The sequence below is a fragment of the Lycium ferocissimum genome, chromosome 9, assembly GCF_029784015.1.
Source record: "Lycium ferocissimum isolate CSIRO_LF1 chromosome 9, AGI_CSIRO_Lferr_CH_V1, whole genome shotgun sequence".
Taxonomy (NCBI): domain Eukaryota; kingdom Viridiplantae; phylum Streptophyta; class Magnoliopsida; order Solanales; family Solanaceae; genus Lycium; species Lycium ferocissimum.
Genome location: NC_081350.1, coordinates 27480162 through 27624340, shown reverse-complemented (window position 1 = coordinate 27624340; position 144179 = coordinate 27480162). Strand labels below are relative to the sequence as shown.

At 33.9% G+C, this 144179-nt stretch overlaps 13 protein-coding genes and 1 non-coding gene across 17 annotated transcripts in view; 8 read left to right on the top strand and 6 right to left on the bottom strand.

The window, feature by feature from the left end:
• LOC132031742 (premnaspirodiene oxygenase-like) overlaps positions 1-2232 on the top strand; it is a 10877-nt gene extending 8645 nt beyond the window's left edge. The window contains exons 4-5 of the mRNA XM_059421662.1: positions 1875-2026; positions 2134-2232. Of these exons, the coding sequence (XP_059277645.1) occupies positions 1875-2026; positions 2134-2232 (251 nt within the window). The remainder of the gene's footprint in view (positions 1-1874; positions 2027-2133) is intronic.
• Positions 2233-8726: 6494 nt separating this feature from the next.
• On the bottom strand, positions 8727-8799 carry TRNAV-UAC (transfer RNA valine (anticodon UAC)). Its single transcript has one exon. It is a non-coding gene; the product is annotated as a tRNA-Val (tRNA).
• A 3305-nt stretch (positions 8800-12104) lies between these two features.
• LOC132030103 (premnaspirodiene oxygenase-like) lies at positions 12105-14229 on the top strand. Its single transcript, XM_059419585.1, has 2 exons — positions 12105-13132; positions 13514-14229. Exons 1-2 carry the CDS (start codon positions 12221-12223, stop codon positions 14132-14134), a joined length of 1533 nt encoding a protein of 510 aa, XP_059275568.1. The 5' UTR covers positions 12105-12220; the 3' UTR covers positions 14135-14229.
• Positions 14230-15820: 1591 nt separating this feature from the next.
• Positions 15821-20356, bottom strand: LOC132030102 (plastidal glycolate/glycerate translocator 1, chloroplastic). The gene is made up of 8 exons (XM_059419584.1): positions 19977-20356; positions 19318-19633; positions 18487-18748; positions 18272-18387; positions 17395-17504; positions 16853-17030; positions 16615-16744; positions 15821-16318 (listed from the first exon to the last, which is right to left on the bottom strand). Exons 1-8 carry the CDS (start codon positions 20253-20255, stop codon positions 16168-16170), a joined length of 1542 nt encoding a protein of 513 aa, XP_059275567.1. The 5' UTR covers positions 20256-20356; the 3' UTR covers positions 15821-16167.
• A 2385-nt stretch (positions 20357-22741) lies between these two features.
• On the bottom strand, positions 22742-27024 carry LOC132030101 (4-coumarate--CoA ligase-like 6). The gene is made up of 6 exons (XM_059419583.1): positions 25779-27024; positions 25107-25296; positions 24635-24780; positions 24302-24369; positions 23368-23470; positions 22742-23237 (listed from the first exon to the last, which is right to left on the bottom strand). The coding sequence occupies exons 1-6, from the start codon at positions 26862-26864 to the stop codon at positions 23124-23126; spliced, it is 1707 nt and encodes a 568-aa protein (XP_059275566.1). The 5' UTR covers positions 26865-27024; the 3' UTR covers positions 22742-23123.
• An 8628-nt stretch (positions 27025-35652) lies between these two features.
• Positions 35653-43602, bottom strand: LOC132030100 (CSC1-like protein At1g32090). The gene is made up of 11 exons (XM_059419582.1): positions 43180-43602; positions 41774-41926; positions 40750-40885; positions 40468-40569; positions 40218-40337; positions 39969-40049; positions 39383-39723; positions 38765-39010; positions 37240-37564; positions 36710-36943; positions 35653-36260 (listed from the first exon to the last, which is right to left on the bottom strand). The coding sequence occupies exons 1-11, from the start codon at positions 43491-43493 to the stop codon at positions 35883-35885; spliced, it is 2430 nt and encodes an 809-aa protein (XP_059275565.1). The 5' UTR covers positions 43494-43602; the 3' UTR covers positions 35653-35882.
• A 9866-nt stretch (positions 43603-53468) lies between these two features.
• Positions 53469-68835, bottom strand: LOC132031741 (G-type lectin S-receptor-like serine/threonine-protein kinase At1g67520). The gene is given in 15 exon segments (XM_059421661.1): positions 53469-53924; positions 54004-54154; positions 54247-54484; positions 54563-54773; positions 54861-55057; positions 55149-55250; positions 55325-56555; positions 65824-65919; positions 65999-66149; positions 66242-66479; positions 66558-66768; positions 66856-66967; positions 66969-67047; positions 67139-67240; positions 67315-68835. Coding segments are annotated over 15 exon segments (4638 nt in total). The 5' UTR covers positions 68525-68835; the 3' UTR covers positions 53469-53615.
• A 2021-nt stretch (positions 68836-70856) lies between these two features.
• On the bottom strand, positions 70857-85440 carry LOC132030098 (G-type lectin S-receptor-like serine/threonine-protein kinase At1g67520). Its single transcript, XM_059419581.1, is given in 16 exon segments — positions 70857-71329; positions 71408-71558; positions 71655-71892; positions 71976-72186; positions 72273-72469; positions 72562-72657; positions 72879-73386; positions 73388-73431; positions 73434-73835; positions 82569-82815; positions 82895-83045; positions 83142-83379; positions 83467-83677; positions 83755-83951; positions 84039-84146; positions 84246-85440. Coding segments are annotated over 16 exon segments (4449 nt in total). The 5' UTR covers positions 85408-85440; the 3' UTR covers positions 70857-71041.
• Positions 85441-86707: 1267 nt separating this feature from the next.
• On the top strand, positions 86708-89640 carry LOC132069360 (uncharacterized). The gene is made up of 2 exons (XM_059462727.1): positions 86708-87463; positions 88175-89640. The coding sequence occupies exons 1-2, from the start codon at positions 86922-86924 to the stop codon at positions 89478-89480; spliced, it is 1848 nt and encodes a 615-aa protein (XP_059318710.1). The 5' UTR covers positions 86708-86921; the 3' UTR covers positions 89481-89640.
• Positions 89641-97460: 7820 nt separating this feature from the next.
• On the top strand, positions 97461-109383 carry LOC132030097 (protein TOPLESS-RELATED PROTEIN 2-like). Of its 2 annotated transcripts, none has more exons than XM_059419579.1 (25): positions 97461-98364; positions 98891-99070; positions 99155-99268; positions 99352-99510; positions 99808-99985; positions 100101-100230; positions 100323-100432; positions 100530-100668; positions 100866-100975; positions 101404-101473; positions 101577-101650; positions 101727-101822; positions 101967-102062; positions 102220-102347; positions 104356-104590; positions 104679-104843; positions 104969-105076; positions 105215-105361; positions 105821-105931; positions 106027-106209; positions 106355-106483; positions 107233-107328; positions 107582-107767; positions 108425-108594; positions 108871-109383. In XM_059419579.1, the coding sequence occupies exons 1-25, from the start codon at positions 98285-98287 to the stop codon at positions 109088-109090; spliced, it is 3414 nt and encodes a 1137-aa protein (XP_059275562.1). In that variant the 5' UTR covers positions 97461-98284; the 3' UTR covers positions 109091-109383. The 2 variants fall into 2 exon arrangements, with proteins under 2 accessions (XP_059275562.1, XP_059275563.1); XM_059419580.1 differs by having other exon boundaries at positions 97462-98364; positions 108874-109383.
• A 1507-nt stretch (positions 109384-110890) lies between these two features.
• LOC132030096 (uncharacterized protein At1g51745-like) lies at positions 110891-114654 on the top strand. Its single transcript, XM_059419578.1, has 4 exons — positions 110891-111746; positions 112389-112582; positions 112867-113106; positions 113684-114654. Exons 1-4 carry the CDS (start codon positions 111565-111567, stop codon positions 114403-114405), a joined length of 1338 nt encoding a protein of 445 aa, XP_059275561.1. The 5' UTR covers positions 110891-111564; the 3' UTR covers positions 114406-114654.
• A 1501-nt stretch (positions 114655-116155) lies between these two features.
• LOC132030095 (uncharacterized) lies at positions 116156-120971 on the top strand. Its single transcript, XM_059419577.1, has 10 exons — positions 116156-116442; positions 117229-117294; positions 117483-117663; positions 118647-118843; positions 118953-119003; positions 119495-119586; positions 119684-119745; positions 119959-120050; positions 120373-120477; positions 120579-120971. The coding sequence occupies exons 1-10, from the start codon at positions 116179-116181 to the stop codon at positions 120714-120716; spliced, it is 1248 nt and encodes a 415-aa protein (XP_059275560.1). The 5' UTR covers positions 116156-116178; the 3' UTR covers positions 120717-120971.
• Positions 120972-128232: 7261 nt separating this feature from the next.
• LOC132030094 (myb family transcription factor PHL11) lies at positions 128233-131340 on the top strand. Of its 2 annotated transcripts, none has more exons than XM_059419576.1 (6): positions 128233-128514; positions 129616-129692; positions 129784-129847; positions 130120-130195; positions 130524-130593; positions 130793-131340. In XM_059419576.1, exons 1-6 carry the CDS (start codon positions 128385-128387, stop codon positions 131201-131203), a joined length of 828 nt encoding a protein of 275 aa, XP_059275559.1. In that variant the 5' UTR covers positions 128233-128384; the 3' UTR covers positions 131204-131340. The 2 variants fall into 2 exon arrangements, with proteins under 2 accessions (XP_059275559.1, XP_059275558.1); XM_059419575.1 differs by having other exon boundaries at positions 130117-130195.
• Positions 131341-134395: 3055 nt separating this feature from the next.
• Positions 134396-138083, top strand: LOC132030092 (bifunctional pinoresinol-lariciresinol reductase). Of its 2 annotated transcripts, none has more exons than XM_059419574.1 (4): positions 134396-134819; positions 135971-136211; positions 136781-136981; positions 137678-138083. In XM_059419574.1, exons 1-4 carry the CDS (start codon positions 134490-134492, stop codon positions 137839-137841), a joined length of 936 nt encoding a protein of 311 aa, XP_059275557.1. In that variant the 5' UTR covers positions 134396-134489; the 3' UTR covers positions 137842-138083. The 2 variants fall into 2 exon arrangements, with proteins under 2 accessions (XP_059275557.1, XP_059275556.1); XM_059419573.1 differs by having other exon boundaries at positions 134403-134819; positions 136778-136981.
• The last annotated feature ends 6096 nt before the right edge of the window (positions 138084-144179 follow it).

The following is a 144179-nucleotide window of genomic DNA, read 5'->3' as shown; positions in this document are numbered from 1 at the left end:
CGTATTAATTTTGTTATAAAGTATGATTTGCTCATTTGGTAAGATTGTATAAGAATGAGAAAGTTTTGATGGTTTTCGCCACTTATGAGTTTTTATGTCTATGACAAAAAATACAACTTAAAAAATCCAAATTGCATATCCAAACAAAACTTTAACTTCAAACTATCATGATTTCAAATTACTGATTTCATATCATGTTCAAACGGCTCCGAGTGTTGATAAAAACCAATCATTTCTTAAGAAGCTCGATAAGAACTCGTTTAACTTTTGGATGTATATGAAGTTGTAAATTTCCTGAAGAAAGCCTTGACCCCGCCAAGCCACAAACACTTTATAAATACAGAATTGCATTACTAGGTTGAACCCGATATTATAAGTCCACAATTTGGTTATATATCCCTTTTCAGTCTTGGATTTCAAGATCAAACTTTGCAGTAGAACTGTAGAAGCACTCAACAAATGAAGCGCGCCTTTGTGTCCATTTTAGCAATCAAATACCGGATACCGTATAAACAAATAACCTTAGAACCAATCAAATAAAATGGAAACTTATAGGAAGCAAACACCATTGCCAACATCTTCATTATAAATTCACAGTGTCACGATTCAAAATTCGTAAGACGGTGATAAACAACAACAAATCTGATCATCGTCAAGCGGATGTGTTCCAGTGATACCTAACGTATTTATCTATATCTATCTATCTATCTATCTATACTATTTTAAAAGTATGAATATAAATGTTGGTTGACCGAAATATCCTTTAAATATTGAACGACCTTTATACCCTTTTAGTCTAATTTTACCATATTTTTATTGGCAATTTCGATAAACAAAAAAATATCATAATTGAAATTAAAATTTAAAACAAATACTACTTCTGAATTTTGTTCTGAATCCAATTAAAGAGTTTTACTATCATGTCCAAATAAGGAGATATCCAACCAGCAGCCTTATTTGCCTAGGAGGAGGCTAGGAGTAACTTTGTGATTGAAAGTGCTGTGTCCGTTTTTTGGTCGAAATGGAAAATTTAATTATATCAACCAAGTGCAGTATTTACAAAGCACTAGTTCCTTTTGGACTCTAGAACTAGATCTCAAAGACATTCTACTTCATTACAAGTGAACATAACATCAATTGACTAAGTAGGAAAATTGTTTAATCTCTCTAGTATCTTTGCCTAGTTCTTCTGTGATTGTCCTCGTGTGTGAAGTTGGATCACAATTTGTCTGATTCTGATGTTGTGATTCATTCTGGTAGCTTGAAATCTCCTTGCATTTCTCTCAGCCCAAGTGTGATAAATAGTAGCAGCAAAAAGAAATCTACGAATACCAGCAACTGGTCTGTCGCTACTGGCTCTCTTAGTCATCCAAGTAACTTCCTCTTTCCATTCCCTTATGCGTCTGTTTTCTCCCATCCATTTCAGCAGAGTTGTCCATATATATGTAGAGTAGGGGCAGCTAAATAATAAGTGAGGGAGTGTTTCAATAGCATTAGTAGAACACAGTACACATTCCTCAGACAGTTGTATATCCCATTTCTTTTGTTTGTCCACTGTAGCTAGTCTACCATGCAGTGCTAGCCATAATATAAACTGATGTCTAGGTATAGTCTGTGACCCTCGTGCTATGCTTTTCCGAGGCACCTTTACATGTTGTGGAATGAAGGATTTATATGCCTTGCGTATGCTGAATTGTCCCTTAGTGCAGCATCCTTGTAGTAAGGCAGGGATATCTTGATTGGGAAACTATTTTCGAGCATCTATTATCTTGCAGGGTTGCTTTGGAGTTTCCATGGAGTACAACTCTCTATTTTTTTTATGTAGAAAGTATGTATCCATTTGACCCATAGTGTATCTTGTTTTGTGTTTACAGCCCCTAGGAGTTTGCAAATTGCTGCCCTGTTCCACAAATGGAATTCAATAAAGTTGAGCCCTTCAGCTGATCTTGGCATTCACAGAGTTTCCCAAGCCAGAGGAGCTTTTTTGGATTTTTCAGAACCCCCAAGAAATGTTCTGCAGATATTGGTAACCAGCTTGATGACTTTCTTAGGTAGGAGGAAAACTTGTGCCCAATAAGTTTGCATTTCAAATAGGACACTTTTTATCAGTTGAGCTCTGCCACTATATGAAAGAAATTTAGTGGACCAACACCTAATCCTAGCAATCATCTTCTCTACTATGGGCATACATTGCTCAATGGTGATCTTTTTGGAAGAGAGTGGCACACCTAGATATTTGAAGGGCATTTCTCCAAGAGCAAATTTCATGTTTTGGAGTATCTGTTCTTTGAATTCAGTGGTTGCTGAACCCAAAACTTGATAAATAACATATATATACATGGGCACTTTATATATCCATATATATATATATATATATATATATATATATATATATATATATATATATATATATATATATATAAGTGATTGAATATTTCTTATATATTGCTTGCATCGGTGCTTGTATTGAGGGTTGTGAAATATTCATTAAGCACTTTTCTCCAATTTTGCAACACATTAGTAGGTCATCTGCAAAGTAGATGTGTGCTAGCTTTAACTTTCCACACCTGGGGTGGTATTTGAAGTTGGGATTTTGTGTCAACTACTTCAATGATCTGTTTAAATACTCCATTACAAGGACAAAAAGATAAGGGGAGAGAGGGTCCCCTTGTCTAAGTCCTTTTTTTACCTGAAACTTAGATCATTTTCATATTGGACTGTGGTTACACAACTCATTATCATGTCAACTATCTTGGCAGGAAATCCATATTCAATTAAGATTATTTTCAAGAACCCCCATTCAACCGAATCATATGCTTTTCTAATGTCCACCTTGATTAGACATCTAGGGGAGACTCCTTTCTGAGAATATCCTTTTATAAGTTCATGAGCTATGATTACATTATCAAGGATGTTTCTACCCTCAATAACTGCAGATTGGGAGGGACCTACCAGATAGTCTATTGCTGATTTTAGTCTATTGGTGAGGATCCTGGCTATGAGTTTGTAAATGATAGTGCAGCAGGCTATTGGTCTGAATTCTTTCACATAAGTGGGGTTGGGTACTTTGGGGACAAGGGTAATTGTAGTACTGTTTACATCTTTGAGCAGCTTGCCATTTTCAAAAATAATTAAAAATAGCAGTGTTTACCTCATTTCCAATGATTTCCCAGAATTCTTTGAAAAATTTAGCAGGAAAGCCATCTGCTCCTGGGGCTTTGTCTGTTGGCATTCGTTTGAGGGCTGATTGGATTTCTTCAGTTGTGATTGGAGTTAACAGCTGCAGTTGGTGTTCCCTGGTAAGACAGGGTCCATCCCTGTCAATGTACAGATTAATACATGGTAATTCTTGTGCTGCCGTACCTATCAACCCCTTAAAGAATTGTACAAACTCATTCTGGATCAAGTTGGGATCAGTGAGGAGGATGTCTTCATCATTATAAATGGATGCTACTCTGTTTCTGGCTTGTCTTGCTTTCAGTGAGGCATGGAAAAACTTGGAGTTAGTGTCTCCATTTGTTATCCAATTTGCCCTGGATCTTTGCCTCAGTACTTCCTCATGTACATTACTCCATTTTTCTAGTTCGCCCATCATCTCTCTCTCTTTTTAGCAATCAAATGGTCATTAAACATCATACTCTGCATTTGTTCTTGTATCATAGCTAGTTTGCCCTGCAGTTCAGTGATGCTTGTATCTAGCTGAGACACTTCTTGATTCATTGTCCTGGTGGCTTTTTGGAGAAGTTAAAGTTTCCTCCACACTTTATACATGGCATAGCCTATGACATTCTGCCCCCATATCTCTTTAACTTTAACCCGAAATTGTTGTTGGTGCATCAGGACATTATATAGTCTGAAGGGTTTAGGTAGTTGATTCCTAAGCACTTCAGTTCTGATTATCATAGGTGAGTGGTCTGAGCATTGAGGATTTTGATAAATGACTTCCAAGCTGCTACATTTGTTGAACCACCTATCATTGCCAAATGCCCAATTAATGAGGCTATAAATCCTCTCTTCTGCATCCCTTTTATTACTCCAAGAAAATTGACATCCCTTTCTAGTGATCTTTCCTAATCCAGTGTCAATCAAGCAATCCTGGAAGTCTTGAGTTTCACTTAGTTGGACTGGGAGGCCATTTATCCTATCATGAACTGACAGAATGGTATTGAAATCTCCTAGTACAACCCACGGTTCTGTGATGTTATTGCTTATTACTCTCAGTTGATCCCATATATCTTTTCTTTCAGACATAGTATTAAAACCATATATGAAGGAAATTTTGCAAGTGAAATCAGAGTTTCTATCCTGAACAGAACAATATACCATTTGTGGGGTGGTAAGATGGATGGTTACTTGTACCTGCTGAGCCTTCCAAAACACCCAAATTCTGGCACTGGGGTGCTGAGTATAATCAGCATATATTTCCCATTCTGCTCTAAAATTCCTCTTTACCTTTAAACTATTGTTTTCCTCGATTTTGGTCTAAAGACATCCTAGTAGGGCAATATTATTTTTTAGCAAAAAGGTCTTGAGTTCTTTTTTCTTGAAAAGTCTATTTAAGCCTTTTGTTCCAAGCACCAAATATCATGAAGGATTCTTTAAAGGGAGGGTTGTTCTTTTAGCTCCCTTAGGATGTTGTACTACATAGTCCTGTTGTATTCTTATAGGAGCATTTCTGTTTCTCCTGAGATAGTGTTCTACCTCCTCAAAGTTGACCTTGTCTCCTTTCTGTTTTATTTCCTCTTTTTGCTTACCCTTGTCTTGTCTCGATCCAACCGAGCAATTGTTCTCTCTTCCATTAAAGAAAAATTATTTACGCATCGGTTACGGCGTAGGTTGGTCTACATGCCCTGGGTCATTATCAGTCTGATCTATATTTTATTGGATTGCAATAACAGGCTCTGTAATTGTTATCTGAGGTTGTGTCCCCTGGTTTTTCTCAGCATTGGGAGGTTGGTTTGTCTCTCCACCTTCTTGTGGTTTAGGGTGTCTAGGATGCCAAGCTGTAGGAAGAGGCTTTCTATTTCTCCTCGGCACTGATGGCTTAACCTTCAAAGTAGGGCAATCATCGTTATGTGTACCCATCTGTAAGCATGTTTTGCATACATCTGGGCGCCAATCATACTCAATCTCTTGTAAATGGCAATTTCCACCAGGTTCTTCTATTAAGATTTCATTAGGCAAAGGTTGAGTTATGTCTATTTCAATCAGTACTCGAGCGTAAGTTATCCTTTCCTCATGGGCTGTTAATTTGTCTGTGCAAATGGGTTTTCCCAGTGTACTAGCTATTCGACCCAGGTTATCAATTACCCAATAGTGAATGGGGAGTCCAGGGAACTGCACCCAGAGGGGGATTTCTTTTAGGGGTTCATCCTTAAATCTGAAGTCAGGGGGTCCATTGCTTGAGTATTAAAGGACGATTGTTAAAAGTGAATGGGCCATACTCAAGTACTTTGTGTTTGTCATCCTCGTCTTCAAATCGAAATATAAAGTACCTATCGCTATGAGCATAGACCTGAGGAATCGCTACAAAATACCACACCCTGTACACAAATTTAAGCATTTCCTTGAAAGTGGGCTTACCTCCAACGACATACCCAATAAGTGCAGAACTCCATTTTTCTCGTTGCTCATGAAGTCCATCGGAGCTGAGTTTCGCCACTTTGAGGTCATCTCTTAGTGATGGGGGGAAGTATTCTAGTGTTTTGCCCAATTTTTGCGACCTGTTGCCTTTGAATACCTCTGCCATCGATGGTTCAGTCTGTTCCACCAGATCTGGATTCATCTCCTTCTTGGCTTCTTGTTGTATTTTATCTTTATTGAATGTGAGTTTCCAAGTAGCATTCGTGGGATCTAGTACTGGAATAGAAGGCTGTTCACTTGTCGGTGCTAAAGTTGTAGGAGCTTATAGGATTGCAGGTGCACTTTCTCTTCCAAGTAGCCATTCTCCCAATTTCATCGGAGCTAGGGTTTGTGGAATCCCTGAGTCCGGTGTAACCATTCGTTGCGTATCTGTGGGTTGCGTTGGGGTATCTGGTTTTTGTGCCGTCGCCGTAAGGGTTTTCTTTTTCTTTTTGGCCATGGAGGGTGTACGTTAGCAGATCCTCGCGTAATGTGCGCCGAGAGCGTGTGGCCGAGTGCTGTGTCCGTATTAAAACTAAACAAAATTAACATATAAAATGATTAGGTTATTATTAAATCATAGTTTAATAGGCTTAGGTATTTTATATTACTCATATGTTTGTTTTTCAAAGGTAGAATAAGAGTTCTTTAAATTAAGTTCTTTAAATTAAAGTAAAGTATTTATTTTAACATAATAGAATTATAATCTTGAAGATTTTTTTCAATATCTAGGACTTTAAATTCGTAATTAACTGATGATAAAATATCATTAAATTAGGCTACATTCATATTTGATAAAGTAGTTGTGGAATTTATATTTATAGATAATAAATAAATAAAAAATATTTGCTTTCGTTTCAAGTATTTAGTTCAATACAAAAATAGTACAATTTACAGCCACTTCAGTCATAGACGATAAACGAGTAAGTTTCACGGGTGGTTATTTAATTAACTTTGAGTGTATCACATCAAAGTCACTTTTCTATTTTGGAGTGCCATGTCATATTTCGATACAACTATAAGAATTCAGGTGAGATTTACCTTTTAGTTAACTTGGCTAAAGTTGAATGACTTTTACGTAATAAAAGATAAAAAGAATTTTGTGTGATAAACCTTAAGTTGGATAACTTTTACGTAACAAAAAATAAAAAAGTGTTACTTGTGTGATAAACTTTAAGTTGGATGAATTTTTTTGTAAAAGATAAGCTCAACGTTGAATGACCATTGGTTAGGAAATTTTTGTGGGAATCAATACGAATATGCTTAAATAAAATAGGAGGAAGAGAGAAAACAGGAATAACTATCATAAAATCATTGTTTATCTTTTGCAAATCCAAAGATATAAATGTTTAATTGAAGGAAAATAAAATAATTGAAATTATTTCCTTATATAAACATCTCATCATGAAAACTACCATGAAGTCACAAAAATCTATGGCAACGGGAGAACTTGATTTTTCTTTTTTAAATATTATTTTTACTTTTGCGATCAACTTAAATTTGTATAAAATAAGTAACTAAATATTCTTAGAGCTGAAAGATATTCTTATATTTTAATTTTATTTAGTAACAATTTTCAATACTTTTATATTGTAATGAAAATAAATAAATGTATGATCATTTAATTCCAAATATTGAATTATATTAGTCATAACATGTTTCTCGTGTGGGGGGAAAGAAGAAAAACGTACATACCAAGAACATCATTTTCAATGAAATGTTAAGCGGCTATAATCTTATACATAAGTAATATTTTTGTTATTCAATAAACGTATGTAATTATAATTATATTAGCTAATTTTTTTTGCGATGGTTGAGGTTGAGCGACCCACATACCCTTTGAAAGATAAATTATTGTTCAACATATATTTCTAAGTTGGATAAAATTGTAACATTAGAAACTTTGCCTATTAATTAGTATGAATTTGCATGGAATTCTAATCCCATTCAAGTTCCAACTATAGGGTCTGTGTACCAATTTCACATGGACCAGATCAAGAACTCATTAAACCACACCTTACCAAATTCATGAGTCATTATACTATAAAACCATTTGTTTGGAATTGATCAGAGTTGGACTCATGGCTAGCTTTGAAGTATTATGATAGCAGCTATGTAATTAATTAGCTGGCCGCAAAGGTCATCAAAAGGTTATGCATATAAGCAAGTAAACCTATATTCACCATAGCTCATTGGTCTAATATTATTTTGGATACGGAGCATCCGAGCAGGTAGTAAATTTTCTCTTGTTATTAGTATTAATTCTCCTTTTTGATAGCTGATTTTGTTTATATGCTTTTTCCGGTGGATTTTTTTTTTTGTCGATCAGTAATTAATGCTGGAATTTTCTTAACTGGTATGATTTTTTTATTATCAATTTCCTGTTATTCTTTAGGAGAATCACTTTCGTTTCTTTCAACACATATTTTTGTACCCCATAAAATAAATAATACCATGTAATTTCAAAAAAACATTATCCAATATTTGTTATGATTGATACTTTGATAGGGAATAACGTGCGTGACGCGTTCATAGAGACTAGTACTATTAAAAATACACCTATATAAGAATTAAGGGGGTGAAGTCGCCAAATAGCCACTTTGAGACTAATGGTTAAAGAGAGACTAATGAAGCAGCATGATACTAGTATATTTTCTAAAAGTCGTATATATCTTTTTGGAGAAAGATTAACAACAATAACAACAACAACAACATACTCAATGAAATTCCACGGGCCACAGGCAGTGGCGGAGCCATATGTTGACACCCCTTCGTCAAAAAATTACACTGTGTAAATACGTTAATTTTTTTATATTTTTTTATGTATATATATTATGTGTTGAACCCTCTTAATTTCGTCGTATTTACTTTTTTATATTTTGACACCCTTTAGTAAAAATTCTAGTTCCTCCATTTTGAGGTACGAAAGGGAGTAGGATGTCACTGCAACTAAACGTCTACCTTTGTGGGGTAGAGAAGTTGTTTCTGATAAACCCTTGACTTAAAAAAAAGAATTTCGAAGGAAATATGACAACAAAATAGCAAAATGCAAGCAAATGAAGTAATGTATATTGTTCGCAAGAAAAAAGAGAAAAGGTAACAGATGTTGCTGCCCAGGATCGAACTGGGGACCTTTAGTGTGTAAGACTAACGTGATAACCACTACACCACAGCAACTTACATCTTGAACGTCAAGACTAGAACTAATTAATCAATACATGACTAGCTAGAGCAAAGTAAACTCAAAATTCTTAGGGCTCGTCAGGGGAACCTGTTTCATGATACCTAACACATATAAAATGGGATTTAAAAAAAAAAAAAAAAAAATATAACCCAACACAAAATATTACCTCCACACATCCTTATTATTATTTTTTTTTTTTTTTTTTTTTTTAACACCGGTATAGCCAATTTTTTTTTTTTTGCGCAACAAAGCATATACACCCGTTATACAATATAACTGTAAAGCAATATAATGAAAATTAGAGATTGTAACTTATGCATGCAATTTCTTCAATTTCCAAAGGTGCAATCAACGATCAAGTGAATAGTGGTTACTCTCTATATACATCTATTGGGTATACAGTAAAACAAGCATATTCTTAATTCATCTACTTAGGAAATTTTTGTGATTTTGACACTAAATCCGAGCAATTTACATTTAGGTGATCTCAAATCATTTGAACTTTTAGTTGGCAAAATATATTGACAAAAGATCTGGGAATATGATGGTTAACTTATTTAATCTGGTAAATCTCAATTATATCTACTATCTACCTACTTACTTGTATATAAGTATCCAACAATATAACTGTAAAGCAATCAACGATCAAGTGAATAGGGGTTACTCTCTATATACATCTATTGGGTATACACTAAAACAAGCATATTCTTAATTCATCTACTTAGGAGACTGTTTGTGATTTTGACACTAAATCCGAGCAATTTACATTTAGGTGATCTCAAATCATTTGAACTTTTAGTTGGCAAAATATATTGACAAAAGATCTGGGAATATGATGGTTAACTTATTTAATCTGGTAAATCTCAAGTATATCTACTATCTACCTACTTACTTGTATATAAGTATCCAACAAAACTTCCCTTGACTTCCTCAGTGTGATAACATGAAGATTCTGCACTTCCATTTCAATTCAATTTCATTCTTTCTTTTCTTTTTCCTCGTCTTTATTTTCGTTAGAAAATCAAAGAAAAGTAACCAAAGATTGCCACCAGGTCCATGGACTTTGCCCTTTCACTACAACATAATGCATGTATAGCTACGAAATTTTAGCTATTAATTCAAAAATTGTGGCTAATAGCTAGTAATAGCTACAAAAATTTAAATTTCATGGCTATCTACAAATTCGTAAAATTTCTTAGCCACGAAAATTAAATTGACAAAGCTAATTCCTCTTTTTTGCTATAATTGCTAACAATCGTGACAATAATTACCTAAATTGCTACAACTTTATTGCTACAATAAAGTTTTGTAGCTGATCATAAGTTTTTGCCACACGATAGAAGCTAGCGTAGCAATATTAACCTTTTAGCCACAATAAATTATTTGAAACTAAATGTCGTAGCTAAATAAATATTTTTGCTTCAAATTATAAACAAGTGTGACAATAGTTAAATGATATAGCTACAAAGTTTTTGGTATAATAAAATTTCGTAGCTAATCATTAGTTTTTGCCACAAATTAAAATTTGTTATAGCAATAGTTACCTTTTAGCCACAGAAAGTTATTTTAAACAAAATATTGTAGCTAAATAAATATTGTTTGGTTCGAGTACTAACATCCGTGGCAATAGTCTACTAATAGCTACAATAGTTTGTCATGAAGAAATTAAATAGCCACAGGGTCATTGTTGTGATAAAATTTTCGTAACTAATCATTATTTTTTACCACGAGTTAAAGTTTATTATAGCAATAATAATCTTTTAGCCACACTAAAATATTCAAAACAAAATCTAGTGGCTAAATGAATATTTTTTCTTAAAGTTATATTTGAGATAAAAGTGAAAATAGTTTGCTTAACAATTACAATTATTAGTCATGACAAAATGAATAATCATAAATTTAGAGTGTCAGCGACAATAAACTTTCATAGTTAACCATAAGTTTTATTTACACATGAGGCTATCATTGAAATACTAATATTTTAACCAAAATTTTGTAGCTACAAAAGATAAATATTTTTGCATCGGTTATGAAAATCATGATGAGAATTGGTCTAACAATATTACTTTTATTTTATTTTATTATTTTCATATAAGAGCTTAGAGTAATTTCTTATATTAATCACTTATTGTGAAAAAAAGTATTCATATTGAAGACTTTAATAGTTGCAGATATGTTATGTTAAGTATTTATAGCAATTTCGCATATCTAATTTAATTTTTTATAAGTGCTCATACATTGAAGAACTTTGCGGTAGTTTTGGTATATCAAATTTTGATAAATATAATAATAATTTTATCGATAATAACCGTTCATAGCTACAAAGCCACAAAACAATGATAAATTTATGATTGCGCCACTAAATTAAAAAGAGTATATTAAAATAATAAATTTTTGATGAAAATGAAATTTGTTGATGGTTTTTGCCCTAGATTATGCAAAAAAAAATTTAAGACAGAATATTTATATCTAACATTATTAATCATATTTAATTTTATATAGTGTTCTTTTATTAAGTCATACTAAGAATTAAGAATTTAATATGGTTGATATCTAAGTCATAGTAAAACTAATTATATTATAAGTCTTATTAAATAAGTATGTAAGCTCCAATTATAAGTTTAAAAAAGAAAAGACATCGTTTGGACCATGAGCTTTGGCACTAAACTTAAGTTGTAAAACTTAGTTTAGCAATTAAACTTAAGTTGTATTTATTTACCCATTAACAACTTTCAATTAATTAAATATGGTATTCCCTTACGTGGCACAGATGGACAATTGAGATACTTAATTATACTTTTTAAATATTTTATTTTTTTATTTTTATTATTTTATATTTCTTATTGTGGTGTTCGCCACTCCATGCTTTCCCAGTGATTGGTCCACGTCATTAAATATTTTTTAATTTTTTTTATTTATTTAGTTTTTCTCTTTCTTCTTCATTCTTCCCCTTTTCTCTTTCTTCTTCTTTCTCCTCATCCTCACGGAGGTGTGAGAGTTATAAGCATAACGGAGAAGAGTTACTTCTTTACGAGTTATGGACATCTATCATAATTTTCAAGGTATATCTGTTAATCAGCAATAATATCTAAGGTATATCTATCAGTCTACCTGACTTGCATATGATTATCCCTTTGATGCAAAATTGGCCACATAAATCCTATATCTTTTCATTTTTTAACTGTTCATTTTGATAGCTAACATCTTCATCAAGTGAATCTACCTGACTTGCATATAATTATCCCTTTGATGCAAAATTGGCCCCACAAATCCCATCTCTTTTCATTTTTTAACTGTTCATTTTGATAGCTAACATCTTCATCTAGTGAATTTTTGGGCTATAAATTTGACACACTACCTAATGTAGAAACATTCACTCAAAAACTTCCTTCTGATCTTCCTCACTGTCATAATATGGAGATTCTGCTCTTTCATTTCAACTTAATTCCTATGTTGCTTTTCTTCTTTCTTCTCTTTATTGTTGTTAGAAAACGGAAAAATATGATAACTAATGGTAATCAAAGATTATTACCACCAGGTCCATGGAAATTGCCTCTTATTGGAAGTTTGCATCACCTTATTGGAGAACTTCCACATCATGCTCTTAGAAATTTAGCTAGAAAATATGGGCCACTGATGCACTTGCAGCTAGGTGAAGTTCATGCAGTTGTTGTATCATCTCCCCATTTGGCAAAACAATTTCTAAAAGTTCATGACCATTCTTTTGCAGCAAGGCCAGAGCTTATGGCCTCTGATATAATCTTTTATCGTCAAAAAGACATTGTATTTGCAAAATATGGTGATTACTGGAAACATATGCGCAAAATATGCATTTCAGAGTTACTCAGTGCAAAGATGGTCAAGTCATTTAGTTTAATTCGACAAGATGAGGTTCATAATCTCGTTACATCAATACGTTCCACGCCAAATGCTGTGGTTAACATGACTGAAAAGGCTCTTCGACTTACCAGCTCGGTGATTTGTAGATCAGCTTTTGGGAAAATATGGGAAGATAGAGATAATTTGTTACTGATTATGAGTGACGTAGTATCCTTATCAGGTGGGTTTGATGTGGCCGATCTCTTTCCTTCGTGGATATTACTTCATGAAATCAGCGGAATGAGAAACAGATTGATGAGTATGCATCAAAAGATTGATGTAATATTGGAGAACATTATTAATGAACATAAAGATAATCAAGCAAATGGGAAGAAGGGCAATGGTGAGTTTGGAGGTGAAGATCTGATCGATGTTTTACTCAGAGTTATGGAGAATCTCAAACATCAGTATCCAATGACAAATGACAATATCAAAGCAGTCATTCTTGTAAGTTTAGTTCTATCTCATCAAAACAATCATTCGTTTGGAATCTTGTCCATGTTTATGCTTATTGTATACATCAAAGAAATTGATCATGTTTGAACCGTTTGATATAATAATTGTTTGTCTTATCAGGAGAGGAATAGATTAAGAAACATGTGGGAATCTTAGCATCTTTCGTTTAATTGTTGGTAGTGAGGACAATTTTGGTACTTTAGATATATCTTGTGTGTCAAACGTCTTCTTTTGTTTCTTAAACTCCATATAGTCGCATAATGTTACATTTGCAGAGGATTTCTTAAGTTCATAGCTTCTCAAGTGGTAGTTTTGTTTAGTCCCATCATTTGCAAAAATCATATATGTAATTATTAAACTTCAATGTTGTAGGACATGTTCTTCGGGGGAACAGAAACTTCATCTGCGATGATACAATGGGCGTTCTCAGAATTAATGAAGAATCCAAATGTCATGGCCAAAGCACAAGAGGAAGTGAGAAAGACCTGTAAAGGGAAGAAAGATTTGGATGACAATGATCTCGAAGAGTTGAAGTATCTGAAGTTAGTGATTAAAGAAACACTACGGTTACACCCTGCATCTCCTCTTTTAGGCCTTAGAGAATGCAGGAAGGAAACAGAAATTGATGGATACACTATCCCTCTTAAAGCCACAGTAATAGTTAATGGTTGGACCATTGGAAGAGATCCTGAAAGTTGGGACGACCCTGAAAATTTCGTGCCAGAAAGATTTGAAAACAGTTCTGTGGATTTTAATGGAAATCATTTTCAACTTATTCCATTTGGCGCAGGAAGCAGGATGTGTCCAGGAATGCATTTTGGTTTGGCTAGTGTTGTGTATCCACTAGCACAGTTGCTTTACCACTTCGATTGGGACCTTCCTTATGGACTACAACCTGATGATCTGGATATGACTGAAACATGTGGAATATCTGCATCTAGGAAAAATCATCTTCACTTGATTGCCATTCCACATGATTTGTCACAACATTGATACAATACCTACATATTGTTTTCAATGCTTTATGTTAACTGTCATGCTTTGTTCTGTTTCTTTGGATGAATAAATGAAGCAGTTTGCTCATAAAACCTCAACCATTGGTCTTTCTCTATTTGCAAAGCTAGTTGTGACTTAGCTGGAAAGAATGAACTTGCTTTCTTAATTCATAGCTAGAGATTTAAGAAGAAAAAATCCAAAAGGGGAAGGGAGGGGAAGAGAGGATTTAAAGGACGGATTTGTACCTTTAATATCTGTCATCTGGTGCCTATTCCCTCCCTTATTGTGTCATCTGAATGAATAGAGCATTAATCTTGGCAGAACATTGAACATTTTTCATCAAGAATCTAGCTTATTGTAATACTAGTGAGAAGATAAGCTCCTTCATTTTTCCACTTATTCCATTAAACAGGAAAAGTATGGATATATATAGTGGGTGAAGAAACTAAATAACAAGTTCCATTATCGCCCAGCGGTTAGGATTTCTCCAATTTTACTTAAGCAAGTATTACCTCAGATGCTGTATTGTATGATAAGAAATAACCAGCATTTGATGCCTTTTAGGAAAGTAAAAAGAACTAGTATTGACTTTACACCATAATCCTTCGTATTATTTCTAACATCACTTCACATAAAATTTCACTAGCTCTGATCGCACCTTAACCGAGCTAACATCAACAGTGGCGTATGCAGGATTCTTCGTAGGGGGTGTCAACATTTAAAGAAGAGAACATATGAACAAATTAGAGGGACGAATGAACGTTAGAGTTTTAAGTTTAGCCTGGCTAATCCAGTTCAAACTTGGGTTTCAAGTAATTTAATGTCAAAGACAATTATGCAAAAGTTAACCTTAGGTTGATCGGTTTATTTGATCCTTAGGGCCTAGGGGTAAGATTTTGGGGGTTCCACTACTAAAGAGCATGCTATATTTTAACAATTACAAAAAGTTTTTTTTTTTTTTTTTTAAAAAAAAAGCTAATTCGCTGCGAACAGATTTGAACTTTGGGTCATCGCTACATTAGAGATACGCCTAACCAATAGGCCATGGAGCATTTTGTGGTAAGCGGTGTCACTTTAGAATAAATGTAATGATATTCTATTTTTCAGACTAGTATATATACATAAATATTAATTAAAAGTTACAACGAAGCCATGTCGGACGATACTCCTTACTCTAAGGTGTGTCCGCCCTTGAACATCAACGAATATAGAAGCAAAAAGAGAGACCTCTGATTACCACTCAATTAGGAATCAAAAATGAATAAGCACACCTTAACCAAGCTAACATCAACGATTATAGAAACGAAAAGACATAACACAAATATTCACTCATGCAAACTTGAGAAAAGAAATATTCACTCCGCTACAAAAAGACTAACAATGGTACTATTTGAGAAGTTCTTTTAAGAATTTTTTAACTGAATTCTTGTGATCAGCAAAAAGCAAGGTGGGAAGTAGAACTTACGGAAGAATGCATTTGACATTGAGCAGAGTTAAAGCCTCAGTGGTTGCCGGAGTTGGGTTCTTTAACTCAAACTGAGTAATCACTTCAAGTTTTCTTAACAATAACTGGAAAGCTCCCATGTCTTTTTTCAGATTATCGTTATACTGGACGAACATTGCATATACCATGAAATTTACAACAATCCCAGTTCATTCCAGAACAATTTATGACTTGCAAGATCATAAATGCATTTGAGTGTCATTTTATTCCAGCTGTGCTTACTTTCATCATAGAAGTAGCAATTCTTGTCAATTTACAAGAAAAAGCTTTACAACAAAAAGAATTGCAATGGATATGCGCCTCTATACACATCCTAAGTAAACCAAAAACTAGATAGATCCCCAAGAGTGGTCGAGAAACAATGAAAACTTAACTTTATAAACATCTTGCATCTAGAGGGAGAACATTGTGAAGAAGCAGCAAGTCTCCCATTGCCTTCTGAACCTTAACTGGAATGATTTTGCTGGCATCTTCCAACAAAATGATGGAAATGGTATGAAGAAAGATGAATGTGGAGACAGCCAGTTTAGCCGACAATTGCCAGTAGGCTCTGTCGTACTGCTGGAACGGAGCATATAAGAGAGCCAAATATACCAGTCAGGGCATATGCTATAGCGCAGAATGGAAGAGCTTCAGGTTCCTTTGCTGACAAAGCTGCTGTTCCGAGCCCATGAGCACTTCAAGCAGGAGAAAAATAGTCATTGAGTTATGCAGCTTGGATCTTCTTCTATGTAAATTTTTCAATACATAGTTTTTCTCAAACATAAAAATCGATCTTCAATTGATTAAAAGATGGTTTTGCCAATTCAACTCAAAATTGTTGATTCTAAAAGAGGAAAAGCTGTTATCACTAACTGAGGTAGCAAAAGCCAATCTTTATAGCTCTTTTAATTGCCATTTGAAGCATTTTAGGTAATTCTAAAAAGGAGTAAATGGCTAAGATTTCTATCTGCAAAATGAAAATGGCTACTACCTTGATGCAGTTGCAATTCCTCGAGCAATAGGATCATTGAACCCAAGTTTATCCAGCACTGCTTGAACAAAATTTGCTCCCACCAGACCAGTTAGTACAACGACAGCTGCTGTTAGAGATGAATTCACGCCTGAATATCACACATTTAAGAAGGTTTAGCATCTTTTTCACTCTACTCCAGATAATCCATGATTAGTCAAGCTTTCAGAGACAAGATCATAAAGGAGATGTTCCTGACCTTCAAAGAGAGAAACAATGCTGAGAGCTAGTGCGACAGTTATGCATCGTGGTAGGATTGATATAGTTAAATTTGGCTCCAACCCAATCAGCCGTCCAATGAGAGCAGTTGAATATAGTGAAAATAGCGTGGATATAATGACAGAGGTGAAAATCTCAGCAGCATGCCGTTTAACAAGCTGAGAGTAGGATACACATAATTAGAATAAGCAAATGACAGGGACAGGTGAGAAACTAAAAGACCGTGGAATCCTCTGAAGTCAGGAAGGTGAGATAAAAGGAAAAAGTTTATGTTTGTACGAAAAGTGCAGGACAAGGAAAACAACTCCAAAAAATGAATCAACCACTCGGTTTTGAATTTCATTGTTCTTTTATCTTTATGTCACTAGTAATTTGCTCTTTTTTTCTTTTTTTTTTTTCCATGCTTGTGCCATATACATCCCTCATCAGTCACCAGCAAACAATAAAATTCCTCTATAACTTAGAAATTACTTAAAGTTTCTATCCTGTTAGCAGCCTTAGTTGCACCTCACTTTTAGTTACCTTTCTCTGCTTGAACATTGAAAAGGCAAAGGAGATGATGACTGATCCCAAAAATCCCATCAGAATGTCACCTGCTCCAGGATTAGATGCGGCCTTCGTAAGATAATCCCCTGAATAAATAAGCAAGACAAAAGTACAAATTTGATTAGCCAGCAAATAATGTTGTTCAGCAAGTTCGGAATTTCATGCCCCTAATGCTGATGTATTACACAAGTAAATTAACGGGCAGCAACTGTAACATCTTACTCTGCATGTAGAATGACCATTAAAGTAACTGTTAATGAAAATTTTGATCATTTGAACACTAAACTTAATGTAAAAGGCCTTGAGAATATCAAAGCAAAAGTGTCTTGGTCTCAAAACATATTATAACAAGTGACTTTTTAAAATATACAGTCTTTTGGCCTTTGTCTGTTAGCATATCACATGATGACTAACTTTAAATAACTTGAGTTTGGATAAAATTGGAAGATTAGAGAACATGAATTTTAATGTGAATGAATTTTTGAGAAATTGGAAGATTAGTTTCCTGTTACATTCAAGATCCCCATTCTCTAATCTTCTAATGGATGCTTATTCATAGAATGTGAATTTTATTATTTTCCAATTTGAGCCAGTGACCAACGGTTCAGAAAGTTAAACAAAAGGACCTTTAATGTGAATGCAGCAGTTATATCTTGCAATTCCATGAGTTTCTTCCAGATCACAAGCCTAAGGCCAATGAAGAAACACAAATCACAGACCATTTCAACTTTTATGGGCAGTCCTACTAAGTCGAAATGTCCAATCTAAGTTGACATAGTTGTAGTCAACTTTTATATTACCAATGTAAGAATAAGAAAGTAAATAAATTATAAAATAAAATCAAGATCTTCACCAAGAACTGGATCAAGTCCAGACTTTGAAAGGCACCCAAAAGCAATTGCTGCAAGATCTGCAGAGACTGCACAGCAGATAATTGGATGGAAAACCTTCTTTATAGCCGACGGAAGCCTGAGAATATAAACCTTATGAATGTACACACCAGATTAATAAGAAAAAGAGAGTTTCCATGATAAACTGAAAAGTAGAATTATTCATGCTGAATCATACCCTGATCCAACTAGGTAGCCTAATACAGTAGATGAAAGTAGAAAGGGTAGGCATGTTCTAGCACTTGTTCCCAATGCTGCTGGATAGTAAAGTGCACCAACAAATGACGCCAAAAAGATCACACCCCAAGTCCACACCTCCAAAGAAGAAAAGGGAGAAGGCTTTGACATGGGCTCAGCAGCTATCATCTCGGTCTTTACCATTTTCCTCACAGATATAGCTGTGAAACCTGCAACACAAAGAGAAGCCAACCAGCCTCCAACTGCAGAGAAGTCAAAATCAGTTACACTCTGTTGGCACTAGGAAAGAGACTTACATAGAGGGAGAGACGAAAAGGAAGGAAGCTGCATTTTTTTTTTTTAATAATATTTCTATTCCGTATATCACTTTTTTAAATAATAACGTAAGCTTATTCTTTAAATTGCTGGTGCAAGGCATTATGAAACGTCGGGACACGATACAATCTATCCAAACGTTATATTCATCAAGACAACACAGTATAATACAATGCAATACGATACAATACATTATGAAACAATATGTAACAACCATTCGAACAAGCTGTAGGGATAACTTGTCGAGCAACTAACAATTTGTTAGGGTACAAGTTAGTAGAAACATGCTCAACTCTAAACGGGTCTCACTGAGTTCAATGTCCAAAAAACTTTGTTTATTTCATAGGAAGATATTCAGTTATGAGTAACTAATAGCATTTTCTTATACACACTAGCTTAAAGTGTGATCATTATTTAGCAAACCAAGGGCCTCTGCAGCTAAATAGGCATCAAAGGAAAAGCTTTGCAAATTAATCGGATAGCTAAGATACGGTACCTAGTATGAAACATATCTTGGCCCCAGAAGCTGCAGGAATATCCTTGACAGCAAGAGGGAGAACAACCAAAGAAGGTACATAAAACAAAGGAAGCCATCTCTGGATAAACAAAAGTGCAGGCTCAAAAAAGTTCATCAATCCTGCTGCAGCCTTAGGAACAATGGAATCAAGAATCATTAGAACAGTAAATGTACAAAACATTCCAAATAGAGCACTTGGGAACTTAATAGCAGCAGTCACAAATGCTTTCTTTAACAACTTATCCATAGCCAGTATGAGTCCAAGTGATGCTAATAAATGCAATGTTCCAAACACCTACAAGCAAAACATACACCCAAAAACATCAAAACTCAAACTATTCATAGCCTGTTTGGCCAAGCTTCTAGGAAGCCAAAAATGCTTAATTTAGAAAGTTGATGTGTTTGGCCAAGTTTTTAAGGAAAATCTTAGTGCTTCCTAGTAGCAGCACAAACTGTTTTTCAGAAGCTAAAAAAAAATAGTTGTCCCTGCTCTAATATTGACAAAAGTATTTTTCAAATTGATTAGTCAAACACGAACTGTAATTACTTTTCAAGATAAGCAGATTTTGGAAGTTTCACCAAACATGCTATCAATCAAAATTTCATAACATCAAAGAGGAAAAGATTCAATTTTTTGCCTTGTTTGATAACCCTGAGGAGGTAATACTACTGTCTGATCCCATGGATCTAACAAGAAACCTTCTACTAGAGTGATTTCTCTTGACACCCATTTCTTGGGATTGCGAATTTTCGACGAAATTTCTCTTAATAGGGACACCATTAGAGCTCAAACTGGATTCTTGAGAAAGGATTCTAAGTGGGGTTTGTAAAGATTTGAGCTTTATTTGAGAAAGAGTTGTTGAGTAATGAAGATTGGGAAGAAATAAACTTCTTGGAACAGCTGAAGCTGTTGCCATATTGATTCTTGGAAAGAAGAGAATGTAGTTGGTAAATGTGGAGCCATTTTTTGAAATGGGAAGTTGAGAAATTTGTGTGGATGTGAGAAAGAGAAGATGATCAACCTTATTCTTTTCAAGTATTCCTCCATCATACAATAAACAAGAGTGACTTTTTTGTCCCTTACAAGATTACAGTCAGTTTTGTTCGTTGCCTCTTTTGTCTGTATTGAACTTTCTTATTCAATTTATTTTTGGAAAAAGATGCAAATATAACTTTCCAACTTTACGATTTAAAGTAATATACCTCTCGATAAAAGACTGGTGCACATATACCTCTTACGCTATACAAATGGTGCAAATATACCCTTTTCGTTGATAGTTTTTTTTTTAAAAAAAAAAATCATTTAGCTTGATTTTTAATTAAAAATGTAATGTAGCTTTAAAAAAATAAGTCTAGCCATTTTTTTTAAAGCCGCGTAGTAATTTTTCTTTGGTGGATCAGGTTTGGTTCTTTTAAATAAGTGGGTAATTTTTTTTTTTTAAAAGCCAATGCGATATTTTTTTAAACGAACCAAACAACCACTAGAAAAAAATTGCCTCGTGGTTTTAAAAAAATGGGAAGACTTTTTTGTTTAAAGCCACGTGACATTTTCTTAATTTAAAAATAAGCTAAATGATTTTTTTAAAACTCTATCGGCAAAAAGGATATATTTTTCACTATTTATGCAACGGTAGAGATATATTTGCATCATTTGTGTAACGGCAGGTGTATATATATATATCACTTTTTAACGAGAGGTATATCTGTTTTAAATCGCAAAGTTAGGGGCATATTTGCACATTTTCCCTTTATTTTTTATCATTTCCAATTTAGAAGTTCTAAAAGACACTTGGCCGACTTCTCTATAAACTTTCACCTTCCTGTGTGAGTAATTTCTCCAAAACAAAGAGAATGTAAAGTAAGAATTACATCATAAAGTAGTTGCTTATTTTGAAAATTGTTTTCTTGACAGAGATGCTTTTTGGGGAAAAATATTTTTGGAGAATAACATTTTATATCTGGCTAATCAATTTGAAAAATACTTTTATTAATTTTAGAGCAATAATTTGTGTTTGGCCAAGGTTCCAAAAGTGCTTTAGAGGAAAAGCTATTGGCGATATTTTTTTTTAAACAAACCAAACAACCACTAGAAAATTCTTTGCCTCGTGGCTTTAAAAAATGGAAAGACTTTTTTGTTTAAACACGTGACATTTTCTTAATTTAAAAATAAGCTAAATGATTTTTTTTTTTAAATTTGCCGGCAAAAAGGATATATTTGCACTATTTATGCAACGGCAGGGATATATTTGCACCATTTGTGTAACGGCAGGTGTATATATACACAACTTTTTTAACGAGAGGTATATCTGTTCTAAATCGCAAAGTTGAGGAGTATATTTGCACATTTGTCCTTTATTTTTTATCATTTCCAATTTAGAAGTTCTAAAAGACACTTGGCCGACTTCTATATCAATTTTCGCCTTCCTGTATGAGTAATTTCCCCAAAACAAAGAGAATGTAAAGTAAGAATATATCATAAACTAGTTGCTTATTTTGAAAATTGTTTTCTTGATAGAGATGTTTTTTGGGAAAAATATTTTTGGAGAATAACATTTTGTATTTGGCTAATCAATTTGAAAAATCACTTTTGTTAATATTAGAGCAACAATTTGTGCTTGGCCAAGGTTCCAAAAGTGCTTATTTCAGCTTCTGAAAACAACTTCTGCTACTACTTAAAATCACTTAATTTTTTCCTAACAATTTGACCATACACCTTATCTCTCTAAAATAAACAATTTTGCCGTCCCAAAAACTTGGCCAAACAAGCTATAAGTTTCTTGACAGCTTTGGAGTTATGGATCAAAATTTGAAGAATTGGTTAAGGATAAACTAATAGTAGCAGGAAGTAGCGCCATGATCCTTTAGAAATCAATAAAGGGGCAGCTCAGTACAGAGTGCACTAAGCTTCCGCTATGCAAGGAGTCGAGAAAGAATTGAACCACATTGGGTATATCGTACTTAGTAAAGGCCTATGTATTATCCGATGAAAATAGTTGTTTTAGCAGTTACTTGACTTACATTTGGGTATGTGTTTCCATATTTCTTTGTTGAGAAAGAATTGAACCACATTGGGTATATCGTACTTAGTAAAGGCCTATATATTATCCGATGAAAATAGTTGTTTTAGCAGTTACTTGACTTACATTTGGGTATGTGTTTCCATGTTTCTTTGTTGATTCATTTCACTGAGGCACAGGGCCACAGTTCTTGTTTTACTCTGCCTTTGTGGTTCTACATTCAAGGCTTACCACATAAGTCGGCAGCCAGATTCTGTTCTTCTTTAGATCTCATTTTTTTCAACTAAGGAGTCAACATTATTGGCTCACTCAATTCCAATTTCCTTGTATGACACAGTCCAGAACACATGACAATTAGTGAGTGGTGTAGTTTCACTTGAGAGGTAAAGATAAAATTTGCTCTCAATTTCAGGCAAAAATCAGGAGACCAATATAAGGGAAGAAGGGATTATTTGATACATTTTGACATCTATAAATGACAGCTAGAGCTGCTGAAATCAAACAATTGATCAAAGACTTGTATATAATGCCAAGGGAAGCTGTTGTTTCCCCAATATATACTTGCATCTAAAAGAAAACACAAAAAAGATATATTCATGTATTATTGGTTTCTTCTGTATTTCACCAGTGCGCGAACTTTGTTAGGTAACTCTAGAGCTGAACAGTAGATGAAACGCCTATATTCATGTATTATTGGTTTCTTCTGTATTTCACCAGTGCGCGAACTTTGTTAGGTAACTCTAGAGCTGAACAGTAGATGAAACGCCCCTACAATTTGGACGTTAATAAGTTCCTTAACTCCTTTCTAAGAATCTTTCCGGCTGCAGACCTGGGTATCGAAGCTCTGAAGTAAACCCTTCTAATCTTCTTGTATGGTGCAACCTGGTATAAAGAATACGAGCTATTAGCAATTGAGGCGCCTACAAACCTGCAATTCATGGTGCACTAGCAGGGAGACAAATGATTCGCAGCCAGATGAAACAACGGGAAAACCCATTAAGCTGACAATTACCTGCTTAGAAACAAAGTCTATCACATCTGCTTGGGAAAGTTCACGCCCATCTCTCTTGACGACAAATGCAACTGGAATTTCTCCAGCTTCCTCATCTCTGGCTCTAAATAACCGAATAACAACAAAGTGGATGAGTACTAGAAACCCGACCATGCTAAAAGTGGCATATAAAGAAATGATATTATGCAATCCTTTAAAGATCAGCACGGAAGTTTGGTGATAAAGGAATAAGGAGGAGTACTTTGACAGACATAGCTCCAACATCTTCCACAAATTATGAGTAAAGGAATCTCTGAGACCGACAAATTTTACCATGTACTTGTTGCTACTACTCAATGATAACATCTTCATAAGCAAGACATCTGGGCATGTTCAGAATTATAGTCTGACTCGTTTTCATTATATATTCATAGAGGAAATAAGTAAAGAAAAAGCTCCTTTTCGTATTGTTAAAGTCAATTCTCATGATTATTAGGATTGTATAGACCCGTGACACTACTCACTCTATGTTAAAAGTGATGAGAACATAACATACTACATCAGTCTAGACACCAAAAAGATGTGCAGGACATCCAGAAATAGCCAAATTGATATTAGCAGCAAAAATAAAAAAAAATCTGTAACTCGAGCAAGAGCATCCACCGCCAATTCTATTTTAAAGAAGTTCACTACCATGGTTAACCACATGAAGGAACTATTAGATGTGATTGAAATATAAGTTTTCCCCATTCGTGCCTCTACGAGGCATTAGATGCTTATATCCATTTTTCCATGCAAGTCACCTTTATTTTGACATTTTCATATTTGACATCCCCTTCTTAGAAATGAAGCTCAGTATTATAGAAATGAGATCGAAATATAAATTTATGTTCAAATTACATGTATTCTCCTCTAATAGGTTTGCATCAATATCTGAAGCACGGGTCAAGCTTACCCTGTTACTGCAGCATCAATGATATCTGGGTGTGAGACTAATACAGCTTCTAAATCAGCAGGAGCTATCTGCAAAATTATACAAAAAAAAGAGAATTCATCCATCAATCTCAAAAAAAAAAAAAATTAAAAGAATAATTGAATTAATAAAACAAGCCTTCGTTCTCATAGTAATTCTCTGATGCTACTCAAACATGAAGCACAGACAAAAAATCGACTAATGAGCTACGACTCAGATCTATAATTATGAATATAAGATATCAGAAGCAGCATAACATGCTTCAGATCTCAGAAAATGGGCAAGAACTCCAATACAAGAAATTGAAAGATCTACCTGAAAGCCCTTATATTTGATAATCTCTTTCAAACGGTCAATGACATATAGATATCCTTCTTCATCAAAATACGCAATATCACCAGTATGGAGCCAACCATTGCCATCAATCGTAGACTTGGTAGCCTCTACGTTATTCAAGTAACCTGGAAATTGAAGTGCCAAATACAAAATTCTTTTACTTGCTGTTTAGACAGCATAAATAGTGAAGCCAAAACAAGATATATGGTTGGCACTAACCTTTCAAATCGGCTTTTGTTAAGCATTAGTTCAAATATTTATCATAGACATCAGAGATACATAATGGTTATATGAGTAAAAAATTCACAGTTTTCAGCCAAATTATTAGAAAAAAATCTAAGGATGATGCATATCCACCAGAAAATCTATTACAAAATTTAGCAGCGATGGTTTATCAGCATTTCAGTAACTTCAGATAAATAGCACCAGTAGCGTTAAAGAAACTAAGTACCTTTCATTAAACCAGGTCCAAAAAGCCAGAGCTCGCCCATGCAGTTGGGAGGTAAGGTTGAACCGGTGATCCAATCCACTACTTTAGCTTGCATGTTTGGAGCTAGAAGCCCTACCGAAGAATAATTATGGAGCTTTTCAGTATTGTAACCACGTGTTGCAATAGCAGTTGACTCAGTCATGCCATATCCCTGGACAACAAATTATGACATATTTTTCTGAAAAATGAAACCAAAACATACAACAGATAATTTTGCAAACACTTCCATTTTTTTTGGAAAGATAATGCATTCTCCAAGTTCGCAATAATCTAACACATCTCAATTGGCTCATGGGACAGTGGAATCAGAAGAACAAACAAATATTTACTGTTGAAGGGTTCAACTGAGATAAAGAGCTTCGATGACACTCATCTAGAGCTAACATGATACGACCCAATTCAATTTTTTTCTTCTTCTAATGCATGCTCTAAAAGATGAGAGCAAGTGATCTGATTTCATCCATATCAAATAAACAAAAACGAAAAACGGAAGTTAAGCAAATCAAAGGGCATAAGTAAAGCACTTCTACTTTGAACTAACTAGCAACTTTGTCTATTTCCAAAACGGGACCTACCTTGTCATATATGGTTTTATATGCATCCAATTGACAGTCAATGATTTAGGACACACACCTGAATGAAATCAACATCGGGGAGAGTGCGTACAAAGTCTTCAATGGATTTCGTGCTTACTGGAGCTGCCCCACACGAAACCTGTTTCAAGCTCTTCATACTGCTTGAAGCACCATCCTTTGCTCTTCTAGTCAACGCCATTAATAATGGTGGGACAGTGGGGAAGTGAGTGACACCATATTTTTCAATAGCTTTCACCATCTCATCAGCATTAAATTTTCTGATCACAACAACGGTAGTTCCCAACGACAACAATCCCATCACAAAGAGAGAAAGTCCATACACATGAAACATCGGTACAACAGCCAAATACACATTCTCAATACTCAAATATTCATATTGTGAAGCTTCAAACCTCACAAAAAGTTCCATCATGGCTATGAAGTTCCCATGAGTCAAGATAACACCTTTTCCTGCACCAGTAGTACCCGACGAATACAAAATTGCTGCTGTATCTTGCTGACTTATTTTAGGCTTAAAATCCCAATTAGGATCACGCGAAATCAGCTCATAAAAATCAGAACTTTCACAATAATTTGAACTAAAAACCAAAATTTCTGGCACCCCTATGACACTAACACCTAATGTGGACAATTTATCAACTTTATCATTAGTAGTAAATGCTAGCGTTACACCACAATCAAGAGCTTGTTTCTTGATCTCAAACAAACTACTAAAAGGATTCATAGTAGTTACAATTGCACCAAGACTCAAAACACTCAACAAAATAACAGGGAAATAAATGGAATTTGGTAAGAGAATTAACACTACATCACCTTGTTTAACACCCCTTTGATGAAGACCATTAGCCATAGACTTAACCATAGGATAAAGCTCTGAATAGGAAATTGAAATGCCAGAAATGGAATCAACAAGAGCTTTAACCTCACCATGTTTGTGAGAAAAAATAAAGGAAACAACATCAAGAAAAGGGTTTTCAGGCAATTTTATAGAAGGGTATTTACTGCTATATATACCTGTTTCAACATCGTACCAAAAGGGAAATGATTTCCCATTTTGGTAATGGGTTTTAGAAGGGTTTTTCTCAACTTTACCATTGCCATGGGTTTTCAAGAATGTTGCCATTTATCACAAAAAGAAGAAAAAGGGCTAATTACTGTTGCATTGAAAATCAAGAAAACCCATTGTTGTATTTATAAAACAAAATCTAGGCTTTGACATCTTATTAGGCAGTAAGACAAACCTGTCCGATTCTTAATTTGCACTAAAAATAGTATTAAGACAAGTTAGACGGTACCAGAAGACTATTTGTAATGTGAAGATTAAAGTGATGGAGGATACAAACACTTGGGACATTTTAAATGACTTTTGGATCCAAGCCACATATATTCTGCTATTTAATATACTAGTTCAAGCAGCCCGGGCCCAAAGTCAAAAGTATAATTTGTATCACACTTTTCTACATTATTTTTTGCGCGGATTGCCCTTCTTTTGGGGGTGGTCTTTAAATTTTGCCCTTCATATTTGTGGTCTTTATTACGCCTCTCATATTCTTGGTCTTTAATTTTGTCCTTCATTCTGCAACTACGAGCGTTCAATGCCAGGTAAATCATGAGGTTTGAGTTCGAACCCCGCTCAAACATAAATTAAAAAAAAATTACAAGTAAGGTTTATGCGTTATGTCTTGTCAATAAATTCTTCCGTATAAGAATCAACAAGTAATACTTTTAACGGGCAAACTTTAATTTTTAAAAAGAAGAGATGAATCTTTAATTCAACAAGTTTATGTCGGTGGGCATACTTTTAATGGGCAAACTTTTATGTCGGATCCAGAAATAAACTTGTAGAATTACAAAGTTATGCCCGAGACGATTTATACTTATGAAAATCGCCCATAAGGCATAAGTATTGGATAACTTTGTAATTCCTTCACAAGTGTATTGCCAGCAAAGATGCATATGAGATTTAAACTCGCCTTGCGAATTTTTTTAAAATTTTGGCCAGATTTGAGCAAAATTTAAAGATTTCAAATATGAGGGTAAATTTAAAGACCACCCCAAAAAGAAGGGCAATTCGCAAACTTTTATTGCATAATTAATTTACGGTAGTAGCACGGTAATTATGTTATGTCTTGTCAATAAATTCTTAAAGAATGAAGGTCTTAATCACATAATTGGATAATCTTTAAAAAGAAGACAATCTTTTTATGAAGAAGCTAGTTTGGAAAAGAATTAACAAATAATAAAGGCACACACAGGTGATTAAATATTCTACAAACTTAAAAAATTTATAGCATGTAAATTAATCATAACTCCATAAAGATCATAAATTGGGAACATTTGGCATTTTTATGAATTTGTGAGCATATAATTTCTTTAGCAATAAATAGAAATCTATTTTTTTGGTATTTATTACTTTTTCACTATGAATTTCATGTGACAAGGATTTATGCTTGTTAAATGTGATGATTGGAGCTTCGAATAGTGAACAATAAATAAATATATTTTAATATAAAGACCAATTTATTGTTAAATTCACAAAGCTGTATATTAAACAATTGAAGATTCTATAAGCTGTTAATTAGAGAACTTACAATGTTTTTGCGTGCAATACATGCTTTACTTAGGGTAGCACCAAATATGGACGGAGTATTATTTCGTTATTAAATAATTACGACATGATTGAAAAACTTAGACGTAAATAAGGGTCAAGTTAATCAACTTTCCCTCCTAATTAATTTTTGTTAAGCGGCGTTTAAAACGATAAAATGACAGATAATTTGAGACGGACAGAGTAGCTAATCATATTGTCCGTTCCTGCTTTTCATTTTTCAGAGACATCAATTTTGAAATTTGTCTTGTTCTTTTTTTAAAAAAAAAAAAAATTGTGTTAGAACATTATACCTAAGTTTATATCTTCAAAATAAAAAGTTACACAAAAAACAAGAGTAGAGAATTTAAAAATAATTTCATAATTCACCGGGTGAAAAATATCATCTCCAGAGTAATGTTAAATGTCAAATGAATTCATCAGAGTCATTTTTTTCAATCTAGTTATACATAGTGACCAGGGGGATCTTTCCAGTTCATAAATTCGAGGCATTTCTAAAGGGCCTGAAAGTTTTTAAATTTTACCAAATTGTATGTGACAATGTAAGTAATAAAGAAGTAAAGTTGGGGTAAATATGAAGTATAAAAAGAAGCTATAGTCATGTCACCAGAAAATAGTTAGTTTGAGGGATTACATATTACCGAAAAGGGCTTCAAAGTACTTTGTTTTACGAAGCAATAAAGGGCAGAGATTGGGGTAAATTTAGATGAGCAAAATTTTCAGTTGGCTATCCTAATTGCAATGTAATCTGAGGACGACAAAAATCATTCGATCCTCCTTTATTATATATAAAATATATATAATAGTAATCTGATACGATTTCTTTTTAGTCTATCCCAAAAAAAGATCACTTTTCTATAATTCAAAAAACATTGAACTATAAAATTCTCCATTTATCTTTAATAAAATTTTATAGCCGTACAAATATTTAAGATTTATTTTAAAATATAAGTTTTCAAAAACAAAAATCTTCATTTTCTTTTAAACTTTGTGCCTAATCAAACAGTATCACATAAATTGAGATGGTGTTATGGTGGGAGTAACCTTTGGATCGAAGCCACACACTTTTGCTCTATAAAAGTTTAACAGTGACAATTGAATCTAGTGGTGGATTTAGTATGTCTTATGAGTATTTTTAAGTAAATAGGAATATTATAACAAGTTTGTCCCTTACACTAATATAATAATATTATTATTTTACATGAAAAAATTATACTCTCTTATTTAATTGAATTCTGAATATATTCTTATTCTATATTATTCACAATTTTTATGTACTTATGGCTCTTTAAAAAGATTTAAAAAAGAAGATACAAATTTAAAAGATAGTACACTCTAATGAGGTGTAGATGGGTATGAAAAGTTACATATGAGTGAAATTTGGGATGTTAATAGTGGTTGGGAGAAGGCTCAAATAAGTCACACTCATTATGTTCTTTTTATACCTATCTACAACTCAGGAGTGTACTCTCTTTTAAACCCGTCTCTTTTGTTTTCTTAAACAAATGTTATGTATTTTTTATTTTTTTTTAAAGAGCCAAAAAGTATATGAAAATTATGAATGATTTAGAATAAGATTATATTCATAATCCAATTAAATAAGAGAGTATAGTTTTTTCATGTCAAATAATAATGTTGTTAGTATAAGATGGAGATTTAATAGGATTTGGAAAAAGGCTCAAATATGCCATTGAACTTAACGAAATGGCTCATATATGCCACTTGTAAAATAAAGTATTTAGATAATGTCACGTGACAAATCTACTAGTAGTAGAGTTTTATTAGTGAATAATGGCATATATGACCCAAAGTGATAACGGCAGTAGCCTTTTTGAGCTAAACTATTAATGACTGTCATGAATATATCTTTTCTGATTGTTCGATGACATATTTGAGGCTTTCTCTTGTTTCACTAATAGATAAAACATTGATTCTCCATTTTACATCTTTATAATGAGTTCAATTAAAATTTTATATTAGTTCAATTAAAATTTTATATTTTTGATACAGATTATATGTATTCATATAAAAGATATGACAACTTTAATTAAATCTTAAATTTTGAACTGATAATTTTAAAGAGCAATTAATTTAATACCAAAATTTTAAAAATCGAAATTATGAGATTTTAAATATAGACGTCTCTTTTTGGAGAGATGCTATAAATACTTCACACTTTAACTAACCTATTTTACGTGTTCTCTTTCTTTTTCTCAGTCACGTGTCACAACCTCTTTTATCAATTATGTAGACCTTAATTATTTCATACTCAATTGAAGCTCTTTATCACATTCATTGTTGAGTTTTCTTTTTCAAACAGTCCCATGAATCTGGAATTTACTGTAGTGGTGGAATACATCGAAATGTTAATACTTTACATTTTAACTAACCTATTTACGTGTTCTCTTTCTTTTTCTTTTTATTTTTTTATTTTCACATCACAACTTTTTTAACTATTCTGTGAACTTAATTATTGCTTACTCAATTGGAGCTCTTTATCGCGTTTGTTCATTATTGTGCTTTTTAATTCAAATTGTCCTTCAAGTTTTGCAGTTAACTCTATTAGCGGAATACATCGAATCCACAAATACTTTACACTTTAACTAACCTCTTTTACGTGTTCTCTTTCTTTTTTTGTTCCATGTCGCAACCTTTTTTACCTATTATGTGGACCAAATGATTGTATACTCAGTTGAAGCTCTTTATTGCATTTGTTCATTGTTGAATTTTCTAATTCAAATAGTCTCTTAATTAAATTTGGAAGTTACTACGGAATACATTGAAGTCACAAATACTTTGCACTTTAACTAACCTATTTACATGTTCTCTCTTTTTTTTTTTTTTCCTTTTTAGTCACACATCACAACTTTTTTTTTTTTTTTTTTTTTTTACCAATTTTGTAGACTTAATTGTTGCGTGCACAAGTTTGAGTTCTTTATCACATTTGTTCATTGTTGAGTTTTTTAATTCAAATGGTCCCTATGTTTGGAAGTTAATCTATTAGCGGAATGTATCGAAGCTACAAATACTTTGCACATTAACTAACTTATTATACGTGTTCCATAATGATAATACTACATAGATTATTACGTTTAGTGACTATACAAATTTAGAGAATATCATAATAATGTATGGATCGTAATATACAAATTCTGTTGGAAGTTATTTATAGTATTGGCAAATTAGAGTCTAATACCGTTTATCAAACATTGTGTTAATTATGAGATATTAAGTTAGTAATGTTTTTAGCAAGTTAATTTTTGTAAACAAAATTACAAAAATAAAATAAAAAATAGAGTCATATTTTAGATACCAATTTTGGTTTTATTTGTAAAAAAGAAAAATATTATAAAAATATAATCTATTAATAAATAATCTAGCCACTCTAGTATTTTTTCTTAATTATTTCTTGTTGTAGTCTAATTATTTGATTTTTCTAAATATTTATTAATCTAAAAATAGTTAGTTAGTACTTTTATTTTTGTATTTTATTTATATCTTTAAAAAAAAAAGACAAAATAGAAGAAGAAAGGGACCAAAAAAAAAAAAAAGAGATAATTTAACCAAAAAAAGGAAAAGAAAATTAAGAGAAAACAAAACAAAAAAGCCAGAGCCAACTAAGAGAAAAGGATAAAAGGAGAATAAAAAGCAAAACCAAAAGAAAAGGACATGGGAATCTGATGCCGCAATTTATGTGGGTATTCGAGTACATTTTTTATTCCGCGCGGGTTGCTCGAGTAGATAGTTCTTATATGGGAAAATTCGGAAACTTACATAAATATACCCGTGTTCATCTAGTATCAAATATAGACGAAATATTCACTATCTATCTACATATATATATATAATGTGTAAAATATTTATAAATAATAGTATAATGATATTTAAATTTTAATTTTCTCATAATTACTTTGCCTTTGATGGACTATTTGTGTATATTTTCTTATATTATTTTTCTTTGAGGTGTAAATAGCATCTTTAGCTTCTAAATTTGTAGTAAGTTGGTGGTGGTACGCTAACGTGCAATGTCCATGTGAAAGAGAGCAAGAATTCCGACTCTGAAGGCATCAAGGGCACTGGAATCATTCAAAACAGGCTCACAAAGTATGTAATGAAGGTAAAGAAACAGAAGCAGGCTCTGTAACTGATCATATGACGGTACAGGAAGAATGGGATGAAATTGTCCAGGCATCAATTAGTAGTGGCAAGTACGCTTGGGATGATGAAGTGGAAGTAGCATCAGGATTACAAAGGGAAACCTCTATTTGAGAAAACTTTGACATAAACAAGTTATCCAATGTTAGTTTTCAACTGGAATTTGTAGCTCCAGAAGTACATGGTAAATCATTTGTTTGTGAATTTGAGATAGAGGATATAATCTCTGAAATTCCTTATTAGAGAAATTCAGTTGTGTGTTTTGTGTTGGGAGGCCATCATCTTTTCTCTGTTTTGAATGGTTATGTCCAGCGCTTGTGTGGGGAAACATGGTATAAACAAGGTGCCTATGCTGAAAATGGCATAATATTGGTTCGATTTGACTCTATTGTTGGGAAGGATGAAGCTATCCAAGGAGGCATTTATCACTTAGACAACAAGTCATTTATTGTCAAAGCTTGGAATGAGGATATGGAATTCACAAGGGAGGAGCTCTATATTGTCCTATACGGGTGAAGTTACTTGGTTTGGATTTCAAGCGCTGGAGCAAAAAAAGACGTAGTAAGTGTTATAGGCTATGCGTCCACCAAACACAGTATGGAGGGGGCCTGGTTATGATCGCTTTTACGCAGTCACAAAGAGAATCAACACAAGATTTTTACTAAAAACTCTCGCTCGAGGATTAAAAATCACGACCTACCCCGGTAGGATTTCAACTTCACTAACCGAGCAAACTTAGGTTACAACTCTATTGCAAGCTAGAAGTTAACTCTCATAATCCCTCACCCTTACAATAACGCTTATGCAACCCTCACACTTGACTACCCCTAGTCAAGCACACTAATACACTAGACTAACTCTAGCTTAGTGTACCAATCAAAGTTCTTGTGAAGATACTCTTCTAACAAGCAACCTTTGAGAATTCAACTAATACGCCTAGATTAACTCTAGCTTAGCGTACCACTCAAAGTCACCCTTTGAGAATTCACCACAGTGATTGACACTAGCTACCCATACACTAATACAACTAAGCTAACTCTAGCCTAGTGTACCACTTTGATGATAGGCTATAAACACGGTTTTTTAGCTATATTTTGCCTCTTATTTACTACACTCTAATCGTGTTTGAGCTATAATGTTAATATTTTATACTTATTATGTGTGTTTTCTTGTGTAGGACTTGTTCTCGAGCTGACGAGCATTTTTGGATTTAAAACGGATGTCTTGGGACTTTGAAGTCTGAATAGAAGTCCAAAAAACTTTAACCACAATCGAGGACCACAAATAACGTCATGCGAAGACGAAGAATTTTGAAGTTAAATGGGGTGAAGAAAATAATTGAAGTTGAAAAAAATGAAGGAAAATGATTAAGGCTAACAGTGCCTTTCGTTGAAGACAAAAAGGAAGGCAAGAAATAGTTTGTCTACGTGGCATTCATTACCTGCAAAAGTTGAGACAAGAAAAATAGAAAGCTACGTTAAGTTTGTTTATGTGGCATAAGTTGTCAACAGAATTTAAGAATTTCATCAAAGTGCCGCACCTCGTGTCATCTGAGAAATCAAAGGTTCTGAAATAATGCCCTGCCGCGATGCGCAGGGCGTAGCGGCCCACGTAGCGGTAGGCCTTTTGACAACTGGAAATTTTGTCCGAACTTTTTAAGGGTATTTTGGTCCGGAGTTAGTTTTAGACGGTAATAAATACATTCAAAACACGTTTTTGAGAGGACTTTTAACCTAGGAGGCATTGGAGGCGCGTAGAAGAGGAATTTGACGGCCGAATTCGTTACTTTCCATCACGATTCGATTCAATATGGAAGTTTGGATCAATCGTCGGTTGTGATGTTTTTTACTTCTATCTCTTCTATGTTCCTTTATTCTATTATGGAGTAGTTTCTTATGGGTTTGACAGAGATGATATAATGATTGACGCTTTTAGATTCGATTCTTATTTTATTACTTGCATTCATTAACATGAATTTTAAATTTAATTGCAAAGTTATTTACTATTTTATTTAATCGAAAGAGGAATGCTGACATTATAGCTCAAACTTATGCCACATAAACAAACTTAACGTAGCTTTCTATTTTTCTTGTCTCAACTTTTGCAGGTAATGGATGCCACGTAGTCAAATTATTTCTTGCCTTCCATTTTGTCTTCAACGAAAGGCACTGTTAGCCATAATCATTTTCCTTCTTTTTTTTCAACTTCAATTATTTTCTTCACCCCATTTAACTTCAAAATTCTTCGTCTTCGCATGACATTATTTTTGGTCCTCGATTGTGGTTAAAGTTTTTTGGACTTCTACTCAGACTTCAAAGTCCCAAGACATCCGTTTTAAATCCAAAAATGCTCGTTAGCTCGAGAACAAGTCCTACACAAGAAAACACACATAATAAGTATAAAGTACTAACATTATAGCTCAAACACGATTAGAGTGTAGTAAATAAGAGGCAAAATATAGCTAAAAATCCGTGTTTATAGCCAAAGACTATAAATGAAAATATTTAAAATTATTAGAAAATGAAATGCATAGGCAAAGACAATTATTTTGTGCACAAAAAACAGTCTGAAGAGCCTTTGCAGGGAGTTTGCATGCACAACTGTCAATGCTGACTTGCATGTACTGCACTTTAACTTTTTATTTTATTTTAATCAATGGCTTTAATTTGACCCCTCCTTGGAAAAGTTGGATGCTCAAGGACAATCCATTAATTTTATTTGTGTGTTTGGTACGAACAATTTTTTTTTTTACAATAAGTTATTTTATTTAATTTTTGATATTGATAAGCAGAAATTATTGTTTCAATAATATTTATATATAATGTTGACACACATGATAAGGATGAGGGTGGGATTGATAGCCTGAAGCAAGGACGCAGATGTCACTTATAGAAGTTGAATGTCTCTTATAGAACTTATTTTGCCTACCACCGAAAATGTCATTTCTCAATTTTTAAAGAACTTATTTTCTTAGAGAAAATATTTTTCCTCCATACAAACATACCGTAGCAAAAATCGTTCGAAGTAGAATGAATTAAGTGCTAAAAACCTTGAAAGTCGAATCTGTCATAGTTATTATCTTGAATCTGCTTTTATATTTTACGTCTGCTTGTAGCAGTTAGTTAATCAGAATTGAACACAGGGTCCAGGACCTTCACCTTGATGTCTACTTCTTAACAAAAAACAAAGTAACATGCATTCACTCATCACGAGGACTCCTGAAAATTTTGAAAAGAACCCAAATATATTTACACCGATGGACCAAAATTACAACTAAAGGGGTCATGACCTGGTTAGCAAAATGTTGAGCGGGTCTAATAAATATGGTGGTTAACACAATTGAGTTGCTAAACATCAGTCAAACTAAGGACGAGACCTTCAATAATGATATCCGTTATGCTGATATTGTGACTCGAAATCGTAGTGATATACGTGACTCGTTTGTTCATATTCATAGTGAAACAAGTCCCCTGGTTGTCCAACTTCATAGTGATGGAGATTATGAGATGTTTGAGACGTCCCAGATGGCTCGTCTTCTTCACGATGTTTGGCACCATGAGTTGGAGATGGAGAACTCAGTTCGCTCAGCGGGGGGCTAGGGCTTTTAGGAGGCAGCTTTTTGTCGACTTTAACTTCCTCCAATTCAACCTCTTCAAATGAGCGGAAAATAGGATGTAGATATGCGTCCGCCAAGTATGCTTTCAAGTTGGCATCAGATTCAGAAGTTCGGTCTTGCGAGTCCTTTTCCATCGCTTCCTGAAATTCATGAGAACATAGGAGATATATTTCCATTACTATATGTTGAAGATATAATCAAATAAATATCTCTGCTCTCTTGATCAACTTAAGCTTATAGATGAGGTGGTAAAAAGGTGGTTACACAATTCTATATGATATAAAAGTAGCTCGTCTAGTGGGTAGTAGCTCGTTAGGTGTTGGTCAAGGCTCATGAACAATTTGGGTCGTCACAAACTTGATATCTAGGTTCAAGTCTCACTGAAATCCATTAGTAAAAAGATTTTCCACATGTTTGGTTGTTGAAAAAGATAAAGCTATCTTTAAGTAGGGATCAAGTAAAGAACAACAAAACTGAGGGACGGAATCTAGCATTTCTTTTCATCTAATAAGAAAAAATATGATGAAATGACAGCATGCATTATATTCCAGAAATGTTGACAGATACACAACTAGCAAGTGAAGCTTACCTCGACCGGATACTTCCTGAATGCAGGTTCAAATCGACTCTTGCAGTACTTGTGGAACGTTAAAGTTAAAAGAGGTAACACCACGAGGAAAGGAGTAGACTTTGCAGCTTTTTTTGTGCTCAATAGGCCCATCAGAAGTAGTTGAGATATCACTAAACTTGCTATTATGCGCCCATGAACATGGGGCCAAAAAGCAGCACAACTTTCATACCTTTGGTTGTACACATTGATTACCTGTATAACAAAAGACTAATAATCAGAAATCATTAAGCTATGTTCTTGAAACAGGATGCCATTCTCTCCCTATGTTGGACTGTTCAAAATTTAACATCAAGCAAGGGAAATTGAGATTTATTTCGCCAACAATATTGTAGAACCTTATTTTAGAAATATAAAGGACCCATGATCCAGATAATTTTGTTCCTCATGATTTGCCACACGAATCCTTTGGCTACTCAATGGGCTCTAATAAGCTTAATAAACAAAATTGATAAGTTAAAAATTTAAGGAATAAAAGGATAAGGACTAACCTGATGGCGATAAACAAGATAAGCAAAGGCAAAGAAGACCAGTATGAAAGGAAGAAGGATTGGAGTAACCACAGCATATACTATTCCCAGAAGAAAGTATAGTTGAAGGCTCGGAAGTGTCTCGGGAAAATCTACGCTCCCAGGGTACATTGCTCTCTCCACGTCCCTTTCCGTTTTCACAAGGAACATGTTCTTAAGATGAAAAATAACCAGAGGTTTCAATCTGAGAATTTCACCAGCGATACCAGCCCAACCATCAACCATTATATATGTGATAAAGAAAGTCGCTTTCATCGGTATAGATACCCCTATATTTCTCGGGATCCTGCATGAAAGATTAAAAATGCTATAAAACTCAAAAACTTCCTAGAAAAGAAATAAACCTCTGTCTCAGAAAGTGCTGCTTTTTCATATTTATGTCTTGTACAGAAGTACTTATTTTTTTCCTTATCTCGGGCTAACAACAAATATATACTCCTTTTCTCCAAATTTGCACCCTTCAAGTTTGATGCATTACTAAGTAATGTCAGTATTTTAAAAGGAACTCCATCTAATTAAAATATTTGAAGGAAAATAAATCAAGCTGGATCTCCCTCTATAAGTTACACCAAGGGGCAGAAAAAGGGGAAAGATTCATAGGGCCCACACGGCCCAAGTTCTATTATAAACTCAACATTTGCTCCATTCCGATGCAAGAATATCATCAAGGTTATTGGAGGTATAAAAGATAAGGAGAGAGCAAATCAAGAATTTTAAAACATTTTTAAAGATGCAATAAAACATAAGACAAGTTCACCAGATTTTATCTTCAACTAACATAAGAAGGTTATAACTACAAAAGTTTAATAAGAATCTCTTTATATATTAATAGGGAAGTATAAGAAGCATTTAACTGAATAACTTCTAGAGATTTAAACTAAAAACCCAAGAGGTTCAAAAGAATGTCTCTATAGTCTATTTAGACAACGTAAATAACCATCACTTTTGATAATAAGCTTCACACACTCGGCACACTACATACTATATCATAATACATTGTTTTGCAACATAGCTAAGGTATTACTTATTAGACAGAAAAAAGTTCCTCCAGCTGTCCAGCAATAAGCTTAATTTGGGAACTTCAACAACCACACAATACTTGATTTCTTCTTTTTCAATACTTGATATAATCTAGCATTGCTCCTTCCACTCGGACCATGCCTTGGTCAACATTCAATAAGATTCTAGTGTCACATATCTCACTCTTAAACATTGTGAGAGTTTTTATAACATAGAATTATATTCAACGAGCTTTACACAGATAATCACATTATCAAAGAACGAGGTTTGCAAAAATTTGTCCCACCACCCACAGGCGTACATCTTTCGTAGAGGGACCAAACAAATCTATCATGTTTACTCATGAACATACTGCCATCATCATAATTTCTGAACTACGAGAATGAACCTAAATAACCATTTTGAGTTGCAGCAAACCACCCAATAAAATAGTGATCCAACAGGTTTTGAGAGAGAGAGAGATTACTGAGTAGCTGATTCGTGAAGGAATGCATGAAGTTGCTGGAAAGCTGTCCCTGCTACTATGCTCCCCAGGAATACATTGACCAACATAAAATAATAGTATTTTGCTGCTGTTCTCCTCTCAAGCACTGACAACGCCACATGTCCCTCAATCTTTGACATAAACATCAGAATGGCAGGAAGAATAAACAAGAAGATTTTAAGAGCTAAACCAGGAAGAAAACCCTGTAGAAATGACTTGATAACCTTCCTGCAAGAATTTCCAGAAATTTTGCTTCACAACAAACTCTTTTTTAAGAAAATACAACAAATGCCAATATAGAGGAAGAATTGAAATACTAGTAAACAGAAATAGAAGAAACGAACTTAATCAGGAGTCTGAAATATATAACATTCATATCTGGATAAAAAAGATGCTTTTTGACACTTGGAAGGGGAATCTAAAGATAATAACTAAAGTCCTTCTTCTCTTTCTCTGACATACAACGTAAACTAGGAAACGTTTATATACAGCAAATGAAAGGGGATCTCAAGAAAGTAGCTTAGACATTCATCAAGCCTACTGTGTCTTCAAAATCTGTAATCCAGTTGCTCAGATCAAAGGCAAAGAAAATGTTCTTACCATTCAATCAGTGGCCTGAGAAAAGGTGCAACCTTTTCTAAACCTTCCAGATTAGCCAACGATTGCACGAAGGCAATAGGAATCATGTAAAAGAATACCAAAGCAAACACTGCCACAGAAATCAAAAGCTTGCGGAGGCTGAGAGAAAAAAAAGATATGGACAGATTGTTCCAATATACATCTCGTGGTTCAGGGGCCCAATGAGTCAGCCACAATGTGGGGTTCTTGCTTTGCTGTGTCTGTGCACAAACAGCTGCCCCACATCTTGAATTAAACGATACAAAGGCAGCAGGCATTATATATTTTGAGTCCTTGAGAATCCTTTCACGTTCCATTGTCAACTAGAAAAGGCAACATAAATACAAAGGATAAGTGAATTTGTGAAAAGGAACCTGTATTAAAGCTTGACTTAAGATGCGCACAGCTTCTTTCTCTGAGAAAGAAGCTGAGAGAGAGAGAGAGAGAACAACCTGGTTAAAAAACATATGTGGCGGAACTTGATGCAACAAATATAATAAAGATGTTGACGAATTTTCATTTGATCAAGGACAACAAATAAGCTAATCAAACTAGAAACTACACTCACTCTTCTATCGAACTCATTAAGCTGCTGTTTGTAGTAGTCAATGGAATCAACTTTCTCGCCCCAAAGTCCAAGGAAGCCTTTCTGCAGAAAAGAGGAAATATGATATGGCCTTAAAACATCAATGATAAAATCAAAAAGATGAAAACCATAGCATGAGAATTTCTTCTTTTTTAAAACCCAGTAGCAGCACCATGAGAAAGTTCATGCTAAAATGTTGCTTTTCCTGAGTTCTAAAAGCTAAAAGAGTACCTTTTTTGTTGGCCTCTTTTCTGGATTTCTTTCAAACTTAAGCTGGTTGTAATCCAGCCAATTTTGAAGCCTAGCCCTTTTTCTGACAAGTTTGGCAAACTTGTTGGCATTGTAGACAGCCTAATAGAGATAAGACCAATGCACCACATGAAGTAAGCAATTCCAGCTCACGAAAGGTAGCAATACTAGGTAATCACCTTCTTACTTAAAAATTGACCAATATTAACCCAATGTAGGAGTGCCATGTTACCTGGTGACAAAGATAGTGGTCTGGATGGTTCTTTTTAAAGAAATTTTCAACACTATCTGTTATTGAGCGTTTAGATTCATGAGGAACATTCCTAACCAGAACCTGAAAGACAAGATATGCAAAGGTTTATTGTAGAATGGACTAAAATTTATCTCAAATGCAACAAAACTGAGTTTGTAAACCTGTAAGCACATATTTTTTGTCCATGTTTGATAAAATTTTCAGCTCATCGATTAAGAATGTAAAATGTATGAACAAGGAAACCAATCCTAGTTTACCCACCGTGAACTGTTCGGCACACTTGTCTTGTGAAGCCAAAAATTTTAATCTCATTGCAGCTACTCTATCATATTCCTTGTACAGCATAAAACAGGTCCAAAACGTGAATAAGTATTCCATTGCTATGTGGACAAAGAACCTGATTCATGTGAACAACCAATTGCAGCTCCTTATTAGCGTGAGATCCAGCAGGAATACACACAGAACAAGGAATATCAAACAAAAAGAGGACAAGACAAATTACATTAGTATTTTGAAATTGCCCTATGCATATTCATTCCACTTGACAATTTTCAATTATTAAATCAATTAAATGTTTTCCTTCATTTTTGACCTTTTGGCAGGAAGATAAATTTTCCACAAACAATGCATGCTGCAAAGGGAACAAGGTCAATCCGCATTATATCATTGCTTCGCCATGTCTGAGTGTAATCTTATCATCTACCCAATCCCTCACAGAAATCTCTCTAGTAATATTTTCTCCTGTCTGCAGACAGTTTCTGGCAGTAATACATCCATCTATTACAAGAACATTAACATCAGAGGACTCTATCATTCAAACTCCAACTTTCTCAAAGTTCCTTGACCAAGTGGAAGCATGGTCTAAAAAAGAAACTAAGGCACTTGAAAACTTCCAACCATGTTATATGACACCCAACTGGAGGCGTGGTCAATCTAGGTTTCTTTGATTTGGCCAGTTAAATACATAATTCCAGCAAAAGGATGTTCCAAAGACTAGAAGCTCATGCAAGAGTTCATAAGAAAACAGTTTTGACCCATAAGTCATACTGACCACAATATGAAAATAGTATCTTGTTTTCTTGACCTTATAAACCAAGGGTTAACTAACTAATGGAAGTCAACTGTTAACTGCACAAAATAAGTATGTTATTATATTTAAGAATCAAATTTCCCAACATATGAGGACATACAACAGATCATCAAGTTCAGCAGGATGATGTAAATGTATCATGCATGTGCTTATTGTAGAATCAATAGAGAGGTAATGATTCAACAAACAACTTACTTCCAGGATTTGGGCTTAATATTGGATATAGAGAGCTTATCGATATCACTGACGACCAAATCTTTTCTGAGGAAAAACAATGTCCCATCTGACACGTTAACTGGAATAAGAACCAGAAGTGCCACAATTGCAGTTGGCACAAAAATCTTTAAGCTGTCAAAGACAAGAATGCAGGTATATTAGATAAATTTAAAGCAGCAGCTTTCATTGAATCTAAAGAGCTAACTGGTAAGAGAACTCAAAAAGAACCAAAAAAAAAAAAAAAAAAAAAAAAAAAAAAAAGAAAAGGAAAGAGAAAAGAAAAGATGTAAGAAAGTGGGAATTGGTAGACTTTTTACACTATGTTTTTCAGTTCACTCTAGACTACACTAATGTGGTTGACTATGATAGTAATAACTTGCACTGCTAAACTAAAAACAAAATTGGACCAGTTGCAACAGGGAAAGAAAAGAGAAATAAATCAATACCACTTGATATTAGACTCTGGATAAGGAAAAGTTGCAAATCAAGCAAACAATTTAATTGCCACAGAAATTCTTGAGCAGGGAAACTGCATAAGGTACAGTTTAACATATAGAAACTTTTAATAATTTTTTTTTTTATTTAAAAAAAAGAACATTTAACAGAAAGGAACATCAAGATGGGGACACTTCTGCATTCTTAGGCCAAAAATAAATAGGTGGAAAACTAAAGTTCTCATGTCAAGACCTTTCTTCTGAAAAAATCCTAGTTGAGGATTTCAAAATCTATCTTCAGATATATAATTCTTAAGCAAAGGAAGAATCCCAAATTAATTTCTCCATCAAATAGCTCCCTCCTTTTCCCTTTCCTCTCTATAAAGAAAGGTGACAGAGAAGAAAAGAAGGAACCACTCCACCATCAATGAGCCAAATGAAGTTGCAAAATTCCAAATTCTTAAACTTTTCAGCAAAAAAAACCGCTGCAATTCATCAATTGAAAAGGTTTAACCCAAAAGCTTGGATTTTTACACCACCCCAGATACAAAATTTCCATAAAGCATAAAGCAACCCAAAAAAAAAAAAAAAATTGACATACAAGCCAAATTTAGTTCAAAATTCCAAATTCTTGAAACTTTTCAGCAAAAAAAACATTACAATTCATCAATTGAAAAGGTTTAATCCTAAAAGTTTAAAATTCCAAGTAAACCTAAAGCAACACAAAAAAAAAATGACATACAAGCCAATGTAAGTTCAAAATTCCAAATTCTGAAACTTTTCAGCAAAAAAACCATTACAATTCATCTGTTTAAGCTAAAAGCTTGGATCTTTACACCACCCCAGATACAAAATTCCCAAAAAAAAAAAATAAAGCAACACAAAAAAGTTGAAAACTTTCAACAACAAAAAAAATCCAAATTCAAGAAAAGAGAGTAGTGTTTGGCATACCCAAGAGTGTATGTCCTCAAGAAAACAGCAGAATCAAGACCAGCATGTTCAATAATATTAGCTTCACTCATTTTCATAGCTTCTGGCATCCAGTTAAGGAAAGTAAGATAAGTCTTGAAATTAAGATTAACAAATTTCCCAACAAAATTACCAACATGTCTTGGAGCACTTCTTTTTCCACAAATGTACCATTTGGGAAAATAAACCCTGTCATTAATTGGTTGAATTCTAAGCAAAGCAAAAGCTAACAAGAATGCAAAAGCACCAAGAATGTTTATAAATGCTGACACCCCAATATCACTAAGAGTTGCCATAGTGTTACAACAATGAGAATAGAGAACACAACAAGTAACAGAATTCTAAGCAGAAACAAAAGTTGGGTTGTAAAAAGGAAGATTGGTATATAAACAGCAAGTATATAAATAAAAGAAAAGAAAAAAATATTCTTTTTATTTTTTTTAATTTTCTGGATGTGGGAGTTTTATCAATTGGCAATTGTGAATGGCCTTCTGCTTTTTTCAGTTCACTATTTTTTAATTTTTTTTTTCATGATTTGTATCTTTGTGGGGTTCAAGATAAGTGGTTCTTTTAATATTGGGACTGTGTGTAGCTTATTTATATTCTGGGCAACTCAAGAAGTACCAAAAAGAGACCCTCTACAATTGTTTGCTGACTCAGTGACTTCTGGTTTTGTTTATGCTTATGCAGTGTTTTTGTAGTGTTCCCTCTCTAATTTTATTAAAACTAAAATGAATTTAATTATATTAGGTTTTTTCTGACTTTTTCTTGTTACGTTATATAAATCAATCTCTTTTTATTAGAGTTATAGTTGAAATCTTGATAACTGGACTTATATTTAGTAAGAATTTAATGAATTGACAAACTCATGATCTATTAAAATGTACTTGTCTATGGAATATTAAGTCAATCTCTCATACACCTTAAAATAAAGTATTTTTTTTAAGTACATAAAATAATGTATTATAATTGTTCTATTACCCGTAGGAATGGCTGAATTGGTTCAGCGAGTGGTTTCTCATATGGGAGATTCGGGATCGATCTCGCTAACAATTTTTTCAGTCTGAACTCGTCGCACAAGGCCTGCGTAGTGCGATTAGATAATCATGAAAATTTCTAGACATATCTTTTTAAGAAAATTGTATGTAAAGTTTTATATATGTATATATAATGGGCTGGTTCGGATTTTTGCTAGCTCAACTTCTAATAAAATCAAAGCAAATATATCGAATTTTTTAGTCGGTTTGATTTGATCTTTCCATTTTGATTAGCTCTTTGGACTTGATCTGAACACTCCTATCTATGAGTATGTGGCACTGTCTTTGGAAAAAACATTTTTTTTAAGATTGTAGCATAAATTAAATTTATACTGTAATATGTAAAAAGTATTTTTTAAAATTTTGTAGTGATCAAATATTGGAGTTTTCCATGTTACTAATGTTTATTGCCTTGTGGGGGAAACGTGAAAGAGGGTCTTTTTCCTGTTTTAATTATTACAAATCCCTGATTGTCTCCGTAATTTTAGCTTTCATTTAAGGGCTCGTGTTAAAGTTCTCTTTTAAATTCTCTCTTTAATTTCCTTTTCTGATATTTTTTTTTTCTCCTTTTTTAAAGAACGTGCTCAGATTCCAAAAAGTCACCAGAGAGGAACAATTGAGAAATCCCCAAAAGCTGTAGGAAAGCTACCTAGTTATATTACCTTAAATAACAAAGAGTAAAAGTTTTCTTTGCACTAGTAACTTTTCAAAGACAAAAGTAATAGTATGAGCCTGTTTGAATCGACTTATTTTAGGTGCTTTTAAGCCAAAAATAGCTTTAAGCACTTTTGAAATGTTTGAGTAAATAAAAAAATATTTTTAAGCACTTATTTTAAAGTTAAAATAACAAAAATAAGCCAAAAATCATAAGTTAGAATTTCTAATTTATGAGTTTTCATTTATAAATAAAACGTAAGCATCAAACGCTCTATATTTCTACAATGTTATATGAACATTTCTTCATAGCACTATCATTTAATAATTTGTGACACTTTTGAGTTTCTCATTTATAAACTTAACCTTTTAAGCAAAGTTTGTCTTACTTTTAATTTGACAAAATTAAAATATTGTTCTGTTAAATAAGTGTCATTAAGAAATTTGGTACTAAAATGCAAAATTGTTGTTTCAAACGCTGTAAACTTGATGTTCCAATGGAAGTCCCACAAAGTGGAATATCATGCTTAACCTCAAAAACTTTAGAAGATGTAACAAAGTTCACAAGTTTTTCAACTTTAATTTGAAAAATTCCTTTTAACTTCAACAATTATTATTCCGAACGCATGTAGTAATACTACAAAAGTTATTGTTACTATGAACTTTCGTTTCAAACTCACAGTACAGTATATAGTCCGTCTATTAATTTTTTAAGTCAATGGTGTAATTAAGGCATAAACATAAAATTTGATATCTACTTATCCCGTCAAGAGATCATATGGTGGAATGCTAAATGTTCCTCCACTAATCACAGATTCCGATTTTGAACTCTAATATTAATGATCCTTTTTGTTAGAAAGCACTAGCTAAAATCTTTCCCCATAATTAGACTTTCTACTATACGAATCTGAATTAATGAATTCTAATGACCGAATGAATTAAAAAACAATGACCGAATGAATTAAAAAACAATCACTTATATATCCAGCAATGAAGAAGAAGAAAATAGTTTAGTTCATCATACATAAAATACCATTTTTATCATTTTCAAAATTTAAGAATTTCATTTTACTACTTTACGAGAAAACAAAATGTTAATAGGACAAGCATTGCGATAAAATGGATAGAATCGGATATCAATTAGATTGCATGTGGATCAAGAAAAGAGAATGATAACATGGTTATAGAAGTTGTTAAAGCCCACTTTGGTGGAATGAATTAATAATTTTCCCTTTTTCTTCATCATACAAACAGCAAACACATCATGGGATTACTGAAAAGATACACAAACTTATATTATTGAGTATTCATTTATTTTTTCATTTAATAATCCATATTTTAATGGAGTATTTGTTGAAAGTAAGAATGTAAATGAACTTTTGGGTTGTATGGAGTTGTTTAATTTATAAATGGTTATATATATATTTTTATAATATATATATATATATATATATATTATATATATATATATTTAGTCTTTCTGTTTTATATTACTTACTGGATTATTACTTAAGAGAATGGAATGCTTATAGTGGGGTAGTTTAGACTGTTCTGTCATACATGTGACGCACCAAAATACCTCTAATACAGCAAGACAAAATGTGATCACGTAGGAAAAGTAGACTTATTGATAACAACAATATTAATATAATAAGATTACAAAAATCTCAATAGGGTTTTGTCATCAACACTTTATAGTCAAACGATAAGTATGAATTTGATTCTATCCTCTTCCTTTCTATGATCATTTCTCCTATATATATAATTGGCAAAAGAAAAGGATAAAATTAGATATCAGTGTGTAAATTCAATTCTTAGTTCTTTATATCGGTGTGTAAATTCAATTCTTAGTTTCTTACTATCCCTTTAATTAATTCCATGTCCTCTTCACTGATCTCCCTATGTGATGGGACAAAAATTTAAAAGATTTGGGCAGTGTAAAATATTTTTCTAAACATGGCTACTTAACTTTAAGAGATGAAAATTAATGCTCTTTATAGACTTCTCAATGAATAGGAGTATATTTTAAGGGAAAATTACATGGCTCGACAAACTTCTAGTGGTAATGACATTTAGTAGCTATAGTTTAACTTAATTACTTAAAATAGAAACATTTGTATATTAATATCATTTAGTAACTAATAAAAAAAAATACACAACTTTCAATCCTCCTATCCCATTTTCACTTGTTTCCTCAACTGCTACCTGCCCCTTATCCACCATTATCCTCCGTTCTCCTTCCCACATCTTCCCTCAACTGCTACCTGCACCTCAATTCCTTTTCCCGCTAAAACTCTAGACATCCTTCTCCGCCCTCCCAAACTCCACCACTGCCGCGCCACCTTCATCCTCCTTCTCGCCGCCGTCGAATCCCCGGAGAAAGTCGTTACCCTCGGTGATGAAATCTCCAATTTAACCCTCACCAATGCCCTAATAATCAAATTTTTATATCGGAATTTTTCATATCAAGGTTTTGAACATGATATGATATATATATATATATATATATATATATATATATATATATATATATATATATATATATTTTTTTTCCAGATCGTGTATACGTACACCGTATGCATATTTTTTGGAAGTTTTTTTTTCCTTTTTGTGTATACATACAAACAGTATACATACATTATACAAAATTTCTCGCAAACTTTTTCGAAGATGTTTTTGTATACAAATGACTAGAGTTTACGTCGTATACAAATGAATACAATCAATTTTATTTCTTGTATTCAATATTTAAGTGTATTTGTTATTTTTTTTGGTTTTACATATATTCTTAATTATATGTATAAAGTATTTTTTTCTGTTTTTTTGTTAATATTTTTGGTGTATCTATGTTGTATACGCTTGTATTTGTTGTATACATACTAAGAAAAATATGGTGTTTGTTAATTTTTGGTATATATTGTTTAATGTATTCATTTTTTACTTTTGTATTTATGAATACAAACGATAAGTATGAATTTGATTCTAATCTTCCTTTCTATGATCATTTCTCCTATATATATAATTGGCAAAAGAAAAGAAAAAATTCAGTGTGTATTCATTTTTTTAGTTCTTTATATCAAATAAAATAAAAAATGAATACAAAATTAAAAAAATATATACAATCCGTTGGTAATGGGACAAAAATTTACAAAATTTGTAAATATTTTTCTAAACATTTACTTATGTGAGATGAAAATTAAAGCCCAAATGTTTGTCATTTATGTAGTTTGCCCATATTTTAATTGATGAACTCTTAGTATCTACACTTTAAATATGGGATCTTTTCGAATTCCAATACATTTACCTAGTTTTATTAGCTAATAGTAAGGGGTCTTGTTACTTTAACAATAATAATAATTTTTAAAAAAAGGTGCATTGTTATAATACGCAAGCACCTTGCTATAGCCATTTTCATATTACAAATTGTACGATTTATTAGACAATACATTGTACTTTACAACATCTGAGAAGGGTACAAACTCAAGTCATGCAATTCTCTTTCTACCTGTTTAACCAGTAGAGAAACAATTTTTGGAAAAACAAATAATAAAATGAAGTAAAAGAAATAATTGATAATCCACCAAAAAATAACAATATAAATTAGGCCATCACAAGTTCACAAGTATTTAAGATGTAACTTTCACTAGTGTAGTTATCAGGGAATCTGGTCAGCTAACTCCTCAACAGCTCAGCTAAATAACAACTTTTAATCACGAGATTTGTTAAAAGCTGATTAATGAAAGCTATTGAGTGGTCCATTTTCTATCATATATGGTTCCTATCATTGTCAATTCCACAGACAAAAGAAAATCATGTGCATTATTGGGGTCCATATGTGATATTAGCATGCTTTTGTCAATTGCCTACATCAATCAATTACTTTATTTTCAAAAAGATGGTTTATTCCGGTAACTGTTTTAGTGAATGATCTCCTATGACCATTTGCATACAATTTGAATATATAAAATGACCTTTTACAGAATATTTGTGTGCTGTTTTTAAATATCTTATGAGTAAAAATGAAAATTTCTTATAAAACTGACGTAAATTTAAAAATAAATTTATAAAAGACTACAAAGACAATTGACCTGTAATTTTTAGTCAATTAGCTTATTTATTACCTTCATCATTATCGAATGTAAATTTCTCCTTTTAAGAATGTGTTATCTAAAAATTAAAACACTAGCATAATCTAATATAATAACCTCTTGATAAGTAAAAAAATCCGGATCAACCAATAAACTTATTCACGTGAGGGTTTATAACAAATAAATGGATGCAAAATATATGTCTGATATAGATTTTTATCTCTTAAACCATGATTAAGTGATATATTTTTGATAATTTTATCTTAAAATAAAATTAATTTAATTAAATATAAATATCGAATGTAAATAATAATTTTTATTTATAACTACTAATAGAAATAGAATGGAAAGGTAAGTGCCAATATTCCGAACTTGGACCAGCAATAGACTAATGGTAAGAGTAGTTGGTTTTAACAGCTCATAGTAGCCCTCTCGTGATTGTGAATTTGTGAGCAAACTAAGTGACAAGATTATCTCTGTCACATCTTAATTCAATTATGGCATTTTGTCTTTCTTCTTGTCCTCCTCTTTTCTCTAATAATATATAGTAATATATTTTCTCTGTCTCAATTTATGTGATAAATTTTTTTTTTTAGTCCTTTTTTTTTTAAATGTTATCTTTCTATTTTTACAAATAAATTAACTTAATGAGATGACGTACAATAACAAATTTTAAAAGTCTTATATTTTTTCTTAAATTGTGTGCCTATTCAAATGATGGCATATAAATTGAGACGGAGGGAGTAACAACAATACTACTTTTGGCTTTAGTGGGGATAGTTGGTCTTTCTCATGAAAGCAAATATAATTAGTTTATTAGTCCCGCATAAATCGCAATAATTATGCAATAAAAAGGAAATAAGGGAGGTTACTTTTTAATAAGTCAACTATCATCATGCTTTAAAGAGGACCACTTCACTTCACACTAGGCAGGATGACTTTTTTTATTTTATCTAAAATAAAAGGGAATATGTTCATTGGGTTAGCAGCTCATGAAGAAGAGCGCGTCACAAAGAAAGACTAACAAGTTTTTAGGTTATGGAAATTTTTGAGGAGGGATGTGCATAATATCTAACACAGAATCTCACATAATCGAAACGAGAGAAACGAGAGAGTAAAATGAAATTTTTTATAAGTCATAACATGAATTGGCATGGTACACATGTTTTTGGGTTTGATAATGACGTAGTCCATGAGACAAATATGTGAGACTTATTGAAACAAATCGGATAATACGAGCTATTGCTGTGCCATTGGGCTATTGATTTTTTTAAAAATAAATCAATTTAAGAGGTAAGAATTTGTAGAAAAGTTTTTCCTTGATAAATATTTTCTGACAGCCAAACATTACAAAAATGGCTTTCTTTTGGAAAACAATTTTGAAAAATATTTACCATATACCAAACAAACGTAAGGCGGTTACTTAATTGTATAAGACAATAATTAGCACAACAAATGTTACTAAAATAAATGATTAGTGAAATTTGGGGAAATAGAATTTGGGAGCTATAAAAATCCGTGACTAAGGGAAGAGAAACGAAAAAGACTATCAGAATCAAACTTTGCACCTATACCAACGGGGGAGTTAAGGTTTGAGAGAAAGGGGTTTAATTGAATCTCCTTTTTCGAATACTATACATATAGCGTAAAAATATAATTTTGTATTATATACAAATTATCAAATTTTAATGACATAAGAGAGTATTCTAGTACAATGAGAAATTCATTGGACTTGAGGGAAACTGCTGGATTCAGATGGGTCATTTGCACGATTGTCCTTCAAAGGCACTGGTCTCTAATTTTTGTCCCTTGAATTGCTGGTCTTTAATTTTTGTCTTTCACTAAAAATTTCTTGATTTTGGATTCGAACTCCCGCTCAGTAAAAAAAAAAAAAAAAAAAAAAAAAAAAAAAAATCACAAGGTAGAGTTTGGATTCGCAAGCCATCAGGCAGAGTTTCAAACTCTACCTTAAGGCCTAACTTTTGCCCTAATAGGCCTAATTTTGGGAATTTTGGGTAAAAGTTTGCCTTATGGCCTAACTTTTGGCCAAATAGGCCTAACTTTGCTACAAACCTCTGCCTTATGAAATTTCCTTTCTTTTTTTCTTTTTTTTTTTTATCTAAACTCGGGTTCAAACCCAAATCCTCGGGATATTAACCGAAGGGCAACAATTAAAGATCACCAATTTGAAGGCCAATCCGCACAAAAAAAAAAAAAATTGATTCAGATTGAAGTAGTCATTTTGGGCCAGTTCATTTGGTAATTGCGAATTGCCCTTCTTTTGGGGTGGTCTTTAAATTTTGCCCCTCGTATTTGAAATCTTTAAATTTTGCCCTTTGGCTAAAATTCATGGGTTCCGGGTTCGAACCCCCACACAGTCAAAATTTTTTAAAAAATTCGCAAGGCAGAGTTTAAATTTCACTATGCCCCCACCGGCATACACTTGTGAAGGAATTACTAAAGTTATGCCGGACCCGGCATATTTTTGCCTTATGGGCAGACTTGGCATAAGTATGCCAAATCCGGCATAACTTTGCTAATTCCTTCAGAAGTTTATGCCGGGTCCAAAGATAAAAGTTTGTCCATTAAAAGTTTGCCCATAAGTATGCCCCCACTGGCATAAACTTGTTAAGGAATTACCAAAGTTATCTGCGACCGCATACTTATGCCAAGTCTATATAAGGCACGAGTATCTTGTCCCGCATAAATTTGATAATTCCTTAACAAGTGTATACCGGGTCCGGCATACACGCGACTCAAACCTTGCCTTGCAATTTTTTTTTAATTTATGCTTGAACGGGGGTTCGAACTCAGAACCTCATGGTTTCTGCGTGAACGCTCAGAGTTGCAATGCGAAGGGCAAAAACTAAAGACCAATATAGAGGGCGTAATTTAAAGATCACAAATATGAGGGGCAAAATTTAAAGACCACCCTAAAAGAAGGGCAATCCGCGCAAAAAAATGCCAGATAACCTCACTAGTTGCGAATACCACCAGTTAGTACCTGAATCAAAAGACTTACTCCCTCTACTCAAATGATTATCACATTTTTTCTTAACCATTAATGCCAAGCTATTAAATTTTGACAAACTTGTAGACGTACGTGTTAGGCTTCTGATATGAAAAAGGACCGTAACTTAGGGGTTGTTTGGTTCAAAAACAAATTACTGTTTATTTTAAGTTATGCGGGGATTAATTACGTTGGGATAAGTTATCTTTGGGATTATTATTAGGATTATTTTTTATTGACTGTTTGGATGTTGGACTAAAAGTATTATGCATTGAATAATTTCTAAAAAGAAAAGGTTTCTTCCTTATTCCGGGATAACTTATTCCACCCTATGGAAGGTATTAGTTATCCCAAAGACTATTTTTACTTCTGGGATAACTTATCCCATGATTACTAACCAAACAAGGGATAAGGAATTGCTAAATTCTTATCCCAGGACTATTTATGTTTGTCCTTTGTACCAAACTAATTCCTAATTAGCTAAACTTCATTCATTAAAAAAGAAATAGATAGAATGGTGAACAGATTCAACTCGCTTAGCATTATTTATTAGTTAAGTTAGATACTACATACTTTGAGAAATAGAAGATGAACAGGGTCTACTAACTTTCATGTTACGCTTGTGACTATGGTTTGTCTTTGTCCATTTTACCAAAAGCTTCTACAGAAAACTAGAATGATCCCATGATTTTTTTTCTGTTATTGAATACTTGTCAATACAAGTGAGAATGCTGGACATGTCATTCCCCTCAATTAAGCAAATTTGATTTTGTACTAGTTATTGGCAAATGACAATGTATCTTCAGGTTGTATTTACTCAATTTATCTAACAAACAAATATGCAAGGTAAACACGGTCTCATCGAATTATGAAAACAAGACAAGGATAAAAAAGCATATCCACTAAATGATTCCTTCATTATTAGTCCCAATATTATAATCCAATCATTATAAATCCTGAGATAACTTGCTCACCAGTCAAACGACCCCTTATTGTTGGCACAGTCTAAATTTGGTTGATGACTCTAGAAAAGTCAGCTATTCTCTTGCACAAAATAAAAAAGAAACTTCTTCTCTAAAGTGGCTGAACATTTTCATGCAAAAGCTCTACACTGATAGCTCAGCAGTCTCATTCTAAAAATATCCAAGTGTCTCTACTGCTTGTGGGTGATTTAGGTAGCTCATATTGTCAATTATGAGGCCAATCTGATTATAGTAACTGGACACCTTGTACACTTGAGCTAGTATTCCCACGGTACTAAATGTGAAAAAAGAGGTTTAGCCTATGATAAGATTAACTTTCAAATTTAACTTGCAGAAGATAAGATTAACATGTCTTTCAGATGTTCAAGTTTCAAATCCTAGTGCTGCTGTGAATATCATTTGAAATTCTATATATGGTGCCATTATCATACAGGATGACCTATGTATTAAAGTTTCTGCAACTGACTTGATTGTTGTCAATGCAATTGGATTCCACGTGTTATTTCACAATAAAAGTTGAATGAATTTATATCACAAGGAAACATGTTTTTCTTGTACAGTTACTGAGTTCTGCACCACGAGCAGATCAAAATTAATCGATGATCTATGTGCAATCCGATTACAGCAACAAAATGGATCAGAAATCTTATCTGGCTTCAAGGACAGTGATGGACAAATCATTAATCGAACATTGTTCTGCTTTGGTTCTAGATGAATTTGATTCAGCTTCATCTCTTCCTGTGAAAAACGCTGGATGTTTTGGGGTGGGCAGTTGCATACTTTCATTACTGAACATTGATATAATGTCAGACGTTGTTGGCCTATCTTGTGCACTTTCTTGTACACATAAAAGTCCTACATGAATAACTCGTAATAGCTGTTTAGTGTCACAAAGATCTCCAAGAGTTGGATCCTTCAATTCTAATGCACACCCTTCTTTCCACAATTCCCATGCCTGCACCAGAATGATCAGAATTATCAAACTTTGTAAATTTTAGTATCTAAAACAAAAAAGGGTGTCAAGTAAAACGTACATATCCTATTAAGTTCAGCGGACGATCGACTTGCTGTAAGCTAGTATTTCTCCTACCACTTACGATTTCCAGCACTAAGACTCCAAAGCTGAAGATGTCAGACTTGATTGAGAACGCTCCTCTCATGGCGAACTCGGGAGCCATGTAACCACTGTGTAGAGAGCACAAAACATTTTCTACTCAGTCAGTATGAATTCTTTTACATGTTCAGTGAACCTATATCAAGAAATAAGCTCAACTCACTATGTTCCTACAACCCTGCCAGTCACTGCCTCCGTCTCGTTCTGTTTGAATATTCTCGCCAATCCGAAATCAGCTATCTTAGGATTCATGTTTTCATCCAAAAGCACATTACTAGCTTTTAGATCTCTATGTATCACTCTCATTCTTGAGTATTTATGAAGATAGAGCAATCCTTGAGAAATTCCTTCTATAATCTCAAAACGTTTCTGGCAATCCAGTAGCTCCTTTCTTGCAGGATCTGTAACAGACAGCATTTCACATCAAAATTTTAAAAATTACTTGAAACATTAAGTCTTCTTTTGAAATGGTTACAAACCAAATAGGAAGAAGTCCAAGCTCTTATTGGGCATATACTCATATATCAACATCTTTTCATCTCCATGGATACAACATCCTAGAACTCGAACTAGATTTATATGCTGAACTTTGGCAATTAGTATGAGCTCATTCTTGAACTCTACAAGCCCTTGACCTGATGTTCTTGAAAGTCTCTTGATTGCCACCTCTCTCCCATCTGGAAATTTTCCCTGTCATACATTTTTACAGTTAATTCGGTTATGCAGTGAGAGTACTAAGCAAATTACTGGGCTAAATATAATATAGTGCAAATATACCTTATAAACAGGCCCAAAACCACCCTCGCCGAGCTTCTTTTCACTCGAGAAGTTGTTTGTGGCTGCCAATATGAACCCAAAGCCAAATATCTTCAAATCTTGTACTTCCCTTCCATCTTCTCCCTTCAAATTAGTGTCATTGAAGCTATCTGATGCTGTCAACTCTCGTATATACTCTTCCTCCTCTCTTTTCTTATCTATGCAAGAGAAGTTTGTAAACATACATGAATGCTTAACATAGTTGACAAAACAACATAGCAGTTAATCACTTTGTGGAGATCTAGTTACCTTGTAGTTTGCGTCTTCTCATTATAATGTAGAATATGATACCAGCTATTAGCAAAGTGACAAAAATAGCTAAAGCAATTACTATCCATATCGAAGTTTTTCCTGCACACATAGCATGCTGTAAGTTATACAGTTGACTCTTGACTGATACAATCCATAAGGGCATAAGGACTAACCTTTAGATGATTTTGGTGAAACCAGAACATATCTTTGCACTGCATTACCACTCTCATCGACTCTAAAGTCCCTCTTTCCGTTCCAAATCAGGCAGCCTGTCCCATTGCTGCTGAGAGTGGTGAATCCAGCACAACTGCAGTGCCCCCAGCATTTCTGCATACAATCACCAAGACTATTGCTTGCATTAGCATAATAATTGGTAGTAGTACCAGATATATCTATAAAGTCTCCTCTCTTTTGCTCAAATTTATCACCACCCTTGCGGCACACAGGCAACTGAGTAGAGACACAACCGTCGTCACTTTCATAACCATAACAGAACTTATTAGAAGGGGTATATATACGACTATCTCCAGCAACAATAGCTCCATCTGAAAACAACTCAAGACTTGGGAAACTTCCCTCTGTAGCCTCAAATTGGAAGAACATCCCATCTGTATCGGATATCAAGTTGAGCTTGTACTGATAAATAGTAGCAGAATCATGGAACGAAGGTAAGAATGAAAAACCTTGATTGTTCCAAGCCCCACTAGTCCAATAAACCTCGCCCCTTTGACGAACAACCAACTGAAATGCATCTTGAATGGTCTCCAAACCTAAAGTAAAAGCCCCTGAGGCAGGAATTATACTACTAACCAACCAAGAAGTTAGAGTCCAATTATGCCTTGTGGTAAGGTTATAACCAAGCTTCATACCAGGCAAAAGACAACTGGTAGGATGATCGAAGCTTTTCCATAAAGTTGTGTTTCGAGTTTCATCCTGAACCACAAAATTTCCAGAATCTTGAAGCCTAGCTATTAAACTTCCTTTCAATAAAGGAGGGGCAATATTCACTACTGTCTTCCCTCTGCTGGTGATTTTCAATGTTCCTGTAGAGTCTAATGTGAGCAATCCTGAGTTGTTCAATATAGGTGTGTTTGGATTTGCTATCCATAATTTTTTCTCTACTGGATCACCTGCATACCATATTCCAAGATAGTTGTTATCCGTTTGTGAGATAGTGAAAAATCCTAACTTGAATTTTCCACCTTCTGAGTCAAGTACCTGTGAGTGATTCAACTCATCACCAGGCTTCATTGAGGTTATTGCATCTACAGATGGAAGAATGATACATGTTTGGCTGCAGAATAAGGTCAAGAAGAGGAAGAAAATGGAATTGGCTAAATTATTCATTTTGACAGCTAGAATGAAAAAAAAAGCTGCTGCAGGTAATAATATGATCATTCCTTTTTAGGTTGTTTGCTGTTCAAAGCCAATAATTCATTGTAGAATAGTCAATTCTATTAAACATCTCTCAGCTAGAATTTTTGAAGATATTTCTGAGTAAAAATGTTATTTTACTTGTAGGGAAGCTGTGGAAAGAGACAATCTTGTATTTTCTAGCTGAAATGTTGACACAATTTGCCTTTGGTTTCTGTTTTCTGTTATTTGGCTTTTTGGTTTTCCTACGTAGTCACGTTTTGAAATACTAGTTTCTGGGTATGCGCGTTGCGCGTGTGGCCCATATCAATTATCATAAAATTTTAAAATTTATTATTAAGTATTATTAAAATATATACTTGAGTTATAAAATAAAAATTAAAGAAGAATGTGTAAGTTCCTTAAAATGTCAAATGTTATTTACTCTGTATGATCCAAATAGAGTACTCACAACGTTTTTTCTTCTTCAACAAACACATTGACTTGTACTCATATTGCTTACAAAAACCCACACACAGAAGATATAATCATAAGGAAACACCACAAATTTAAGCTATAAAAATAATATAAGGCCCCAAAGAATTTTAAAAATAAATAAAGTAAGAAGAAGAGATAAATCAAAATCTATGGAAAAACACATGAAAGTTACGTTGATGTTCCTAAAATAGGATACCAGAAAGTGTTTTGAGTTCAAGGCTCAAGCGGCGACAAAACCGCCACCTTCTTCATCGAAATTGAACCAAATGCTAACGCTCCAGCAAAGTAGCAAAAACAATAATCCAAGAAAAAAGAAGAAGTGGCAATAAACCCTGTAACCTATTATTATTAATTAAGTATAATTTATATATATATAGCCACCCTTGGTTAACTTAACAAAAGAAATTCTTAATTGATCGATTGACTTCTCTTGGTCATCAATAAGACATGCTCTTAATTAAACCGGTCTTATTCTCTTAACAATTAGTAAAACTTCTTGTGTAAGACTTGAACGGGTAACTTGAGATCAAACATATGATTTTGTAGTCTTCAACCGCATCTAAAAACAATATTTTGTTATATATGAGCAATAATAGAACAATGAGATATTCTCACTCAATTTTTTTAACATATTTCAAATTGAAAAGGTAATTGAATTAAAGTACAATCAAAGAATATGTTATTCATAATTGTTGTTAAGGGGGAGGCATAAGAGTGCAAGAGGGTTTAATTGAACCCCTTCATTGATAATACACACACATTCCTTGTTTGAATTCCTGGCTCCACCGCGGTAAGTGTTGTTTGAATGCAATAAGAAAAGGAGAAAAACATAAAAAATATCATATTTGATTCCCCATAATTATTTACAATAAATTTCCACCAAGACCGTAGGATGATCTATGTAACTTGAGAAATTAAGCTCTAATGAAAATAATTCGATGGAAGAAATACAAAAGTGATACATTTTCAAATGGCCAACTAACATAACATAATTAAGTGAAAAAACAATGAAGGAAGAAGTTGTAGTAGGGTCTTTGTCTTACTTACCCTGAGCATATATTCAGTGATAAAAACCTTTGAATCCCTCCATTTTTTTGCGCGGAGTGCCCTTCTTTTGGGGTGGTCTTTAAATTTTGCCCCTCATATTCGTGGTCTTTAAATTATGCCCCTCATATTGCTGGTCTTTAATTTTTGCCCTTTGTATTGCAACTTTGAGCTTTCCCGAGAAATCATGAGGTTACGAGTTCGAACCCCCGCTCGAGCATAAATTAAAAAAAAAATCGCAAGATAAGATTTGGGTCGTGTGTATGGGACCGTATACTTTTGTTAAGGAATTACAAATTTTATCGGGACCCGGCATACTTATGCCACAATACGCCCCTATAAGGCATAAGTATGCGGTCCCAAGATAACTTTGATAATTCCTTCACAAAGTTATGCCGGTGGGGCATACTTTTATATTGTCTATCGTTTTCCTATTATTGTTTCATATTTATCGAACATATTTTCCTTCTTCTATTTTTAAAAAGGCTGAAAGATAAATATTGCGAGATGGTGAGCTTTTGGCCTCAAACACGTAACATATGCATCTAAATTTTGTTTATTTCTACTCTTGTGGCATAAGTTTACTCTTTTCCCCAAATTTACAAAAGTGCTTGAACACTTATATAAAATGGAAATGATTCGTATACTACCACGATTTGTTTTGTAATGCGACTGAAAGACCAAATTTGCATTGAATCAGAGGGAACATATTTCCTACTAAGTGCTGTGAACTTTTATGCCGGACCCGGCATAACTTTGTGAAGGAATTATCAAAGTTATGCCGGACTCGGCATACTTATGCCAAGTCTGCCCATAAGGCATAAGTATCTTAGGGTCGGCATAACTTTGATAATTCCTTCACAAAGTTATCGGTGGCATACTTTTAATGGACAAACTTTTATGCCGGACCGCATAACTTTGTGAAGGAATTATCAAAGTTATGCCGGACCGCATACTTATGCCAAATCCGCCCACAAGGCATAAGTATGCGGTCGGCATAACTTGTAATTCCTTAACAAAAGTATCGGTCCCAGGCAAACGAAATTTAAACTACATGCGAATTTTTTTTTAAAATTTTATTTGCCGCGTGGGTTCGAACACGGAACCTATGGGTGTTAAGCCAGAAGGGCAAAATTTAAAGATTTCAAATATGAGGGCAAAATTTAAAGACCACCCCAAAGAAGGGCAATTCTGCCGAATTGCAGAATCCCTCCAGACGATTTCTCAAATTTAACTAGATAAAAAACAGCACACATTTTAAAGAGCCTAAAAATAAACACTAAAAGAATAGTTTCGTAAAACATGAAAATATACCATGGTTACTAATTATTAAGATGCTAAAAGCCAATGTTGGAGAAAAGTAGATCTCAACTTTTCCTCATTGCAAGCTTCGTTAAAAGTTTTAAGAATTACCTGAAAGGAATTTCTCTAACAATAATTTTGCAAATGCATGACCATCGGTTGGCCTTTTTATTATGGAAAATTTACCTGTCATAACTACCTCTAAGACTTATTTATGAATAATAACTGCCTTATTTTTTATTTAATTTTGATAGCTTTATTTTTTCAAAATTACATTCCATAACTGATCCAATAACATTCAAAATACATATACCTCTCTCTATTCTTCCTCACTACACATTTAAAAATTTTCATCTTCTCCAAACCCTAAAAAAATTCTCTCTCCTCTCCTCTCCTCTCCTCTCCTTCCCTCACCGCCGCCTCTCTCCCTTCTTTTCTCTATCTCCCGCCTCTCTCTCTCCTTCCCCTCACTTACCCTCCCTCCCTCCTCCATCTCTCTCTCCACCAACGCCACCGTCGGCACCACCACCACCACTTTATCCCTCCCGCACCCCAACCCACTTTCTCAAATATGCACAATTCTATTTTGTTTGTGAAATTGATATTTATCGGAGAAGGGGTCAAATACGATCAATGCTATAAGGACATTGCGACACTGTATAACAGTTACTGGACTATAGCAAATATGTTTCGTATCTCTATTTGTCCCGACCCACTGCATGCAACTCCTTTTAAATCCAAAAGCACTTTTGATGATAAAGGACTATGCTAAAGATTACGTCCTTAAGTTTAAGGAATTACTTAATGGAGAAAACGCAATGCATCTTCGTGAAAAGTCACGATGGAGAGCTAAAACATATTTTATTACAACTGTTAATAGTTCCTTTGAATTGTATTTCGCTGTATTTCAATCTATTCATCCTTTTTTGGTGTAAATATAGTGAACGTTCCAAATATAGAGCCTATTTTTTACTCCACTTTATTTTTACGATTTTTGTATTTTGCTGTATTTCAATGTATTCATCTTTTTTTTGGTGTAAATATAGTGAAAGCCTGTTTTTACAACTATTCCAAATATAAAGCCTATTTTTACTCCATTTTATTTTCACGATTTTTATATTTTGTTGTATTTCAATGTATTCATCTTTTTTTGGTGTAACTATAGTGAATGTTCCGATGGGACATTTGTAAACAATGATATACGACATTTGGGACATTTGTATTTATTTGTATTTCAAAATGACGAAATACGATTCTTTGGTATATTTACGAGTATTTAAAAAAATTGAAATACAACCTAATCCAAAGTAAAAACGATGTATTAAGGGAGACATTTGTATTTTTGAAAAATTATCGTGCTGAGTTTTTTTGAATTCAAAAAAGTTTGGAATGGAGTAATTTGGAGAAAAACGTATTTATTATGGAACTTCAGTAGTTATGCATGATACATGGTTGATTTAATTTGACTTACCATTTAAAATGAAAGAAGAGAATACGTTCCATAAATACAACCTATTTTTATTCTGTCGGATTTTGTATTTCCGTGTATTTCAAAAACGCAAAATACAACCGAATACAACAAAAACTAGCTACGGTTTGTAAATATAGAAAAAGTAACTATAAATTGTTAGATGCTATTAAAAAGTAGCTATTTATGTAAGTTTCACTTTTATTATACTCTTTACTGTAGCTTTTCATAAATAATTATCCTCACAACTTTTCATTCTCCTACTTTATTATAGCAATAAATAAAGATTTATAGATAAGGGGAGAGGAATCAGATTATAAGGGGGATTGTAAAAGAAAAAAAAAAAAAAAAGGAGAAAGCGGCAGATTAGGCATTAATTTCTTTATTGATGGGAGATAGTATTTCTTCATTGATGGGAGATACTAGTGAGCTGTTAAATATAATGAATGAGGTTTTATTAGGAAAAGTAGACGTATAAATTAATTTGAAGTAAATTGAATCTTATATTGGTTTTGAAGAGTATAATAATGGCAGGTAATTGAACAGACTCAACATTATTATCATTGTAAGTACTAATTATTGTATGAAATACTCAAAACGGTTTTAAACAAATTTATAGCTGATTATTACTACATGAAAGATGTAAGGGAAAAACTCAAATGTATGTTAAAAAAGATTATTATATGACTATGAGTACGTGGAAGATGGGAGGTAAAAAATTGAAATGTAAATTAAAGATCAAAAATAATTTTTGTTAACTATTAAGTATAGTTGGACTTCTAATTCAGCCATAATTTAATTAAAATAGTATTATTTAATTAGATAGTTAATTAGTGCAGGGGTAAAATCGTAATCCAACTTTAGATGTAGGAGCTTCCTACTTTTAGTATAATATGATATTGTGAACCTCATTGATGCGTTGTTGAACAAGCTCTTCTGGATAATTATTATCATATATAAGCATCAACAATGTTCATCGAAGAATCAAGATTAAGATTATCCCTGACTCATCGAATATGTTGTTGGACTAAATCAGTTTTTAGTCATCCTTATGAATTATTGTTGACACCCAATTTTGGCTCGTCATACTTGAAATTAACGTCTCAGGATCCTTAATCGTTAAATGGCACACCATTTTTCAATTTTAACACAAATTATTGATAATTATCCATATTTATGCAAGTATTGAGATTTTTATCAATTTATTGTCATTTAAATTAATTTCAATAATCATTACTTTTCATAGTCATCTAACATACACGACACAACACTGCAATTTTATATCAGCAAATAATTAGCTTTTTTTTTTAAACTTTCTTTACAAGACAATACACTTTTTTCTAAAAAAAATTGTATATTAGTTACAATTCAATACAGTCCGTCAATACAGAAAATCGGAAAAGTTTATCACAAACACAACTAATTCCAAAAATTTTGGCAAATTACCGTGATACCAAATCACATCCGTATTATTACTCCCAAGTGAGGAAAACATGTTCCTTTAATTTTGACTTTTTTTCAAAAGCCACTTATGAACATATCTTTTTTTTCTTTACTTACACACCTTCTTTTTCAAACTTTCGTGACACTCGTTGTCTTACTTTGATGAAGACTTTTTTCCATCTTTGTCTCTCTCTTACCATCTCATTTGCTCTTTTGGAGCACCACACTCCTTCCATTGATTTTACCCACACTATCTATGGAGTTTTCGGTTATTGTAATTAGCCAAAATCCGGCAATCTCTATGGCTTTGCTATATCTGTTTTCCCCACTGTTATTTTATTGCCTTTTTGGATATTGTTATCTTTCTATTTTTACAAATAAATTAAGCTTGTGAGATGATGTACATATAACAAATTTTAAAAATCTTATATTTTTTCTTAAATTGTCTTTTTATTCGAATGATGGCGTATAAATTGGACGGAGGAGTAACAACAATACTACTTTTGGCTTTAGTGGGGATGGTTGGTCTTTCTCATGAAAGCAAATATAATTAGTTTATTAGTCCCGCATAAATCGCAATAATTATGCAATAAAAAGGAAATAAGGGAGGTTACTTTTTAATAAGTCAACTATCATCATGCTTTAAAGAGGACCACTTCACTTCACTTCACACTAGGCAGGATGACTTTTTTTATTTTATTTTATTACTATAATTACTTTACTATAATAGAAGCATGGGTTTTCTACTAAGGATCGTCGTCCTCACAGGGGCTCAATGGGAATTTCAATGTTTTATGCTTACACGTGGATGTTGTAAATTGGCTATTGGTTGCATTTTCCTCACTTCATTTTGTGAAGAGCACTCCGGGTGGATATTTATTATTGGTGTGTCGTGTAACCTTTTAATGATCTCTTCTATGTTGTGGGTCCCGCGTCCATTTCTACTTTTGCAGGCTATATTATTGCCTTTGCTTTTTCATCTTATTATTTCCATAGCCTTATATATTTTTGTAAATAAGACCATCTTTAATGCCTTTTTATAAGGCTTAAATGACAATTTCATTGTAACGGATGACATGCAAAAGAGCCACAGTATATGTGACATTTGGGCAGCCTTTAAAATTGTTCAACTGTAGAAGTAATATAGCAAGCTTAATTTTCTATTCCTAAAGCATTTTTTATTACAATTGTTAGAATCACATTTAAAAGCTTAAAAATAATTTCAATCTTTTATAAATTTGCTGAAGTTTTATTTTTCATCTACTCAAGTATAAGTTTACTTGGGAGTATGTGGAGTTTTTAACGTTTATATATAATCCATAATAAATAACTTTTTACATAATTGAAAAGGTATTAATTATTTTTAAAATTTATCCTTATGTAGATAAGTAAAGTTTTACATAACCATGAACTCAAATTAAATTGGTACTCTATTTAATTAAGAATAATTTAGTAAAAACGCTTCTTAGTCTTTAGAGATGAGTGATTTCTTAAGGAGGTGTGCTCAAACTAAAAATGCCTACAACGTGGACTGGAGGAGTACCTTTTACATTATTTGTCCGTATACATTAATTTACGTAATTTTGGGCAAAATTATCCATTATTACCGAAACATTTTATTAAGTCTTACTTTACATTTAAATATATCACACATCATATGTTCCTCTCCGTATTCTTCTCTCTATATTTGTTTTGAACTTCCAAAATTTTGCTTCTATAGTAAGTTGTGCTTACAAATATAGAGAGTAAAAATTGTTACATGGTGTCATATAGGATTGAAAATGAAGGTAGCGTTATCGATCAAAATCGGGTTGTCTTTAAAATCTCTTGTGTGGTTAACTAAAAATTAATTTTTTTAAGCATAATATATATATAAATTGATTCTTGAGCTTCATTTTAATGAATTTAGGTTATTTCTTGAATTTCGTCTAATACTAAGATTAAAAATCACTTTTAACTAACATAAAGACTTGACACATAAAAATGAGTGAAAAATTAATAGATATCAAAAGAAATCTATTTCTATCTATAAGAAAATCACATACTCACACATTCATAAAAATACAAAAAATATTATTCATTTACGATCTTCCTTTGAGTTGTAATTATCACATTTTATCATGTTAGTTTATAGATATTGAATCACTTGCGTCCCTTTGGTATTTAGGAATTTTCCTACTAACCTTGCTTCCTCATAAATATTTTTTTTTTTTTTTAAATTATTCAATTCAATAACGAAGGAACTTCAATAATTATGAAAGCATATCAACAAGATGTGAATAAAAGGAGTTTCAAAAAACATCATAAAATATGTTGGAGCGAGTCTTATTATTGCATAAAAATAAAATAATTAACATATGTTGGGCCGTGCTGGCACGGGCTCCGGTATCTAGTTATCTAAAATAAAAGGGAATATGTTCATTGGGTTAGCAGCTCATGAAGAAGAGCGGGTCACAAAGAAAGACTAACAAGTTTTTAGGTTACGGAAATTTTTGAGGAGGGATATGCATAATATCTAACACAGAATCTCACATAATCGAAACGAGAGAAACGAGAGAGTAAAACGAAATTTTTTATGAGTCATAACATGAATTGGCATGGTACACATGTTTTTGGGTTTGATAATGACGTAGTCCATGAGACAAATATGTGAGACTTATTGAAACAAATCGGATAATACGAGCTATTGCCGTGCCACTGGGCTATTGATTTTTTAAAAAATAAATCAATTTAAGAGGTAAGAATTTGTAGAAAAGTTTTTCCTTGATAAATATTTTCTGACAGCCAAACATTACAAAAATGGCTTTCTTTTGGAAAACAATTTTGAAAAATATTTACCATATACCAAACAAACGTAAGGCGGTTACTTAATTGTATAAGACAATAATCAGCACAACAAATGTTACTAAAATAAATGATTAGTGAAATTTGGGGAAATAGAATTTGGGAGCTATAAAAATCCGTGACTAAGGAAAGAGAAACGAAAAAGACTATCAGAATCAAACTTTGCACCTATACCAACGGGGGAGTTAGGTCTGAGAGAAAGGGGTTTAATTGAATCTCCTTTTTCGAATGCTATACATATAGCGTAAAAATATAATTTTATATTATATACAAATTATCAAATTTTAATGACATAAGAGAGTATTCTAGTACAATGAGAAATTCATTGGACTTGAGGGAAACTGCTGGATTCAGATGGGTCATTTGCACGATTGTCCTTCAAAGGCACTGGTCTCTAATTTTTGTCCCTCGAATTGGTGGTCTTTAATTTTTGTCCTTCGCTAAAAATTTCTTGATTTTGGATTCGAACCCCCACTCAATAAAAAAAGAAAAAATTACAACGTAGAGTTTGGATTCGCAAGCCATCAGGCAGAGTTTCAAACTCTACGTTAAGGCCTAACTTTTGCTCGAATAGGCCTAATTTTGGAAATTTTGGGTAAAAATTTGCCTTATGGCCAACTTTTGGCCAAATAGTGCTGCTTTCTTCAAAACTACTTTTGTGAAATTTTTTTTTTTTTTTTTTTTTTTTAATCTAAACTCAGGTTCAAACCCAAACCCTACATGAATAACTCGTAATAGCTGTTTAGTGTAACAAAGATCTCCAAGAGCTGGATCCTTCAATTCTAATGCACACCCTTCTTTCCACAATTCCCATGCCTGCACCAGAATGATCAGTATTATCAAACTTTTTAAATTTTAGTATCTAAAACAAAAAAGGCTGTCAAGTAAAACGTACATATCCTATTAAGTTCAGCGGACGATCGACTTGCTGTAAGCTAGTATTTCTCCTACCACTTACAATTTCCAGCACTAAGACTCCAAAGCTGAAGATGTCAGACTTGATTGAGAACGCTCCTCCCATGGCGAACTCGGGAGCCATGTAACCACTGTGTAGAGAGCACAAAACATTTTCTACTCAGTCAGTATGAATTCTTTTACATGTTCAGTGAACCTATATCAAGAAATAAGCTCAACTCACTATGTTCCTACAACCCTGCCAGTCACTGCCTCCGTCTCGTTCTGTTTGAATATTCTCGCCAATCCGAAATCAGCTATCTTAGGATTCATGTTTTCATCCAAGAGCACATTACTAGCTTTTAGATCTCTATGTATCACTCTCATTCTTGAGTATTTATGAAGATAGAGCAATCCTTGAGAAATTCCTTCTATAATCTCAAAACGTTTCTGGCAATCCAGTAGCTCCTTTCTTGCAGGATCTGTAACAGACAGCATTTCACATCAAAATTTTAAAAATTACTTGAAACATTAAGTCTTCTTTTGAAATGGTTACAAACCAAATAGGAAGAAGTCCAAGCTCTTATTGGGCATATACTCATATATCAACATCTTTTCATCTCCATGGATACAACATCCTATAACTCGAACTAGATTTGTATGCTGAACTTTGGCAATTAGTATGAGCTCATTCTTGAACTCTACAAGCCCTTGACTTGATGTTCTTGAAAGTCTCTTGATTGCCACCTCTCTCCCATCTGGAAATTTTCCCTGTCATACATTTTTACAGTTAATTCGGTTATGCAGTGAGAGTACTAAGCAAATTACTGGGCTAAATATAATATAGTGCAAATATACCTTATAAACAGGCCCAAAACCACCCTCGAGCTTCTTTTCACTCGAGAAGTTGTTTGTGGCTGCCAATATGAACCCAATGCCAAATATCTTCAAATCTTGTACTTCCTTCCATCTTCTCCTTCAAATTAGTGTCATTGAAGCTATCTGATGCTGTCAACTCACGTATATACTCTTCCTCCTTTCTTTTCTTATCTATGCAAGAGAAGTTTGTAAACATACATGAATGCTTAACATAGTTAACAAAACAACATAGCAGTTAATCACTTTGTGGAGATCTAGTTACCTTGTAGTTTGCGTCTTCTCATTATAATGTAGAATATGAGACCAGATATTAGCAAAGTGACAAATATAGCTAAAGCAATTACTATCCATATCCAAGTTTTTCCTGCACACATAGCATGCTGTAAGTTATACAGTTGACTCTTGACTGATACAATCCATAAGGGCATAAGGACTAACCTTTAGATGATTTTGGTGAAACCAGAACATATCTTTGCACTGCATTACCACTCTCATCGACTCTAAAGTCCCTCTTTCCGTTCCAAATCAGGCAGCCTGTCCCATTGCTGCTGAGAGTGGTGAATCCAACACAACTGCAGTGCTCCCAGCATTTCTGCATACAATCACCAAGACTAATGCTTGCATTAGCATAATAATTGGTAGTAGTACCAGATATATCTATAAAGTCTCCTCTCTTTTGCTCAAATTTATCACCACCCTTTCGGCACACAGGCAACTGAGTAGAGACACAACCATCGTCACTTTCATAACCATAACAGAACTTATTATAAATGGTGTATATAATATTATCTCCGGCAACAATAGCTCCGTCTGAATTCAACTCAAGACTTGGGAAGCTTCCCTCTGTGTGGAAGATTCCCTCTGTAGTATCAAATTGGAAGACCATCCCATCTTTGTCTGATACCAAGTTGAGATTGTACTGATAAATAGTAATTGTATCATTAGTAGAAGAATCACGGAACCAAGGTAAGAATGGAAAACCTTGATTGTTCCAAGCCCCACTAGTCCAGTAAACCTTACCCCTTCGACGAATAACCAACTGAAATGCATCTTGAATGGACTCCAAACTTAAAGTAAAAGCCCCCGAGGCCGGAATATAACTACTCAACCAAGAAGTTAAAGTCCAATTCTGCTTTGTAGTAAGGTTATAACCAAGCTTCATACCAGGCAGAAGACAACTTGTAGGATGATCAAAGCTTTGCCATAAAGTAGTGTTTCGAGTTTCATCCTGAAGCACAAAATTTCCAGAGTCCTGAAGCCTACCTACTAAATTTCCTGTCAACAAAGGAGGGGAAATATTCACAACTGTCTTTCCTCCGCTGGTTATTTTTAATGTTCCTGTAGAATCTAATGTGAGCAATCCTGAGTTGTTCAGTATAGGTGTATTTGGATTGGCTATCCATAATTTCCTCCCAGATCGATCACCTGCAGCATACCATATTCCAAGATAAGTTTTATTTGTTTGTGGGATAAAGAAAAATCCTAGCTTGAATTTTCCACCTTCTGAATCAAGTACCTGTGAATTATTGAGTACATCACCAGGCTTGATTGAAGTGATTGCAGCTAAAGATGAAAAGTTAATGATACATGTTTGGCTACAGAATAAGGTCAAGATGAGGAAGAACATGGAATTGGCTAAAGATGTCATATTTTCTGCCAGAAAGAAAAAAAAATTGCTGCAGATGATAATATAATCATTCCTCTTAGGTTGTTTGTTGTTAAAAGCCAATAATGCATTGGAGAATAGTCAACACTTTGAAACAATCTTCTGCCACAATATTTGATGAGTTCAAAACATTGTAGGAAAGCTTGCAGAAAGAAAAAATCTTGAATTTTTAAAGCAAAAATGTTGACCCAATACAGATTTGGTGTCTTCTTTTTTCTTTGACTTTCACTTATTTTATTTTTTCTGTGGTAGATTCAACCTTTATTGAGTAGTATATCCTTTTCATACATAAAATTGACACTTAACTCAGTTTCTAATGCCGGGCCTCTAACTTAGACGTATGGGAATTTAACACCTCTTACTGTTGACAATGCTGATATGGCATTAATTTGGTTGATGTGGCCAGAGTGCGTCTAAATCACGTATGAACTCATAATATATAGTCTACATCCATCCTTGCATCCAGTTGTTAGAAAAATACGGAAAATAGGATTTAGTTTGAGGCGGTCAAGAACATCATACCTCCTGTACTGGAAAAATTTTGATTCTGAAATATCTATCGTTATATGTTGTTCCAAGGACTAGCAAAATGGAAATAGCGAAATTCTTCGGTCATCTCAATGAGTTCAGAATCCACACGTTTCTTTGTATCATATCCATGATTCAACAAGCTCGTCCGATTATAAACCAAAAAAACAACACAAATCAAGAAAGAAAACCCAACTTTGCAAATTTCTGCCATTAGCTCTCCAAACTAGCCAGTATAATCTTTGGCTTCCTTTACACGTTTTTTTATTTTTTTATTTTGAATCGCCTTAGTGGATATCTTGATGTATTAACTCTGTGATCAGCAGGTTAAAGGAAAATGGGTCTTCAATCTGCAGGCCTTGAGTTGAGTCCCTTTGTCTCAAGCTTAGTGACTTTCCTGTTTGCTTATGGAGCCAACCCATGTTTACTAGCAAAGAGCATTGGGTCACCTTATTGAAACTTGTGGATGACCCAATTAATAATTAAAGTTACAGCCCGACGTCCGTTGATGGTGGCAACCTTAATGTATAGGAGTTGGGACTATTCTGGTTCTTAATGTATATCCGTTATCAGAAATAATCCTTGAAGTATACAAAAGGTGGACATTTTTAGTCCTAAACCCTAAAACTAACATAGCCTTGATTTTTACTTTTAGGGTTTAAAATTATCCCTTATCATCATCTCAAATACTGAAATGCATTTCCCAAAAACATGGAGACACACCATTAAAAAGCACACCAACACAAAGCTGCAATTCGAAATAAAACAATATGGCCCTGATTCTCAGGTCCTGTGAATGTGACAAAATTTAAAGAAATTGAGATCTTTAAGAATAAAACTTGAATTTTGTTAACATTGATAAAATTCAAGGTAGGGGTACGGTCTCGTACACTCTACCCTCCCCAGACCCCACCCGGTGGAATTATACTGAGTATGTTGTTGTTGATAACTATACAAAAGGGTAAAAGGGAGAAAAAAGTTGAAGCCCGATACCGAGAAAAACAGCAGATTGTGATCTGCTGCAGTAGTTCAGACAGGCTTTGCTCAGCAAATCATGAAGAGAAAACAGAACATGGGCACCCAGATTCAGTTCCAACACTTGAAAGTTAAATGCACAGAAGGTAAAATATGAAGGGAAAAAAAATATAGTATTCGAAACAACTAGCATCTCTCACCGATAAAAGTAAAACAACATTTTATCATTCACACTGCTACAGGAAGAGACCTTCTTTACATTTTAGTGAGTGTCATAAAAGCAGTCCGCTGAATGTGAATGAGTGTTTTGTGTATATATATCTCTGTGCAAGCATAATTCATTAGTGGTGGCGTATGTCGATGGTTGTTTCTTAAATGTTTGATAACCATGTTTACACTTTGCATTCTTTAATTTATATCAAACTGGTGGCTTCATCAATTTTACCTCCTAACTGTGTGACGTATCAGAATCCAACCAGTCCAATCATACAACTACTAACGTGATATTTTGATTGAAGCTTCCGGATGTAATTGTCTTTTTGATCTACTTTTTGGTCATTGATGAGAATTCCTGTAGGATCTTTTGAAAATCTAAAGGAGCATAAGGAAATAATGAGAAGCTATGTTATGAATGGTTGCATGTTTTTTGGCAGCTCTTTGTAACTCTCGTCCCGAGCTGCAAAACTAACGAGTCTGATCAATAGAGTCTGTCATTTTTCCTATCTCTTCATACTTCTTTCCTCTATTATGTGCTTTTATTATATTTATGAAGAAATAGACTTTTTGAAACCAGCCGTTGATAGTCCATGTATGTATGAAGCAAACGAATTAGCTTTAGACCTTAACAAAAAAGAGCCTAAAAGTTAATTAGAAGTCATTAAAACTTTGTTGATCCATTGCAATCCTATTACAGCAAAACAACATCTTTTAATTAGAAGTCATTAAAACTTCGTTGATCTATTGCAATCCTATTACAGCAAAACAACATCTCTAATATTATCTTGCTTCAACGACAGTGATGGAACAATCATTAACCGAACACGAATTTGATTCAGCTTCATCTCTTCCTGTGAAAAATGCAGGCTGTTTTGCAATTGGCAGTGACATACTTCCATTACCAAGCATTGAGATAACATCAGACATTGTTGGCCTATCTGTTGCACCTTCTTGTACACATAATAGGCCGACATGAATAACTCGTAACAATTGTTGAGGGTCACAAAGATCTCCAATAGCTGGATCCTTCAGTTCTAGTGCACACCCTTCTTTCCATAATTCCCATGCCTGAACCAGAATGATCAATTATCTCAAACTTTTTAGATTTAGTACTTAAATTAAACAAGGATGTCAAGAAAAACTTACATAACCTATTAAGTTGAGCGGACGATCGAATTGTTGTAAGCTAGCATTTCTCCTACCGCTCAAAATTTCAAGCATTAAGACTCCAAAGCTGAAGACATCAGACTTGATCGAGAAAGCTCCTTCCATGGCAAACTCAGGAGCCATGTAACCACTGTGTAGATGACAGAAGACATTTCCTACTCAGTCAGTACGAATATGTCTACATGTTCAGTAAATCTACATCAAGAAATAACTAAGCTCAACTCACTATGTTCCTACAATCCTGCCAGTCACTGCCTCTGTCTGGTTCTGTTTGAAAATTCTTGCCATGCCAAAATCAGCTATCTTAGGATTCATGTTTTCATCCAAGAGCACATTACTGGCTTTTAGATCTCTATGTATCACTCTCATTCTTGAGTATTTATGAAGATAGAGCAATCCTTGAGCAATTCCTTCTATAATTTCAAAACGTTTCTGCCAATCCAGTAGTTTCTTTCTTTCAGGTTCTGTCATAACATAAAGCATTTCACGTCAAAATTTTCAAAAATTACTTGAACTGGTACTTCTTTGTTTTGAAATGGTAACGAACCGAAGAGGAAGAAATCCAAGCTCTTGTTAGGCATGTACTCATATATCAACATTTTTTCTTCTCCATGAATACAACATCCTATAACTCGAACTAGATTTGTATGCTGAACTTTTGCAATTAGTATAAGCTCATTCTTGAACTCTACAAGCCCTTGACCTGATGTTCGTGAGAGTCTCTTGACTGCCACCTCTCTCCCATCTGGAAATTGTCCCTGTCATACAATTTTATGGGTATGTAGGTCATATAGTGAGAGTATTAGGAAATTTTTTGGGGTACATATAACATACTGTAAAATACCTTATAAACGGCTCCAAAACCACCCTCTCCGAGCTTGTTTTCACTTGAGAAGTTGTTTGTGGCTTCCAATATCAATCCAAAGCTAAATATCTTCAAATCTTGTACTTCCCTTCCATCTTCTTCTTTCAGATTTGTGTTGTTGAAGGTGTCTGCTGCTGTCAACTCACGTATACACTCTTCCTTCTTTCTTTTCTCATCTATGTAAGAGAAGTATGTAGAGATACATACATGCTTAAAATAACTGAATAAACAAAAATACTAGTTACTAAATCACTTTTGGGAGACTTACCTCGTCGTTTGAGTATTCTCGTTTTAATGAAGCAGATGAAACCACATATCAGCATTGTGATTAAAATAGCTAATACTATCCATATCCAAGTTTTTCCTGCATACATAGCATGTTGAAAATTATACAGTTAACTCTTCACTAATACGTCTATGGGAAACAGCCTCTCTACCCCACAAAGGTAGGGGTAAGGTCTCGTACACCCCACCCTCCATAAAATTCACTTGTGGGACTATACTAAGTATGTTGTTGTTGTACTCTTCATTAATATAGTATATATTAGTTCATAAACAAGGTGCATTTATGACATAAGGACTAACCTTTAGATGATTTTGGTGAAACCAGAACATATCTTTGCACTGCATTACCACTCTCATCGACTCTAAAGTCCCTCTTTCCGTTCCAAATCAGGCAGCCTGTCCCATTGCTGCTGAGAGTGGTGAATCCAACACAACTGCAGTGCTCCCAGCACTTCTGCATACAATCACCAAGACTAATGCTTGCATTAGCATAATAATTGGTAGTAGTACCAGATATATCTATAAAGTCTCCTCTCTTTTGCTCAAATTTATCACCACCCTTTCGGCACACAGGCAACTGAGTAGAGACACAACCGTCGTCACTTTCATAACCATAACAGAACTTATTATAACGGGTATATATACGACTATCTCCAGCAACAATAGCTCCATCTGAAAACAACTCAAGACTTGGGAAACTTCTCTCTGTAGCCTCAAATTGGAAGAACATCCCATCTGTATCGGATACCAAGTTGAGCTTGTACTGATAAATAGTAGCAGAATCATGGAACGAAGGTAAGAATGAAAAAACCTTGATTCTTCCAAGCCCCACTAGTCCAATAAACCTCGCCCTTCGACGAACAACCAACTGAAATGCATCTTGAATGGTCTCCAAACCTAAAGTAAAAGCCCCTGAGGCAGGAATTATACTACTAACCAACCAAGAAGTTAGAGTCCAATTATGCCTTGTGGTAAGGTTATAACCAAGCTTCATACCAGGCAAAAGACAACTGGTAGGATGATCGAAGCTTTGCCATAAAGTTGTGTTCCGAGTTTCATCCTGAATCACAAAATTTCCAGAATCTTGAAGCCTAGCTATTAAACTTCCTTTCAATAAAGGAGGGGCAATATTCACTACTGTCTTCCCTCTGCTGGTGATTTTCAATGTTCCCGTAGAATCTAATGTGAGCAATCCTGAGTTGTTCAATATAGGTGTGTTTGGATTTGCTATCCATAATTTCTTCTCTACTGGATCACCTGCATACCATATTCCAAGATAGCTGTTATCCGTTTGTGAGATAGTGAAAAATCCTAACTTGAATTTTCCACCTTCTGAGTCAAGTACCTGTGAGTGATTCAATTCATCACCAGGCTTCATTGAGGTTATTGCACCTACAGATGGAAGAATGATACATGTTTGGCTGCAGAATAAGGTCAAGAAGAGGAAGAAAATGGAATTGGCTAAATTATTCATTTTGACAGCTAGAACGAAAAAAAAAAAAAAAAAAAAAAACTGCTGCAGGTAATAATATGATCATTCCTTTTTAGGTTGTTTGCTGTTCAAAGCCAATAATTCATTGTAGAATAGTCAATTCTATTAAACATCTCTCAGCCAGAATTTTTGAAGATATTTCTGAGTAAAAATGTTATTTTACTTGTAGGGAAGCTGTGGAAAGAGACAATCTTGTATTTTCTAGCTGAAATGTCGACACAATTTGCCTTTGGTTTCTGTTATTTTCTCTTGATTTCCTGTTTTCTTCCTCATATTTCTATGCTTTTTTTTTTTTGCTGCTTGCAGATATAAATAAAAATATATATATATCATATCTATTTGGCTTTTTGGTTTTCCTACGTAGTCATGTTTTGAAATACTAGTTTTTGGGTACGCGCGTTGCGCGTGTGGCCTATATCAATTAGCATAAAATTTTAAAATTTATTATTAAGTATTATTAAAATATATACTTGAGTTATAAAATAAAAATTAAGGAAGAATGTGTAAGTTCCTTAAAATGTCAAATGTTATTTACTCTGTATGATCCAAATAGAGTACTCACAACGTTTTTTTTTCTTCAACAAATGTATTGACTTGTACTCATATTGCTTACAAAAACCCACACACAGAAGATATAATCATAAGGAAACACCACAAATTTAAGCTATAAATATAATATAAGGCCCCAAAGAATTTTAAAAATAAATAAAGTAAGAAGAAGAGATAAATCAAAATCTATGGAAAAACACATGAAAGTTACGTTGTTGTTCCTAAAATAGGATACCAGAAAGTGTTTTGAGTTCAAGGCTCAAGCGGTGACAAAACCGCCACCTTCTTCATCGAAATTGAACCAAATGCTAACGCTCCAGCAAAGTAGCAAAAACAATAATCCAAGAAAAAAGAAGAAGTGGCAATAAACCCTGTAACCTACTATTATTAATTAAGTATAATTAATATATATATAGCCACCCTAACTATATATCGATATATCAATAAGACATAATTATATAACAATTAGTAAAACTTCTTGTGTAAGACTTGAACGGGTAACTTGAGAGCAGACATATGATTTTGTAGTCTTCAACCGCATCTAAAAACAATATTTTGTTATATATGAGCAATAATAGAACAATGAGATATTCTCACTCAATTTTTTTAACATATTTCAAATTGAAAAGGTAATTGAATTAAAGTACAATCAAAGAATATGTTATTCATAATTGCTGTTAAGGGGGAGGCATAGGAGTGCAAGAGGCAAGAGGGTTTAATTGAACCCCTTCATTGATAATACACACACACATTCCTTGTTTGAATTCCTGGCTCCACCGCGGTAAGTGTTGTTTGACTGCAATAAGAAAAGGAGAAAAATATAAAAAAATATCAGATTTGATTCCCCATAATTATTTACAATAAATTTCCACCAAGACCGTAGGATGATCTATGTAACTTGAGAAATTAAGCTCTAATGAAAATAACTCGATGGAAGAAATACAAAAGTGATACATTTTCAAATGGCCATCTGAAAGGAAGAGTTTCTCTAACAATAATTTTGCAAATGCATGACCATCGGTTGGCCTTTTTATTATACTCATTTACTGTAGCTTTTCATAAATAATTATCCTCACAACTTTTCATTCTCCTACTTTATTATAGCAATAAATAAAGATTTATAGATAAGGGGAGAGAAATCAGATTATAAGGGGGATTGTAAAAAGAAAATAAAAAAAAGGAGAAAGCAAGATATTAGGCATTAATTTCTTTATTGATGGGAGATAGTATTTCTTCATTGATGGGAGATAGTAGTGGGTTTTTTTAACATTTTTTTGCGTGAGTGCCTTCTTTTGGGGTGTCTTTAAATTTTGCCCTCATATTTGAAATCTTTAAAATTTGCCCTTCGGCTAATACCCATAGGTTCCGGTTCGAACCCACGCGTTAAATTTTTTAAAAAAATTCGCAAGGCGTAGTTTAAATTTCACTATGCCGAACCCGCATACTTTTGTTAAGGAATTACCAAAGAATCTTAGGACCGGCATACTTATGCCTCAGGGCGTACTTGGCATAAATATGTCCTGTCCAAGATAATTCCTTCACAAAGTTATGCCGGTCCCATAAAAGTTTGCCCATTAAAAGTATGCCCCACCGCATAACTTTGTGAAGGAATTATCAAAGTTATCACCGAATTCCCAAGATACTTATGCCAAGTCCGCCCATAAGGCATAAAGTATTCAAGAAAAAGTCACTTCACATAATTTTTAACTACATGCCCATCCTAATTAAAATAAATGAATCCAAACTTAACAATATTAACACATCTGCCACGATTGACAACCTCATCATGAATTGCATTTGCACCAAAGATTCCGTACCATTTCCACCCAAAGACAAGAGCATGTTTATTCCCGAAGAAGTAAATCTTAGATAAAGCCAAAGACAATAATCCGGTAAGCTAGCTATAAATACAATGTCGAAACTTTAGGTCCTCCACGTGATACACCTAGCAAACTTCCACAAGAATGATGAATATTTTGAACCACTTTCTCGGGATAATTAACAAAACATGCTATGACTTATCACTCAAATATTTATTTTCAGACCATAACTTTGATAATTCCTTCACAAAGTTAGGCCGGGGCATACTTTTAATTGGCAAAAAACTTTTATCTTACGGATCCGCATAACTTTGTGAAGAAATTATCAAAGTTATGTCGGATCCGCATACTATGCCAAGTCCGCCATTTCATAAGCATAAGTATCTGGTCCGCATAACTTTGGTAATTCCTTCACAAATGGATAGAAATTTAAAACCGCCTTGCGAATTTTTTTTTTTAAAATTTTGACCGCGCGTGGGTTCGAACTCGGAACCTATGGGTGTTAGCCAAAGGGCAAAATTTAAACATTTCAAATATGAGGGACAAAATTTAAAGACCACCTCAAAGAAGGGCAATTCCCGCGAATTGCCCATTTTTTAAACGCCAAACCAAACCAATTGCGTCGGGTTTTTAAATTTATACACCAAACCAAACCAATAAAATTCTAAGTTTTTCAACCTCGGTTTTCTCGTTATTCGGTTTTCGGTTTTTTCGGATTTTTTTTCTAATAGTCTTGATACAAAACATATAACTTTTATTCAAATATTTCTTTAGTTCTAGTAAGATACACTATATAATTAAGGTGTTTCTTAAGAAAATAACACAAAATGTGAGAAGAGTGATGACATTGTATTAAAATATTCAACAAAAGCTAATAAATTCGGTCAAAATAAATATTGCTAATTAACAAGCCATAAAAAAAATGACCATAATCTAAAAATACTAAGTCATGCTAAAATAAGTAGGGCTAATAAGTATTAATTACATGACAAAGAAATAAAACTTAAGTTATGTTTTTTCACTCTCTAAATAAATTATGCAAAACTAAAGAATAGATATCCAACATTATTGTCATTCCTAGTGGTAAATTGAATTTCTTTTGTTAGCATTAGTGTTGAGTTAGTTTTGGTTTGGACTTTATTTGAGTTGACTTTATTTGAGTTATTAACATCCAATATAAAACTTATCGACATTCAAAACTCGAAGTTCAAGCTTGAATAATATGATAATAGTTAAAGAACTACGAAAAAATTTAAGAAATATTTATAAATTACATTACAAATAAATATTTTTATGTATAAAATATTTTAAAATTTGAATACATGTAATGTTCTTGGTTTGGTTCGGTTTGACTTTTTTAGTTAAAACCAAACCAAACCAATTATGGTCGAACACCAAACCAAGTCAAACCAAACCACTAGTCGGGTTTTTTTCTCGGTTTGACTCGGTTTATCGGTTTGGTGCGGTTTGTCGGTTTACTTTGTACACCCCTAGTAGTGGGCTGTTAAATATAATGAATGAGGTTTTATTAGGAAAAGTAAACGTGTAAATTAATTTGAAGTAAATTGAATCTTATATTGGTCTTCAAGAGTATAATAATGGCAGTAATTGAATGTACTCAACATTATTATCATTGTAAGTACTAATTATTGTATGAAATACTCAAAACGGTTTTAAACAAATTTATAGCTGATTATTACTACATGAAAGATGTAAGGGAAAAAACTCGATCAAATGTATGTTAAAGACAGATTATTATATGACTATGAGTACGTGGAAGATGGGAGGTAAAAAATTGAAATGTAAATTAAAGATCAAAAATAATTTTTGTTAACTATTAAGTATAGTTGGACTTCTAATTCAGCCATTATTTAATTAAAATAGTATTATTTAATTAAATAGTTAATTAGTGCAGGAGTAAAATCGTAATCCAACTTTAGAGGTAGGAGCTTTCTACTTTTAGTATAATATGATATTGTGGACCTCATTGATGCCTTGTTGAACAAGCTCTTCTGGATAATTATTATCATATATAAGAATCAACAATGTTCATCGAAGAATCAAGATTGAGATTATCCCTGACTCATCGAATATGTTGTTGGACTAGATCAGTTTTTAGTCATCCTTATGAATTATTGTTGACACCCAATTTTGGCTCGTCGTGCTTGAAATTAACATCTTAGGATCCTTAATCGTTAAATAGCACACCATTTTTCAATTTTTAACACAATTTATTGATAATTATCCATATTTATGCAAGTATTGAGATTTTTATCAATTTATTGTCATTTAAATTAATTTCAATAATCATTACTTTTTCACGTCATCTGCACATACACGACGCAACACTGCAATTTTATATCAGCAAATAATTAGTTTTTTTTTTTTAACTTTCTTTACAACACAGTACACTTTTTTCTAAAAAAAATATCAATCATATTTTTATTTGTAGTTTTTAATTGCATATTTAAGGGAAAAGGGTTCAAAACACACTCAAACTATGGCCAAAGTTGCCATAACACACTCATAGGTCCTTTTTATTTTTTGTGTATTTTGTACGCTTTTATATGGGCGACGTGTACAAGCGATCAGTATCTACCTCTTTAAGCGCGTAAGATTCCATATAAAAAGTGTAAATAATACATAAAAAATAAGTCCGGGTGGGTCATATGCAGTTCGTGTGTGTTAGAAAACTTTGAAAATAACTGTCAAGAATACTATTCATCTTCTTCATAGAGAATCGAATCAAATTTGATCCAATGCACTTTAAATCTCAACCAAACATCACCAAATTTCGTATTCGACCTCTCGACGTTTCGGTCTTTTGATATATCACCCACACGAAATGAAGCTCATTTCGGCAACCTCGAAAATTCGAGTTCGAAGCTTCAAGCTTTGTTCATGGCGCATGGAGTCGTTGATTTCTTCTTCATGTTCCGTACGTCTTCTAAGCTTGAGTTCAAACAATCAAAGAACCAATAATTTTATTCATCAAATCCGGAATTGAAGACCCAGATCAAAGCTTCAAGTCGAAACTCGACGTCCCTAATGGAGTTTTTGTTTGCATCGGTTCTACTATCTTAATCCACTATGATTAATCATGTTTTCAATGTCGACAATGTCACAAATCCTATATAATATCGAAAAAGACCCGTTTGATTTGGTCGTTACAATGGAGTTTTTTTGGGTTTGAAATTTTGAAAAAAATACCCAATTGAAGAATAATTAAATCTTTTAAACTCAACACAAAGGAAAGCAAAAAGGCACAAATTCTTGAACAGCACAAACTCAACACAAAAGGCACGGAAAAGGCACGATAATTGAAAGAAAAATTAGCTCTAATAACTTGAAAAAAAATTTGGTCACTATAAGTGCACTTATAACGACCGGATTTATCTCCCTTCGTTAAAAAGTTGGTCGCTAAATATCAAATTTCTAGTGAGCGCGGGCATACACTCAAATGAGTTTGGGTGACTTTTGTCCATTCAAAGCATAGATAATACACAAAAATAAGGTCCAAAATTTCCATTGAAGGCAACTTTTAGCTTTTTTAAGGTGTTTAACACTTTTCCCCATATTTAATACTTACATTTCTTATATGTATATTAGTTATAATTCAATACAGTCCGTCAATACAAAAAATCGGAAGAGTTTATCACAAACACAACTAATTCCAAAATTTTTGGCAAATTATCGTGATACCAAATCACATCCATATTATTACTCCCAAGAGAAAGGAAAACATGTTCCTTTAATTTTGGCTTTTTTTCAAAAGCCACTTATGAACATATCCTTTTTTTCTTTACTTACACACCTTCTTTTTCAAACTTTCGTGACACTCTTTTTCTTACTTTGATGAAGACTTTTTTCCATCTTCATCTCTCTCTTACCATCTCATTTGCTCTTTTGGAGCACCACACTCCTTCCATTGATTTTACCCACACCATCTATGGAGTTTTCGGTTATTGTAATTAGCCAAAATCCGGCAATCTCTATGGCTTTGCTATATCTGTTTTCGCCACTGTTATTTTATTGCCTTTTTGGATATTTCTAACGGATTTAAGCAAATATTACACTTTTGGCCGATGAAGAAATTGTCGTTGATTTTCGAGGCCTCCCCTGCACAGAAGACTGGGTTTATTTTAAATAGCACTATATATTTATTATTGTTTCTTTAATTCATTTAGTAAAATATTTATCCAGTACTAATGTTTTACTAAGCCTTATGAAGGTATTCAGAGTCACTTCCCGAAGGCAACTCTCGAAGATCTTCTCGGATTCTCTATTTGTATTTATTTTTACGTTCTTAAAATTATACAAAGCATAAAATATAGGTAAACTTTACTTTTGGGGTACCGGACGGTGGTATTTATTTATCTATTTATGTTCTGCTTATGTGATTTAAAGTTAATTATGTGTTTTAGGAAAACTATTAGGCCACTATTTCAAAACGAAAAGTTTACGTATGTTGTTTATTTATATCACATCATTCACAATGTTGTATTATGTTTGTTAATATTTTTGACATGGAATTTTTTGTTTACTAAAATCATCCTTTTAAACCTTTTCTTTAAACATTTGTACAGACCCTTTGAACTTGCCAGATCTTAAGAAAACAAAAATCATTATATTCAATCATATTATACCGTACACCCTCATTCATCAATCAATCATTAGTTCTTTTAACTAATGTTAGTAGTCATTTAATTATACATTTGTACTTCCTTGTAAATAACTTTTCTTATATTTTATTTATTTTGTCATTAAAATCTTTCATTTAACGACTTATTCTTTTTCTTAGATCCATTTTTCATTCTTAAATGTATACAGAGCTAACAAGTATAGTGATATTTCTTTTTGGGGTGCAGAGCGATGATTATTTAGTTATTTGTTTATTGTTATTTGCCGTAGCTAATATTCTTATAGTTACCACGTTTTTCTAGACTTTTAATTTAGTTGCTTAGCACACTTTTTTTTCACTTGTAAATAATCACGTAATACATATTTTTATACATATGCAAATACTTATACCTTTTACTACATAAACATTCATGTTAGTTATTCTTTAGTCTAAAGTCTATTAATATTTTTGTAAATAATAATCAAGCTTTTTTACACATCCCTCGTATAGTTAAAATTGGTCCAGTCGGGAACCACATTTGTAGATTCTGAAAGATGCTTAACACCTTCCCTTCGGAATAATTTGAACCCTTATCTAGAATCTCACTTGTTTTCGCAAACTATTTTTAAGTTACATACATTAATAATTTATAGGTACCCTAGTATACCTTAAATGCTAGGTGACGACTTTGTACATAATCAATCCTTTTAGAGCTCCATAAGTTGTACTTTGTTTAGCCTTGCAGAAATAATAGGGTGTAACAATTGTGATCCACATATAAGTTATCCATCTATTTATATGGACCACAAAAACGAAAAATCAGTATTGATGAGACTTCTAAGCTGTAGTATCATTATCAAGCAAAAGGTCAAATTTTAAAAATGGACAGGAGCCACTAAATGGGAGGATGTTAAAATCTTGAGGTTACTTAATAATAAAAATGTAGCGTAACATTTAAGAGAAGAAATGCACAAAATTTTCTTTGTTTACAATTCTAGTGTTTAATGTATTGTTACAAAGACAGCTATACAACTGTTTTTATCTGCTTTGTAACTTCACTTGATTTCCGAAAGAAGTATTTCACTAGACCTCAATAAGGGTGCATTTTTCTGGTGCATTGGAACAATTAGTTGTGCAGGCATAGATTTGACATTTCTTGCTAGGAAAATATTCACCAATCTATACCATAAGGAAACATGCTTTTCGTGTATCCATAAGGAAACATGATTTTCGTGTGTAGTTAAACTTGCGTTATTAACATTTAACACTAATAACAAAAGAATCCCTCCTACCACATAATTAGAACTTCTGTCCTATTTTTTTCTATTTCAAAACTCAAAGGTCTCTCTAGTTTAAACCTCTAGTTACTGAGTGTAGCACAACAGAATACGTGAAACTTATGTGATCTTTGTGCAATCCTGTTAGATCAAAACAATGTCTCTAATCTTATCTTGCTTCAATGACAGTGATGGAACAATCATTAACTGAACATTGTTCTGCTTTGATACCAGATGAATTTGATTCAGCTTCTTTTCTTCCTGTGAAAAATGCTGGTTGTTTTGGTGTGGCCAGTGGCATACTTTCATTACCGAGCATTGAGATAACATCGGACATTGTTGGCCTATCTGTTGCACCTTCTTGTACACATAATAATCCGATATGAATAACTCGTAATAACAGTTTAGTGTCACATAAATCTCCAAGAGCCGGATCCTTCAATTCCAGTGCACACCCTTCTTTCCACATTTCCCATGCCTAAACCAGAATGATCAGTATTCTCAAACTTTATGTATTTTAATACTTAAAAGGGAAAAGGGTGTCAAGAACAACTTACATAACCTATTAAGTTGAGTGGACGATCTAATTGTTGTAAGCTAGTAGTTCTCCTCCCACTCACAATTTCCAGCACTAAGACTCCAAAGCTGAAGACGTCAGACTTGATTGAGAAAGCTCCTTCCATGGCGAACTCAGGAGCCATGTAACCACTGTGCAGAGGACAGAAAACATTTCCCACTCAGTCAGTATGAATATGTATACATGTTCTGTATATCTGTATCAAGAAATAACTAAGCTCAACTCACTATGTTCCTACAACCCTCTGAGTCACTGCCTCCGTCTCGTTCTGCTTGAAAATTCTTGCCAGACCAAAATCAGCTATCTTAGGATTCATGCTTTCATCCAAGAGCACATTACTGGCTTTTAGATCTCTATGTATCACCCTCATTCTTGAGTATTTGTGAAGATAAAGCAACCCTTGAGCAATTCCTTCAATAATTTCAAAACGTTTCTGCCAATCCAGTAGTTTCTTTCTTTCAGGATCTGTCAAAACATAAGCCAAATATTTCACGTCAAAATTTTCAAAAATTACTTGAACTGTTACTTCTTTGTTTTGAAAGGGTAACGAACCGAAGAGGAAGAAGTCCAAGCTCTTGTTAGGCATGTACTCATATATTAACATTTTTTCTTCTCCATGAATACAACATCCTATAACTCGAACTAGATTTGTATGCTGAACTTTTGCAATTAGTATAAGCTCATTCTTGAACTCTACAAGCCCTTGACCTGATGTTCGTGAAAGTCTCTTGACTGCCACCTCTCTCCCGTCTGGAAATTTTCCCTGTGATACGTTTTTACAGGTAATTTAGTCATGCAATGAAGGTGCTGAAGTATTGCGGATGCATAATGTTATTGTACCTTATAAACAGGACCAAAACCACCCTCTCCGAGCTTGTTTTCACTCGAGAAGCTGTTTGTGGCTGCCAATACGAATCCAAAGCTAAATATCTTCAAATCTTGTACTTCCCTTCCATCTTTTTCTTTCAAATTAGTGTTGTTGAAGCTATCTGATGCTGTCAACTCGCGTATATACTCGTCCTCCTTTCTTTTCTCATCTATACAAGAGAAACTTGTTGATATGCATACATGCTTAACATAATTGACAAAACAACATACTAGCTAATCACTTTTCTGAGATTTACCTTGTAGTTTGCGTCTTCTCACTAAAATGTAGCAGATGAAACCAGATATCAGTAAAGGGACAACAATAGCTACAACAATTACTATCCGTATCCGACTTTTCTGTTTTCCTGCAGGCATAGGTTGCAGAGTGTTATAAAGTTGACCCTTGACCTATAGGAAATATATTTAGTTCATAAACAAGGTGTATTCCTGATATAAGGACTTACCTTTTGATGAAACCAGTACATATTTCTTCACTGTGTTACCACTCTCATCGACTCGAAACTCCCCATTTCCGTTCCAGATTAGGCAGCCTGTTCCATTGCTGGTGGTGGTGAAGCCAACACAACTGCAGTGCTCCCAACACTTCTTCATACAATCACCAAGACTAATGCTTGCATTATCATAATCATTAGTATTAGATCTATCAATAAAGTCTCCACTCTTTTGCTCAAATTTATTACCATCTTTTCGGCACTCAGGCAACTGACTAGAGACACAACCATCGTTACTTTCATAACCATAACAGAACTCATTATAAAGGGCGTATACACGACTGTCTTCACCACCACCAACAATAGCCCCATTTGAGGACAACTCAAGACTTGGGAAACTTCCCTCTGGAGCATCAAATTGGAAGAACACGCCATCTTTTTTAGACACCAAGTTAAGATTATACCTATATCTGTTAGAAGAATCATTAAGTGCAGTTAAGAATGGAAAACCTTGATTTCTCCAAGCACCACTAGTCCAATAAACCTCGCCCCTTCGACGTATAACCAGCTGAAATGCATCTTGAATGGACTCCAAACTTAGAGTAAAAGCCCCCGAGGCCGGAATATAACTACTCAACCAAGAAGTTAAAGTCCAATTCTGCTTTGTTGTAAGGTTATAACCAAGCTTCATACCAGGCAAAAGACTATCGGTCGGATGATCGAAGCTTTGCCACAAAGTCCTGTTCCGAGTTTCATCCTGAAGCACAAAATTTCCGGAATCTTGAAGCCTAGCTACTAAACTTCCTGTCAATAAAGGAGGGGCAATATTCATAACTGCCTTCCCTCCACTGGTGATTTTCAATGTTCCTGTAGTGTCTATGGTGAGCAATCCTGAATTGTTCAATAAAGGTGTGTTTGGATTGGCTATCCATAATTTCTTATCCTGTGGATCCCCTGCATACCATATCCCAAGATAATTTTTATCCGTTTGTGGGATAGAGAAAAATCCTAACTGGAATTTTCCGCCTTCTGAATCAAGCACTTGTGAGTAATTGAGTTCATCACCTGGCTTCATTGAGGTTATTGCAGCTACAGATGGAAGGTTAATGATACATGTTTGGCTGCAGAATAAGGTCAATAGTAAAATGAAGATGGAATTGGCTAAAGATTTCATTTTTGGCAGCTAGAGACAAAAAAATGTTGCTGCAGATAATAACATTATTCTCTCTTTATAGGGTTGGATGTTGTTAAAAGCCAAAAGTGCACTTAAGAATAGTCAATGCTTTGAAACATTATCAGAAAGAATGTTTCAAGATTTTTCTCAGCACAAATGATATTTGGACATGTTACTTGTAGGAAAGCTTATGGAAAGAGACAATATTGACTTTTCCTAGCAAAAATTTTGACCAATTTACATTTGGTGTTTGTTCTTTTCTTCTTTGACTTTTCTATTTTCTTTTTCTCCTTCATGTTGTTTAAAATAAACCAGCCGGAAGTGGTTGATTTTTATTGATAAAACCAAAAAGGAAACAACCACTTCGCGGAGGGGGACTAGATCAAAGCCTCCAAAGCTATAGTACCATGATCAAGCAAAAGATCAAATTTTAAAACCTTAAGGTTGCCTAGTAATGTATATAATATACTTAAGAGAAGAAATGCAAGAAAATTTACTTTAATCTTAATCTGATGAATGCTGCAACCTTGGAGCAAAGTTATACAACAAGAAAAACACTTCTTTTATGTTCTACTTTTTGCCATGCTCGTTAAACTTAATATCTCAAGCAAAAGAATTGAAGTAATTCACTTAATTTTTCATGTGTAGCTACAATTCTCTTTCCTTTTCTGATACAGAAAAGTTTAGCTGGAATTTTTAATACTAGTGTTTACAATTTAGAATTATAAAATTTGCGCACAGAGTTATTAAGGCCTATAACCATTGAAGTTAATTTCCATCAGTCAGAGAAAGAAACTAAATACCCCTGGTGCCACGCCAATGACAAAGAAATGCACCTCACTTTACATTCACATGACAGAAATGTAGCTAAACCAATGCCATCTTTAGGTCCAAACTCAGATGAGCCGAAAAGTGACAGTTTATAGTTCATATATAATTATCAACTTCTAATGGTGTTTTGATCTCAAGTATCCTAAAAATATATTCTTCTAAAACAAATTCATGAAATGGTGCACAAATCATGGTAATCTGCAAACCTTTTGAACAACTCAAAATGTATTCCACATTTTTCCCCAGTTCATTTTGTCACAGAAAATGGTCCACAATTTTGTTGAGACATTATACTCTATGTTCTGTTATTTCTTTTCACACATGATAATGTACAGATATCTTTGCTCATGCACTTGCCTAGAACTTCTCTTCAGATGATCGCCCTTCTACTTATTCTTTCTTTGATTATCACAAGGGTTTTGTTTTGTTTTCAATACAAGTCACTATCAAACATCCTATGGTTTTTTCAACATAATGGTTTCATGTAAACTATTTTATTTTAAGAATATTCTCCCATATACTACGGTTTTCACGAAGCCATCAAGCTGTTAATTCTAACTTATTCCAAGATTACATCATTTGATGACTCTCAGACACACACAAAATAGAAAGAATAACCTGAGATAAATAATAGGAAAACAGCATAATGCCAAAAACTCCTTTTTGTTCTTTTATCAAAATTGATGAAAACAAGGTATTCCACCATGCATATATCCTTGAAACTTTCACAACCAGCTGTTGCTTGCACATACAAACTTCACCATGTTAGGTCCATTAGTGTCCTACAAATATTCCACACAACTTACTCTACAAAAACAGGAAAAAAAATCATTGTTTTTCTTCTCTTTTGGTTCCGTAGTACAAAAATGGAAGAAAATACTTATGAGACGGAAAGCGCCTCAACTCGAAGGCCAAGATCAATGGAAGATGAAGAGGACATATCTAAACAAGATGTACATAAAGTAGGGATGAAGCTCCAGAGGGATGATCATGAGGAGGATTATAGAGGATCATATGGAGGAGATGATCAAGAGATGAAACCAACAAAAACTGAAGTTTTGGGATGGCATTTGTATGGGATGTGCTCCTACTTCATTCACACTGTGTTAATTCCAATTGTTTTTCCCCTCATAATCAGCCAGACTTTGTCTTGGCCACAGCAACCTCAGCTTGGCATTGTGAAGAATGCCAAGGGATTGGAGTGCAGACAAAGGGAGTTAGAACTGTAAGTCCGTAAAATACTCTGCAGGTTTCAAATATTAGTCGTTTTGACAAACTGAACTTGTTTGAAAAGATTTGGTGGGTTTACAGGAAAAAGGAGATCATGTATTACTGTTTTCCAGATTTGCCCTTACTTTTTCAAATTGTGAAATATTAGCTAAGTGAGCAATAAAGGGTAATTTAGACAAATACTCTTATGCTTAAGGTCATATTATGTTAGTGTTTTTTAACTTTCCACCAATAAGTGATGGTCTGCAATGGAAATATAGGATAAAACACCTATTCATATGTTTTGTTTCTTGCAAGGAGGGGAAGACAAATGATAAGGAAACATAGTTGGTGAAGTATTGGTGACTTTTCCCATAAGTTTGAGTCATTAGAACAGATGAATATTTCTTCTTGACTTTCCAACATAATTTTTCTTGAAGAATTAACCTAACATATAATATACATATGATCCATGTACAAAAAATTCTATATCTGTGTATAATCTATGTCTACCGGCTAGGAAAAATAAACAGTTAATTAGGCTGGCTGTCATCTAGGAAGCAGTATTTTCGTTTCTTTTTGCATTTTTTGGTGTAATTACTTCTAATCAGCATTGTGCCTCACCTTTCCAATACAATATCATCTATTATTTACATGTTTCATTGGAGAAAAAAAAAAAGGAAACAAGAAACAGATAGTGATCAATTAAGCCTATATATACTTGCAGGTATGAAATGTTAACAAAACACAGAATAAATCTCTCTGGTATTGAGTATTCAGCATTGGAGTGGACCTCAATGTCTTGGATGATTGGCCTAATTCTAGCAGCACCAGTTCTTGGATTTCTTTCCATCCACCTAGACTATGGCAGAAACCAACAGCTCATTGCAGCTGCATCAACAGCCATAGGAGCATTGTTCTGTCTTCCAGCTGGATTTTTCAAGACCAGATGGATCTTTCCACCATATATCGCTGCTATTGTTGCTGCCAACACCATTGCTTCTTCCTGTCATGCCCGCCACCTTGGCCTAATGGTCCGAGGCCTTGTTGGTTCACCTGTCCGGAAAAGCCAATTCCCGGATAGAAGAGCTGTGGCTAGTTGGCTTTCCCTTCATTCCACTACTGCTGGCTGCTTAGGTGCTGCTATTATGTCTGCTTTTACCTACCATATGCTCAGGAAATCTGATAGCTTTACTAGCTTGTGGGTTGTGTCTATCTTTAGTGGCCTAATTTGGTTTATTGGAATGGTTCACATTGCTACCTCAAATCGACCTGGTCAAAATGCAGACTTGCACCCAAATTCTGCTCCGAAAACTCATGTCGTTTCGATTTTCAAGTACCCTCATGCAACTGGAAGTCTTGCTGGAGTTTTCCTTTCATCTTTCACAACAATGTGCATTTTCACAGCAGGGGTACTTTATTCGATTGGAGACCTTTGCATTCAACCAGTGAACATATTGTACCTTTGGCTTACCTATTTTATCTTCCCATTGGTTTCTCTTCCACTGATTCATCCACTGCAGCAACTTATAAGAGCTGATGCAGTGAAAATGCAGCTTCTTGGATTCATACTATCAGCAATTGTCTCAGGATTCGGATTCTACTATCGCCACGATGATTGGAATAAAGTTCACATATTCATCTTTGCTGCAGTTCAAACTACTGCCACAGGTGTGTTGCATGCATTTGGTAGAGTTCTTTGGTTGGATTGCTCACCATCTGGTAAAGAAGGTGCATTTTCTGTTTGGTTCTCTTGGGTGAGAGCTTTAGGGACTTGTGCTGGTTTTGCACTTGCATCAAGTTCACCTCTAAACATTGAAATGTCATTTGGAGTTGCATTTTGTGCTGCAATTCTTGGAAAAATCATTCTTATATTTGGGAATATCAGTAACATTGGAGGTGCGAAAGCTGCAGGACATGTTAAAGAGTATAGTGAGAAAGGTTCACCAGTGCCTGCTGGCTTGGATGGTGGTGTTGAAATCAAGGTGCCTGTGTCGACAGAAGTTCAAAAAGAAGTAAAAGTTCAAATCTAGTGATGTATTTAAATGCTACTAATAATTTTTTGTGCTTTTCCATTTTTTGTCTTTTGTCTTTGGTTGCTTCAAAAGAATATTTTTACTTACATTACCTGCATGAACAAAGTGTATGTAAAATCTACCTAATGCTATATGTATCATGGATTTTATCTGAGAACCTGTCATTCTTTTGTTGTGATTAATAACAAGAATAATGACACCAGAAACAATAAACTTTGTGTGTTTTACCTAGTGGAGGGTTCTCATAGTAAAATGAAAGTTCAATGTTGTGAATCAGCCACTTGTAACACTAAAATAACCACACACAAAAATACAAACTCCTACAAAAAAAAAAAAAAAAAAAAAAAAAAAAAAAAGAAGATGTTTTGACTAACAACAACAACAACAACAAGCCCAGTATAGTCCCACCATGTGGTATTCTGGGATAAAACCCCTACCTCGAAAGGTAGGCGGCAAGCCGAGAGACCCAAGAAGAGGATAAGAGAGGGAAGACAAAGTGTGTATCGAAAGCAATATTGACACGAATACCAAAAGCGAGAAAGTCATGGAGGGTTCCGAGAAAGTAAGCATTGAATACTAAAGATAAATAAAATAATCAAAGAAAAGTTACCAGCCAAAAAAAAAAAAAAAAAAAAATAATCAAAGTTCAACGTCCCAACAAATATAATCAAGTCAAATGCATAAACCAAAAGGCAATAGACAAGTGAACAAAACTGCAACTACTACGGTGAAAGGGTACGCCACCTACCCTTCTATTCTAATCCGAGTCCTCCACAACCTCCTATCTAAGGTCATGCTTGTAACACTGCCATATCCCCGCCTAATCACCTCTCCCCACTTCACAAACCATTCATAGCCAACCTCTCACACCTCCGCACCTGAGCATCCGTGTCTCTCTCTTCACATGCCCAAACCATCTCGGCCTCGCTTCCCGCATCTTGTCCTCCACCGATGCCACTCCCACCTTGTCTCGATATCTTCATTCCTACCTATCCCTCCTAGCGTGTCCACACATCCACCGCAAAGATTCGCATTTCCGCGACTTTCATCTTCCGAACGTGACATTTCGACCGGCCAACACTCGCTCCGTACAATAAAGTTAACCACCACTTTGAACTTGCCTTTAAGTTTTGGAGGCACTTTCTTATCACACATCGAGTCTCCATTTCATCCACCTCGCACCAATACGATGTGAAACATCGTCGTCGATATCCCCATCTCCCCGTATAATAGACCCAAGATACTTGAAACTTCCTTTCTTTTGAATGGCAAGACTTCCTCATCAACCTCACGCGGTAGGCCACCGAACTCGCACTCCACGTATTCTCCGTCTTGGTCCTACTCAATTTAAATCCTTTAGACTCCAACGTCCTCTCCGATTATCGTTAACTCCGTTGCGAGTCTCGTCAATCAGGACTATGTCATCTGCGAACAACATACACCAAGGCACATTGTGATCTGGTCACTTAAGACTTGCATATTACTATTAACTTGACACATTGTGATCTGGTCACTTAAGACTTGCATATTACTATTAACTTGACACATTGTGATCTGGTCACTTAGCACTTAATAAGGGCAAATTTGAAAAATTAAAGTTAATTCCTTCTTAATTATGTTAGTAGACACTTATTTTGAACCAAAATAAAAAGGCTATGTCCACTTATTATGAATCAGAGAGAGTACAACTTATGCAATGCACAATTACTACTCTCTCAACTAACTGTTCATTTTTTCCAATTTTATTGTCACTGGTTATTGGAATGAAATGAGTTCAAATAAAACAAAATCAATACTGTAAGGTCATATAGCTAAATAACTCAAACAGTTTGAACAAGATTGCTGTTTTTGTTTTAATTTTCACTGGCCATGCACATCTGAAAAAGGAAAGGAAAAAGGAGAAAAGAAGAAAAGGGAGATGGGGACAAAGGAATATTAAAGGGAGAAAAATCTCTTTTCCTTTCTTTTCTTCCACATGATATTGGTATAACAAAAAGTAAAACTTGGGGTGGGAAGAAATTTGTTTTCTCTTCATGGCAAAAGCACAAAGGTAAATATACTTACTGTCACTTTTTCTTTTCCACAGTCCTAAAAGTATTAAATAATCTAATTAAATTATTTGTTGGTTAATCTCAGTTTACTATTGCTGCTTGCTTTTATCACATTAAACTTTTTCTATAGTTATTAGAGTAAGAATAAAATTGAAAAAAATATCTCTTAATTTTTCTAGTACTTTCAAAAAGTTTGAAAAATATTTATTTAATAATAAAGGTAAAATTAGAAAAATATCTTTCTTGATTTGTTAAAATGATCAAGTAAAAAAATATTTTTAATAAAATATATTTTGTAAAAGAATTGAGAAAATATTTTTATTTAATTTACGTAACAAGTAAAACTAAATAGATGAAGTAACTTTTTACCAAATATATGGACTTTCTCATTGTCATAATGCCTAAATGTGCCTCTGACTTTAATCACAATTTTTTATTTTTGATAAAAACCGACAGCATAAAGTGAAAAGACAAAAATAAAAATAGAGAGTTTCCCAAGAAAGATTAATTTATTAATTGGGTAATCCAATGGTCGTACTGTTGGGGGTTGCTTTCCCTGTCTCGTCCAAATAGCAATATTTATGTTCCAAACAGTAGTAATTCTTCGTACAAAATAATGTCTCGTATATACCTTGTTACTTTTAATTACCAAAAAGCAAAATTTAAAATTAACTAGGAGATCAACAATATTTCTACTAGTTATACATAAACTGATCCTGATTAATTATTTGAATTTCTGTATCCTTTAACTAGTTTTTATGTGACACCTTATGAATCTTTGAAAAGCAAACTTTAGAAGTATGAGTTAAACAATTGAGTTTCATTTTCAAATGATACTTGAAGATTTGATTAAAGAATGACATTAGAATTCAACATTCCAAATTACAGTTGTTGATTTTTTCTATGAGAAAAGTAAAATTCTTTCTCATTTGCCCACAATTTTATTTTCGCTTTACATCCTACAAAGAAAACTAGGATCATATTACTGCTTTTGATAGATCGTTATCTTCAATCTCAATGAATGAATGAAGTCAAGTCGTCCTGCATATATTATCAGTGATAAAGAAATTACTGAGATATTACTCATCTTTTTCTTTGTAGCTTCATATTTCAGCCTGTACTTATAGTTGTCAATACTGTACATATTATATTGGAGTTTTGGTGCAGGGACGGAGGGTGTCTCTGAAGGAGTTTCCTTAAAGTCTTTCTTTCACCATTTATTACTTTTCAATACTCAACACTTCTTATAAAGTTAAACAGAAAATATCTAATATTTCTTAATGAGCCTCCAAATAGAATAGACATGTTTCTCTTTATTCCTATGCACATTTTTGTTTTCAGTTTATGCATAAAGAAAAGGTAAGGTGTTAAATAGATCAGAAGTCTTTTGATTGGTATTATCTTTAATTACAACGTTTCGAAGTTATCATGACCAGTATGTTTTGATTGGTTATTATCTTCAATCACAATGTTTCAAGTCATTACGAATTATTTTATCATGTGACAAAGAAATTGTTGGTTATTATCTTACTTTAACCATTAACACTTCATAAATCTCGGAAAGGCAAGTTTCGATGTATGAATTACAATTTAATTTCATTTCTAAAGGTAGTTAAGATTTGATTGAAAAATGAGACTAAGAATCCATTAATCAAGACCGAATGGATCTTCAAAATTACTACTATGAAATTACCTCGAGGAGTAAACGATATCACACAATGTTTCAAAAATATAATTATATGTTTAGCTTTTACTCATTTTGCTGTATTAAACATCTAGTGTTAGTGTTATATTTAACCCAGAATAAGGATAATATTACTATGTGAGCAGTTAAATAATTTTTATTTCGCTAAGTTATATAAATTCTTTTTTATGTAATTTGAATATGTAAATATTATTTCAAGAAACATGACAAACCAATTGTGGGAGCACACCTCAAAATAGATACGTTGATTTCGTATTTCAAACCTCCATTATTCTCCTTGGTACAGATGGAAGGTCCCCAAGTCCAATCCAGGCTGGAGCACTCTACGAGTCTACGTTTTAACGGCTTTAATTGTCTCATTTTGTAGGGAGTTTTATTTACTTATTTTTTCTCTTTAAAGCTCATGATCACACTAATTAAATTTGCTACCTAATAATACAGATTGGCATTTTCACATAGAAATGGCATCAGATAGCCGTTAGTGAACGCTGTTTAGAACATAGCCAATTCTTTTAAAAAAAAATTGAAATATAACCGGTTTTCGGAAAATACTCATCTGACAAGTGATGTCTGGTGGGTATTTGAACATAAAAAATGTGAAATTTGAAAGAAAAAAAAAATTGAAAAATGGTATTTGAGAATTGGAGTTGTTTTTGGACATCAACTTGGAAAAATGATGAATTTTTGTGAGTGATTTGGAGTAGGGGTGTACATAAAATATTTATTTGTAATGTAATTTGTAAATATTTCTTAAATTTTTTTCATAGTTTTTTTGTCTTTCATCATTTTAAGCTTGAACTTAGAATTTTGAATGCCAATAAATTTTATATTCCATGAATGTTAGTAACTCAAATAAAGTCCAAATCAAAATCAACTCAACAATAATACTAACAAAATAAATTCAATTCTAACACTAGGAATGACAGTAATGTTGGATATCTATTCTTTAGTTTTGCATAATCGGTTTAGAGTGTAAAAATACATAGCTTAATTTTTTTCTTGTCATGTAATTAATACTTATTAGCCGTACTTATTTTAGCATAACTTAGTATTTATATTAAAGTCAATTTCTTTATCGCTTATTAATCAGCAATACTTATTTTACCGATTTTATTATCTTTTTTGTTGAATATTTTAATACGGTGTCATCACCCATCTCACATTTTGTGTTATTTTTTTAAGAAACACCTTAGTTATATAGTTGTATCTTACTAGGACTAAAGAAATATTCGAAGTAAAAGTCATATGTTTTGTATAAAGACTTTTTTGGAAAAAATCGAATAACCCGAGAAAACTCGAAGTTGAAAAACCCGAATTTTATTGGTTTGGTTTGGTTTATAAATTTAAAAACCCGACACAATTGGTTTGGTTTGGTATTTGAAAAATCCGAACCAACTCGGTCCATGTGCACCCCTAATTTGGAGTGAAAATATGAAAACAGGTACCTATTTGGAGTGTTTCGAATTTCGAAATATTACGAATTCAACTTCAAATTAAATTTCGAAAAATTGTAACAATTCTATATCCAAACATGATTTTGGAAGAAAATTCCGAAAAAATGTAAAAATCATCTATGACCAAACGAGGCCCTTGATTTCTCCTCACAAGCCCTGTCCAAGGTTTGAACACTTGAACAATTTCAGGTAATTCTCAAGAATGCCCTTATTTTGGGGTGGTCTTTAATTTTTGCCTTTCGCTTAATACCATGAGGTTTTGGGTTCAAACCCTAGCTTAGTAAAAAAAAATAAAAAATCGCAAAGCAGAGTTTTGTAGCAAAGTTAGGCCTATTCGGGCAAAAGTTAGGCCTCATGCAGAGTTTTGCAAGCCAACGTTAGGAGCCTCAGGCATAGTTTTGCAAGCCATCAGATATAGTTTGCCTGCAAACTCTACCTGCAAGCAGAGTTTTACAAGCCAAAGTTAGGCCTCAGGCATAGTTTTACAAGCCATCAGGAATAGTTTGCAGTCCGTCAGACATAGTTTGCCTTCAAGCATAAGGCAAACTATGTCTGATGGGGTCAGAGTTTGCAGGCAAACTCTGCCTAGCGAATCTTAAGCTCTGCCTTGCGATTTTTTATTTTTTATTTTTGTCTGAGCGGGGTTTGAACTCAGAACCCATGGGTTTTTAGGCAAAGGGCAAAAACTAAATATTTCAAATTTGAGGGGCAATAATTAAAGACCATTGCTTTTGAAGAGCAATCCGCACAAAAAAATGAACAATTTATACTGCTAGTTTATAACGCTCCTAATGCACGAGGAGTTCATTTTTCATTAATCTTATAAGTATTTGTTACCAAAATATAAATACATGTACTTGATATTTACGTCAAACTAATTATTTATCCTTAGGAATTGTAAATTAAAGTTAAAGTTCTTATCATTAAATTATGATTAAGTGATACGTATAACAAAACATAAACTTTATATTACTTGATTTTATGTAACCTCTGAGTGTTTTTCATTCTTTTCATGGAAAAGAAAAACTCTTTGCACCTCTTACTTAGTTATGTTTCTCCTTTTCCTACAAATTTTTGTTAGATTATGTCAAAAACTAATTAGAAAAAAAAGAAAAGGCTCACAGAATATAAAAAGCTTCAAGAGGGAGGATATGGGACAAGGACAAACGACTTTAAATTTTCTTCTAAGCAATAGCAACTTCATATTAATTTTGTCATGAGTACTCACAACATATATAAAATAAATAAGTAAATAATTGGTCCTCTATTTTACTCATAAATGTAATTAAATGATTAATATCAAAGAAATGCATCAAGACCACAAATAAACTTTTACTTAATTCTAAAATTTGTGTAAGACACACATTTGGTAATATAGGGCCAGGTGCATTGTTGAAGCACTATGTAGCACCCCATTTAATCTTTTACTCCACTGGGAAAAAGTTTTATTTTCATTTTTATTTATTTTAGTACTTTGATTCCCACTTAATGAAAAAGTTGGAATAAGGAAAAGGCAAGGAAAGCGCTAAAAAGAGATAAAATTTGCCACTTTCCACTTTTGATTTTTCTTCCTGGTTTAAACTAACATAAAAAAATTAAATAAATATAGAAGTACTATAGTAGGGAAAGGAATTGAATTCATTTTTACTGTAGAACAATAAGTGCAATATTGGGTCCCTAACAAATAACGAGTCATTAGTCAACAATAACAATTACAATAATATATGCGGTGTAATCTCACAAATGGGATCCGGAAAGACTAGTACACAGATCTTAGCACACCTTTGAAGGGCAGTAATACTTCAAGGGGTCGTTTCGTTAGACAAGAGATAACAATCTCGCGATTCCGAATTGTTAATACTGAGATAAAATATCAAAATGACTAAAATATCCTTCTCTAAAACTCTTCTTCTGTCATTTAAAAAGATTAAGATTAAAACTAAAAATAAAATTATCGCAATTTATCTATTATATTCTATGTATTATATTTTTAATGGAATGAACCAAATATCTGCTAATAGAAACATACACATTAAATAATTTTATCATTATTTATTTCTTGTATTATGATTCGGCATTATCTCGTTCCGCAATCAATAATCTCTAAATATCATGTTATAGGTTTAAGTCTAATTCTGTTACTTTTTAAAGGTTATATAACTTTTTTTCATACGATTCTGCACGAGGATTCTTCTAATCGAGATCTCCAAATTAAGAACTTATGAAAATATAATATGAAACATTATTCATCAATTATTGATAAATGGATACTCATCATAAAAATAAAAGGATTTAACAATTATTACATCAAAGGACATGGGGTCTAATTATGAGGGCAGTTTGGTTAAGAGGGAAAAAAAAAAAAGGAAAACTTTTTAGTTTTTGCTTGAGCTATCCAAACAAGAAAAAGTGAAAAACAAAAATCAGTATAAAAGGAAAATAAAACAGTGCTTAATTCACCAACTTTTTCCATAATATCCAACCATTAACCAATGAACATTTGCCACGTGTACATCAAGAACTTACTGTGACATTCTCTATGTCTCACCACATTGTCATTTTATCAATCAGCAAAGAATTTAAGATCACTCATGTGTTTTTTAAGGAAAACAAAATATCATAAACCCAACAAAAACCCACCCACCCACCACCCCGCCCCCCCTTTATATAAAAAGCAACAATGAGCACTTTTAGTAAGAGAAAAATAAAATAAAAAATGTAACACATGCTGTATATAAATAGAAAGAGAAAGGAAAAAAAAAGTTAATAATACAAAGAAGAGAAAGAAAAAGAGTAGTAGGAGTAGTGGGTTGTTGTTTGTCTGTGGAGAAAAAAAGAGAGGAAAAAAAGGAAGTCACTTTCAATATTAAGTAGTCTTTTCTTCTATACATAGGAAAAAAGAAAAACCCTAGTTTTTTTTGCATTTTTAAACTTAAAGTATCATGTGGGGTTGTCATAAACAAGTAAAGTAGTCTCTAACTCTTCAATATATGGATTCTTGTTAAGATATTATATGTATCCAGATCTGAAAGAGAGTACCTTTTGCTCTGATTATTGTTGGTTTTTGATAAAAATGTGTTCTTTAAAGGAAAACTGAAGTGGGGTTGTTTGTTTGATGTATTTGGTAGCTTAAAGATTGGATTTTTATGAGTTTGTTTTAGGAATTTGAGGATTTTGGGGTAGTTTTTTTGGAGGAAGCTCATTTTCCAAGAAAGTTTTGGACTTTGTTTTTGTGGGGTGGCATTTTCTTGGGATTTGGAATTGGATGCATTGATTTAAGAAGTTTATGAAAGGCTAAGTGAAGTTTAAGAGTAAGGATTAGAGTGATTTTGTTGGATTCTTGGTGTTGGTACATTGTGTTTTCAGTTTATAGCAGTTATTATTTCTGGAAAGTTGTGAGAAATTTGAGTACTTTTTTGGATGAATGTTTTGTTAGTTGTTGGGAAAGTGATCTAAATTAAGTAGGTGATTGATTACTTTGGGGCAAAGGGGCTCCATTTGGTGGAAAATTAGGTTAATTTTTCTTTGCTTTAGCTAATTAACATCCAAATATTTGCACTGGAGTGGCTAGGGGTTCCTGGAGCTGTTACCATGTCTTCCTTGAGTAGGGAACTGGTTTTCTTAATCCTCCAGTTTTTGGATGAGGAGAAGTTCAAAGAGACAGTTCATAAGTAAGTTTTTCTATGAGCCTTTATTGTTGAAATTCAAATGCATATGTGATCTAGCAAATGATTAAGTTTTTCTATAAGCCTTTATTGTTGAAATTCAAATGCATATGTAATCTAGCAAATGAAATGTGATTTAGTATTCTAGAATTGATTTTTCATTTTCTAGTTTGTTGCGATTAGACTCGATGAATGATGTAGCCAACTGATCACCTTGAGTCAATTGTAGATTTGCTTGGAATTTTCAGCTTAATGGTGAAATCTTATGATTGTTGCCTTTTGGCTTGGGTTATAGTAGATGTTGAATCCACTTGGCTTCTTTGTGTGTTTATGTTTTTATATTTTTGAATCCCCTTAGTGAAAATTCTGTCTCCACCATGGTTATTTGTTTGTACACTCTCTCATTTCATCATTTAGCTAGAGTCGAAAGAGCAAGTTAGATGACATAACTCTTGAGGGGATTTAATGTTTATTATCTTGTTCTCTTCTCATGTTCCATTTTACCATGAAATTGCATGAATATTAACTTTAGGTTGGAGCAAGAATCTGGTTTCTTCTTCAACATGAAATACTTTGAGGATCAAGTGCAAGCTGGTGAATGGGATGAAGTTGAGAAATACCTAAGTGGGTTCACAAAGGTTGAGGACAACCGCTATTCAATGAAGATCTTCTTTGAAATAAGAAAGCAAAAATATCTTGAAGCTCTTGACAAGTGAGTTCATTCACCAATTAATCATTTCATAAGTTTCGTCAGCACCTCTAATCATTTGGTTGGTTTTGGAAATATATTTGTCAGGCATGATCGAGTAAAAGCAGTTGAGATTCTTGTTAAGGACCTTAAGGTTTTTGCTTCTTTCAATGAAGATCTTTTCAAGGAGATCACCCAGTTATTGACTCTTGACAATTTTAGGTATTATATTTTGGCATTTAAGTGTGCTGTGTACTCTTCCCTTTTGCAGACGATTAATTGAAAACCTTTTGTTGTGTCCCTAGACAGAACGAGCAGCTCTCCAAATATGGGGATACAAAGTCGGCAAGAAATATTATGCTGGTAGAACTAAAAAAGCTTATTGAGGCAAACCCTCTGTTCCGCGACAAGTTAGCTTTTCCTTCTTTCAAAGCTTCACGACTGCGGACATTGATTAATCAAAGGTTCTATGCTAAAGCATGCTTTGTATCTTGTATTTAATCCACTGAGGTTATCTATCTGGGGATATTTAATGCTTCTAATATTTCCATAATATTACCTCAAATAGAAAGTGCCGATTAAGTTAGTTTCAATTCCTAGCTAAGCAATGCCATGGAGGGTCCATTAATCTGCCACTTCTAATTATAATTGTTTACTGCTGTGCTGTTATCGCTAGTTGGGGATGAGATCACTCCTTTCTGTGATTATCTGATTTTCTTGTTAAGACTACTTTATTAAGTTTTGTGTCATTTGAATTTCAGTCTTAACTGGCAGCATCAGCTATGCAAGAATCCACGTCCAAACCCTGATATTAAAACACTTTTTACTGATCATACTTGTGCTGCTAGCAATGGAGCTCGGCCTCCTCCTCCTGCAAATACACCTCTTGCTGGACCAGTTCCAAAGCCTGGGGCATTTCCTCCACTTGGAGCTCACAGTGTGAGTAGTGTTCATTAAACATGCTGTTCCCTTAAGAACAAAACCTCCTATTTATCTGCTCACCATTTGGTATATTCCATATGGTGTCTTAATTGTTTTAGTTTTATTATTGCAGCCATTCCAACCAGTTGTTTCACCTTCACCAAGTGCCATCGCAGGGTGGATGTCAAGTGCAAATCCTTCTATGCCTCACGCTGCTGTTGCTGCTGGTCCCCCTGGACTTGTGCAGGCTCCTTCTGGCGCTGGTATGTGATATTAGTTTGGAGGAAACTGTGGTTGCATTTCCAAAAAGTTAGTATTTTTCTTAAACTAAAGTTTTCTATTGTAATGTCATCAGCTGCCTTTCTAAAACATCCAAGAACTAACCCAGGCGGTCCTGGAATGGACTTTCAAATGGCCGATTCAGAGCATTTGATGAAACGAATGCGTGCTGGTCAGTCTGATGAGGTGAGTTGAAGTAAGACGGAAATAGCAAGTTTGCGAGATTACTTTACCTAATCGATTAACAAGGCAAGCAAACACAATTTTTTTGGTTATTTTCCAGGTATCCTTTTCTGGTTCAACTCATCCTCCCAATATGTATTCACCGGATGACCTTCCTAAAACTGTTGTGCGGAACCTTAGCCAAGGATCTAACGTTATGAGCATGGATTTCCATCCACAACAACAGACTGTTCTTCTAGGTTGATTCTGATTGGCCCCTCTATAGTTAGTCTGGGGAAGTGTTACTTATGATTATTGGGCGTTTATGTGCATATTCCTGTTCAAAATTGTGATAAATCATTTAAGTATTTGAGACCCATGGTTGGGAAAGGGGACATTTTGTGGCTTCAAATTTCTATTGGTCCTAATTTCCATCTTTTCCTGTATGACCATGTAGTGGGTACCAATGTTGGTGACATTAGCATTTGGGAAGTTGGATCTCGAGAAAGGTTAGCGCATAAGGCCTTCAAGGTTTGGGATGTATCTGTATGCTCAATGCCATTCCAGGTGAGAATTTCTTGAGGGTTTTGAATTCCAATACTTCTTCTTTGATCCCCCAATTAGTGAAGCAATTTTTCTTTCCAGTCCATCATATTTTAGTGTGAATCCTGTCCCCAAATGAGATGCCAAACTAATTTAGTATTGTACTTGTATATAATTTGGTCTCGGCATGTCATCGTTCATTGATCTACCTTACTTCACATATTAACAAACTTTTTAGCATAAATCAAAATACACCCCAATAAACAACTCCAGAAACTCTTTTTTCTTATTTTTTCAGCTTATTAATAGGATTAACTTGATTCATGATGGAAGGAGTATGTCTATATTAAGTCATATTTGCTCAAATCTAGCATATTTCTCCCTTTCTTCTTTGGGTTATAAGATTCACTTTTGCTCCCCAAATTAACGTGCTTTGGCTGCTTATTATTCAGTCAGCTTTGGTCAAAGATGCCACTATATCTGTTAATCGATGTGTATGGGGCCCAGATGGTTCTATCCTTGGTAAGATGGGCTTTTACTGGTTCATTTTTTCTTTCCTGTGATATGTTCTTGCAGCTTTAGGAACTCAATTGTACCCATGTTTCTGTCATTTTGCTTTTTGCAGGGGTTGCCTTTTCGAAGCACATTGTTCAAATATATACATACAGCCCAGCAGGAGAATTGAGACAGCATCTAGAAGTAAGTCTCTTTGTCTCACATCCTCACATCAATAATTACATATCTCATCAAGTCTTCATTATTCTTCATGTTGTAGATTGATGCTCATGCTGGCGGCGTTAATGATATTGCATTTGCACACCCTAATAAGCAACTCTGCATAGTAACGTGTGGGGATGACAAGACAATCAAGGTTTTCTCCTAGACAAGATAACATAATATTGGTGTTATGCTTTCCTTTTAAAATAAAAAATAAAAAAAAGAAGAAAACTTTTGGTATTATAATTCCGAAATTTTGTAGGATTTATTTTCTTCATTATTTGCTTTCTTATAACAGGTTTGGGATGCAGTAGGTGGTCGTAGACAATATATGTTTGAGGGGCATGAAGCTCCTGTATATTCTGTCTGCCCTCACTATAAGGAGAATATCCAGGTAAACCAATTGCATTGTGGTTGCTTTTCACATATTGACTCTTGTGCTGCTGAATGATTTTCATAGGGCTTCTTAAAACGAGTCAAGGAAGCCGTCTTATAATTTTTTTAAATTGTGTTTGATAAGGAATATTATTTTCTAAATTTACTTTTTGCAGTTTATTTTCTCTACGGCCATTGATGGTAAAATAAAAGCTTGGCTGTATGACTGCATGGGATCAAGAGTAGATTATGATGCCCCTGGTCTTTGGTGCACAACAATGGCATATAGTGCTGATGGAACCAGGTTGGTCCAAAAGCCAGTACAATTTGATGTTTGTTTAGTAAGTGACCTTATTTGTTTCAAACAAGCAAGGAAGCTTTGGTGATTTTTATGCGATGCATGGAATCTTACCACATTTCTTTCTTCGATAAGATCTTATCCTTGTGATGCAAATTTTGGTAATACATTTTATTTTTCCATCCTTATACCAAGCTAAAGTAGTATAATGATTTTAAAATCTACCATCTTCTTTATCTTCAAATTTGGTGTAACCCTTTTATTTCATTGCTGCTACATCCTCTCTCTATTCCTGTTCATTTCTGTTTTATGTTTCTGCACTTTCTTTTTTTCTTTTTACTTGTCCTCTGCAGTACTTTTGATCGGGGAACAGAAGGATTCAAACAGATTTTATACGTTCAGCATGTCATACCAAAACTCAAAAGCACAAACATTTGTAATCAAGTCTAAACAAGTCTTCTGCCTGACCTTTTAAAAAAGGAGGTCTATAAACAAGTTTCTCCTGCCATTGAAACACAAGATTCTTTTTAGCCAGTCAACCAAAGATTACTTGGTGGAGTAGTGAACCATAGCCTCTCATTGTTTGCTCAGCTTTCGTCCAGTCCAACCCTCCAACTCAACAAGCTCCCTTTACTGGCCTAGGCATCACCTAGCATTGGCCATATAAGTTAAGGAACATCCTCTAGATTGTCTAGAATTTTGATGCTGAATCAAATGGTCGGTTTGAATCCCCCTGTTTTGTTTTCAAATGGTGTCATTTCCAATAATTCCACTATACTCCCTTTACAGCCAACTTCTTGCAAAAATCAGAAAACGTGATGGGGCAAGTTTTTCTTTTACTCATCAATGTTGGCCCAATCGAGACACGTCCATGGCCCAATCCTGATGTACCCCTTCGATTGACCCTATCCTAGGTATATAATCCTCCCGTCTAATTCGACCAACATACTGCTGGCTTTGAGCCCGCCTTGTTGGTCAAGTTCAATTCCTTTCGTGTCCAAAAAGTCAGCAAAAGCTAACCATCTATTGCCCAGACTTTTGAACCGAGGATATTTCCCAATGGTCCATCTTAGTATCTTGCAAACAGTAAATGTCAGCTCGCCATGTTTGAGTCAATAATTTGATAATTCTCCTTGTTTTTTTCTTTTCTTTCTGCTGTTAAGTCCGCGTGCACTCCAACTAATAAAACTTAGCTTCTTTTGCCAGATATTGGCAAAAATCTGCCTTTACCTACCATAATTCACATTGAACTCAAGCATCCTTAATTCCTTTGCTGTTTGGTGATTTCATCAGTGGTCATCCTCCTCTTAGCTCTAATTTTGGTTTCTTTGTTGAAAGACATAATTAAATAAATAAAAGTTTCTCTCTAGCTTAAGCTTGTTGGATGAGATGGTTGCGCACTTCAACATGGTAGCAGAGTAGGTAGAGGTCTTGAGTCACCCATTATCAAAAAGGAAATTCATGTGTGAGAAAGAACAAGGGCGTACTTGAGGGGGCGTGTGTCAGACATTATGAAATAAATAAAAGTGTGCTCTCTTTAACAACTTAAGCTTTTAAATGAGGTGATCACACACGTCAACATTCTTCATCATATTATTTTTTGAATGCATACATTCTCCCGGTTGAGTGCTCCTCCTAGTAGATTTTCCAGAACTCTTTCAAATTTCCCAAGAAGCCCCTTCTTCGGCAGTCTATCAAACATACCATTGCCCAAAAAAAAAGAGGCTAAAGTTATGGGTACTCCCTAAGGAAAAACATGATACCATTGGAGGACTCATCAGGGTGAATTTTATACACCGAAGGTACCATGATAAGATTCGACAGCCATTAGTGAATGAGTTAAAGGTGCTTATTGAAGGTAGAAACAATGAATTGGAAAGAGGCCTATGGGATTTTATGACCAATGCTCTAAACAAGACGAACTTTTTTGAGAAAGATCTCTGAACAAGACAAACTTGTTTGCATTTGATGTTATTATATGTAGTGATTCTTAACTTTTCCTATCTTCTTTCAGACTTTTCTCTTGTGGGACAAGTAAAGAAGGTGAATCCCACCTTGTAGAGTGGAATGAGAGTGAAGGAGCAATCAAGAGGACGTTCTCTGGCTTTAGAAAGCGTTCATTAGGTGTTGTGCAGTTTGACACAACGAGGAATCGTTTCTTAGCTGCAGGCGATGAGTTCCAGATAAAGTTTTGGGAAATGGATAATACCAACATGCTTACATCTACTGATGGCGATGGTGGATTGCCTGTTAGTATTGCTGTTATTTGAATTCATTTGTTTGACAGAGGACATATTATTGAAACTGAGAATTATTGAACTCCAATTTTCTTTTCAGGCCAGTCCTAGACTAAGATTCAATAAGGAAGGCTCATTGCTGGCTGTCACGACGAGTGATAATGGAATCAAGGTTCTGGCAAACACTGATGGACAGCGAATGCTCAGGATGCTGGAGAACAGGGCATTTGAGGGTTCTCGTGCGCATTCTGAAGTCAATATTAAAGTAAGATTGCTCCTCCTTTGGGCAGTTATGGTTTCTTACTACACAATGCCCTGAGCTAATTTAAATTGTCATATTCATACCACCAGTAGAATATAATGCTTGTCTTTACCTTGATGCTTCTGCAGCCGCAAATTTCTGGTTCCTTAGGTCCAATTCCTAATATTTCTGGCTCTGCACCTCAAATCGTTGAACGTGGTGATAGAACTCAGCAATCAATGTCCATCGGCAATCTGGTATACTATCTGCCATGATTCTCCCCCTCCCCTTCTTTATTACTGTTGACAGGGAAGTGCATGGTGCTTCCTGATCTTTTGTCATTTGAAGTATGATTCTATTATATATTTGACTTATCATGCTTGTCAAATCAATAGGCCACCATGGAAAACAGCAGAGTTCCTGACGTCAAACCTAGAATTGCAGAAAGTATGGACAAGATTAAAAGCTGGAAGTTCTCTGACATTGCTGACTCATCTCAACTTAAATCTCTAAAGCTGCCAGACCCTCTGTCAGCCAGCAAGGTTGTTATAAAACTTCATCTGCATTTTTATTTTCACTTGCTTGTGGTAGTTTTTCTTTTGAAGACTAAATTTGGTGGGATCTTTTGTCACAATCCTTTCTTGTTGAATTGAATTATGTGACTACCTTATATAAAATGTTAAGCAGTAGTGAAGTCTCCTTTTTGTGAATGGTGGCAGATAGACTTGAACTACGATCTCTGCTTGCTCTAATATCGTTGAATGGTTTGACTACCTCATTAATAGTTTATACTGTTAGATGGGGCCATTCTTATTTGCTCGATTAGATTTTTAACAGCTCTTAATTGTTCCTGGAGACTAGTGTTGAATCTCCTACTGCATGTTTAGTCTTTCTTGATGGAATATGAATTGTTGCTATTAGTAACGTTGAGGCACAATATGCTTCTTTGATTAATGGTCTTTCTCAGCAACCTAAAGACAGTTGAATTGTTATGATGACAGGTGCTGCGGCTTCTCTATACGAATTCTGGGCTTGCTGTGCTGGCACTGGGCTCCAATGCCATTCATAAGCTCTGGAAATGGCAGAGAAATGAGCGAAATCCATCTGGAAAGGTAAAGTTGGAGTATCGATATGGCTCACATCAAATTTTCGTTAGTTCTTGTCAGAAAATTCTGACTGGTTTGCTTTTCTTATTCCTTTCTTTCAGTCCTCAGCGGCGGTTGCTCCACAACTGTGGCAGCCTACAAATGGAGCACTCATGTCTAATGATGCCGGTGATGCAAAATCAGCTGAAGATGCGGCTGCATGTATTGCTCTATCTAAAAATGATTCTTATGTCATGTCTGCTTCTGGTGGGAAGGTCTCCTTGTTTAACATGATGACCTTTAAGGTTTGTTTACCCTCTCTAGGAAAAGAAGTGGACGAAGATCTCGTTTAATTCTTGAACTTGAAGATCATTATGTACAAAATTGACTTGTCCCTTACTTGACGCTGATAAATTGGTTTATCTAAACTGACACATGAACTCTGGTCAGGTGATGACAACTTTCATGCCGCCACCCCCTGCAGCTACCTATTTGGCATTTCATCCTCAAGATAACAACGTTATCGCTGTAGGAATGGAGGACTCCACCATCCAGATATACAACGTTAGGGTTGATGAGGTACTTTTTCTTTTTTTGTGTGTTGGTCCTTGGTTGCACATTTCACTTCGAAGCCACAATATTACTTCTTTAATTTCTCACTGTTTATTCTGATACTGAAACTTAATTTTGTAGCTTCTATGTTCTTCTCTTTTCACAATGGTTATCAGCCATGCATGGTGGGAATATCATCAGACAAACGTCTTTAAATATGCCTGCTAACAACTCAAGAGTTTACGTTAAGACTTCATTGCTTTAGTAAAGCTGTAGATAATGAATTTTTAAGAAATCTATGTTTGGTTTTCAGTTGTAAAGAGGAGGATTGCTGGAGTGGGAGGTAAATATCGAAGGATGAGGTTCATTTTGGGAAGAAAGTAAATATGGAGGGGTTGGGTGCCCTCCTCGTCACCATTATCAATTAATTAAAACTGGACAGAAGTGTGAAATTATAATACCTTTACTTATCTTGATTCTTAGACAAATGGATGTTAATCATTAATATTTCACAGCAACCAACCATGTTTTTTCTCCTTTACGTCAAAATAGACATACTTTTCAGGTCAGGAATACATAGACCCATCGAATATCAAAGCAATAGCCTTATTTTATTATATTTCTTCCAAGCCTTATGCTTATCAACTTTGTTTTCTGTTTTCCTTATTCCTGTCTGTCCTTTAGAATTTTGTGGTAACAGATCTTTTCTGTTTGCTTCTTTATGGTTTCATTGTGAAATAATATTGCGCCCTTTTGGTTATCTGACCCTGTCATAGGTCAAAACCAAGCTCAAGGGTCACCAGAAACGGATCACAGGCCTTGCATTTTCACAGAGTTTGAATGTACTGGTATCTTCAGGTGCAGATGCACAGGCAAGTTGGTAGTTTTTCTCCTCTTTGCATCATTTTGCCTCTCTTGCATTCTTTTCCATTTCAAGGCACAGCACTGCTGGTACCATTTGGATTTATGTATTGCATTTATTCATGAGTCTTAGTTTGTTATTTCTTTAGGATGGGCAATGGTACTTCCTTTGCAACATGGCAATCTTGATGCTATAGTAGTTATGTAGTATAATTTCAATAACATGCTAATAGCACAATATTTGGTGCTTGTTCTGTGATGCAGCTTTGTATCTGGAGTGTTGATGGCTGGGAAAAGAAAAAAGCAAGGCCTATTCAAGCGCCGCCAGGTCACCAAGCTCCCTTAGTTGGAGAAACTAGAGTCCAATTCCATAATGACCAATCTCATATACTAGTAGTTCATGAAAGCCAAATTGGAATCTATGATACCCAACTTGAATGTCAGCGTTCAGTAAGTCTTCACATTAATTTGTTGTATTTTATTGTTAAACACACTAAGAATTTGTATTGATTGCTCAGAAATGTTTTAGTTTAACTGAATTCCACTTATTAGTATATCATTCTCATCTCCTCGATTGTGAATTTGTGATTGTACTGATGGCAATCCTGGTAATGGTTATTCTAAAATTTTCATCAGCTTTAATTGTGATGTACCACTGCCAACTGTTGGGATGGATATTTAGATGTTGGTGTTTCTTGTTTGTTTGGGGTAAGTGTCCTGTGTTACAAAGGTCTGCATAATTTCAAGAGTACGATAGGAAATCATCATTAAGCGCGTAGCATCTATGATGGCATGCTAAACCAGAATTGCTGGGGACTGATGCAGTTGTCTGTGTTCTTTGTTCCTATTATAAAAATATTTTTTGTTAATTCATTTTCCGTGTTGACATTTTTTGCTCTTCCTAGTTCCTATTTTCCTTTCTTGCTTTACATACTTTGTCAGTGTAGCTGCATATATATTGCTATGCATGGCTCAACAAAAGAGAACTTTCATGTTGCATATTTTATGATGATCATGATACATTTATCATGTACTCCAATTGTGACTATCAAGTTCCTTCCATTTCCTAGTTCAAATACAAATGATTTGAGCGTTAATTGGTTGCAGTGGTATCCAAGAGATGCACTTTCTTCTCCCATTTCAAGTGCTATATACTCATGTGATGGCCTGCTGATCTTTACTGGATTCTGCGATGGTGCAATCGGAGTATTTGATGCAGACAGTCTGAGACTTCGATGTAGAATTGCACCTTCAGCTTACTTATCTTCAATTGGCAGGTAAGCATTCATTATTTCCAATTTCCATGCATATAAATGGTAGTATTGCACATGTTTTGGACAATAGTGGCAAATATGGGAGTTAGAGCGGCTGTGTAATGGGCTTTGATTTGCTTTGAATAAAGTTAGCACTTGGATTTCCGCTTATATTTGGTGAAGAGGGCACAAGGCTCTCTACATGGTGACATGAAATTATGACATGCTCATTGCTTTATCTGAATTTAGAGGTAATATTTTGGAACTGTGGCTAACTAATCTGAATTTCACTTGTTTAAGCAGTGGCAGCGGCGTTCCATTTCCTATGGTGATAGCAGCACATCCATCGGATTCCAACCAATTCGCTCTCGGAATGAGTGATGGCACGGTGCATGTGATCGAGCCATCAGATGCAGAGCCCAAGTGGGGCGGTTCATCGTCTCAAGATAATGGACCTATGCCTTCTATTCCCTCTAGTTCTGCATTGAATAGTCAGCCATCAGAAACCCCTTCAAGATGATACATTCAACATGGTGATATAGAGATGATATGGTGCTCACAGTGTTCTTTTAGATCCTAATATTGTAAAGTTCTAAAAATAGCTTATTCTTTTCTATCTAGTTTGACTATTCTTTTGGATAGAGGTCATTGTACATCTTTGATCAGCTGCATTTGTAGCCAGGCCATTAATTATCGTGTCTCAAATGTTTCATTGATTCCTTCCATCTTGTTTCCTCTGCTAAGTTCTGAATCATATGATAACCTAACTTCTTTAATTTATCTGCAATTATAATTCTTGCTGTTTTCTTACCTGCATTCTATGTTTATGTCAACTCAATGAATACATAATGTGTCTTTAAATATACTGCTATCACTGGATATAGCTAATAAATCCATTCTCATCCCCCTTGGAGTGCCTTTCCTACGCCCTGTATGAACATGAGATGGTTTGTGCCCGAAGTTGTCTTTTTTTTCAATTTAATTTGTTACTTATTCATGGTAAATTAATATGGTGTGGTGTAAGTCATGTGCTGGTAAATTTTAACCCTAGTAAACTACCTCTAACCAACTGATCGTCAACTTGGAACAATAATTAGGTGCCGTTTGGCCATAAATGTCAAAAACTTTTTCATTTTTTTTGGAATTTTTGAAGTTGGAGTTGGAGTTGTGTTTGGCCATAATTTTTGACATTGTAGTTTTTGGTGCAATGTAGTGTAAAAAAAATGAAAAAAGTTGAATTTTTTTGAAAAACAAGTTTTTCTTGTTTTTTGAAGTATTTGCCATAAATACAATTTCACTTTTTTGGAAAAAAGAGAATAATTTTTATTGGTTTTTGTTGAAACAGTGAAACTAAAAAAAAAAAAGTGAAAAAAAATTTTTCTTGTTTTTAGAAAAAAGTGTATAATTTTTATGGCCAACGCGCCCACTTGGTATTCCGGAATACAACTCCGGAGTTGTATTCAGAATATTTATGACCAAACGCCTAAAAGTAAAAAAAAGTGAAAAGATTTTTTGGAAAAAAGTGAATAATTTTTATGGCCAAACGGCTACTTAGTTTGCGGGCGATTTCTAAAAGGATGACTTAACTGTCCATTATGGGATTGTGTTAATGGAAATTTCAACTTAAGTGATCCAATTTCTGAGTACAAACTAGAGAACCTCAAGATATACACAATTAATACGGTTCCATGGTTTGCACATATAAAGGGTTAATAAATCATTTAATCATTTATAAGAAACAAATTACCATACGCGACACAACAAACACATACTCTAGGTACTCAATCGTTGGAGTCCCCTAGTGGCTAGTATCATGCTAAAGTGTCCAAAACATTAAGTAAATTGTATAGAATACACAATTTTGAAACCTATATAAAGTGTTTTCTTCGTTCTAATTATTGATACAGATTTTAAGAAAGAAATAAATACTCTCACGGTCCCACTTCATTTGAGATGATTCGGAGTAGGAAAGTCAAGCTACCTAATTTTCATTGTGAATTCGAACATAGAATCTTCAAGTTTTTTAAATAAAAATTACATATTTTAAAACAACATAAGTCACAATAATTCATAATTCAAAATATTTAAAAGACACAATAAATTTCCGTCAATGAAAAATTCTCTCCAAATAGTAATTGCATCACATAAAATGAGACAAAGGGAATACTTTTGAAACTTGTGGGTTTTGTGGCTATAAAACTTATGAAATTTGTGGCCTCAAACATGTCATGACATTTGTGTGGTTATGAAAACTTTCTCGTTTAGGGTAAAATGAAAGTGTATATTGCCTCTATCCAAATTTATGTGGCACTTTTCGTATTTTGAGATTCAAACATGTCTTTATTTGACCATAATTTTTTCATATATAGTTTAAATATTTTGATTTACCAATTATAATGACTTATAATACTTTTACGTAGTTTTTAAATATGTGAATTTTTATTTCAAAAGACTTAAAGATTCAATGCCTGAATTCACGACCTAAATTAAACCATTTGACTGTTGAAATTTCGAACTGTGTCACATAATTGGGACAGAACAGTAGTTATTTGCTTTCAAATTTTGAAATATGTCATTTATTTTGAAAAAGATTAAATGTGTCACATATACTGAAATAGATATTACTGGAAAATATGTTGTAATAGGTAATTAGGATTTGAAGACATTAAGATTTAGGAGCACGATTTTTTTGAACTAACAATTTTGACCCCTCACGTTATTATCACAAAATAGCTTTCCCTCCATGCTCATGAGAAAAAGACAAACCAAAAAGAGAGGCAACGTACGTTTTTTCGTACATTCAAAAAAGGAAAAAGAAAAAAAACAGGTAGCAGAGTGCCATTGGATGCTTTATTCTTGGCTCTGCAACTCTTTTTTTAACATCCTGATAATGATGAAGTACTAAACTTTGCATAACCCCTTTTTTATATCTCCTTTTCTAAGGAGCTGAATCTTGAAAACAAACTTTTGATATCTTTTTGAAAAAAAATAAAAATGGGAGGGAGTATGGTAGAAAGTAGAGGAGGTAGTGTAGTTTGGGTGCAAAGACAAAATGGAACATGGTGGCCTGGTAGAATATTGTGTAGTAATGAAATCCAAACTTGTGGCATTCTTTCTCCTACTAACGTCACTTCAAGATTTCCCATTAAGCTTCTTGGTCGAGATAATGCTTCTGTGTATGCTCTTTTAGCTCATTTTTTTTTTCTGCTTCTTTTTTTGCTTTTGTGTGTTGTTAGAAGTTAGAACATGTGATTCTTGAGTACCCCTTTTGTTAAGATTTGGTCGTTTTTTTGGGTAAAAAACAAAAAGATGGAGGTATTATGCTAGGTTCTTATGTGAGCTACTATCTTTTGCTGCTTAGTAGTAAGAAAAAGAAATATACTAGTAGAATTTCTCTGTGTTACATCTTCTTGAATGTTTTTATGCTCAAGAAATGAAGGTTGAATATTGTTTATTTTGTTTTTTTTAATGAGACAAAACGCTAGTATTTTTTTGAAATGAAACTTTGGATTTAAGACCCTTTGTGTCCTATAATCATAGGAATTTCACTTTTGCTGGTTTCAACAGCTTAGCGAGAGCATTATAGTTTGTTTTTGTCAGTTTACTTTGTGTTTTTTTTTTTCTTGATACTTTTGGTATATTTTAACCTGTGTACCTCTGGACAGCTTCTTTATCACAGAGAAACTGGACAAAACTGTGTCATATATGTTGTTGGTTTTTTCCTTTAATATGCTTCTTGAAATCTTTTGCGGATTTGATATCAGTAAATGAAATTGTTGAATCATGTTTGTGTGCAATTGTGTTACAAAATTATTCAGGTATTGGTACAATTTGGAGAAGTCTAGACGCGTAAAGGCATTTCGATGTGGTGAGTTTGATGGTTATATCAAAAAGGCTGAATCGTCCAAGACTTTTACCAATACTAAAAGCCTGAAATATGCACATCGAGAAGATGCCATTCTTCATGCTCTTGAACTTGAGAAGCAAGACCAGGAGAAATTAGAAAGTCCAGGTATATTTTGCTGTTTTGACTCATATGGGATTTTGTATCTTTGTTGTGTTAGACCGCCAATTCTTTATTACTAGTACTAGAACTTGATAATAAGTATAGTAACAATAATACATATGGTGATATTGATGCTTATTCGAGCTTAAAATAGCTCAATCAAGATGGCCACTAAATTTGATGTTCATGATGCCATGGTGAGAAAAAAGTGTCTCATCATCCTAATCTTGAAAGTTTCTTAAATAAAATTAAGAAAGGAATCTGTTGGTAATATTGTTTGTGCACTGCAGTATTAGTGTCTGGATTCAAAGAGGGTGAGACACATGGAGAAAGTAATCAAAAAGCAAAGAGAAGCAGATGCTTTTACTCCCCTAACGACTCGATATCTTTCTTGGAGAAATCAGTTCATTCTCAATCATCAAAGATGATTCCCACATCTAATCAAGCTGCAGAAAATTCTTCTTCCAAGTCTACGAGTTCCTTGAAGAGCGATTCAAAGAGTTCACATAGAAAGAGAGAAACAACTGCAGGTTAATGTTTATCCCTTACTTATTTTGTTTGATCACCTTGTTTATGGTTTTGATACATGTACATCATATTTCCATTCCGTCTTCTTTCAGGAAGTTGTGTTTGCAGTTTAAACACTCATCTTTGCTTAATTAGCATCGTTCTAGCTGATATTTATTAACTCCTTCGCAAGATGATAAAGTGTTGCCTTTCTCATATTTGAGCAGATGTTACATATAATGATCTTACCTTATATTGCTATGCAAAGATGCCACCAATTCTGAATTACCTAAGGCACTAGCACACTTTCCTTTTATCCTTTATTTGCTTTTGTTTTCTTTGAGTTGTCACATCAGTGTGCTACTGTGATGACATGCAAATGGAATTATTGGTGATTCAATTCTAGAAAATTTATATCTAAGAATATCCCTTAACATCATTGGAGCAAATCACATTGATGAAAGATGGAAAATCTTTCCTTTCCTTCAGAATGATTCTGTTTAGTGGAAGAGCAGTATAAAAGTCATTGAACACTTTCAGGACCAAACAATTAATTGGATACTATTAGTTGTGCTGTTTTGATCTATTCTGAAAATTCAGGTAACAACGCATTGAAACCAACAAAGATGAGCTTCAAGGTTGTAAGTCGTCCAGCAGTCAACAAATGGAAGCAAAAAGGGAAAATGCCTAATCAACAGTTTAGGAGCAAATCAGCTGTTTCAACTAATGAAAGTAGTAGTGAATTTGGATCCAATGAGATGTCTCAGCCTAGTCCAGGGAACAGTTTCTCGGAGGACACCAGCAGCCTTAGTTCAAACTTCATCCCGCGGAAGAATAGTACTAAGACATTAATGGATGTGCATATGGCAGTTCAAGGCACCTATAGAGTAGAGCATACTCCCCTTGTTTCTCTAACGAGTAGATTAAACGGAAAGGCAATCATTGGGCACCCCATCAACATAGAAGTGTTATATGATAGTTCAATTCTTCCTGCTAAAAAGGAGAGCTCTTATCAGCTGAAAAGCACTAACAGGATGCCTCAACTTGTTTGGAGAAAGTCAAAGAGAACTCCCGTCTGTTACACAAGTTCTACTTCCTCTTTTGCAACTAAGCATGAGAGCATTCAGCAAAGCAACAAGAAACTTGGAGATTCGAGTTCCCAAGCAAGAAAAAATGGCCCCTTTAATACTAAGTCTCGTGGGAAGTTATCGAAGAAGCCAAACGTGTCAAAGAATAAACCAAGAACAGTACTGCCTTCTGTTACATGTGTGCCTGTGAAAGACATATTCATCAAGTTAATCGGGGCACTTGGAAATGTTTGATCCTTAGCAGGAGGTGTTCATAACTTGAGTATTTATTGCCCTTTATGATTTTCTGAGTAGGAGAAGCTTTCTGTAAATATTACAGTTTGCTTAGTTTTTGCTGACATTATGAGAAATGTAAATTGACATACTAAAGTAGGTTAATGTCTCCTCTGTAAGTATCCTTAACTTACAAAAATATGACAAAAAGATTGCTCAGCCTTTTGTTCTTCCAACATGAAATCTATCTATTAGTCGGTTCTAGTAAGATTGAACTGCCTTTTACTAGTGTGCTTTTTCAGGTACTTATATTACTTACAGTTTAACTTAGTTATATTCCTTTTGCAAAGTCTAACCATCTTTAAACTTGGAAAAAAAGAGAGTTGTGATAGAATAGAGGTTAGTGTAGACATAATTTAATTCTATTGAATCTTTTGAATGTTTAATTCAGATTGGAATGATATGGACTTGAATAGACTAATTTGAGGTTAAGATGTACTTGATTGAGTTTTCTTTATGAATGCAAACTAGGGCAAGGTCATATTTCAAAAAGAAATTTAATCTAGACTAGTATCAATTTTAAGACTACTTATTTTCTTATAAAGTTATAATTATAATATGGGACTACTTTAAATGTAGGATATTTCATCCCTTATATAGTGTACCAATCAAGGAAGGGATATTAGCTCTTATTTCCACTATGATATTCAATTTTACAGAGTACATGGATTTGGATAGAAGGGATATTAGCTCTTATTTCCACTATGATATTCAATTTTACAGAGTACATGGATTTGGATAATAATAAATTTACTTGTAGCCTCTATTGCTCGGACTCTTCAAAATGGTCAATGGATACGTGTTGGATTCTCCAAAAGTAGAGTATTTTTGGAGAATCCGACACGAGTGCGGCATCAAAATTGATGAGTCAGCGCAACTTAGCTCGTAGCTCTCTCAATATCCAAGCCGATAATATTAAATACTTAATTTCAGTATTCTCAATGCTTTAATCATCAGTATTTAAAATATCGATAAAATACTTAAAAGATAATTTTCACTTATAAAATTCAATTTTTTCCCCAAATAAACTTAATACCAGGTATGCATTTGTAACTTCAATCAAATACTGTGCAAAACTCCCACCATTACAACATTTTTTTGTTTGAAAAAAGTTTTCCAGATTTACAAAAAGTTTTCTCAAGTTTTGCCGGGAGATAACTTTCAATAAATATTTCTTCTTTCACTAATGATTAATTTCCAGGAGATAACTTTCGTTGCAAAATACTTAAAATTCCCATTATCCAAATACATTAATGATTTTGCATAACTTTTTCCTCCAAATAATTTTCCAAAAAACTTTTCCCAAACGTTTAAAATAGGAGTAACAAGGGTTAGAAAATCTTAGTAGTTCTGTCGATTGACTACCTAAACTTTCACGTTATTGGTGAGAATTTAATTCCACCTTGTAATCAACTCCCCCATTTCGACTTCCTCTAACCCTATGTAATAATTAAAAAAAGGGGCAAAGTGTCAAGTTTGCTTTGAACTATGCCAAATGAACAAATTTGTCTCTGAATTATGCGAATAAATTTACCCTTATCCTTTAACGGCAAAAGCTTACCACGTGTCAGGCAATTAAAGATTTATCTTTTTAATTAGAGGGTAAATTTAAACCTTTGGAACCCTTTCTCTTTTCAGCTCCAAGTAGGTACACTATAAATTGACTTCGAACTCAAAAACATCAGCAAAAACCCCAACTAGGGTTTAAGCTTTAACCTCTGTTTAATTCCAACAATGGCTACCCTCAGATACTTACTCTCCAAATCATCACTTCTAAAACTCGGCCATCTTCACCATTCCAACAACTTCACACCCATTTCCCAATTCATAAGAACTCTTCAATCTTTCGTTTCCAGAGAATTCCATTCCCATTCACCTAATAATTCTAGAAGCTTCTGCACTTTCCCTGAATACTCTGATTCTTCAGTCGCTGCCGCTTTGAATCTTGATAGTCGTGTTGCTGCCACTATTATTACTGGTTTTCTTGGCTCTGGAAAGGTTCGGGGAATCATTAATTTTCTCAGATTTATTATATCAACTATGGTAACCTGAATCACTATATATCAGAATAAAAAAAAAGATCAAATGATGCAATAATGGGTATGGAGGATTCATGTAGCTGAGCTCAACTAGCTCGGGGATTGGGGCATACTCATTGTTGATTTTATTCAGCTGAACTTGCCTTAATAAATAATTTTATTCAGCTGAAAGTTAGGGAAATGTTTTTTTGTTTGTGATACTGTTTGGTCTATTATGGATTAAAGACATTATGGCAATTTGTTGTTGACTAAGGATGCTGGAAAAGTTTGTCATGTATGGGTGGACATCGTAATCCAGTTACCATATATATGTCTTCAATCCCATGTTAGCTATAAGTTTCAGATGAAGTATATTAAGCAAAATTTCACATGAAAGTCGGGTAATGAAATTATGCCAAATGCAAAATTATAAGTAAATGGTAGAGCATGGGGGCTTCTCTGGTTCAAAACCCCTGCCTTCGATTAGAGGGGATTTGCCTTATGGGTCGAGCTCATCGCACGGGGCTTGCCTAGTGAGGGTTATCTCTCTTGTGTGGTTTGCAGGCTATTGCACAAGAGCGGGGTTTACCCTATGCGCACCCGAAGGGTAGCGGCTGTGGGTTCCCTTGTCAGCCAAAAAAAAAAAAAAAAAAGTGTTTCTCTATTTTGAATTGAGATATCTGAATCACTTTACATGTATAAGATGTTGGGTGTTAGAATGCTTATGAGAAATGTCTCTTGTTTTTTTTCATGGATACTCTGGCAGACTACTCTGTTGAATCACATACTGACATCTCAGCATGGGAAGCGGATTGCTGTGATTGAAAATGAGGTATTCCGGGGTTTTCTTGTCTTATCCAGTTATTGTTGTTACCTTTTATATCCTCAGATGTTTCTTTTTCCGTTCAACCGTTCAATGGATGCGCTTTGACTCCTCGTTTTTCATTTAATTATATTATGGCTAGTAAATTTTGGTTTATCTACATTTACGTAGATTTTATATGACTAATCCACTTGCAGTTTGGTGAGGTGGACATTGATGGCTCATTGGTTGCTAGTCATTCTTCATCTAACGAGGATATTCTCATGGTTAATAATGGCTGTCTGTGTTGTACTGTACGTGGTGACCTTGTTAAGATGCTTTTGGAGCTTGTTAAGAACAGGAGAGACAAATTTGATCACATAGTTATTGAGACAACAGGTATGTGAAACTATTTAATAAAATATAATTAACTGTTGATCTCAAACATGCCAAGTGCACTGGGGGACTCAATTTTGTTAATAACACCTAGCGAACATCTGATTATGAACTACTTATCAAAAGGAAAAAAATCTGATTGTATAGTTTAGCACTTGCAAATCACTTCAATACTTAAATGGATAACTTTGCCTGGTATATGTTGGTAATCGCAATAGCTAAGGTATTTCTATAAAGTATGTGAAAACATTTTAGTAGAGGGTTCTTTCTTAATCTCTTTTATTTACGGAATGGATTAAATTCATGTGCCTTAAACACATCCATGTAGAAGTAGATTTGCATTAATCCAAATGGTAGCTTGTACTGAATTGCTCCCTTCTCCTCCAAACGATGTTGATGCAGTAATAAAAGCTGGAAAAAAGAGGGTAACATATGCATAGTGGCGTTGTTCTTACGTTTTGATTATTGTCTGTTCCTGATGGTGATTCAGATGAAATTCCGATGTGTGGAAGCATGTAGCTTCATTTACAATGACTACTGCAGTTCCATTTGTTTCTTCTATTCCTCTGGTCTTTTCACTGTCTTGCATGAAGCCTTACTTGTTTAGGCCTGTTGTAACCTCATGATTAACTTCAGTTGCTCTCTACGTGGTCTGTGAAAGTTACTGTTCACTGGCGTTGCTGACAGAAAAGTTTTTCAATTTTGCTGAATGTTGCTTACTTGCTTTCTGCAATGAACAATCCTTTTTAGACCCGCTTCCTCATGGGGAGAAACGGGGAAAAGAAAAAGAAAACTACGAAATCTGTGGTTCCGTGGTTTCGCCATTATAAGGCCCCTGTAATATGCTGATTAAATATTCATTATGCATCTTGGTCTGACAAAATCCCTGTAGCATGTTGTTTTTCAGAAATTAAAATTTGGAACATGGTTTAGTGAGTGTTTATCATCTTTCTAACCGCTCCTTTGAGTTGCTACCTGTTTTCCAGGTCTTGCAAAGCCTGGTCCCGTTATTGAAACATTTTGTTCTGATGAATTGGTTTCAAGGCATGTCAAACTTGATGGAGTCGTTACATTGGTTGATTGCAAGCACGCCTTGCAGCATTTAAATGAGGTAAAACCCAGATTTGTGGTAAATGAGGCTGTCGAACAAGTGGCTTATGCAGATCGAATTATCTTGAACAAGGTAAGATATCTTCTAGCTTTTACTTGGTTACTCTTTTCCTAGCCTGCTGTAGGTTCAAGCAATCTTGGGAAGCCTATTTCAGTTTTTGTTCTTCTGATTATGTTGACAGATAGACTTGGTAACTGAAGCCGAGCTCGAAGTGCTAACAAAGAGAATCAAGGTACAGTCTCGTCTATTTAAGCTTATTTGTCTTTCTTCTAGAATTGCAGTGCAGGGAGTTGTTCTAAAATAAATATGACTTACAATGTTGCAATATGTTATGTATATGCATCATTCAATGATATTAAGCTTGGAAATTGCCCTCTTGCGTATAGAGTTTTAAGAACTAATCTGCTAATGTGAAAGAAGAATTTCCTTGTGAGGCTCTTGTCGTTGCTTTCTTATTTTATTCCCTTAATTTCTTCCGTAATGCTTGTTCCAATACGACTTGGTAATGCACTTAGAGTTGCTGCAGCCTTGAACCTTTTTTTTTTTAATAAAATATATGTTGCATCTCTTTCGTGCTTTAATAGCTTTGACAGCTAGGTAAAGATCTGTATAGCCATTTCTGGTGGATATGCAATATGTACTCCTTCACCCTGCATTTAGTTATATCTTTCCTTTTTATAACTCATTCTTCAATACGAAGCCCTGATTGCTGTGATTTTCCAGCATATCAATGGGATGGCACAAATAAAGAAAGCAAAGCATGGGTTGGTTGATATGGACTTCGTTTTGGGAGTTGGTGGCTACGATCTTGACAGGTGAGACTGCTTGCTCCTTAAACTGTTTCCCATTCCTTGGCTCAGAATGGTATCTTGAGTTATTGTTGCTGAGGTTTCAAGGATGCTTGCTTTGCAGAATTGATTCTCAAGTTCAATCAGAGGGCTCCCACTGTGGGCACAAACATGGAGATGGGCATGGTAGTGAATAGTGACTAACTTTTTGAAATCTTTGTTCTCCCTGTTCTTTCCAATGTCTCCCCAACTCTGTCAATTTTTTTTTTTTTTTTAAAGTTTTTATGTACAAATGAGTTGTTTGATATGTTTTATTCTTTTTATTACTGATCTGACTTCTCATCTTATAAAAAGATAAAGCTCCTTCAAGTTTTTGATAGGATCCCTCATTGTTTGCAGAACATCACGAGGGCCACCATCATGATCATGTACATGATTCTGCTGTATCCAGTGTTAGTATTGTGTCCGAGGGAACCTTAGATTTAGATGAGGTATATGCTCTTTCTAGCTAACTTCTTGTTTTCGTATCATTATCTGGTTATTGTTGAGTTACCAATTTCACCGGCCATTTCATGCTTAAAGTCCTGCGACTCTGCCCTAATATACGCTCATGTAATGCTTATTGAACTCCTGCGACTCTGCCCTAATATTCGCTCATGTAATGCTTATTGAACTTTTAACTGGACTTGCTCTACTAAGCACTTTAAGGTGCTAGAGATAAACATAAACTTTGAAAGTACTTCCTTGTCCATTTTTTGCCAAAAAATTGTTCGTTATGTATGAACAACATTCTCATGCGGGTATGTGGTCCAGGTTGATGATTGGCTTGAAAGACTGATTGAAGAGAATGGGGATGACCTATACAGGATGAAAGGGGTTTTATCTGTGAGTGGTTCTGAAGAGCGCTATGTTTTCCAGGTTCTCATCAATTTGTCTTTGCGGTATTTTTTCCCTCTTGATGCTCTGTCATTGTTGATTCTGATTTTGATCTTTTTTGCTTTTGTTTAATTTTTCCGAAGGGGGTACATTCCATTTTAGATGGATGCCCAGGCAAGACATGGGAACCAAATGAGAAGAGAATAAACAAGTTAGTATTCATAGGCAGAAACCTAGATGAAACTGCATTAAGAAAAGGTTTCAAAGGCTGCTTAGCGTGAGGAATAGACGATGGACGCATGTTATCCCCCGGTAAGCTGTGGCTCAGCTGGATAATGATAGCCGCAGGCTGACCCCATGAAATTGTAGAGTTCAGTTGTGATCTAGGGTATGATCTCATGTGGCACTCTCTTTTATCTTGGTTCCTTCTCTCGATTTCTTTTTCCCGCAGGGACTTGTCTCATGTAAAAAAAGTTGTGATGAATGATGTACTGCTCATTTGAAATGTACATTCAAGTTAATTTGTTCTTCCTTCATGTTTTTATTTATCATCTTCTGTTTGTGTTTAAGTTTGTGCTGTTCATGTTTTCCCCTCATATATGGGTCTAATTGTCTAAACATGATAATTCAACATTTTTAGCGAGTAAAAAGGGTGGTTCCTGGGCCTGCATAATGCTTTTTCGTTCACTCAACTATGTTATAAAAATGTCATCTAAGATTACCAGGAATTTATAGACTTCATAGCATAGATAAAAATCCTATTCTTGCACCCTGCATGAACTCCGGATGCTTCGTGCACTAGGTCGCCCTAACATAGGTAAAAATCCAGTTTGGATGACACTGATGTGACCAATGCAGTAAAAAAAGGTACTAGTAGCGATAAAGGACATGTGAATATCTAAGGGAAAAGATAGCAGAATGCCGACTTAGGAATTAGTCGAGGTATGCCTTGACAACACGGTTATCGACATAGAAAAGGATCAAGGGAGAAGGTCAAATAAGCATCATAGCTGCTCATGGCTGTCAATAATATTCTAACAAGACATTTCTTGTAGTTGTCTTGTGTTTCTTTTTTCTTGCAAGAATATTCTGCTGTCATCCGTCCCCTTCTGTCCCTGTTCCCTTCTCTTTTTTGCTTTCCTGCAATATTCTTATAGAAAGTGCCGTTTTCAGTCTGATTTCTGATTTGCATTTTTGTTTTTCCATAGAAAGATTGTGTTGAGATTCTCTAAGGAGTAAAATAAAGAGAACATTGTGCTGCTCCAACATCTATTGTTTGATAAATTTACTCCTCATTACAGAATTAGATACTCCATTCTTCTTGAAAATGGCATTGACATTCAATTTGAGGATAGTATTATTTTTGAATCATGATCACAGACTGCTCACATTCTTCCTCTTTCAAAGTTTCCAGATGCATTTAACATTTTCTAAAAACTAGTACAATTGTTTTTTCTTACTCAATTTTCTAGAGCTGGCTGAAATTTATACAAAAGTGAATATGTAATTATGTTAGTTTCTGATCTTGTCATAAAAAGCCAAAAGATAACATCACACGAGACAAATTTATTTAAGTAGATAAATTTAACGCGGAGCAGGTAGATTTAAAGATGAACTGGTTAATTAAATACAATACAATACAATATTGGTTGTTGAATAAACGTGGTTTCTTTCTCTTTTTAACATTTAATAAAGTAAATTCCACTCAACTTCTTAACCTTTAAGGTTTGAGAAACAATAACCCTCCACCTTTTGGAATGGGATGTGACCCCTTGAAAAATGAGTAAAAAATTTTAATACAAGAAAATAACATGTTCTCATCATCTTCTTTTTTCTGGCTCAAAGGTTTCACAAATATTGTATAATCCACATGTTTACAGTTCCTGAAAACAATACGTACTTAGGCTTGCATAATCATAAGTAATCACAAATAGCTAATCACATAGTAGTCACGTAAGTAGCATAAGTCCCAAAATGTACCAAAAAATATGTACAAAAAGGTATATAACACATACACATAAGCGTCCATAACCCACATACATATCCACGGACTTAAGTAACAAAAGCAGGGACGGGGCCCCGTCGTAAAATATGTACACATGCATCGGAATAGTATGTATACCAAAATATCGCTCCATTTAATATAACTTTCTGAGATGTCTTGAGTATGTAAAGCGTAGTACGGGATCATAATAACAAATTACGGAAAAATAGAAATGCAAAATATCAAAATATTTATCAAAAATATAATCATGCATAGAGATGGTCACCCGATTCAAAATTTCATATCTCCGTCCCGACATATCCCCGTAACACATCATAGCCAACCATAACACCATACACAAAGATAACACCAAATATAAACGGAACCCTGGTCCTTCAAATTTATATCATAATGCGCCGAAATATAACGGCCGGGATTGAACGAGGCAAAAATAAGCACGAGCGGAGCCGTGAGTCCATATGCATAAAATCATAATCACCACTAATTAAGTAAGAAACTCATATGGTTGAAGTCAAAGTGAAAGTGGTATTAAATTTTTTCGAAAATCATTAGGGGTAGCATAGAAAAGCCCTCCCACGGACGGGTGCCGACTTAACGTTAGGGGAAAGTTTGCCTTATGAACTTACCTTTCAATTCACCATGCAAAGTTAACACTTTTAGTTAAAATTCCTTATAAACTTTTAATATTCAATCATTTGAAAACATAAGGAATCTTAGTTTGGTCACATTAAAGAATAGATCTTTAGGAACGTATAAGTACGCATCTAAAAAAAAAAAAAAAAGAAAAAAAAAAAGCGGCGCTTTACATACCTCTTCCGCTCGCAAGATAAGTCAAGCCTCACATACGCCAAGATCTACATAACGCCAAATACATTAACATTAGCCATACGCACTTAGGCATTCAAATTCAAACGAACATTAATTTCTATAGAAAAAAGATTTCCCCGTAAGTACACCAACCAAGATTTCATAATTTCAACAACAACCAAACCAACAATCAAACTACAATAACAATACTCAATACTTTCATGTTTACATACTAATTTAAGATCATTCAAACATAAACCAAGAATATTTCAAGCCTTATGTCCAATATTCAACAATTCCATATTTCATTCAAAATTTCTATATGGCAACAAAACCATCCCAACACATTTTCTTCTTACTAATTCATCACCAACAATAATAATCTACACTTTAACAACTTCATTATCTTGATATCATAAAATCACATTAATATGACATAATTTCCTAGATCCCTTTTCATGCCAACTTAACCCATATAACCTTCATTTACATTGTAAAAATCACAACAACACAACTAACATGTTAAACAAAATAAATCCATCATTATTCCATCACAACACAACCCAGGGAACATGCTATTTTCTAACTTCATCCAATTTTCATTCAACTTTCATTTCCAATACAATTTCCACAATACCCACAACTAGAATACAACATAAAATTCAACTCATCTCAACTAAACAACATAGGACACACGGCCACATGCACACATGCACACCCACTTTGCAACCTTCCGTATTTTCATAAATTTACATATACTACAACAAAACAAACCTTCATAACATAATAAAAAGGAATTAATTCTTACCTTTTCTCCTTGGTTCTTCACTTGACCAAAGGGTGAATCAAAGGCTCAATCTTCCAAAACAACTACACCAAGTTGTAGAGGAGCCTTGAATTAGTAGGAATACCACAAGAAAATAATTTTGAAAGCAAGATTTCAAGGGGTAAAATGTAGGGGTGTTGGTCGAATGTCTGAGTGGCTCTTTTTTTTCTTCTTTTTTTTGCTCTTCTTTCTCTTTACTTTTCTTGAAACTTCTATTAATATCATCCTCACTTATTCAATTAATCACATGGAAAAATTAATTAGTCCATGGGCTTGGGTTTGGCCGGCCACCCCTCACTTTGGGCCAAATTTTCTCTTCTTTTATTCTTTTGGCCCAATTGATTGTGGCTCGTTTTTTTTTTTCCGAAATTTCCGATTTTGCCCCTCGCCTTTCCCGCTATTTCCACATTAATAGGTCATGAACAACACACACCTATGAAATAAAATCAACATAACCTTATTCCTTTCAAGGTTTTTCCGAATAGGCAAAAACTCGGGATATAACATTTACGGTTCCTGAAAAAATGACTTAGGCTTTACAATTGCTAATCGGACGTATTCCCAATCAAAAAATGAAAAAGGTATTGTTTCCTGACCCTTAGTTAAGGGAGCTAATTGTAATTTACTCCATTTAATATAACTTTCTGAGAAAAGGACATAAATGGTCCATTAACTATGAGAGTAGATTCAAAATAGTCCGTTAACTTTGCACTTAACAGTTTTGGTCCTTCAAATTTGCCAAAGTTAACAAAAAATGTCCCTTAACTAGGAAGGTTGGTTAAAATTAGTCCCTTAAGTATGCGCTTAACAGTTTTGCCCCTTTCAATTCACCAAAAGTTAACACTTTTAGTCTCCGCCAAAATATTCATCAAACTCTGTTTGGTAAATTTGACGAGAACTATAAAAAAAAAAAAAAAAGGAAAAAAATTAGCGAGAACTCACATTTAGAGGTACACATCAGTAATGCGAAGACCAAATACCTCGGGACAAAATCAACGGACGTTAGTCCGTTATAGAAAAAAAACCAACAAATTTGATAATGTCAAAAAATAATATCTCGGAACACAAACGTCTCAGAACACAAAGACAGACAGACTCTGTTGATTAAAATTGAAGGAGTCCATCAGCTAAGTAAAATGCACCAGACTTAAGAAATAAATTAGAAATAGTAGAAACTACAAAAGTTTTCACTACTAAAAAAAGTGAAAAAATGATGGATAAAATAGAGGGACACTATTTTTTAATTTTCTTTTAATTTCAATTGTTTTTTATGAAAACCAACTGACGTCTGTCGGTTATTTTCAATGAAAAATGTGTGGTTTTTTTTTTTTTTTTTTTTAAAAATGAATCACTACAATGGAAGTATTTATTTTTATAAGGGGTTTTCAGTAAAACGAGTCTAGTGTATTTTATTTAGTGACTTTTTAATTTTGTTTTGTGTTTGAGACACTTTTTCTATAATAGGTTTTTTTCTCGATTTTTTCCTATGACCGACTGACGTCCGTCGGTTTTGTCCCGAGATATTTGGCTATTTCTTTAATATGTGTACCTCTAAATGTGATTTCTCATTATTCTTTTTTTTTACAGTTCTCGTCAAATCTAACAAACTGAGTTCAATGAATATTTTGTTGGAGACTAAAAGTGTCAACTTTTAGTGAACCTTAAAGCACCAAAAATGTTAAGTTCATGCTTAAGGGACTATTTTTAGCCAACCATCATAGTTAAGGGACTAATTTTGTTAACCTGTGGCAAACTTAAAGGACCAAAACCGTTAAGTGCATAGTTAAAGGACCATTTTGAACCTACTCTCATAGTTAAGGGACCATTTTTTCTCATAACTTTCTCATATGATAGAAGGAAGGATAAATTGAGCAAATGAGAGCTGATTGTGACTTTCTAGTTTTGTTTATGTCTTCTATAATAGAAACGCAATTTTGCATTGTTCACGAAATACTGATAAAAATATGCTAAGAGTTAATTTTTATGGTTAATAAGGGAAGGTCTGAGATATTTCTGCAAAATGTCTAAAGATTATAGAACCATACCAAGCAGGGTCAAAAATTAAAGACCAGCCCATTTAAAGGCCAATTTGTGCAATTTTGTTCAGACTAATTACAGGAGTAACTTTGTACAGCAAAATAATTAGGGAAATCTACATAGTGTACCATTAGAAGTTATTTACATTTAGTAGCTACACTTTATTTTAATTACATCTCAAAACTAAATTTTGTATATCAATTACGTAATGTAACTAATGCCTTTTAATATATTTTCTTCCCATCGTATCATTCTCTTTACCCTCAACCCTCTCTCTTCTCCCTTAACTCTCTCTCCTTTAGCAACCCCCGACTTTCATCTTTCTTTATACCACTTCATGACGAAAGAAAGCTCTTCAACACCAAAGTTAACTAGAACCAACTCCGGCGAAAAGCAAGGTTAAATTCAACAACTCCAGTCTCTCTCTCTCTCCCCCTTTTTCTCGCCATCGACATTGTATTCATTATTTTTGTAGACTAATTGTAAACAATAAATCAACTAACTCAGTAAAAAATCAAAAGCAAGGTGGAGATAAATTCACCAACCTGAGATCATCGAGCATTTGTATTCATTATTTTTGAGTTTTGGTTAATTTTTTAGATTGTATTCATTTTATTGTTTTGTATTCGGTTTTTTTTGATGTTTTTGTTAATTTTTATTGCTATGTTTTTATGTATTCAATGTTTAGTGTATTCTTCATTCTTTCACTAAAAAAAATTGTATGCAACAAGTTGAATACAATATTTTTTGTATTTATGTTGTTTGAATACGAATGATTTTTAAATACAAAAAAGTGAATACAATGTAAAAGTAGTTATAGATGAATACATTTGACATGAATACACCTATGGGTTTTGAATTTTTATTATTTGTATTCATGGAGGACGAATGGCTACGCAGTGAAAGCATGGCTATGGCAAATTTTAAACCCCCAAAGTGTAGTCATTTATGTAAAATTCCCAAATAATTAACCAACCTTTTTCATAATTTAGCTAAAAAATTTCTTTTCACAAATCTGTACCAAAATGACCAATAGCACCGATTAGTCAGTAGTATTTGGGAGGACGTGGCACGTGATTGTACGAATATTCTTTTTTCCTCATTCTTCGGCGAATATTCCACGCTGTCACCCCACGTGTCACTTTGCCACGCGTCCACTACCGGTCCCACTCGTCCCCATCAATCACCGGCTGCGAGTGTTGAGTAAATTCATACAGCTGAGCAACACGGAATCGATCTCCCACATTTTTTCTGTAATAAAAAACAAATAAATTTTCGGCGCTCATATGTTCCTTCAGATTCCACGCCGATCTTTCCTCCCCGTGTTGTTTTTATTTTATCAAAATTGATTCCCTTGTCCTAAACAATTTAAATTTTATCACGTCTGCATGTACGGATTATCATAGATGAAATTACACGGTTTGCCCTTCAAATGGTCTGGTTTTTAACTATTTTTTCCTTCAAATGGGCTAGTTTTTAATTTTATGTTTCAAAAATTGAAAAATCAACTATGTCATAGGCAAATTTAAAATTCTCAAGAACATGAATGCACCACTAAAAAGGAAAAAAAATCGAACTTATGCTTAGTGGCCAGATTCCATAGGCAAATTTAGCATTTCAAAAACATTGATGCACCCCTATAAAGGAAGGAAAAAAAGTGTTTAGTGGGATTTGATTCCTATTCCTTGGGGTAAATAACATAACATTCAACTAAGTGGACCATTCAGCCCTTTTAGAATATGGGTGGTAGCAGATAATAATAGATCAATTAAAAAAAATATGTAGATAAAATATTTAATTTTGCCAAGCAATCATGGATTCACGTGCTGCAAATTTTAGGCGGAAATACGCCTCTGCCAAAGGGAGATAGGTTTTTTAGGGGGCGGGATATAACTTATAATTATAACGCGTAAATATAAACTTGTAACGCGCATAAAATTTATTTACCTTGAGGGACAAAAATTAAAGACCAGCACAAAATAGGGACAAAAGTCCCATTATTATACAAACAAAAAATTTCTTCCGTATTTGGTTTCTTCCTGTAAAAGCTCATTTGACTCTCTTATCAAACACACTCCCCCAGAAAAAAAAGAAAAAAGATTCAATATTTTGTTGATCAATTTCTTCTGGGGAATTCTTGGAACTGTTCATTCCACTTGATAAACTTTCTGGGTTCTTTCGTCTGTACATTTCTTTTAAGCTTTTGGGTGTTTAAATTCAGTGTTTTTAGTAACTTGTGTGGTAGTTTTGAGGAATTTGAGGGTGGTGGTATTGATGGATAGGATGTATAATGGATATGAAAATGGGGTGGTGATGACAAGGGACCCAAAGCCAAGATTGAGATGGACTGCTGATCTACATGATCGTTTTGTTGATGCTGTCACTAAGCTTGGTGGACCTGATAGTGAGTTACTCTTTTTTCTTTTGTTCTGCTTTTGTACATTTAATTTTTGTGTTTATTATATAACTCCTCGTACCTGTGGTAGTGGGAGGTAGAACGTACCCATGGAATTAATCAAAGTGCACGCCAGCTAGCCTGGAAACCATGATTGTAAAAATAATAATGACAGTGAAATCAGTAATGGAGCGAAATGGATAGTGAGAACTCATATGTATCCATGTCATAGTTGTTGTTGCTTTAGTTGTGTTTAATACTAGTACTAGTAATATAAAGTGGGTACATGGGTGATAAACTTTTATATTGTGCGGTGTCATTATAAGTTTTAGTTACATGTGGTTGTCAATGGCATTGATCTGTAATATTATTTTCCATTTGTTGGTGAGTTCCTACTTCTTTTCTGATACTTTTGTTGGTTAATTGATCGATCAATTTGTATTATATGCTGCTTATAACATGGAGATTAAGAAATTGAAACAAATGAGCCAAACACTATGACCATACAGAGTTTGGGTACTCTGTCCTGATAAATTAGTTGCTTGCCTTTTCAAGCTTTTTCCTTTTAAGAAAAGAAAGATGGAGGAAAAATTAAAAAGGTGCGCCATAATTGTAACTTTACTTGAAACCAAAATCTTGTGGGAGCTGCCAATGTCCTAGCTCGCGTGCACTTATATATATTGTTCTGCAAAATTCTCCAAACTTTGCCATAAATAGCTCTTGATTATGAACTTCCGGTTTTTGTTCACTTCTAGAATCAATATGTACGTGATTATTTAATTTAAATAAGTTTATTATTAGAGTGTCAGACTTTTATCTCCTCCTTGTGTATTTGATTTCAAGTATCTTACATCTTAAATGATCCCTCATTATATATAAACTAACTTTGGCTGGTTCATGGAATTAATCGTCTGATAACTAAGTACAACTTAGAAGTGAGGTCTATGCTAAAGAGCAGAGGTATATGTCCATCCCTTGAGATTCACACAGATGGGGATTTTTGGTTTACTTTCTCGCGTGTGTTAGTGCATCACTGAAGTATTGATGTTTCTTGATTTGTGCTTTCAATTTTAAGTCTGCAATGTTTGATAAAAGGCCTTAAATTTGCAGAAGCAACTCCCAAGTCGGTGCTAAGGTTAATGGGATTGAAGGGCTTGACACTGTACCATTTGAAGAGTCATTTGCAGGTAGAGAAAGGCTTCTGCATCTCTATTCATCAATATTTTTTTCCCTATCGAAAACTCATTAGGCGGTTTGGTCCATTTTTTCGTTCTGCAGAAGTATAGACTTGGACAGCAGGCAAAGAAACAAAATGCAGTAGAACAAAACGCCGAGAATATTGGTAAGTTCTGGATGATATTGAAAACTTAACCAGAAAGCAAAGTGGACATAAATCTCGTTCTAAAACTTGTATTCTAATGCTTGATAATTGTATTAAGTTCTATATTTAACATGTAAATGGTCTAAAAGAACTGGAAATATATTAAATTTTGTAGTGCTTCTCCTATAGGTAACTAGAGTTTTACATGGTCCTTTTTTTATTGAGATTTTTTCTTTCATTCCATTCTTTTTAAAAAAAATCCTCAGATTGCCTTTTGTTTTTCAATGTAGCAGGGGAGTCCTGTGGACAATTCAGTTTTCATTCCCCAGGACCAAGTATCACTTCATCAAGCATGAGTGGTATGCAAGGGTAGGTGCCGGGAAATTCACTGTCGGTTATACTTATACCATCTTTCTACTCGTCTAAAATCTCTTCATGAAACTAATGTTAATTACTCGCCTCTAAATATGTTAATTACAGCGATAGTATCCTCAAACTTCAGTATAGTTTATAGAATATATTTGAACTGCATTTTCTCCATTGAATTTTAAAATTGGTTCAACTGCAGTTGCGTACACTGGTATTTAAAGCTTCACGCATAATGCATTTGATTTAAACATGCCTATAGGGGACTTTAGAAAGTGTATATACATTAAAACACATGTGTTCTTGATAATATATGCTTATATCTGAACAGAGAAGCTCCAATTAGTGAGGCAGTGAGGTCTCAGATTGAAGTCCAGCAAAAATTACACGAGCAGCTTGAGGTACACATTAAACCTTTTCTCTAGAAGAATTCTTAGTCCTAACGAGAAAAAACCATGAAAACACATGCACAAAAAACACTGTTGTTATCATCCAATTTTAGTTCTTTGATATCGTACTTATTAGACCTCACTTATTTAGTTTCTGGGAAACATTCACTTTAACTTTCTTGTAATGACGTAAATATTGTTTGTTCTAAAGGTTCAACAGAAACTACAAATGAGAATAGAGGCACAGGGAAAGTACTTGCAGGCAATATTGGATAAAGCTCAGAAGAGTCTGTCCACTGATATGAACTCCCCTAATGCTGTCAACGAAACAAGAACTCAACTTACAGATTTCAATTTAGCTCTGTCTAATTTAATGGATTACATGGACGGAGACAACCGGGATGAAACTGTTGCAGGTAAAAGGATAGAAGATGATGCTAATAACAATCTAAGAAGGTCTACGTACTTGAGGGAGGGAGAACAAATGAACAATATGAATATTAAGCTTGAAGAAACTTCCATTAGCTTCGATTTAAACTCCAGAAGTAGCTATGACTTTATTGGCATGAATTCAGCTGCATTGGAAGCCAAACCACTTTCAAATGGAAGATTGGAAATATAATGTCTTAGTTTTTGTTTTCTCTATTTCTAATCATACAAGGTCAAGTGTATTGTATTTGACTCAAAAAAATGCTAGGAACTGGTATAACTTGTTACATGAAGCTCTCATTCAAGATAAATTGTCATTTGTCTATGTAATTATTTCATTTGTTGTAAGGAGAGATAATTGTAGTACAGGGAATCGGTGATGCTCTATTTTAATTGGAATAGGGCACCTCTCAGTTATAACAGAGAGATTATTTATATTTAAGGATACATCTTAATCTTGTTAATTTAGTTACTAAATCGCGCCAGCTTTAGTTGGTTTGTATTTCATAGTTCAATGTGTATCCTTGTTTTGCAATTTTTATAGCTTTTCCTGCTGCAAATTTTAACGGGAGTATGAATTCCAATGTTTTAAGCTGGGTGAAAGGGCCAAATTTTCTTCAATCCCAGGCCAATGTTCTTATCACATTAGGGTATTTGGAATTTGACGAGACACTTCTTGGGAAGAAGTGAAGACTAACTATTCTTGCGAAATCAAGTATGCTAGAGCTTAAGGTTATTTATGAACAGTGGAAGCAACCAAATTGCTTAATTTGATGCTCATAAAGCCCATATCAACGAGAGCCATTGGGGTTTTATACCTAATTGCGACAATGTCAAAGTTTGCATGTAGGCGATCAATGATCAATTTGTAAGCTTAAATAAGATACTGGCCAGAACCCTTATGGAAAGGCATTCAAGTTTGGTTTTCTACAAAAATTATTCTGCGCCCCTGAACACATTCAGGAGATGGGAGATATTACTGATAAGCTTAACTAAATCCCATGCATGAGATGGAAATTTCGAAATCATTTCTTGTGTATATCATTCTCAACTTTCTTTACTGCAAAATATGATATATTTAAGATTTCTTAAAATTTATATACATAAAGATAAGTGGTTAATTAATTAATATGTATGTATGTTCAAAAGGAAGAGGACCATGATAAGGAAAAGACAAGGAAAGGCAAGTTTATTCCTATGAAAAAGGAATGTTTTAGTAAAGGATGTTTGCCTTTCTGCAAAAAGAATGGACACTCTCTTTCAGCTCAAATCATTTCTTGCATTTAAACTTTTTACTTTTTTATTTTTTTAATGTCAATTCCTTTTTGCGAAAATGAGAGACGACAGTTTTATCACATCTGTTCTACTTCATGGGAATACTAGAAATTACAATCTTTACTTGTAGCCTGCCAATAATGCTATCGAGTTTCTCAGACTAATGCTTGAGATTAATATCCTCTCTGTTTCAAAATTTACCCCAAAAAAATATAATAATAATTTTTTTTTTTTTTACAAAGTTGATTGTATTGATCTGGTTTTGTATTACCATGCCGGCAGAGGCGAACCCAAAAGCAATATGATTCATCCGCAAAGTGGTAATCCATTTTCGTAATTAGAAGTGCTACGTAACAATAGTAAAATACTATACAACAGTCTTGAGGATGAATATCTTTTTTATTGATGTCTTGCAGGCACAGGAAACGCGTTCAAAAAGATTTTACTTACCAACGGAGTACAAAATATTTGAATCCCTACCATCGCTGCATCACAGTGAAAAGAAGGTAGAAGAATTATGAATAAAACTAACTGATTTTGCACATTTGGAATGTGAGCAACTTTGTTCAAGATCTCTGGACAAAGAGCAACTATTAATCTTGTCAGGGTTGTTAGGTGTTGCAACTTCTCTAATAAAGATTTTAGTATCAGATACTAGTCGAGGTGTTGTTTGATAAATAATTGGTGATAATTTAGGTAGAAAACGCAAACACTTGATAGTTTAGGTAGTAACTCACAAAAAAGTGATACTTAAGGTGTGTTTTTGACCATTATCTCTATAAAAAAGAAAATAACTGATTCAAAATATTTATCATTTTAAAAAATCAAGATAGAATTAATTCCTCTTTTTTCACATATATTAGTAAAAAGGAACAAAGTAAATATAACGCAGTACAATTTTTCACGTCGAACCGTCTCTTCAATATTTAAACATAAAGTTTAGCTTGAATGACCAATTCTTTTTCCGTTGCGCTCATTAATATTTATAAGCCACCATTTGAAATTTAATTGAAAAACAATCATTATTTAAGGCGGTCGGGAATAACATTTAAACAAAAATATCCCTAGCTAAAACACATGAACTTGACTATTTGCCAATTGAATCCAATAAAAATATTGTAGCTCCGCTAGCTACTGACGTCACAACGTGGTGTCGAAGTGGCTATTTTTATTTTGTTACTGATTTTTTACGTCACACTTCGATCATCGGTGTCCTTGTTGGGGCGTTTTATCGTACTAAAGTTAATAGCCATTTGCATATTTAGAGGTCCAACTACCAAGTTTCATTTGCTAAGATTAAATTTTTGATTGACTGAAAAAAGAGTTTGATATACTCCCTTCGGTTCATAATAAGTGTCTACTTAGTCTATTTATTTTGGTTAATAATAAGTGCACTTATATAATTATGAAAAGATTAATTATATTTTTTCAGATTTGCCCTTGTTAAGTGTTAAGTGACCATATTCCAATTTTTTATCAAGCTAATAGTAATATGCAAATTTTAATTAAGGATAGTTTAGTCAAAATACCTTTCTTTTTCTAGGAGTTAGTATTTTTTTAAGGAGTGTATTAAACACTAAGTAAACATTTATTTTAAAAACCCGAGAAAATGAAAAAAGGACATTTCACCCATAACTTAAAATATACTATATAATATTACCAACAACACTTTCTAGATTCTTCTAATTTTTAGAATGTCATGTCATTTTGATGAAAGCATGTCATTAAAGACAAAATTAGAAATGTTAAAATCAGAGTTTTCAAATATAAAAATATTATAAATCCTTTTACATTAAATTAAAAGGGAAAAATTGTCCTGTAAAACAAAAAAATCTATATATGTTTTCAAATAGTTTCATTACATATGTAAACTAGTGTTCCATACCTCTGTACTACGATAATAATAATTGCGTATCAACGCACAAGAAGACGAAGTCGGCTATATAATATTCACTGATGATATTACTCTATTTAAATAATTCATAGGGAGTAAATATAGACCTTTATGTACAAATTACAATAATTATTATTTTGAACTGAAAGACCAACCACCGAAAAGAAAAGGTAGGAGTGGAAAAAAACAAATTGTCCTGTCTATATTAAGGGTTTGGAGCAAGCTTCATACGTCACAAACATCCATCTTTTCTTTGTGTACACAGACAAGAAAAGGGAAAAAAGAAAAAAATACTATACTCCAAAAAACTATGGCAAAAAGTAAAGTGTTGATTGTGGGAGGAACAGGATTCTTGGGAAAGAGATTGGTGAAGGCAAGTTTAGAAAATGGGCATGATACTTATATTTTGCAACGCCCAGAAATAGCACTTGATATTGATAAAATTCAAATGCTTATTTCCTTTAAGATGCAAGGAGCTCATCTTGTTCCTGGTTCTTTCAATGATCATCGGAGCCTCGTAGACGCTGTAAAACTCGTCGACGTCGTTATCTGTGCTATCTCCGGTGTATATGGTCGTAGCTATCAAATATTGCTCCAACTCAAACTTGTTGAAGCCATTAAAGAAGCTGGAAATATAAAGGTCAATATCTTGTCTAAGTATCTTTTATTTAAACATCGTTTTTTAAGAGAAAAATTGGGTCCACGTCTATATTGAAGTTTAACTTATGTATACTGTCAATAAAATTTTGAAAATAACATAGGCTGATGATGTAACAATTTGTTTACACTGTTGTGTATATAAGCTGAGTTTTTAAGGGGTGGATTTGCTTATAAAAAAGTTGAAAAACATATTATAATTTTCACATGGCATCACTTAAAGAATAAAACATCCATTCTCAACGACAACCTGATAACCGATATCTTGTCCATGTCTATCCATCATGGATTCTTTTTATTTTTTTGTAAGTGGGTCTTAAAAATGAGGTTTTATTGTGTTTTTAAGAGGTGTGATATTACGAAAAGTGAGTTACTAACGATCGAGACCATACTTATGTGACAATTGTATACATATCCTAATGTAGTCACGTTTTTTTTTTGTATAGAAGTTAACATTTTTTGGTTTTTCTTTTAGTTTCTATTAAATATAGGCATAGTTAGATTTTGATTTGGTGCAATAAACTGAAAATTGAACTTCCATACGGTGAAATTACCCTAAAAATGTGCATTTGCAATGGATAAAATTAACCCATGAAAATATGACCTATTCAACTCCAAGTTTGGGTAGATCAACGTTTTGCTCATTTATTAACTCAACCTATTTTGATTCATCTATTTTAACTCAACTTTTAGATGAGCTGAATTGAACTAAGTAACAAGCCCAAATAGATGATCCACGATTTCTTTTTATCAAAATAGTTTTTAATTTTTTTGTTTTATACATTAGATATAGCCATAATATAGGAAGGGGTGGGGGCCGGGGGGTGGGTTTCTTCAATAATTAAACAACTTAAATAAAAAAATAATTATTTGGTATGAATTGAGCGACTTGAATTATAACTCATTATTTAGCGCATCTTGAATAATCAGTCAATCTCAGCCTAAGTAACATTTGACGCATTAATTAAACCCCTATCAACTCAGTTCACTTTAACCCGCCCAAATTCAGTCAAATACGTTCATTTGGCACCCTTAATTTCCTCATAGGAAACAACAGTTCAAGTGTTTTAATTATCTTAAGTGATTTTATTTGGGATAAATATAATCTAAAGTGGTGTACTTGTAATTGTACAGAGATTCGTGCCTTCTGAGTTTGGATCAGATTCAGCAAGAATGGGAGATGCGTTGGAACCAGGAAGAGTAACATTTGATGATAAAATGGCTGTCAGAAAAGCCATTGAAGAAGCTAAAATTCCATTCACATATGTTGTTGCTAATTGCTTTGCTTGTTACTTCCTTGCTGGTCTTTGTCAACTTTTTCAATTTCTTCCTGCTAGGGACTCTATCGTCTTTCTTGGAGATGCCAACCAAAAAGGTATATATGTGGTTTCAATTGCTCCCTCAGTCCCAATTTTTTTGTGTTTTCTTTTTGAATAAACATGAGTGTATTATCACCGTAATTTTTTCATATGTTTTTAAATATTTTAATTATTAATTATGGTAGTTATAAGATCTTTTTACGTAATTTTTAAATATGTAAATTTTATTTCAAAAAATTTAAAGATTCTATATTTAAACACACGGTCTAAGTTTAAAAGTTTGCTTGTGGGTGGTATTTGATGATAGTTGTAACTGTAAGTAATATATTTAACGTAATATTTACATATTGGTTAAAACAAACAAATGAAGCATCAAAAGCGAAGTTGTAACTAAATGTCTTAATTATCCTTTTGTACAAGTAAAGTATATGGCAAGACATACTTATTGGTGAAACATATTTTCCTAAAATATGTAACATGCATGTCATACTGAATAGGTCCCGAGCTTAAATGATATTTTATTTGTGCAATTTCATCTACTTTGTCTAACAATGCTTTAGAATAATAATTAGAAAACAAACTTTCTGCTATTTTTGTAACTCTAGGTGTGTTGGTTCTGCAGCAGTATTTGTTGATGAAGATGATATAGCAACATACACCATAAAGACCATAGATGATCCAACAACACTGAATAAAACACTTCACCTTAGACCTCCTGAGAATATACTTTCTCAAATAGAGATTGTTCAAATATGGGAAAAGCTCATTGGTAAAGAGCTCCAAAAATCAACTCTCACCAAAGAAGACTTTCTTGCTTCCATGAAAGGTATGAATCTTAATTATCTCTCTTATCCATCTATTGAAAAATTGTGCAAATAAAACCCTTGAAAAATTGCTCTTCGGATAATGTTAGACCGAGTTTAATATTTATTCATATATTACTCAACTTGATTACAGACAAAATATTAACTTTCGTCTAATGTTTGCAATAACTTACAAATATTTAGATTGTGGGTGATTTTAAGTTTGTTCGATAGGGAATCTTTCTACCATGTGGTCTAAAAAGTCATAATTGTTGAAAGAGAGATAAAAAGAGGGTTATTTACTAAACAACTGTCCAAAAAATGACAACGACAGTTTCACAAATTTAACTTCTATATACTGTGCGTAAAAGAACTTTATACTATCAAGTCATGCACTTAGAAGATAACTACATGTATATATCCGGCCATAAAAAGTGAAATTAATAACATGGAAAATAGTTAGGATATCTACTACACCAAGTTAAAATTAATACACACAATGTAAATTTGTCACTTTTAATTGTTATAACATGGATAGTTAGTTGTAAATTTAATTTAGGTAACTTGATAGAGTATAATTTCATTAATTAGACTATCGGTGTATGTAACTGTATATATTAGCTAAACGTTAAGTAGAATCCTTCATGCATTATGTGTGTTTATCTTATGAACGTAATATTATTTTGATTTCTTTTTATGTTTTCTTGTATGAAAAATAGAATATGGGTATGAAGACCAAGTTGGACTCGGTCATTACTATAATGTTTGCTACGAGGGTTGCCTTGCAAACTTTGAAATTGGAGAAGAAGGAGAGGAGGCATCTAAACTCTACCCTGAGGTTAACTATACCACAGCTGAGGACTACTTGAAGCGTTATATTTAACCAGAGTTCTCTGATTTACAATTTCTTCTAATTATAATTGGCATGTACTTATCAGTTGTTATATTCGATAACTGTTCTAGTATTCATGGAGATCTGGGGCTGCAACAATGAATGCGATATACTTATTCCGGTTGCTTTCGATATTTGTGTCTATATACACATATATACATGGAAAATAAACTATTTACATGTACTGGATATTTACATCAAATTAATAGGTTCATGACATGTGTTTGTATCTAGACTTCTATCATTTAACTATGGTTAAATTAATGCAATTTTCACTTTATTGAATCATATAGTTATAGTAAAATTGAATTGATTTAGCATAAATACCCGGTGCAGATAAGTATTTATGTATCAGGTGCGTCTAAAAGAACAAGAAATCTAAGTAGCTTCTCTTTTTTCATTAATTGCTTTGAGTGAGGCAAAGAACTTGAAAGAGCAATATAATATAGAATGACTTTATCTACATTTGATTCTCCATGTATGTGAGTAACATGAAATTATTCATCTGATTTTATTTGTCATCTTTCCAGTAGTAAGTTTCAAGGCATGTGCAATTCTCTGTTCAAATTAAAAAAAAAAAAAAGAGAAAGAAAGAAAAGAAAAGAAAAGAAAAAGAAACGGGGGATGCACAATAAGCGAGAACAAATAAATAAAAACAATATTAGTGGCTAAAACATAAATAACGTTTAGGCGGAATGCATATAGATTATAAAGACCCTTAAACTTGCCAGCTTTTCTTATAGTTTGAACTATGCATTGTTCCTAAAAAAGACTTGTTAACTATGCATTGTTCCTATTAAGCACCTAAATTACTAACTATGTTAGTAGTTTAGGTGCTCAATAGAAACAATGCATAGTTCAAGTGCTCGAGAGAAAAACTGTGGCAAGTTTATGGGCCTCCATATGTATTAAACCTAACGGTTATATGATAAGTTAATCTATTGCCGTTACCATTCCTTATTACATCCTCAACTTCAATTTATACAATGTACTTTAATTGAGCATGAACTTTAAGAGAAAAAAAATGAAGAAGTTTGAAATTTATGGTTTCAAATTGTTATATGTGTTTATACAACTTTTGAAAACTTGTGATTTTAAATAGAGAAAATACATAAAATTAAACCCGAACTTTTTCCGAAAACTTAGTTTAGCACTGCAACTTTCTTGTTTATGTATCCCCTATTCTTATTCGAAGTAAAATTAATACCCCGAACCAATCTTGTTATTTATCGTGTTGTGCACGCCCCGCCACATTAAAAAAAAACAAAATTTTTAATTCTACTATCTTTCTTTCTTTTTTATACAAAGGTTTTTTGTTAATCATATTTTCACATTAATTATTTCCTAATCAATTGTTAAAATTTCTTAAATAATCACATTTTTAAAACACTAAAACCCTCCCACTGCCGTCCCCTGAATCTGCCATGCCGGAAATACCAAACTTCAAAAAAATAAATCTCTCTTTCTATTAAAAACTTAAACAATTAAACAAAAACACTACATAGGCGAATTCTCAAAGATAGGGTGTTTTGCGGAAAAAAAATGTTTGTTTTCCAAGAATTTGACATGCATAATCCATGGTCTTTAAGTTGTTTTAGAAATCGTCTGTTATACCCCGTACTTTGGACGTTGGAATATTCTAAGTCGGTTGCGACAAGTTAAGGACAAGGTTGTAATTTTTTTCGATTTTGTTAAAAGTGCATAAGTTGCATATTCATCTTTTTATTGGTAAGGAATGTTAAGGGCAAATTTGGAATAAGGAAAATTTGGGACCAAAAGATGAATTATGGAAAGTTAGACATTTTATGAGAAGTTTGGGGCCTCCATATGAAATTTTGGAAATTAGTATTTCATGAAAGTTATATCCATGTGTGAGATGTGGGCCATAGGCCAACTTGTGCAAATTATATTTAGAGAAAGATGACAATTTAAGTCATCTTCATCATTCTCATCACTTTGGAAAATTCAAGAAACTTGTAGAGAAAAAAAATTCGGCCATTGAAGGAAAAAAAAAAAGACCAAAATTTCTTCTTCAAAAATTATTTTCTTCATGTGTTTCATACTCCTGGAAGGTTCTAATCAACATGGAGATTTTAAGCAGAGAAAATCGTAAAATTAAAACAAGTCTTTCCGATTAGAAAAGTTTAAAAGGTGAGAGTTTGATCTTCTTTATGTGTTTTATGGATAGTTTGTACATGTTGTTGTGGAAATGAAAGAAATTCAAAATTATGCATGTGGAAGTGTTGGCCGTGTGTATGTGTAAAGAGTGTGCCAATGAAGAATGAATTGTATTTAGCATGTTTGAATGTGTTGTAGTGTGAAGGAATGAACGAAAAATCATGGAAATTGTGTGTTGAAGGGCTGGCCGAAATGGACTCTTTGTGTGTCAAGGAATGAATTAATTTTATTTAGTATGTTTGGGTTGTTGTGTTGTAGATTCTATTGGTAAAATGAAGGCTTAATGGCTCATTTGAAATCATGTAATCAACCTAATGTGATCTTAATATGGTTTCTTGTATTTTTGAGATTAATGTTGTTAAAGCATGGATTGTTAGTATGGTTTATGAATTTGGAAGAAAAGAAATGTATTGTTGTTGTTCTTATGGCATTTGAAGTTTCTGCCATTATGTAGGAAATACCAATTTCTATTTTGTAGATTTCAATATTCAAATCTTGTTTAAATGGTTTGGATTAATACTTAACGTATGAACACCGATGTTGGCTTGATCGTATGCGGTAAATTTGAATGAAAGTGGAATATCATCGAATTGTGTAGAAAGGGTTATTAATGTTAGAATGCGTTTTTTTTGCTTATGGATATTGTTGATGTGGTTGTTGGTATTGTTGTTATATTTGGACAGACAATTTACCATGGGGGAAATGTCGCCCAATTTTTTCGTAAATAAAGTGCGAGCTTAAAATGGGATTCCCGCGGTGCCTATGATAATGTTTAGTGTCTAATGACGTGTTGTAGATTTTCTTGAGAAGCCAAGACTTGAGTTTGATTAGAAAGCAAATGAGGTATGTAAAGCTCACCTTCCTTCTTTTGGCATGTCTTAGATATGGTTAAGTTATGATATGTTATGAGCTTGGGGTAATTCTATTCTTAAAAATCCGAAAGCCAAGTCATATTTGCTTTTGATGGCACCCTTATGTGGACAAGCTATGGTTTATGTGTCTTTGTATGATTGAATTTCAAAAGTCTTATAAGAACTTTTGCTACTAAAAGAGGTCCCGAACTTCAAACGCCCGTAACTTTCGCATACGAGCTTGGATAGCCCAAAACTAATAGGTAACTTCATAAGGCATAACATTCCCCCAACTCTCGTAGTCGGGCTCGGATGGGATTGGCACCCGTCCCGTGGGCCCCGCGACTTTCTTTATGTACTTTGACGATTTTTTTGAAAAAATATGATAGGACTATTATTCTTTCAAGTACGATCGTTATATATCTTTGAGTTTGTAACAATGATTCGGTATCATATGATGACTATGATTTTCGTAGGCGGGCCGGATGGGGCGACGCTCGTCCGTGGGTCCAGCGATCCTTTTCGTAAGACGGCTTTTAAAAGAATTCAATATGACTACCTTTCCGACCCCGAGTATGATTATATATTTATTTTGAGTCCGAATAATGATTCGTATACTTATGATTCTCTTACGTAACTATGGTTTCAAGTTCGGTTTGATATGTTCCCGAGTGGTATTCGAAGAAAATCGATTTGACTATTGTTTTGGCTTATAAACGATGGCTCGTTTTGATTAGCCTATTAAGTCTTTGAAAATGATTAAACCGTATTTGGTTATTCATGATTCCGTCCGCGTATTCGTTATATTTACCGTACTGGTTCCCGGCCGCGGTATATTGATATACCGAACCCAAACCAATACGTGTGTAATATTATCGACGGGTTCCCCAACCGCGGTATATGTGTGTGATGCTATTACCGGTTCCCGGCCGCGGTTATACGTGTGTGTGATATTAATGCGTTCTTGATATAATATATGTGATAACTTTCCCGGCGCGGTACGTGTAACGTGATATTACCGGCGGGTTCCCGGCCGCGGTACGTGTGTACGCGTGATATTGACCGCGGTATGTGTGTATATGTGGTATGTGATACGTGATGATCCGATGATACAATATGATATGTGATATGTGATATGATGTGTGATAATGTGACGGTACGTTTATGATTATTATGTTATATATGGATATTACGTTCCTCGGCAAGAACCGGTTAATGTCGAGGTATGTTTGATTTTCCGTATACACGAGGCAAAAATGTTTTTCAAAAAATAAAGCATTTTGACATTCGATTATCCTATTTGTCTTCCGTAATGTAATGATTTGGAGGTCGGATGTAAGTAAATGTATTCGCTTACTATGCTCGCGTTCGGTGCACTTTACTTCGATTATGACTCCGTTTTACATATTTCCCTTTTGCATACTTAGTACATATTCCGCATCGACCCCCTTTCTTCGGGGGCTGCGTTTCATGACAAGAAAATGATGTTAAAAGGACGTTCCGGCTAGATTGGCGAGCTCCATTTCCTCGGAGTCCGCCGAGTCCGAGTGCGTTCGTATGGTATCTCGAGATGTTGGTAGAGACTTTGCGGGAGATATATCGTGTGTGTGATATATTGTCATTCCTAGTGGTATATTATTATGCATTATGTCTTTGTTTTGTAATCGGCTATGTAAGTTATATCGCACACATTATGTTACGTATTCGTTTTGACTACGATTTTATTTGATTTGAAAAAGACGAAAAGTATGATGTTCTTTGAAAATTTTCCTATTTTGACACGTTTTGCGGGCCAAAATTGATTATGTGTATTACGAAAGTCTCGGGTTCGCTCGGCCTAATATAATCGGGTGCCCATCACACCCTATCGGATTAAGGGTGTGACATCGTCGTCTTCTCTGATATTCTTTTGAACTGGTGGTCACGTAATTTTCTTGATGCGGGAAATGAGTTGCCGGAGATGGTGTCGGCAAACTTAACATCAAGCTTCTTGCCAGAGATGGTGTTGGAAAACTTAACGCCAAGCATTTGGCTAAGAAAGAAATAATTAAAAAGAGGAATGAAAAAGAAAAGAAAAATTGTGGTGAAGACATATAACGTTTTGTAGCTTGTATAGTCCAACTAGGATTTAGTGTCTTATCTCCTAATTTGTGTTGGATATGTTATTGTACACGTGTAATTGTAGGACTCTAAGTTAGATGTTATATATACACCTGTCTACTCACATAATCGATATATTGAGAAAAGGTTTTACATGGTGCCAGAGCCTAAACAAGAGGTTAAAACAACACAATTTGTTTTTTATTTTTCAACAAGCACAACTTCAACAAAGAATGGCGGATGACTCTCTACTACGTCGGGAGCATCTCCTAATACACATAATTCCTTTGCTACTACCTTGCCCTCTCCAAACCTTTCCCATCAATTGCATGTGAAACTTACATCCTCTACTTTCTTGTTGTGGAAGAGACAATTTCTCCTTATGGTTAGGGGTTGTGGTCTTGGTTATCAGATTGAAGGTGACGAGGTGATTCTAGAACGACTTCTGGATAATAAACCCATTCCGGAGTATAATTCTTAGGTAAGAGAAGATCAGCTTGTCTTAAGTTGGATCGTTGCTTCAGTCTCCGAAAGTATATTACCTCAACTAGTTGGTGTTGAAACTGCTCGAAAAGCTTGGACTAAACTTGTCGCTGCTTATGCTTCCAATTCAAAGTCACTGATTCATGATTAAAAAGCTCAGTTGCATAATCTCTACAGAGAGACAATGCAAGCATTGAGTCCTATACCAAACTTAGGTCTAGGGAAGTGGATTTGTTCATGATGCCTAAGATTAGAAAGAGAAAAGAGAAAGGAAGAGAAGAAAAAGAAAAAACGGAGAAAGAAAGAGAAAAGTTAAAATGGAAAGGGAAGATTAAGAAAATTAGTTAAATAATACTCCCTCCGTTTCAATTTATGTGAACCCATTTGACTGAGCACAACATTTAAGAAAGAGTGAAGATTTTTGAAACTTGTGGTTCAAAATAAGTCTTGAATATTTGTATGGCTGTAAATCATTTCATAAAGTGAATTTGTTTCCAAATTAGAAAATAAGTCATTCATTTTGGCACGGACTAAAAAGGAAATAGGTTCATATAAATTGAAACAGAGAGAGTAATTAGTTGTATGCGTTCCAATTAAAAGATAACATGTGTATGGTTTGAATCAGTTTTTGTGATTTTTCTTCCTATTCACTCGTTTTTAGGGAGTTGATCATTATTTTGCCACGTTGCTCTTTAGGGGGTAATTAATTTCACTTCA

Coding starts and splice junctions, on each gene's coding strand:
- LOC132030103 (XM_059419585.1), top strand. CDS start 12,221: ATGGAGATTCTGCTCTTTCATTTCAACTTAATTCCTATGTTGCTTTTC. Junction 13,133..13,513: donor ATATCAAAGCAGTCATTCTT/GTAAGTTTAGTT, acceptor TCAATGTTGTAG/GACATGTTCTTCGGGGGAAC.
- LOC132030102 (XM_059419584.1), bottom strand. CDS start 20,255: ATGGCAACAGCTTCAGCTGTTCCAAGAAGTTTATTTCTTCCCAATCTT. Junction 18,749..19,317: donor CAAGATATGTTTCATACTAG/GTACCGTATCTT, acceptor ACTTCTCTGCAG/TTGGAGGCTGGTTGGCTTCT. Junction 16,745..16,852: donor CATTGTTTCTCTCTTTGAAG/GTCAGGAACATC, acceptor TGTGATATTCAG/GCGTGAATTCATCTCTAACA.
- LOC132030101 (XM_059419583.1), bottom strand. CDS start 26,864: ATGGCAACATTCTTGAAAACCCATGGCAATGGTAAAGTTGAGAAAAAC. Junction 25,297..25,778: donor CCGATGTTGATTTCATTCAG/GTGTGTGTCCTA, acceptor TTTGTTGTCCAG/GGATATGGCATGACTGAGTC. Junction 24,370..24,634: donor TCAAATATAAGGGCTTTCAG/GTAGATCTTTCA, acceptor ATAATTTTGCAG/ATAGCTCCTGCTGATTTAGA.
- LOC132030100 (XM_059419582.1), bottom strand. CDS start 43,493: ATGGCAACTCTTAGTGATATTGGGGTGTCAGCATTTATAAACATTCTT. Junction 40,886..41,773: donor ATTAAGCCCAAATCCTGGAA/GTAAGTTGTTTG, acceptor CACATGAATCAG/GTTCTTTGTCCACATAGCAA. Junction 40,050..40,217: donor AAAAGAGGCCAACAAAAAAG/GTACTCTTTTAG, acceptor TCTTTTCTGCAG/AAAGGCTTCCTTGGACTTTG.
- LOC132069360 (XM_059462727.1), top strand. CDS start 86,922: ATGAAAACAAGGTATTCCACCATGCATATATCCTTGAAACTTTCACAA. Junction 87,464..88,174: donor AGACAAAGGGAGTTAGAACT/GTAAGTCCGTAA, acceptor ATATACTTGCAG/GTATGAAATGTTAACAAAAC.
- LOC132030097 (XM_059419579.1), top strand. CDS start 98,285: ATGTCTTCCTTGAGTAGGGAACTGGTTTTCTTAATCCTCCAGTTTTTG. Junction 101,823..101,966: donor GGGATGACAAGACAATCAAG/GTTTTCTCCTAG, acceptor TTCTTATAACAG/GTTTGGGATGCAGTAGGTGG. Junction 105,077..105,214: donor CAATGTCCATCGGCAATCTG/GTATACTATCTG, acceptor TCAAATCAATAG/GCCACCATGGAAAACAGCAG.
- LOC132030096 (XM_059419578.1), top strand. CDS start 111,565: ATGGGAGGGAGTATGGTAGAAAGTAGAGGAGGTAGTGTAGTTTGGGTG. Junction 111,747..112,388: donor GGTCGAGATAATGCTTCTGT/GTATGCTCTTTT, acceptor AAAATTATTCAG/GTATTGGTACAATTTGGAGA. Junction 113,107..113,683: donor AAAGAGAGAAACAACTGCAG/GTTAATGTTTAT, acceptor CTGAAAATTCAG/GTAACAACGCATTGAAACCA.
- LOC132030095 (XM_059419577.1), top strand. CDS start 116,179: ATGGCTACCCTCAGATACTTACTCTCCAAATCATCACTTCTAAAACTC. Junction 120,051..120,372: donor GAACCTTAGATTTAGATGAG/GTATATGCTCTT, acceptor TATGTGGTCCAG/GTTGATGATTGGCTTGAAAG. Junction 120,478..120,578: donor AAGAGCGCTATGTTTTCCAG/GTTCTCATCAAT, acceptor ATTTTTCCGAAG/GGGGTACATTCCATTTTAGA.
- LOC132030094 (XM_059419575.1), top strand. CDS start 128,385: ATGGATAGGATGTATAATGGATATGAAAATGGGGTGGTGATGACAAGG. Junction 128,515..129,615: donor TAAGCTTGGTGGACCTGATA/GTGAGTTACTCT, acceptor TTAAATTTGCAG/AAGCAACTCCCAAGTCGGTG. Junction 130,196..130,523: donor AGCATGAGTGGTATGCAAGG/GTAGGTGCCGGG, acceptor ATATCTGAACAG/AGAAGCTCCAATTAGTGAGG.
- LOC132030092 (XM_059419573.1), top strand. CDS start 134,490: ATGGCAAAAAGTAAAGTGTTGATTGTGGGAGGAACAGGATTCTTGGGA. Junction 136,212..136,777: donor TGGAGATGCCAACCAAAAAG/GTATATATGTGG, acceptor TTGGTTCTGCAG/CAGTATTTGTTGATGAAGAT. Junction 136,982..137,677: donor CTTTCTTGCTTCCATGAAAG/GTATGAATCTTA, acceptor TATGAAAAATAG/AATATGGGTATGAAGACCAA.